The 144,179-nt window shown below is 43.8% G+C and overlaps 2 protein-coding genes across 2 annotated transcripts in view; one reads left to right on the top strand and one right to left on the bottom strand.

Moving 5' to 3' along the window:
* Nucleotides 1-2,634, bottom strand: part of SUB1 (SUB1 regulator of transcription) — a 13,471-nt gene extending 10,837 nt beyond the window's left edge. The window contains exon 1 of the mRNA XM_081089102.1: nucleotides 2,543-2,634. The gene's annotated coding sequence lies outside the window, so the exon portion shown is untranslated. The remainder of the gene's footprint in view (nucleotides 1-2,542) is intronic.
* Nucleotides 2,635-67,621: 64,987 nt separating this feature from the next.
* ZFR (zinc finger RNA binding protein) lies at nucleotides 67,622-138,744 on the top strand. Its single transcript, XM_081088877.1, has 20 exons — nucleotides 67,622-68,050; nucleotides 68,361-68,460; nucleotides 87,756-88,038; nucleotides 89,926-90,070; nucleotides 92,190-92,408; nucleotides 96,111-96,358; nucleotides 100,134-100,325; nucleotides 100,811-101,102; nucleotides 103,233-103,426; nucleotides 105,054-105,173; nucleotides 106,075-106,220; nucleotides 112,155-112,317; nucleotides 113,555-113,760; nucleotides 114,859-115,009; nucleotides 116,797-116,938; nucleotides 121,526-121,623; nucleotides 122,489-122,584; nucleotides 135,477-135,588; nucleotides 135,695-135,792; nucleotides 137,165-138,744. The coding sequence occupies exons 1-20, from the start codon at nucleotides 68,014-68,016 to the stop codon at nucleotides 137,342-137,344; spliced, it is 3,222 nt and encodes a 1,073-aa protein (XP_080945003.1). The 5' UTR covers nucleotides 67,622-68,013; the 3' UTR covers nucleotides 137,345-138,744.
* Nucleotides 138,745-144,179: the final 5,435 nt, after the last annotated feature.

Below are 144,179 nucleotides of genomic sequence, written 5' to 3'. Positions count from 1 at the left end.
CCTCTCAGTAAGGCTTTCCACTTCTCATTGTTGAGACCAAACATAAAATTATTCACCACAGGAAATAACCACAACATTCACACAACATGGGGAATACTTGCACTATACCAGTGGTTCTCAACCTTGGCTGCACATTAGAATCACCTGAGAATCTTTTCAAAATCCTGATTTCTGGGCCTCACCCTCTGGAAATTCTGTTTCTTTGTTATGAGGTGGGGCCACAACATCAATAACAAAAAAACAGACTTTCCGGGGGATGCGGCCCAGAAATCAGGATTTTAAAAAGATTCCCGGGTGATTCTAATGTGCAGCCAAGGTTGAAAACCACTGCACATACAGATGTTGATATACAATTAATTGCCATTATAATACTAGTAAAGGCCCAGTGCACAAAATTTGTGCACTCGGGGGGTAACTCAGGCCGGCCTGCACCCTCTAGTGGTCCAGGAGCCCTTGGGGGATGTCCCACTGCCATGGAGGCAGGAGAGGTTCCCACAAGCACCAAACGGCTGGTAAGCACCGCTTCTGGCTGCGCAGCACTCCCCCTGTGGGAGCACACTGACCACGAGGGGGCAGCTCCTGCATTGAGCGTCTGCCCCCTGGTGCTCACTGCATGTCATAGCAACCAGTCATTCTGGTTGTTGGGTCCTAATGGTCTCTTAGGCTTTTATATAGATTTTTCTTATTTTATACACGTTCTTAATTTTCTTTGGCTTTTTTACCATGCCATCAAATAACAAGGACTAATTCAGAGCTCACAAAGTTATACATAATTCACAATTCGTTACATTTTAACACTGATTTTTCTACTCTGGAATATACTAAAATTTGAAGACTCTGCTTTTGGCAGAGGCAAAACCTGTCCTCAAATTCCCACGGAGACCCTCGCTCCCCAGGTGCCTGAGCAGCAAGGCAGAGAGCCCTGCACATCTACATTTGCAGAGATTTGTTTAAAGCCTAGATCCCGAATTTCAAGGAATTCCAAGGCCCGCTGAACCTATTTTCAAGGCACTTATACTGGGGGTAAGAAGTTACCTTCAGCTCTCTCCGTCTCCCCCTCTCAAGAGCCTGAGCCAGAGTTTTCTACGCCCTAAAGGCCTCGTATGCACCACACACAGGCTTTCACGAGTTTAAAAACCAAAGGCTTCATTTCTTCCTTTAAAAAGTCAGAAATAACGTAGCACTCTAGAGGGAACTTGCATTGCAGTGGCCCTGACTGTGTCCACAACAGGAGGTCAAGGTAAAGGGCCCCATCCTGGACATGAAGTTCCAAAGGGGGGTGGGGGGGGGGGGGGAACAACCTGCACGACCACGTCTCGCCCGTTATTCCTGCTCCTGCTCCATGTCACAGCCCTATCTCCAAATCTACCCCGTTGTGTGTGCTAGCTGCTGATAATGCCAGGAAACATTTCAAAACTAAATTAAACAGCGCCCATGCTTCCCTCTGAAACGCCGCCATCTGCCTAAAGCAGCCTGGGGCCTAGGCCCGTTTCCAAGACACCCACTCTCCTTTTCACCGAGTGCGACCATTAACAGGACAAGGTAATGGCACCGAAGCCGGCCTCTCAGGACGGATGGAAATAGGTATTTATGTTCACCCCTGAAGCCTTTATTGTTCAAAAAAAAAAAAAAAGGCAGGCAGGCTCGTAGTTCAGGCAAATGATACCAACATCGCTAAACTACATACAAAACCAAACAAAAAACACGAAATCGCTGGCGTGGAGGACTGGGACGAGGCGGTCAACAGATCGGCCGGGACTACGGGCACAGGAGCGCGGTGCAGCCCGAGGGGGTCCTCCGGGGGCGCGGGGGCTGGGCCGGCCCGGGGGAGGGGGCGGGGGCCGGGGCTGCGGGGGAGGGGGCCAGGGATGCGGGGGAGGGGACTGGGTCGGACCCGGGGAGGGGACCGGGTCGGGCCGGCGGCGGCGGCGGCGTCGGGGGCGTGGGAGGCGGCGAGTGCGGCGGCGGCCGAGCGGGAAGGGGAGGGCCTTGCACCAGCGCCATTTTCTCCGCTCGGAGCGCTCGCCACCCCCGGCCGCAGCCGGCCGCCCTCGGCCCCCCACCCCGCCCTCCTCCGTCGGGGTCCGCGCGCCCCCGCCCTGGAGCGCCCCCACCCGGGAGGCAGGAGCGGGGGCGGGGGCCCGGGAGGCCTGGGGAGGAGCGGCCCCGCACGCGCCCCCGCCCCTGCCCGAGCCGCCGCCGCATTGTCCGGGGCGCCCGGCCCCCTGCCCGCGGCTCCGCGTGCCCGGCCGCGCCCCGAACCCCGGGCCGCCGCGCCCGTCCCTGGGCCGTTCCCGGGGGCAGCTCCCGGCGCCGAGGGGGCTGCGGCTCCCGGGCGCGGGGTCCTGGCGGAGGAGGGGTCGGGCCCCGGGGTGGGGGGGGTCCGTGGGGCCGAGGCGGGGAGGGGCGGGTCAGCAGCGCCGCCATTTCCCGCTCGGTCACCGCCGGGGAGAGCGGAGGCCGCAGGCGGCGCGGGGCCGGGGAGGGTGGGCGCGGGGCGCGGGGGGCCGGGGGCGCGGGTGGGGGCGGGCCGCGTACTCACGCTGCGCCGCTGCCGCCGACCTGCCCTGCTCGCTCGCTCCTCGCCACTGACAGGGAACCGGACGTGACGGAAGCCGAGGCCCTGGCCCCGCCCCCGGCACGTGACGGGGCGTGGCCTCTCCGGAGAAACCCGCACCCAGACCCTTTCCAGGGCCTTAAAGGGACCGCGAAACCACTGTGGTTCTCAACCTTGGCTGCACATTAGAACCACCTGGGAATCTTTTTCAAATCCTGATGTCTGGGTCTCGTCCTCCGGAAATTCTGTTTCTTTGTTGCTAATGTTGTGGCCCCACCTCATAACAAAGAAACAGAATTTCCGGAGGATGAGGCCCAGACATGAGGATTTTAAAAAGATTCCCAGGTGATTCTAATGTGCAGCCAAGGTTGAGAACCACTGTCCTAAAGAGACGAATGAAAAAAACCTGAAAGACCAGCCCCGAGGCGAGAGAGACCAGGTGGAGTGGGAAAAGGAGGCTGGAGTTCAGTGTGCCACGCGGAGAGGCGAGGAGGAGGAGGAGGAGGAGGAGGAGGAGGAGGAGGAGGAGGAGGAGGAGGAGTCAGTCCTGGAGGCATCGAGAAACAGCGGGGGAGGCATTGAAGCCAGAGGGGAAAGTGCCTTAAACCAAGTGCAGAGAGCTTGGACTTTATTCCAAGTGAAAAAGAAGGCAGTGAGCCCTGGCCGGTTTGGCTCAGTGGGTAGAGCGTCGGCCTGCAACCTGAAGGGTCCCAGGTTCGATTCCAGTCAAGGGCACGTGCCCGGGGTTGTGGGCTCCATCCCCAGCGTGGGGCGTGCAGGAGGCAGCTGACCCATGATTCTCGCCATTGATGTCTCTCTCGCGCGCCTTCTCCCTCCCTCTCTGAAATCAATAAGAATATACTGTTTAAAGAAGAAGAAGAATGAGTGTGGAAAGCTTCTGAGCAGTGAAATGTCTTCGGGAGGGTTGAAGGAAGAAGGGAGAGCTGGGAGCTGGGAACAGCGTAGGGGAGGATGCTCTAACAGCCAGGGTGAGAAGGGACCCGTTCCTAGAATATCAGAGTGACTGTCCTTTGGACTCGGCCCCAGCTGAGCTCTCTGTGCCCATGTCTGGTCCAACAGAGGGAGGGAGCATGACGAGTAATAAGAAAAGATCTGTTCTAAACGTAAACCCCCGGGAGCGAGCAGCTCTGCTCCGAGACCCACTCGTGTGCAGGGAATGCGGAGGGGAGAGAGCCAGCCTTCCTTCGTAGCCACTGATTATGGCACAGCTGTGGAATGGTGTCCACTGAAAACAAACTCCTAGACCTGCATGCGCAGCAAGAGAGGAGGCCCAACCCAGGAGGGAGAGGAGGCCGCTGTAGGAAATAGGCCTCTGCGGTCCATCTCCAGCATAGTCAACTTTTTCAAAAAAATATATTTTATTGATTTTTTTACAGAGAGGAAGGGAGAGGGATAGAGAGTTAGAAACATCGATGAGAGAGAAACATCGATCAGCTGCCTCCTGCACACCTCCTACTGGGGATGTGCCTGCAGCCAAGGTACATGCCCTTGACCGGAATCGAACCTGGGACCCTTCGGTTCGCAGGCCCATGCTCTATCCACTGAGCCAAACCACAAGTATTTAATGGAAACAGTTACTGAATTTCCCCAGGGCAAGCAATGTAGGGGGGAGGGAAGAGGATGTAAGAACAAAGAACTGGGGACGTGAGCCAGCATCATGGTGGAAACCCCCAGGTCCCGGCCCCAACTAGGCAGGGGGAGGTGGCAGCAACTAGAAAAGGCCTAAGCCCAATTTTTGTTAGTGACCCAATGGGAGACAGTAAGACCTAGGCTACCAATGGGGGAACAGGTGACCCCATAACACTCAGCCAATGAGGAGCCGGAGGAGGGAGGGTGAAAAGGCTGTGCTTGCTACTCCATGTGTGCCTGGACAATGGGACAGACGCCGCTCTCTCGAGAACGCATTGAAGTCTCGTTTTCCCCGTACTGTGTCTCCGCGTCCCTTATTGGAATTGGGACCGATGAGCCTTTCTCACAGCACGGACCCCAGCAGAGCAGCGTTTGGTAAAAACAGCGCTCAGTGGTGATGGCCAGCCCGGGCTCGCTCACTCCCAGAGGAGGAGCTCTGAGAACGCCTTCGCGTGGCCGCCAGAGCAGGGAACATACACGCTGCAGAACCCCAAACTATGGAGAAGGACTGCACGTGGAGGAAGGGGAAGGGACTTGGAGCAAAGTCGAAGCGGAATGCTATCGAAGCTCAGAATTACAGGCCCAAGATGCCATGGAAAGTTAGGGGTGCAGGGAATGGGGTGAAAAAAGGGGGGAAAGATGGGATGTCCCTTTATGGAACCTGACCCTCAGAGGGGAGGGGAACTGTACCTTATCTGGACAACTTAGAGGAGGGATGGAGGGATGGCATGTGTGAAGGGGTTCCGTGGCAAATAGAAGACAGGAGACGGAGTCAAAATCCCAGGCCCTTTCCCCTTCTAGCACTAGTTGACTCTTAAAAGATTAAATGCAGACAGAAACACAAATTAATTTCTTTTTTAAAAATTGTTAAATCTAAATCATAATGAAGTAAAGGTAGCAAAGCCCGACTGGTGTGGCTCAGTGGTTGAGCTTTTGACCTAGGAACCAGGAGGTCACGGTTCCATTCCCAGTCAGGGCACAGGCCCGGACTGTGGGCTCCATCCCCAGTGCGGGGCGTGCAGGAGACAGCCTATCAATCGATGATTCTCTCTCATCATTGATGTTTCTATCTCTCTCTCCCCGTCTCCGTTCCTCTCTGAAATAAAAAAAAAAATTTTTTTTTCTTTGAAGTAGCCAAGAATATATACACTGACACAGCTGCTGCTCGGCCGCCCTGCTCACCTCCTCCCTCACATACACCGACCTAAGGAAACCATAGGAGAAGACATTTTCCTCCACCTCCTTGGGGTCTTCACCGGGCCTCAGAATTAAATGACATCAGACCGAAAAGCATACAGATTTACGTAATATAAGCTTCATGTGACACAGGGGCCCTCATAAGGCAATGAAGACCAGAGAAGTGGCAAAGCCTAAATGCTTTTATACGTCATCAAACCAGAGGTATTTGTGGAAAAAGTGACTAAGGTATGTAGGGAGACTAAAGGTGGGAATTATTTGAACAAGATCTATTTGTATGGAATTCTCTCAACTTCCTGTCGTGATGATAAGAATGCTAATTTCCTTCCTGTATAGGAAAGGCACTTTCCATACAGTGGGTCTTATCTGCTGATTTGAGAGAGGAAAGGGGAGGATCAGGATGTCCTTCTCATACCGGCTGTTTGGCGTGTGGTTTCAAGTGCCTTTAGCTCAAAAATAATTTGTATGTCAATTTTGAGGCCTATTATGGGGCGACATAGTCTGGTCTCCGTCAAAATCGTGCTCATCACTCCAGGTAAACTGAGCACACGTAGACAAGTAGTCCTGGGCAGGGCCACCCCTTCTCCCATTAACAAAGGTGTCTTTCAGCTGCAGTGTCATTGAAGGCACTGGGCGGGGCCTGCGGTCCGGTTGGGTTTCGATTCTCTGGGCCTCGGGGTGAACTGCTAAGGAAGTAGGAATTTTTAGAAGCAGGGAGAGGGGATGTTTTGCATGTGAATGCAGTTGGCTCAGCTTTCTTGGGTGGTGAAACGATTCACACACCCCTGATCGTGTAAGTGATTTTTCTTTTCCTTTTTTTTCAGTAGATGTAATTCAAAAAATAAGAATAAATTCTTACATTCGAGTGAAAGAGGGAGGAAAAATCTTATTTGAAGCAAAAGAGGGCCACAGTTGCTTTTAAATAACAGGAGGCCAAGCACTTCCACACTCCTTCACACAGCATACACCGCTCACATGGTGCCGACAGGCCAAGGTGTGTTTGGCTCCTGGGTGCGGATGCTTCGACGTATGAATTATAGATCAGTTCTCTTTGTTCCAACCAGCACCACCTGGGTAGCCCAACTCTCCTTACCGCGAGTACCTGAAAGAAAATGCCTTTCTTTGGATTGTGTAGCGCAGAAAGGCAAAAATACATGCACACGTGCACATACACATCATAGGAGGGAGGTGTCATTCACGAGCATTTGTACAGGATGGGGTGGGGAACTGCTCCTTTTACCAGAAATTTCTAGAGGGACTCTTTGGAGGTAAAGGACTACCTACCTGCCTCCAGGCTTTGCTCTGGAAGAAATGGGTGATTCCTCAAAGAAGCGTTAGTAAATAAATGAACTGCGTTTGGAATATCTGCCGGTAGACCAGAACGGGAGGCGGTTTGGGGAGCAGGAAGGAGAGAAAACTGCTCGGTTACTGGGAAAGACCAAAGCCTGCGGAACAGCCAGCTCATGAGAGGTTCCTGGAGTCTGGGCGAGGTTGAGGGGACTTTTAAGGAGTCCCTGCGATGCTACACGGCGAACACCCTCCATTGCTCATTTCTTCCGCAACTTCAAAGAAAGAAGCATTCAAGCGGCAGGATATTATTGTGAAATGTGGCCCCTGTTCCCAGCACCTCTGCTTTCTCTCCCTGGCCCTGCCCCGCTCCCCACTTTCTCAGCCATAGCATCCACAAGGACCAGAGGGTTATAGCAGAGCAAGGGGGGCAGATCCTTAGCTTTGGGCTTTTAAACCTCGGGATTTAAAAGAATATGTCACTAGCCAAATCCTGTTCTTTCTGCCCCTATCCTGCCACCCTCCAGATATTCTCCCGACCCGGGGAAAGGGGGGAGTCAGAGAGAAAGGAGATGAACCTTCTCTTCAGGGTCTTGGAGACTTAGCTCTGCTCCCGTCCCCTGACCAACCCTGGCAGAAGACCCCCAAGAGACTGGGCATCTGAAAGCACAGCAAACCTGCCCCTTGCTTCCCAGGTGGTCAGGCCCCACAGGGTGTGGGGAGCATGTCCACCGCACATCAAGGAGGGGGGCCTACGGCAGCTTTGCTGAATCCCGGGCTGCCCAGGTGCTGCAGGACTCGGCAGGATGTCTTCCTCACCGGCCCTGGCAGCCAGCAGAGGTGGGCGGCCTTGCAGTCAGGGTGCGGCTATCTCACCAGCCATGACCTCAGCAGAGTGGACAGAACAAGGCACATCTCAACAATGCCCGCCGGAGGAAGGACGTGGGACCAGAACCAAACAAGAGGGACTCTGCAGTGCAGACCAGCTGGGGAGAGAGGCTGGATCCCACCACCACCCTTGATGCTCTGACACCATAGACGCCTGCCGACGCCCACCCAGAACTTAGCCGGGGAGAAAGACGGAAGGGGAGGAATCGTGACCTGAAATTGGCTAAGATGACGTTTCTGCCGCTAGATGCAATGGCGATCATGAAACGCAATCATAGAAAATCAAGACAGTCGCCTTTCTCCTGAACCTCAGTTTGTAGCACAAGAGCCCTACCTGTGATGGACCAAGAGGGAACCAGAAATGAAGGGAAAGGAGCCCTGCTATGTGCCGGGGTGGGGTGGGCACAGAGCGCGGTCAGTCACCCCTGGCTTAGCATCCAGGCTAGAACGGGAAAGCAGACCGCAGCTCGGATTAACTAGACCGTCACTCCTCCAGAAAGTTTTGGGAAACGGAGGCAGAAGGCCGGAGGTCCTGTGGCGCATGAAACGTTAGCAGCCGCCATTCCCTGGGCTATGAGAAGAGAGAGCATTGGCTCCCGGTGTCCCGGTGTCTTGGGGCCACTCAGGATGGGGCCACTTGGGATGGGGCCACTTGGGTCATAGTGCAGAAGGGAAGACAAGCGAAAGGGAGTTGGGAAGGGAGGGGACACATGTAAGGCGGGGTCCCCCCTCTTCCTAAGAGGAGACCCAGAAAGCATCTAACTTCACAGGGTATGAGTTACAACCCTCGGACGCAGTGAATGAGAAAAAGCTCAGCGGAAACAAGCCATGTTTCATAGGCTTTGAAGAAGAGGGTAAGACTGGTTTTCTTTCTCCTTTCCTGCCCTACAGTCTGGAGCATTGGGCCCAGAGACAGAGAGGGAAGGGACCAGCAAGGCATTGTCCTGGTGTTCTGTAGGCCTGACTGTGAAGGGACACAACACAGATCCAAAAGTCACCAGCAGCCCCTGCCGGTTTGGAGCGTCAGCCTGAGTTCCATTCCGGTCAAGGGCACAGGCCTGGGTTGCAGGCTCAGTCCCCAGTGGGGAGCGTGCAAGAGGCAGCCAATTAATGATTCTCTCATCATTGATGTTTCTCTCTTTCTCTCTCACTCTCCCTTCCTCTCTGAAATCAATAAAAATATTTTTTTAAAAAAAAGTCGCAAGAGCAAAATTCCTCTGTCAGTTGCTGTGGGTCGTGCTGGTCATCTGGGGACTTAAGAAGACGAATTGGCCAAAACCGGTTTGGCTCAGTGGATAGAGCGTCGGCCTGCGGACTGAAGGGTCCCGGGTTCGATTCCGGTCAAGGGCATGTACCTGGGTTGCGGTCACATCCCCAGTGGGAGATGTGCAGGAGGCAGCTGGTCGATGTTTCTCTCTCATCGATGTTTCTAACTCTCTATCTCTCTCCCTTCCTCTCTGTAAAAAATCAATAAAATATATTTAAAAAAAAAAAAAAAGAAGAAGACGAATTGATCCGAATGGGAGGAGAGAAGGAAAGGTTGTGTTTGCTCCGAAAAGGGCAGGGCTAGGAGCTCCCTGCTAAAATTTTCTCCTACCAGACGAGCTCCTATAGGCCCTGTATTTATCTGCTGAAATCAACCTTCATAGCACAACATTAAAAAGTTAATGACTTGTGATTCCAAATGTGTAATGCTCCTTCTCACTCAAGTAATTACAAATGAACATGAATTATATGTAAGGTCATACACAGCGAGGAACAGGAATATATTTAAGAAAGCTATTTAAACACAAACTGCTAAGCATTTTTTTTTCCTAGGGTGACTTTGTTGAACTTGGTAGCAGAGCTATTCTTAGATCCAACTTTCCTCAGATGTGCTATCTCACCTTTTATAGAAGAATGCATCTTATAATGGCAAAAGTCTATGTTCCATCTTTACTAGGTGAGTAGCATAACTCATCATACTATTTATACCTGACTTATTTAATGTTCTATAAAATAGTATAATTAGTTTCTAGTAAATATGCCATAACTTACATCCAAATGAGCATTTTCCCCTTCAAAAGTCACCTTCTTTGAAGGTGTGTGATGATTGCCATGACTCTGACATTGGTCAAAGTTAACTTATAGAACTCTCTTCTGAGCACGGTTGTCAGAGCTTGAGGCATGGTCTTCATATGTCCCTAGAGACAGGAAACCTTTAGCTTTTGAGGTCAATTTCTATTTGTAAAGAGCAAAAGAAATTCTCAAACCCTTGATGAGGAATATGAGTAATTAAGACATTCATAAAATAAGTATCTTTATATGGATCACTCATTGGCCCTGGTGACAATTCTTTTAAAATGTTGAGTATAAATGTGGTATCACCGCTTGAACAAGTACATAACGTCCGAAGGAGACCACCATGGAGGACAATCCTTCAGGGGTCGTACTGCTTAGGTAAACTTTCTTGGAGTTCTCAGCATTTAACATGCATCTTATGTTGCTATGCCTGCGATAGCAAATGAAACCAATATAAAAATCCAACCCAAAGAGTCTCCTCTTTAGCTGGGGCCTAGTACCAGGATCTGCCTGGCTGGTTGACCATCACACCCCTAGGGAGAGTGTCCAGTAGCATAGCATGAGCTGCATCCACCAAGGGATTAGGAAAAGTGACTAAATAGATACTCTATTACTGTCATGGTCTCTGCTGAAACAAGTACTCAATCCCCCAACAGCCTGCAAAGCCACTTAACCAGAGACCACAGCACTGAGCAATGCTGTGTTGGCAACCCAATCTGGCAATACCTCAGAAGGCTGGATTCGGGAGAGCTATGGAGGTAGGATCCTTGACTCTGGACCAACCCAGAAACCAGCAGCTCAGCTCAGGGTCAAGATGGCCCTGCCAACTTTATCTCATTCAGATCTGTGGTCTTCTCACATCACTGTATCTTTAGTAAATGCATGTTGTTCGAAAGCAATCTGCTTATTTCCGTTTCAAAAATTTAACTATGATTAACGGACCAAGACAGGTGTAGAGACTCTGGTATTTCTGTTTTTTAAAAAAGTCTACTTTTTAGTAACATCTTATGTGGACATTCTTGTCCCTCAGTGATATCTGCTAGATCGTCAGGCCTAGATGGTGGAAATGAAATAGATTTGTTCTTCCACAGTAGCACCTAGGTTATTGTGGACTTTATGTCCCCAAATATGACAAGGCTGAATTCAGAAAGTCATGTGGAATTGCATCCAAGTTAGACCGAGACATAGAACCAAATAAGGAAAACATGGACCTAAACTCAGAGGGACATCGCAGTGAAGAAGCCAAACCATCATCTCCATTTTAATTATTTTTTATGAAAAACATGGATGAATAATTTTCCTCACCCTATGCAAAAGACATTTTTTAATTATTTAAAAATTGTTAGTAAATTATTTCTCCTCAGATTTTTTTCAATTTATTCACTAAAAAAATGTTGTTATGGAAAAAAAAATAACATAAAAAAACTTTGTTAGCATTTAAGCATACTATTCTTCAACAGTTCTCCTTTCTTCTACCCTGCTGGTTTTCTTTTCTGCTTGTCCTTCACTTTAGCTGTCGCTCAAAATATGCCTTTAAAAAAAGGTCTAGAGACACCTTACCACATTAGATTCTGCTAAAATATATCCTCAGTTTATTAATTTCTTTGATCTAAAGATCTAGATGTTTTAAATCAAATGACAAGTGCTGGTGAGGATGTGGAGAAAAGGGAACCCTCATACACTGCTGGTGGGAATGCAGACTGGTGCAGCCATTATGGAAAATAGTATCGAGTATCCTCAAAAAATTAAAAATGGAACTGCCATTTGACCCTGCGATTGCACTTCTAGGAATATATCCTAAGAAACCCAAAACTCCAATCAGAAAGAATGTATGCATCCCTATGTTCATAGCAGCACATTTACAATAGCTAAGATCTGGAAACAGCCCAAGTGCCCATCCGTAGATGAGCGGATAAAAAGCTGTGGTACATTTACACCATGGAATACTATGCAGCAGTTAAAAAGAAGGCAATCTTACCCTTTGAGACAGCATGGAGGGACCTGGAGAAAGACAAGTATCACATGATCTCACTCATATGTGGAATCTAATTAACGAAATAAACTGATGAACAGAGTAGATCCAGAGACATGGGAGCATGGAACAGAGTGTGGAAGGGGGGGGGGGGGAGGCGGATGGGTGGAAAATAATCAACCAAAGACCTGTATGCATATATGCAGAACCCATGGACACAGACAATAGGGTGGTGAAGGTCTGGGGCGGGGGTAAGGGTGGGCTGGAGCGGGTCAATGGGGGAAAAGAGGACATATGTAATACTTTCAACAATAAAAATTTAAAAAAATAAATTAAAAAATAAACATCTAGATTTTGAAATATCTTCTATGAGTTTGAACAGTTCTTCTACAAGACAGTTTTCTAATAAGACTTGTCCATTTATACAAATGCACATTTCTTAGGTTATTCAGAGAAAGAAAGAGAGAAACATCAGTGTGAAAGCGATACATCGATCAGCTACCACCCATACACCCTGCAACCGGGGATCGAATCCGCAACCTAGGCATGTGTCCTAAAAGGGAATTGAACCGTGACCTTTCGGTGCACTGGGTGACACTCCAACCATCTGGGCCACACCAACTGGGGGTTGATGCAACTTTTAATAATTATTTAGTATTCAAAGCTTACCTATAATGCTGAATTAGGAGCCCTCATTCAAAAGTACAAATGTCTTTGTGTCAACTCTACATCGAAAGTGGTCATTTATGTCTCATAAAAAATACCAAAGAGTTGCTGCTATATCCAAGTAGAACCCTAATTGTGCAGAAAAGGTCATATTCATTGTGGTTTGAGGGAGGAAGGAAGTGGAACCAGAAAGTGCATCTCAACAGTGATTCTTCAAGAGGGACTGGTCGTCATGCTTTGTGAAGAGACACTCAGAGAATGAGTAGCTGGTCCTTCTGTAGACTCTCTGGGTCTCAATTGTCTCCAGAGACCAGACTGAATATTCCGTGTGATTCCAGGCAACTGGGGTACAACCAGTGGCTGGACCCCACCCTGGGCTGGTTTTATTTTCACTTTCGTTTCTTTGTCTTGTCTGTAAGTTTCATTTTGAATGTTAAATTTTTTAATGTTTTGCCTGTGGATTGATCACATCCACATTTAAAGGTTTCTTTCTCGTATCTGTTCAACCTCAGGCTTCAGTAGCCAATGGAACTATTTTTATGCCAATGCCGTGTACAGTATTTCTTGCTCCTTCTGAGCTGACAACAGCTCGCACTTGGGAGGCAGGGCCCAAGCCAACGACAGCAGGTGCAAAAGAGAACAGGGCTGTTTCAAAATAGGAGCAGTGAACCATCTCCAAAGTAAGTACCAGTACATGACCGGCCTTTGGAAGCCATCAAGCGTGTAGACTAGAGTCATGTCAGTACTAAATCGGGGTGTTTTCCGGGATGACCTTGCTTTAAGAATGCAAAGTAGGCCAAAATGTGTCTCAGAGTATGCCTCCACAGCTGTGCCTCCCTACAGAATCAGGCCAGCACTCGGCGACACAGCCTGTGCGACTGACATGGGCGAGCGCAGGCCCCCTCAGCCGGGAGGAACCAGGCGGCTTGCACTTCGACTGGCCCTTCTTAGAGTAACAGAGCTATTTATAACACGTCTGCACTCACGGGTGAATCCTGTTGAGGAGCTTTCGAGGCAGCCTCCCAAACACTGTTCAGTTTCCTCTCTTGCAGCGACAGGCTGTGTGGCTGCCCCTGGAGAGAGCAAGCAGGTCCCTGCGGTGAGAAGAGTGAGGAAACCAGAAGTCTTCGTGAATTCCCTCCGGGGGGGGGGGGGGGGGCGGCGGGGAGAGGGCCCACAGCCTCGCAGCATCACAGGAGCTTTCTTGTGTCTTTCTAAATGCACAGCGAGGATGGTAATAGTTGTTGTTATTGATTATAGTTGTTATTGATGTCATTTTATTATTCTGGTGGGGGAAAATCTGATTTCCTGAGTTTAAATGTGGATGTTTGTGATTACACACACACACACACACACACACACATTAAAGAAGGTGACCGATTGTTACTGAATGAAAAAGGAGTGTCCCTTTAACTCTACAGGAGATGCCAATAAATCTATCAAGTACTGGGTGAGTCTTATACGGCAGATGCTCTCAGCCATTTTGAGACAAAGATTATTCATTCAAAAGATAATTAAAGTGACTCCTAATTGGGTATGAAGTTTCTTTTGGGGGTGATAAAAATGTTCTAGGGCCCTACCTGGTTTGGTCAGTGGCTAGAGAGCGTCGACCTGCGGACAGAAGAGTCCCCGGTTCAATTCCAGTCAAGGGCACATGCCAGGGTTGAGGTTTCGATATCCCAGTAGGGGGCATGCAGGAGGCAGTCGATCAATGACTCTCTCATCATTGATGTTTCTACCTCTCTCTCCCCTTCCTCTCTGAAATCAATAAAAATATATTTAAAAACAAACAAAAACACACACCTGTTTTTAAAAAATATTCTGGAATTAGTGATGATTGCTGTACAACTTTGTGAACACACTGAAAACCACTGAATTGTACTTTAAAAGGGTGAGTCTTACGGTATGTAAATTATATCTCCATTTTTAAAAGTATAATTAAAGAGTGGCTAGTATATGCAGAGACCCTGTGCCAAGGAACTGGATAAAAAACATCTAACCCTCTTGAGCCTCCTATTATGTGTCGGATGCTGTGCCATGTCCTTTGCATTCATTCTCTCATTAATCTTCATAACCCAAAGGGAGGGAGTGTTTAGGTGACCAATTGTTGTTGAATAAAAAAGGAGTGTACCCCTTTATACAGCCGAGGACATGGATTTTTAGAGAGTCTTTTGTTTAAAACCACATATGTGAAACTAGATGGATTCATATGAAACTGCCATTTTATAGGCTACTTTTGTATTCAGATGTGAATTGCTTACAGCTCAATCTAAGACTAGCTATACTTTTCAAGTTCTTAATTGCACACAGCAGAAACCACTCCAGTGAGATTAGGCAGTAAAGAGCTCCCAGATAGCCAGGGCCTCATTCCCTGAATGGCACTGTGCACCGGAAAGGACTTCACGTGAACAAGCTATGAGCTCCTATTGTGTGAAGCCACAAGTAATTGGGGTTTCATGTGTCATAGCGCCTCACACCACCTATCCTCACTAACATACATGACCTACCAGACTTCAGCGCCTGTGATCCAACCCACCAGTAATTTGCCTTTTCAGCTGCAGGGAACCTGGAGGTAGGTGCATGCACAATCTACTAGAATACTGAAATCAAAGACAGAAACGGATGAGTTCCACAGAGCGCAACAAATAATGGATCATAGGGTTAATGAAACAGAGAACACAAAACGTACTGGTTTAACCAAATAAGGCCAAATGAGAAACACTGCTCAGACCGTCAGGAAGAGGAGTATCAAGGATTTGGAAATGGAAAGATAATACAGACATTTTAGGGAACCGAGTAAAATAATCCTGGACTAAGAATGGGCTGGGTCAGAGCTATAAGGAAGAATTTGAGCCCAAGAGACCTTGTTAGGGTTTACCTCCAAAATTGGACAAAAGGAGATTCGAGATTGTGGAGAGTGGCTACAGCGTTTGGACAGGTTCAAGCCTGGGACTGATGAGAGGGCACGATCCTCTGGTGGCAAAGCCACGTGCAAGTCCCAGCACAATTATAGCCAAAGGCTATGGTTATAAGCTTGACCTTATGGTCTGAACCTGTGGGCCCACGTGGCTGAGTGATGTGGGCTGCAGGAGGTGCAGCAAGTAAACAAAGCTTGATCAGGTGCATGTATTTGAGTAGATTCGGAACCCGAAAGAACATTGTCACCAATCCCTTACTTTGCCTCGTGGGATCTGGCTATAAAATAAAGACACGGCTTACAGGCCGGGGCACTGTCTCTCCATCAGAGAGGGCAGCGTCTCACCTAGCGCCCAGTTTTATTTATCATGTCTGTCTTTTCTAAATCCTCTACCACCCCCTCTCAGGTTCACCCGGCTCGGCACATATGGTGCCCAATGTGGGGCTGAGTATGGGTAACAGGGGCCTGAGCCAGGTTCACCCATGGCCGTGCCAGCTCGGCATACGAGATCATTCATGAGACGGGGATATCAGCTCATAAGCGTTGTGTACTCTCCTGTCCTCTGCAATGGCATAAGGCAACTCCAGCCCCTTGAGAAGGTTGGGGGAGCTCAGGGCCAGGAGTAGGGTGAGACAAGAGAGGCCCCTGAGACTCTGTCGGCTTGGTGCCACACTGACACTGAACTTGCAGGACCCTGAGAGTGAATCTGAGTTTTGTGCCCTAAACACCTCACTTTTCTCCTTCCCAAACAAGCCCCAGGCCTGGGGAGTTTCTAGATCAGTGGTTCTCAACCTTGGCTGCACATTAGAATCACCTGGGAATCTTTTTAAAATCCTGATTTCTGGGCCTCATCCTCCGGAAATTCTGTTTCTTTGTGACTAATGTTGTGGCCCCATCCCATAACAAAAAAACAGAATTTCTGGAGGATGAGGCCCAGAAATCAGGATTTTAAAAAGATTCCCAGGTGATTCTAATGTGCAGCCAAGGTTGAGAATCACTGTTCTAGATACTGGTAAGCTTGCTTAGGCCTTGACCAATACACCACACCTTAAACTAATGTTAAGAAAGGTAAATTTTTTTCTTTATTGATTAAGGTATTACATATGTGTCCTTATCCCCCCCGCGCTCATGCCATCACCCCCCTGTTGTCCATTGATTAGGCTTATATGCATGCATACACGTCCTTGGCTGATCTCTGCCCCTTCCCCCCACCCTCCCCTGCCTTCCCTCTGAGGTTTGACGGTCTGATCAATGATTCTCTGTCTCTGGATCTGTTTTTGTTCATCAGTTTATGTTGTTCATTATATTCCACAAATGAGTGAGATCATGTGATATTTATCTTTCTCTGACTGGCTTATTTCGCTTAGCATAATGCTCTCCAGTTCCATCCATGCTGTTGCAAATGGTAAGAACTCCTTTTTTACTGCAGTGTAGTGTTCCATTGTGTAGATGTACCAGTTTTTTAATCCACTCATCTGCTGATGGGCACTTAGGCTGTTTCCAAATCTTTGCTATGGTGAATTGTGCTGCTATAAACATAGGGGTGCATATATCCTTTCTGATTGGTGTTTCTGTTTTCTTGGGATATATTCCTAGGAGTGGGATCACTGGGTCAAATGGGGGTTCCATTTTTAGTTTTTTGAGGAAACTCCATACTGTTCTCCACAGTGGCTGCAGCCGTCTGCATTCCCACCAGCAGTGCATGAGGGTTCCTTTTTCTCCACATCCTCGCCAGCACTTGCCGTTTGTTGATTTGTTGATGATAGCCATTCTGACAGGTGTGAGATGGTACTTCTTTATCGTTTTGATTTGCATCTCTCGGATAATTAGTGACTTTGAGCATGTTTTCATATGTCTCTCTTTCTGAATGTCCTCTTTCGAAAAGTATCTATTTAGGTCCATTGCCCATTTTTTGATTGGATTGTTTATCTTCCTTTTGTTAAGTTGTACGAGTTCCTGTAAAAAGAAAGGCATTTTAAGGTATATAATCTGTCAGCCTTTCTCCTTTCATGACCTTTTATAGACACCCTAATTTCTTTTTTAATTTTAATTATTGATTTGAAGGAGGGGAGTTGGGGAAGAAAGAGAGAAAAAGAGACATTGATTTTGTTGTTCTACTCATTTGTGCATTCATTGGTTGGTTCTCACATGTGTCCTGACCGGGGATCAAAGCCACAACAGCTGTGAAGAGATTTGCTAGCCAGGCACATCGGAACGACCCTCTAACCAACTGAGCTACCGGACCAGAGCCAGACACTTAATTTCTGAGTCCAAACAATTGTGATGAAGCAAGGCATCCCTCACCCCGGGGAGACCCCAAAGAAAAACTGAGTGTCCCCTGCCATTTGCTTTAGGTTAACTTTCCTCCAAGTTCAAGTGCCTTGAAAGTATATATATATCAGGAGGCCCCAGCCCGGTGGATCCCTCCCTGCACTAGAGCCTGCTGGGCCTCAAGTCCGCCTCTTTGAGGACCACGGAGGCACATAGACACAGGCCACTCACTCCCCCCTGTGACCGTGACCCTGTGGACGGCCTGCGCACGGCTCTTCTGTGAATTTGGTGATAAAAAAACAAGGCAAGTTCAGAAAGACGTAAGAGTTTAAGGCATCAAAGTCTAAACAGGAGTGCTTGTTTTTATTCCTTTTAAAAACATGTAGTGTCTCCTGAGGAGGCTGTCCCAGCAAAAGGAGAAAAGGGTCCAAAAACACGAGAAAGAAAGAAGCTGGGGAGGTTTGACGCTCACACTTCGAGCTCCTGTGAGGAGAGGGAGGAGGGGCCAGGCTGAAGGAGTGCTGTTTGCTCCCGGCTCCTGGCAGGGTTCTCAACCGCTACGCCATCCCATCCGTGGCATCTGGGATGGGGTCAATCTTTGCTGTGGGGGGCTTTCCTATGTAGTGCAGGATGTTTAGCAGCAGCTACAACTAATAACCTTTTTACTTTACTTTTTAAAATATATTTTATTGATTTCAGAGAGGAAGGGAGAGGGAGAGAGAGAGAAACGTCACGTCATGTCAATGATGAGAATCATTGATGGGCTGCCTCCTGCATGCCCCCCACTGGGGATCAAGCCTGCAACTGGGACATGTGCCCTTGACCGGAGTCGAACACAGGACCCTTCAGTCTGCAGGCCAACACTCTGAGCCAAACTGGCTAGGGCTTAATGATCTTTTTAAATTTATAATTCGGAAAATTTCAATGGAAATTGTCATATAGGTGATAATGTTTTAAGTGCTGATATTTCTTATATGTCCTCTATTCATCTATCAAATCCATAGATAGATAAATAGGTGACATATAATGTATATAATTTTATTTGCTACAGCAACCCAGGAGTTAATACAGGAATTCGTCTTCTCTAGGTACCAGGATAGCAGCAAAATGGATGATGTTGGCGTAGCTTCAGGTGCTTTTCGACACAGGTCATCTCGCTGGATACTCACAACAAGGTGGGAAGACACACGTCGGTGTCACTTCTTGTGTATTCGGTGTCCATGTAGGTCACAGGGATAATGGGCCCTAACTACCTGTCACCAGAGGACGCGCAGGGCGCCAGGAAAGAAGTGGCCTGTCAGGATGGTCCCTTTCTGCAGCCCCAAGTCCTGTCTCCCAGCTTTTTATTTGTGTTGCTTGAAAAAAAAAAAAAAAAGCCCAGGCCTGCTGCGACCTTCTTCCCCACTGCAGCCCGTCCCCTCCCTTATGGGTTCTGCCTGCAGCCAGCTCTAGATGCATCAATTTCAATCACCTCAAGCCAGCACCCCGGCATCCTCCCAGCCTCCCCTGCAGTCCCCCGCACCGCTGGCTGGTGATAAGCTGGCACAGGACAGAGATGGACCATCGTGGCCTTGACCGTCTCCTCTGTGAACACGCCCAAGGCGGTGGGGAGGCCGGAGTGGGGAGAATAAACAGCCTCAGGATGAGTAGACGGAGCTGCGATGGGGAAAGAGACCGATTTAAAAAATAAAAACGGTCCTTGGGAGGCAGGCTGCTGCCAAGCTCCCCTGCTGGTTAAATCAGCTGGCAGTGCGGTGTATGTCCTCCAGGCCTCCTGGCCTCCAGGCCTCCTGTCGCCCTAGAGCCAGGCCACCCCACCAGCTGCAAGTATCCACCCTAACTCCAAATTCCAGGAGCGCAAAGGCCATGTGTCTTTGGACTTTATGGTGTTGTATTAGGTTCTCCAAGGGAAATACAAGTGATAGAGGGTGTGTGTGTGTGTGTGTGTGTGTGTGTGTGTGTGTGTGTGTGGCGGGTGGGGGGGGGTTAGAGAGAGAGACAGAGAGGGAGGGACAGAGACAGAGGGAGAGACAGAGAGAGTGGAGAAGGAAGGAGGGAAGGAGGGGGGAAGAGAGAGAGATTAAGAATTGGCTCCCAGAATTGTGGGGACTAGCAAATCTGCAAGGCAGGCTGGAGACCCAGGGAAGGGCCACTGTCTCAGTCCTGAATACAAAGTCTTGAAGTTGCAGATTGCAGGCAGAATGCCACCTCACGCCCCTTAGGATGCCTACTATTCTTCCTGGGGAATTTCTGTCTTTGCTCCTAAAGCCTTCAGTTCACTGGACGAGGCCCACCCACATGATGGAGGATAATCTGCTTTACTCAAAGTCTACTGATTAAATGTTAATCCCGTCTAAAAAAATGCCTTCGTGGCAACATCTACAGCAGTGGTTCTCAACCTTCCTAATGCCGCGACCCTTTAATACAGTTCCTCAAGTTGTGGTGACCCCCAATTTCATTGCTACAAATTGAACATAATTAAAGCATAGTGATTAATCACAAAAACAATATGTAATTATATATGTGTTTCCCTATGGTCTTAGGCGACCCCCTGTGAAAGGGTCGTTCGACCCCCAAAGGGTCGCGACCCACAGGTTGAGAACCACTGATCTAGATGGTGTTTGACCTTGCCATAGCCCTAGCCACATTAACACATAACACTGACCCTCACTGGAGTCCTCAAACCCTACCTCATGGAGCAGGACTGGACTCAATAGGCCTCGAATCAGAGCTAACAGAGTTAGAATGTTAGAGGACTTGAATCAGAGCTAAGTACCAGCAGCTGCCTCTAGGGAGCCTCTCTGCAGAGGTGTGGACTTGGGGAACCCCTGCATGAAGGAGAGGTCTGCCTTCCACATGCCTTCTTCTTTCCCATCTTGCTAAGCTGCCTCTGGAACCTCGCAATTTCCTTCCCAAGTACTCACGGTGCCGGCACGAACCCCTCCTGCACGAGGGCTTGCTGGGCTTCGTCTCTAGTTCCGCGTCGGGAGGGTGTGTTCGGCGACATGAGCTCTCACCTAGCACAATGTGTCAGATGTCCACTAAGAATGAATGAATGCCACCCACACCCATTAGGATGGCTACTATTTAAAAGCAACAAAAACTAGGAAATAACAAGTGTGAGCAAGAATGTCGAAGAAATCACAACCCTTGTGACTGTTAGAGGGAATGTAAAATGGTACCGCCTGTGGAAAACAGTATGGCGGTTCCTCTAGACATTAAACATAGAATTATTGTGCGATCCAACAATTCACTTCTGGGTATGTACCCAAAAGGAGTGAAAGCAGGACCCAGATGTTTGTACTCCCATGTGTATAGCAGCGTTATCCACAACAGCCAAGAGGTGGGAGCACCCAGTGACCACGGACAGGTGGGAGGATAAACGAAATGTGGTAGATACATACAGAGGACTATTACTCAGCTTAAAAAAGGAAGGAGACTCTGACACGTGCTACAAATGGATATACTTTGAGGAGATTGTGCTAAGTGATGTAAGCCAGTCACCAAAAGACAAATGCTATTAGGTACCTAAAGAAGTCAGGTTCATAGAGACAGAAAGTAGAATGGGGGGGGGGGGGGGGCGCGGGAGCCTAGGGGCAGGGGAGAATGAAGGGTTGTTGTTGAATGCATGTAGAACTTCAGTTTTGCAAGATGAAAAGAGTTCTAGGAACTGGTTGCATAACGATGGGAATGCACTTAACACGACTGAAGTTAAAAACGGTTAAAATGGTACATTTTATGTTATGGGTATTTTACCACAATTTAAGCAGCTCCTCAGTAATGAACGTAGATATGTTCAACATGAATCAACCGTGGATATGTAGACTACGGGAAAGGAGCCAATAGCAAAAGACCGCATACTGTATACGTCTGTTTGTATGAACTGCCCAGATGCAGCAAATGCATAGACAGGAAGTAGGTCCGTGGTTTCCATGGGTCGGGAGAGGAGGGGGAATTGCGCATGACTGCTAACGGGAACGGGAACGAGGTTTCTTTGGGGGGTGATGAAAACGCTTTAAAATTAGACAGCAGTAATGCTAACTCTGTGAATACACTACAAACTACTAACCTGTACACTTTAAAAGAATGATGTTTATAGTTTGTGAATTATTTTCAATAAGCTCTTATTCTTTTTTTTTTTAATGAATGTATGGATGAATTAGGTTCTAATTATATCCAGATCCTTGGTATCATTTTAACTCAGTGTCCATCCCAACAGAAGAGAGGTTTGTCATGAATAATGTGGTCAAATATGAGGGAGCAAGAGGTTCAAGCAGGTCCCCCTGGCAGAGGCCCACCACCTTTGAAATGTGTTGGCTTGTGGTCTGGTGAGGGCTGCCAGAGGCCGAGGCTTGGGCCGTTGGCCAAGGGACCCTCATCTCCCCGGAGCCAATGGTTGGTCAAACCCTGGCATCTCTTCAGGGCAATAGGACTAGAGAGAGGACATTTATGCCCCGGAAACGCCCTCCTGGGACTCAGTTTACTGCTTGTCGTTACGATGATATCAGTGCATGCGACTCATTGATCATGTGCAACAAACATCACTGGAAAGTATAGACAGACAGCTGGTGAGCAACCTCCTTGCAAAATGCTAAAGGCAAACTTCAAAAGATTTGTTAAAATCGCCTTTGCCACCCCGATGCAGTCATCCCAAATGTGCAGCGGAGCATATGCGGCCGCTCGGAAGTGACAGGGACGTTCCGTGACATGGCACATGGTCAGAACCGTTCACAGGAGAAAACCCGCAGGCCATGGCGAGCCGGAAAGCGGAATGATGATCCGCTGGCAGGCCTCCGTTCCCAGCAACGATCCAAACTCCTCATGCTTCAGAGCGCCGTCTGTCCCCAAGTGTGTCTTCATCCAGCAGGAAATTTCATCGGCTTCTCCCACCTGACTTTCCCCCCCAGCCAGCGGGAGCCTGAGAGCCTCCCTGATCAAGGAGCCCTACCTGTTGAGACCTGTGTGCTGTTGCCTGCTGGGCTCATGCGAAGGGTAGTCCCCAAGATAGAAGCCTGCACTGAATTTCTAACAATCTGAATGGGCTTCTAGAATTGGATGTTTGAAAAATAACACACACACAAAATTAACTAAGTCTTTGAAAATTAACACACCTCTCGCAGAAAGACATACAAACAGCCAACAGATCTATGAAAGGATGTCCAACCTCACCAGCAATTAGGGGAATGCAAATCCAAACCACACTCTTACAATGGCTGTAATTAATAAGATGGGCAGCAACAAGTGCTGGAGAGGTTGTGGAGAAAAGGGAACCCTCACTCACTGCTGGTGGGAATATAGGCTGGTCCAGCCACTAAGAAAAATAGTCTGTGATTCCTCAAAAAGTTAAGAATAGAGTTACCATATGACCCAGCAACCCCTCTTTTAGGTATCTACCCAAAAAACTCAAAACATGTATTTGCAAAGACATATGCACCCCTACATTCATTGCAGCACTATTCACGGTGGCCAAGACACGGAGACACCAAAGCGTCCTTCAACAGAGGACTGGATACAGAAGATGTGGTCCATGTACTCAATGGAATCATCCTCAGCCATGAGAAAGCATGAAATACTGTCATTTGTGACAACATGGAGGGACCTTGAGAATATTATGCTAAGTGAAATAGTAAGTCAGAAAAAGCTAAGAACTGTATGATTTCACTCATATGTGGGATATAAAACTGAATCTCACAGACATACACAGCAGGATGGTGCTTGCCCTGGGAAAGGGGCTTGGGGTGGGGGTGGGGGGTTGAGGATGAAGGGGTCTAATAGATGGTGACGAAAGATGATTTGACTTTGGGTGGTGGCCGCACAGTGCAATATACAGGTCTTATATCATAGAAATGTACACTTGAAACCTATTTGATCCTAGTAACCAATGTCACCCCAATAAATTAACAAAAAATATGAGCAAACCAGCCCTGTGGCTGGAATATAAACATATGTAAACTATCAATGTAGGTAGGCTGAGAAATAAACCATTATTGCAAGTATAATAGGCATAGTTTTGCTAATCACCAATTCCTCGTTTCTGAGAAATGGATAAATTCTTCAAGCCCCAGGGGAAAAACAAAACAAAACACAAAACCGTCTTAGGCTCTACCAGGCTTGTCACCTGAACCCTGGGGCTCTATCTGCAATCTCTTGAGGCACAACAGGCTCTGTGCTGCTTCTGAGTTTTTAAACACAGGATGTGGGCTAGCTTTATTTACTGTGGTTGCTCCTTTCTTTAAAATTTTTTTTAATTGAGATATAATTTATATACCATAAAATTCACTTTTATAGGGTTCCGTTCAGTGGGTTTTAATATATTCCCAAGATTGTGCACTATCTCACTTCAGAACTTTCATCCCCCAAAAGGGAACCCCATGCCCATTCACAGTCACTCCTCATTTCCTCCTTCCCCAGCCCCTGGACACCACTTAGCTATCGTCTGTGTCTACAGATTTTCTTATTCTGAACATTTCGTGTAAATGGAAGCCAACAATATGTGTCTTTTGTGACTGGCTTCTTTCGCGTGGCAGACTGTTCTCAGGGTCCACCCGTCCTGTTGCCCGTAGCAGATTTCACCCTTTTCTGTGACTGAGTAATAGTCCACTCTAAGGCCCTCTCATGTTGGTCCACCCATTCCTCACGTGATGGGCCCGTGGGTTGGTCCCCTTTCGGCTGTGATGAGCAGTGCTGCTGGGAACATTGGTAGCAGGTGTGTGTGGACATGTGCCTCCTGCTCTCTCTCTGTACTGAGGAGCGGGTTTGATGGGTCGGAGGGTGGCACTGTGTCTGGCCTTTCCGAGGAGTGTGCACGCTGTTTCCCACAGTGGCGGCACCGTCTCATATCTGTGGCCGCTCCTGGCGATGTCTGGGCCTCTTCTCGGCCTTTGCATTTTGTGCTCCTCGTTCTCCCCCTGATCGGCAGGTCCTCTCACAACACGTTCCAGGCGTGTTCTTTCCTCCTCCCACTTGCCTCTCCCTTCGGGCAGCTGCGCCCGAGCAAAGGGAAGGGAGAGAGAAGGAACAGGAGGCGAGGGCCGCTGCGCGCCAACCTCTGTACTCCACACTCCATGTGTCTGGTTCTTTCTTACTCACAGGACAACCGTGAGGTGTCCCCACCCTGTCAACCAGGAAACCGAACGGCCTGTGCTGGTTTCACTGCTCCGAGCTGTCTGCCAGGCCCGGGACCGGGGTCCTCCATCTGTGCCCACAGAATCCACTGCTACAGCAGAACCCCCTGTGGGTTTTAACATATTCCCAACAAATTCACAGGGATGGAGGGGTAACCGCATACCATGCAAGCAAGCTTGGGTTTCCCCTTCTCTCCACCAATCAGAACGAGGCAGGAGTTCCCAGAGGCTTAGTTCTTCTTTCAAAGTCAAGGCCAGTGTCGGAAGCCTTCGGGCCCATAGAATGGCCTGGAAAGGTTCTGACTCAGTAGACCTTGGGTGGGGCGCAGGGATCTGGGTGTGTAGCAAGCACACAAGTGATGGTGACGCCAGAAGTCCCAACTGGTTTAGTTCTGGATGGGCAACGTGAGGTTCCCACCCCTGTGCGTGCACTATGTTCGGGAGGCTTACCCAATATTTCCCTTGTATTTTTCTCTTTTGCCCATTCTCCGTTTCCAACAGATAGTCTATTTCATGCCATTGCCATTTGGAAGTGCTGTGAGAGGACAGAAAGCTAAAGAGAGTGAGAGCAAGAGACACAGGCAGACAGACAGACTTCCTGACTGTGGAAGTGAGAGGAGTTGGACAGAGCCAGGGGACTGGCGGAGAGGGGACCTGAACTGTCTACCCCAGAAAGACCAATTCATGCTAAAAGCGTCGCCTTTGTACTGGGCGATGGAAAGGCGGCTTTTACACCGGCTCCGGGAGTCCAGTGGCCAGTGAGGGGCGCTAGCATCTCGATCTCCTTCCTACAGTGAGACCTGGATGGACGCAGATATGCAGAGGGCAAGAGAGAACCCCGCACGCATTCTCCAGCCACAGCTGTTTCTGCGTAGGAACCTTTCCCGCTCAATGAAAAAGCAGCAAGGTCTGGCCTGGCCGGTGTGGCTCAGTGGTTGCACCTGTGAACCAGGAGGTCACAGTTCGATTCCGGTCACGGCACATGCCCGGGTTGCGAGCTCGATCCCCAGTGGGGGGCATGCAGGAGGCAGCCCATCAATATTTCTCTGTTGTCATTGATGTTTCCATCTCTCTCCCTCTCCCTTCCTCTCTGAAATCAATAAAAACATATTAAAAAACAAATCAACAACAACAAAAAAAGAAAAAAAACCAGCGAGGTGTGGCCTTGTGCCAGCCGCACCTCTCCACACCTGCCAGGAGCCTCCGCGGGGCAGCCTGCCCAAAGCCCCCCGGGGACAGGGGTGGTCATTCCTCCTCCAAACGCAGCAAGGCTTTTGCTCCCCCTTTTCCAGGCTTGGAGAAATGGCACCGGCGGTCGCAAAGTGGGTACAGACAGCTCGCTTAAGTGACTCAGATGACAACCACCGCGTCTGCCTGCCCCCGCTTCCTCTTCCCGTTCAGCATCCCCGAGAGCTACCCGTGGTGCCGCCTCCTTTGGCGGTGGCACCTACATTGATAGTATGGCCTCCCCGCACTACGGTGGGACAGCCAAGTGGAGGGGAGCCCATCGGTTGTAGGGTGGCTGATGACAGTCATGTGGACAGAGAAGGGGAAAAGGCGGGCATTGGAGGGAAGGAACTGTGAGGCGGATAAGTGAGAGACCGTCGGCCAGTCCTGCTCCTGCGAGTTCACTTCCTGCCTCTGTACTTCCACAAGCTTAACAGCCCTGGGGTTCCATAGAGCATCACTGTGCATCATCCCAGCATCTTGTGTCCATCCGGGGTCCACCAACTGGACTGTCTACTTGCCTCACAGTTGTGCAGGCTCTCCGGGACACCAGCGGTCTCTTCCATTCTATGTCTAACTCCAGCCCTTGATGGAGAAGTCCGGCACAGAGAAAGTGGTTCGAGTGTTGGTTGAATGAATAAAAGGATATCACACGTTATCCTGAAAGGACATATGTGTCATGACCAAAATTGTTAGACGTCATATTTGGTGCTTTGTGCACACGCACGCACACACACACAACTTTTTTTTCCCCAACCACGGTTGACAGTTAAATAGGATATTCTTTTGTAAGTAAACATGATTATTTTTTCATCACATGCTTTTTAAAAATATATTTTTGAATTGATTTTAGGAAGAGGAAGGGAGAGGGATAGAGAGATAGAAACCTCAATGATGAGAGAGAAACATTGATTGGCTGCCTCCTGCACACCCCTTACTGGGGACCAGGTCCGAAACCCGGGCATGTGCCCTGACTGGGAATTGAACCATGACCTCCTGGTTCATGGGCCGACGCTCAGCCACTGAGCCACACTGGCCGGGCTCATCACACGTGCTCTGTTGGGTTGCCTAGAAATAAGGGCTCCTTAGTGGCACTCACGCCTGTGAACTCCCCTGCAGGACCTTCAAGAGTGAGTTGTTGCCTCCCTAGCAGCCGTTCCCCGCTGGGCAGCAGCACCCACAGCCGCCGGAGAAGTTAGCAATGCCGGAGCGCAACTTCCCGCCTCCTGTGCAGCTGGAGCACAGACAGATGGCCCGGTCCTGGCTCCTGGACCTGCCACGCATCTGCCCTGACCCTCGGGGAAAGCAGGTCCTCCTTGATGATGAAGAGGAAGGACGGAAACAGCCTCCTTGTTGCTGTGAACAAGGCCTCGTGAGGATGTGATGCTTAGAGCCCTAACGCGACGTTCAGACCTCGAGGGGAGACGGTTTTCCATTGGGAACGGATGAGCTGCCGCCATAAACATGAAAACATGGATGGATACGGAGGATATTTTGCTTCGCTTACATGTGGAATCTAAAAAACAAAACAAGCCAACACACAAAATAAAACAGGAACAATCTCATAAACACAGAGAACAAACTGATGGTTGCCAGAAGTGGGGGAGAAGGAGGAAGGAAATTAAGAAGTACAAACTTTAAAAAAAAGTACGAACTTCCAGTTATAACAATCGTCAAGGGGTGTGATGTCCAGCATAGGGAATACAGTCAATCATATTGTAATAACTGCCTATGGTGACGGTTCCAGTCCGTGGAACCTGCAAATCTTACCTTATATAGCCAAAGGGGCTTTCCAGAGGCGACTAAGCTGAAGACTTTGGGCTGCAGAGATTCTCTGGGATTGCGCAGGTGGCCCTAAATGTACCCACCGGTGTCCGCACAGGAGGCAGGCAGGGGGAGACTTGGCGGAAGCAAGAGGGTTGGAGTCATTTGGGGAGGATCATGAGCCAAGGAATGCAGAAGTCTCCAGAAGCTAAAAAAACACACACACACACAAAAAACCCCCAAAGAAACAGATTCTTCCTAGCGCCTCAGAAAGCAAACAAGCAAATAAAAACCCCAGTCCCGCCGAGTGACTTTTGTCCAGGGAAACTGATCCGGGCTTCTGGCCTCCGGAGCTGGAAGAGAGCACAGATGGCTGAGCAAAGCCACCAAGTTGCTGGTAATTTGTCAAAGCAGCAACTTGTCAACAGCGAGCCACGCTCCCACCTCTGGACTCCTGTGGAGCGACAGCCTGTCCTGCTGACGCCCACGCTGCTAAGCCGCTTCCAGCAAGGCTGCTGCTGACAGCACACCGCGCTCGCCCTCCTGGTGCCGCGGTCAGCCCGCGGGCCCGGAGCCGCGCCCCCCGGTCAGGGGAGCTGGGAGTCTTTATTCCAAGGGCCCACTTAGGAACTCAGGACGAGAAGGGGAAAGCACGCGTTGGGGGCGGCAGACGGCCTGGGCACCTCTTTGGAGCATTCGTGTCCAGGGAACACGCTTTGGAGCAGTGCATTGCTCTGTGAGGAAGCAAAACTGTGCCGCCTGGACTGCAGGCCCACACTGCCAGGCAGCAGTGCTTGGGGGTTCCCAACTCTGCCGCGTTCATTTCTCCTGCGAGAGCTCCCCAGCCCTGCAAAGAAGCTGGACTAGCCCTCGCCGGTTTGGCTCAGTGGGTAGAGCATTGGCGGCCCGAAGGGTCCCTGGTTCGATTCCCCTCAAGGGCACGTAACTCAGGTTGCAGGCTCCTCCCCAGCCTGGGCCCTGGTCGGGGCTAATGCAGGAGGCAACCCATTGAGGTGTTTCTCTCACATCGATGTTTCCCTCTCTCTTCCCCTCTCTCTAAAAAAGAAATCAATGGGAAAATATCCTTGGGTGAAGATTAACAAAGCAAAGCAAAACAAAACAGGGGCTGGACTAGTCCTATTGCTGCATTCAGGGCCTGGTACCTTTTAGAGTCAGTGGCCGTGGGGGAAACGGAGGCCTGAGCACTCCACTCAGCAAGTGAGAAGCCATTTTCAGTTACACCCTGTGGCTCACGGTGCTACCTGAGGCCAGAGTGAATGCTGGTTGCCATGGCACTGCTTTAATCATGTTCGCGCCCACACACTGTCACATGCTGCCCCCATACACTGGAGCCACAGCGCTCTCCCTGCCGTGTCTTGATTGATGCTTGAGCTCTGCACCAGGCATGGAGACGATCGGTAGGAGAGCGGTTCCTACGCCAGGCACCAGGCATTGGAAACGCCTGAACCAGGAAACGAGAGCCAGCTCTGCTTGCAGATCTCCGCTGGGTGGCTTTGGGCAAAGGTGTTCATCTCTGTGCCTGGGGTCCCTCCCCCGTGCCCTGACAGATGGAGGGACCGCGCCCAAGGTCTCCTGACCTCCTGGGGTAACGGGCCCTGGTTCCCCCTCGCAGCTGCAGGGTGAGCAGAGTTGTGGGGAGTGAACATCACAGCTTGAGGGAGGCCATTCCTGTAAGCTCCTGCACAGTCCTCGCCCGCCGACTGCTTCTGCAGCTCCCCTCCAGCTCCTCCGCGGCCCTCGAGATGTGTCTTGAGTCAAGTCCCTGGCAAGATGCCACTTGCCACTTCCCTTCTGAAGGGCTAAGGGAGCTGTTTTGCACTTGGGTTGAGTCATTATTTGCCCTGGAAATGATTTCTTCTTGGGGGAGCCCCTGGTCCAATGCTCAGGACTCGGGTCCCAAACACTGTTTGTTCCCCCCTCAAAGTCTGTCACAAAACTAGAGAAAGGCACTCCGTGAGGCTGGCCCGGGGGCCTGCTGGACAGGGAGTGTCTCCTGGGACAGAGGGAGCCATGAGGGAGCAGCTGTCATGCTGGTCTAAGCGTGTACAGCCGGGTCCACCAGGCAGCATGCCAATGAGGTCATCTCTACATTCCTGCCTACAGTGTCCTGACCCCTCACCTGCTGACTGCAGGAACAGGGCTCCTCCCCAGCCCGGCCGGCGTGGCTCCGTGGTTGAGCGTCGACCTATGAACCAGGAGGTCACAGTTCGATTCCTGGTCAGGACACATGCCCAGGTTGCGGGCTCTATCCCCAGTGTAGGGTGTGCGGGAGGCAGCTGATCGATCTTTCTCTTTCATCATGTATGTTTCTCTCTCTCTCTCCCTCTCCCTTCCTCTCTGAAATCAATACAAATGTTCTTTAAAAATCTACAGTCTCCTTCCCCGCTCTCAATTATTTCTGAGTGTCTCATGTATCTCCACAGAACAAAAGCATGGCCTGGGAAACAGGTTACAACAAAGGTTTATGTCTTGTCAGAAACCAGAGCTACACACGTCATAGGGGAAAAGTCCAGGCCCTCGACAACCATCACCGTCTCAGGAGCAAGGATTGAGCACTTCAGTTTGCCCGATGGGGGGGCCAGAGAAAACGCTAGGCAGACTTTACAGAGGAAGCGGCACTCTGGCTTCCCTCTCAAGGACGGGTGCCAGATCATGATGATGCCTTCGGAGAAGACGTGGTGAAGCAGGTGAGCAGGGCCTTGCTCCCTGACTACCTAGCTAACTACCTGGCCCCCTTGCTCCCTGACTACCTAGCTAACCACCTGGCCCCCTTGCTCCCTGACTACCTAGCTAACCACCTGGCCCCCTTGCTCCCTGACTACCTAGCTAACCACCTGGCCCCTTCCCACTGGAACATTTGTTCGTTCATTCTGGTTTTGATTGTCCAGACTTAGAATTAAGGCAAGAAGATCAGTGCCTGTCCTTTCGATGTCACGCCGACCCTCCCGGTGCCATCAGGCACTCAGGCAGAGTGCCTTGGAGAGAGGGGATGGGTGCAGAATCTTGTGAATCTACTGAAACCACTGAATTGCACATTTTAAAATGGAGACTTTTATGATATGTGCGTTATATCTCCATAAAGCTGTTATTTACAGAACAAAAGAGCTCTACCTGGTTTGGCTCGGTGGATAGAGCGTCAGCCTGCGGACTGAAGGGTCCCGGGTTCGATTCTGGTCAAGGGCACGTACCTCGGTTGCAGGCTCCCGGTCCTGGCAGGTGGCAAGTGGTAGGCAACCAACCATGTGTCTCTCTCACATCAGTGTTTCTCTCTGCCTCTCCCTCTCCCTTCCACTCTCTCTAAAAATCAATGGAAAAAATATCCTTGGGTGGGGATTAAAAAAAAAAAAATAAAGAACAAAAAGAATAGCTACTTCCCCCAGGCTATGGGTCTAAGGTGGCCTGTATCCTGGGACCAGATGTCAAATCTGATTTCCAGATGCTGAGCTTTTTGTATTGTAGTAATACCAGTGCCTTGAATCGTTTTGAAAGCTATTTTCACTGCAGAAAGAGAGAAGACAACCTCGCCGGTCCATGCCAGCATATAACTGCACCAAAGAGCGCTAAATTCAGCCCAAATGAAACCACGTTCCACCATTCTTGTTTAAGCATCCTCCAAATCCATTCTCAGCACATCATGGGGACTGTTACAAATGTAAGCAAGCAATGAGCTACAGATGTGGAGTTCCTGGTCCTCTCCCGGCGGCGGTGGCTGGGTGGAGCAGGGAAATGGAACCCCTGGACTGGTCACCCCAGCTGTAAGCAATCGCGTCTGTGTAACCCGCCTGCTGGACACAGGATCATTTTTTATTGTCATGTTCTGGCTCATTTCACAACCTGCTCTGCCCTCCCCTGCTCCACCCCGGGCCATGGTGTTTTAGAGTTTGGTTACTGGGGAATAGTAAATGGGAAGGAGGGCCTGCATCAATTCCTACTCCATGGTGGCGGTGGGGGGCAGCGGTGGGGGGGACGGGCTACTGCCTCCTTCAGGCAAAGGAGGTACCCCTCCTGAGGCAGAAAAGCTGAGGGAATTGGGGTTCAGAAGCCTTTGATGTTGGAATATTCCATTTTTAGTTATTGTTGTTGACCTAATGGATCTCCTTGATTTTGCTTTCTAATTTAATGCTCCCCAACGTGTTTTTTTTTTCATATCATGGCACAGTCTAACCCAAGCATGTCAAACTCACAGGCTAACACAGGCCAAATAAATAAGGTATAAGTGTATGTGGGCCGCAAAAAAACAAAAGCTTCACTTTTCATAGAAACATAGGTTTATTTCAATAGAGACATGCTGAATACAAGGGCTGAAATAAATGAGTCATCAACATAAAATAACAGAACATTTTAATAAAAATTAATATTTTTTCTTGAACATTAACTTACCAGACGCTGAATAACTGCACAAATTAATAAGCGTAATGCAAATAAACCTATTTTTCTTGTTTGCCGAAAGCGAAGTATTTCCTGTTATACACTCAAAACAAGTCAGTCCAAGAATAATGACATGGCAGTCAGCTGCTAAAATATTCGCTGCTAGTATTAGTGGAGAGAAATGATGCACCTGCGCATAAGGCACGTAAGGGAAATGAATGCAACACGATTATAGTAATCAGTCATTAGTGAACATTGTAGTTCGTTATTAGTACTACGGGCCCAGTGCACGAATTTGTGCACCATGAAAGGAACTGTGGGCAGAGAGGCTGCATTGGGCACAGGGGTGGGTCTCAGCCCCTCCTGCCGCAGCCCAGGTTCCCTGTCTGCCTTCAGCCCTGCTCCTGCCGCAACTCGATGACAGCGCTGGCCCCACTCTCACTTGCTGACAATGGGGCGGTGCCAGGCACTGGCAGCAAGTTCGAGCACCAGGTGGGACCGCAGCGCGAGGGAGCAAAGAATTTTCAGTAATCACCAGAGGCTTGCCCCAATGACAGCGACTGGTGCCCCAACTTGGTCTGGCGCCCCCACTCACCTGCTCCACCATCCTGCCCTGGCCAACACTCGCCATGTTCTGCACTCTGCCACCTGCTGCTGACACCCACCATGTTCTGCACGTGCCCCCTGGTGGTCAGCGCACGTTATAGCGACCGGTTGTTCAGTTGTTCCGCCATTGTCTATTTGCATATTAGTCTTTTATTATATAGGATTATGTACAACAGGATATCGTAAAAATTAAGTTACAAAATTTTTATTAAAATGTTTCTTACATACCATTATATTGGCTGGGCTGCAAAAATATTTGTTGTGGGCCAAATGCGGCCCATGGGCCGCAAGTCTGACATGCTTGGTCTAACCCCCACTGCCTCTAAGTCACCGCACCAAAGTGTGTGCTCTCACCCAGAGATGCCAAGCGCGGTCATGCCTCTGGACCGCTGTCTGTGCCATTTCCTCTGGATGATGTGTTCGTAAGATCAGTTAAGTCCCACAAACACATGGGTCCATCCCACATCACAGGCTGTAGCACTGTACCTTCCCTCCACCCCCCACCAGCTCTAAGTGGCCTGGCCCAAATGTCACCTCCACACAAATTATGCCTTGTCTCCACCGCAGGTGGATTTAATAGTTTCCTTATTCTGTGCTCCCACACAGTTTTTATACACATTTCCAGTTCAGCCAGTTCAAAGGGTACTCCACAGAGCGAGTCTATAAAGTGTCACCATTTGTCATTTGCCAACGCACAAATGGGCGCCATCCTCCCTGAAGAGCTGTGAAATCAGAGTGAATTGCCTCCTCACGGGAGCCTTTCCTGACACTCCATCCCACTCACTCTCAGACTGGGGGCCCTCAGAACCAGTGGCCACACGTACAACGCTCCCTGCAAAGGGGAATGACAGCATTGCATTGTTCACACCACAGAGAGCTTGAAGGTGGACGATTCCGGGGTTCGCTTCGCTCCTCAGCACTGTCCAGGCTCTGGGTCAGGATGTTTGCAGAACACAACCATGTCCACATACACACAACATGACAGTGGCAGCTCCAGAGAGTGTCTTCTCACGTAGCTCTGCTCACGTTTCCCCAGGAGGCAAAACTTCCTCCTGAAATTCCTCCATAGGCTTTCCTGTTCACTTCATTGGCCAGACCTTGGTCATGTGCCCAACCCTAAACCACATGCCAGAGCAGGCAGACCATGTGGCCACACTTGATTTAGCTGAGCGACCCTCCGGCCAGCAGCAGCAGCATGGCCTGGGAACTGGTTAGAGTGCAGATTCTTGGGCCTCACCTGGACCTCTTGAGTCCGCAACTCTGAGGGTGAGGCCTGGGGTTCTGGGTGTTGAAAGCCCTCTAGGTCAGCGGTTCTCAACCTGTGGGTCACGACCCCTTTGGGGGTCGAACAACCCTTTCACAGGGGTCACCTAAGACCATTGGAAAACACATATATCATTACATATTGTTTTTGTGATTAATCACTATGCTTTAATTATGTTCAATTTGTAACAATGAAATTGGGGGTCACCACAACATGAGGAACTGTATTAAAGGGTCACGGCATTAGGAAGCTTGAGAACCACTGCTCTAGGTGATCCTAATGCATACGAACATCTGAGCGGCACTGGCTAAGATCTCTCATGTTCATCCTGAGCCTGTGCAAGTCCCGAGCATCTTGCCTCCTTGAATAAAATCAGGATTCCATGAACTAAGGAAGAAGAGAGGGATGCTGGTGGGCAGGCATCACACTTTGATCATTTCTGGTTAACATAGCACTGATTACATTATTTATCCATCCATTTTCTTGCCTGACTCTCTAACGCACCTACAAGCTTCCTGAGAATATTAAACAAGAAACTCACACGGCCAAAAGCTTTTCTGAAAGAAGGGGTTTATTGAGCCAAACACTGGCCAGAAAAGGCCCAGGTCCTGGGGGAATGCAGGCCCCAGAGTCGCAGCAGAGCTCCTGGGCAAAGGGCTCTCTAGGCAAACAGCTGGGGGAGGGAGGGGGAGGTTGTTTGGAGAGAATTCACATTGGCTATAGATGCAGGGGGGAGGCGGTGAGGCGGGCCGTCCTGCCACAGGTGCGGACGTGGAGGGAGGAAGTGTTTGTGCCTCTGGATTGGTTGTGCACAACAGTCCAAAAAGTCAGTGCTGGGCCCAGAGGGGTGGCGCCTGCCGGCCTGTGGCTCCTGGCTGTTCTCTTCCGGTGTTCCTGCCGTGGCTCCCTGGGCGTTCATGTAAAACTTCTGTTGGCTTTGCCCTGCAGCTGTTACCTGACTAACCTCTCCTGTGTCTGTCCCCTCCGGCCTGCTGTGACTTCACGCGGGGCATCAGAAACTTCTCCTCGTCCAGGGCGTGAACGCTGTCTTTTATTCGCCTTTCCATCCCTGGCACAATAGGAGGCACTCGGTCAATGTTTGCGGGACAGATGCATAAATACGAAGGTGGCCTCTCCTTTCTACTCGCCCACGCCCTTCCCAGCTGCTTCCTGCTGCCTTCACTCAAGAACATTCTCACGGCGGCTCGTGTCAGCGAGCCAAGAGCTGTCTCTTCCAGGGGCTGAGGACAGTTCTTCCTTTACACTCGGTGCCAGTGGAAGGGCTGGCTTTCGGGACGTGTGTGGGGCTTGTACACACATGCATTTGTGTGTGGGTGTCCCTGGGAGAGTCCTACTCACCATAGCACAGCTCTGAACATGCTGACTGTCCCGCGGGTGCCGGCCGGCAGCCTTTCCCGGGAGCAGCTGTGCTCCCAGGCAGACGTGACCGGAACCGGGCAGCCCGCTCCACCCACAGCGGGTGCGGCCCGGGCACCGCCAAGCAGCAGCGCCCACTGTGCTGCCCGGCACAGGGGCCGGGACGAGCCTCCTGGGCCCCCCAGCCACGTGTCCTAGGCAGGACCCTCAGGGTTGTCAGTGACAGAAACCCAAATGGAAAAGGGTGAAAATAAAAGGGAGGGAAGTAGGCTTTTAGGCACATACATTTGAAAAGTCCTGGGGTGTGTCAACGTAAAAAAAATGTCCAAACCTGTAAGAATTTTTATGAATTTATTTGAGCCAAGCTGGTGACAATGGCTAGGAAGCAAAATCTCAATGAATTGAGAAAATGCTCCAGAAAGTGGTTGTTTGACCACTTATTTATACATCAGAATCAAGGGGGGGAAGTACAGGGGTTACATGAAATCCATTGGTGATAGATTAGGGAGGTGGGAAGAAAGCAAAGTGGGGGAATCTCTGGGATTGGATAAAAAATAAAACAAATGGACACACTTCTTTTACATGGGTGGGTGCAGGATACTTGACAGTCAACAATTAACAGGACCGCAATGACAATGAGGGGCTCTGTGGGCCCCTGCTGTGGTGGGAGACTGTGCCCTGAGGGGTCTGGGAAAAAAATGAGATCACCTGACACTCCCCAGGTATGTTATGTAGATGTAGAAAGACTATAGACAGGCTGTTAAGGTAAAGACTGACCTTTGTCATGAAAGGTACGGGCCTAGGCCTTGACTACCCACCACGCCTGCTTTTAGCTGGAGAGTTTTCATTGCAGACCCTCCTGCGTGGTCACCGGAGGCCTCTGAGTTTGGGAGGCCCACCCTGCAGGCCTTCCCTGCGCTTGTCAGCTTTGGCATGCGGCCCCCTTTGCGGCCACAGATCGTATCAGTTTCAGCTGCAGCCGGATGCAAAGGCTCCCGCGGTGCCCTGGGGAACCTCTCTCCCTCGCACCACTGGCTGGCTTCTTCCTGGCCTCCTTCTCTGGCAAGCTGTCACGCCTACCTTCTAGCCCATCCACTTAGCAGCCACCGCAGGAAGCTACCCTCTTCCACAGAAGGGACCCCCGAAGTCCTGAGCTGACTCCCGTCTTCCTAATTCAAGTCTTGTGGACACCCCCCCACCTCCACCCCCCTCCCCCACCGCCATGTACGGTCACAGGGACCAATGGCTCAGGTTGATGTAAGTGCCCAGTTTGGAGTAGGGGTGCTGGGCAGGTGAGAGTCAGTCGCACTGACCATGTGGACTGAGAGGAACGGGGTGTTCCCCATGAAAAACCCCTGCTGTTGCCAGAGGAGAGGGAATGGCTGCAGGAGGCAGGATCCACACAGGCCCAGGCTGATGCTGAGTCTCCGGTGACACTTCAGGAAAGTCGCCCACATACAGACATGCAGAGCTGGGATAATTTCCCCAAACCAGGGAGAAAAGAAAGTGCCTGCTAAAGGGTACAGTGCACTCTTTCCCACTGGCTTGAAAGAGCTCCCACCCTACTGAGCTTGGGGGAGAGTGGAGGCGGGGATGTGTGGGGGAGCTCGGGGAGGGCTGAGGAAGAGGGGCACCTACCACCTCATTCTCTGTAATTCGATCCCCGGGAGCATCTGCCCTGAACAGTCAGCTCCGAGAACAACCCCCTCTCCTCCAACGGTTTCTTGGCCCGCTTGGCGGTCTTTTGTAATCATCAGCTAACATCTGCGATATTTTATATGTGGCAGGAAAGATACTTTTTTCCTCCTTTACCCTTCTTCCTCCTGGGGTTGAATACAAAATAGATTAGAACGAGTGAGGCAGCCTTGCTCTTAACAGCATAGCCTGCAGATCTGTTCAGCTGGGAGCTTCCGTGGTCTGGACACTTCCTTCCCTCGGCCACTCCCCGAGGGCAGGCTCTTGCAAAGGCCTCTCCAGCCCTCCTTTCCAGCACGCTCCTGGCCCAAAGCCCTGGATCTGGTGGCAGTGGGACAGCACCACAATGTTACCAGCGATGGGACCTCGGGTCAGCGACCTCGGTATTTGAGTTCTGGCTGAGAAAGAATTCAGAGCCAAGACTCAAACTCTAAGACAAAGTTTATGTAGAAAGTCTCCGAGGTAGAAGTGAGCTGTAGAAGGACTGGACTCAGGAAACAAGTTACCGAGGCAAAAGAAGGGCCCTTGGGGTGGTGGTGGGGGGGGGGGGGGCGGGGCAGGAAGGAAACGGCACCTGGGGCAGGTAGGGAGAGCATGGCTGTGCTCCAGAGAAAAGCAGAGCTGGGTCTCCCATTGAGGGCATTGATCTGGGCCTCGCAGGGGAGGATCCTCATAGAATATTCACCAGCTGTCCAGGTGTGCCCTTTCGGGATCCTGGTCTCCCCTGATTGGTCAGTTGGTGCCAGGGCAGGGGATCATTTGTTCATGCAGCTGGTCCTGCTGTCAGCTATGGCTGGTCTGGTTTTGCTGCTTTTCTGGGCCTGGAGCTGAAACAAAACTGGGGCATGCAGGAGGCAGCCCATGGAGGTTGCATTCTCCCAGCAATGTTTCTCTCTTCTCCCTTCCTCTTTCTCTAAGAATCAATAAACTCCTCTTAAAAAAAAAAAAAAAAAAAAAAAAAGGAGATGGCTGGATGTACATTCTGTGGAACAGGATTTCATCACGTCTTGAGCAATGTTAGCAAATGCTAAAAGCACACTTCCCTGCTGGTGCCAACAGGCTGGTCGTGGGATTCCTGGTCAGGGTACACGCCCGGGCTGTGGGCTGATCCGGGCGAGGGATGTTTAGTTCTTACATCCATGTTTTTCTCTCTCCCCCTCTCCCATCCTCTTTCTCTAAAAATCAATTATTAAACATCTTAAGAGAGAGAGAGAGAGAGAGAGAGAGAGAGAGAGAGAGAGAGAGAATACTTTCGTAGCACTTAGACTCCTAAGGATACCAAGGAGTTGACAGAGAAACTTAGTATTCTTCGGAGGCAGTGGTGCCAGACCAGCGGACTGTACCCTCCTGGGAGCACTTTGCAAAAGCTGAAGACATTTCAGTTGTCACAACAGGAGGAGGGAGTGTTCCTGGCACATAGTGGTAGAGGCCACGGATGCTGCCGTACGTCCTGGCGTACACGGGACAGGCCCCGCCACAAAGAACCACAGGCCCCAAGTGTCAGTGGCACTGAGGTTGAGGGACCAGCTTTTGAATTTTAAAAAAACTGCCTTTGTTGAGCTATAATTTACATACACTTAAACTTCTCTTTTTAAGTCGACTAGTCTGAGTTCCTACTGTGGTTTCACTGAAGAAACCCAAGCGACACTTAGAGAAACGGACTTATACAGCTTTATTACACCAGCGGTCTCAGAGGAGTTGCCTCCAAAGTCTGAGCAAACCAATATGGTGGAAGCCCTTCTTTTATTCCCTTTGGTTTCTCTGTCCCCCAAATGTGAATGGGGACTTCTGGACCTTTCCAGGGCTTTGCAAAAAGCCCAGTGGGTTGAAATGGGGGCCTTGAGGCCATATCTAAGGGCCTGGCCTGGCGCCAGCCCTGAACCCCTTTGAGGGTTGTGTAATGTTCATGGATTATGGCTACTGTAAAATGTGAGCATTTAGGTGGCGGCGCCTCCTTCCCTCCCTCCTCCCCAGCGGCGCTCCTCCTCTTCTGCCTTGCCTCTGGGGAGGAGGGAGGGAGGACAAGAGGCAGTCTCTCTCTCTCTCTCTCTCTCTCTCTCTCTCTCTCTCTCTCTCTCTCTCTCTCGTCCTGGGCTGCATTCGAACCTCAGGCCCTTCACTTCCCAGGCCGATGCTGTATCCACTGAGCCAAACCAATCTGCACTCTTCTCCTCCCTTTTTTTTAGGGCCTAAAGTAGAGAGTTTCAATCAAATTCTTTTTCTTGGTAGATTCAACTAAGACCACTTGTTGAGCTTCAAGCCCTCACATTTGCCTCTTGTTGATCACTGAGAGAGAAAGAATTCGACAGGGCGCCTAGAGTTACATTGCGAAATCCCTACATGAGGAGAGAGAAAGGAGACTATGTTGTTTTTTTCCATGTCTCTAATATTCAGAAATATTCCCCCGAGAAAACTGGGGAGAACAGACAGGGAATAAGGTTATGGGTGCCTAGCTGCTGATAAGCCTTCTCAAACTCTGAAAGAGTAACAGGATAACTCCCTGTGGACTAAAAGGCATCTCTGGTCAGCCTCGGTCTGGAAGAAAGTCTTGGCTTAACAGTCCTTTTCCAGAGAGCAGGTTGCCTAACTTAGTGAAGAAGTTGTACCGTGTGTCTGTTTTCCATCCCATTCCTCTGACCTCATCCTCTTAGATTTCTTCTCCGCAAAGCCAATTGAACAGTTGTATCTCAGACTCGGGCTCAAAAACCTCTCGGATGAGTTGTTGCCGGGAGCCGGTCCATCCTTGCTGTTTCAAGGGACCTGGCATATATGGCATACTGTTCTTAATATGTTTGCTCACCTTCTTGGCACTATGTGTTTTAACCAAGGTCACCTCTCTGAGAAAGGTTGTTTCCCCAGGTAGGGATTTTCCCCTGAAGTTAGGGAGGGGATTTTTCAGTCCCTGTTCGGGCGCCAGATGCTGGGGTGGGACCCCAGCAAGTTGTCACACCTGTATCCTGCTCTCACCTCACCCTAGCATAACCACGTGTACATGTTTACGTACATTAAAAGATGGTGAGAACATCAAGAGAGAATATTGGGAGAGAGATGGGTATATTGCCTACTTATTATCTCATCCTAATCTCTATCTAGTTTATTATTGCAGTTCTTCCAGAACACTAGTAGTTTGCTGTGCTTTTCTCTGAAGTTTTCCCTGCCCCTGGACTTCACCATGGACTGCACCCACTCTACAGGGACTGACATGTGTTCAAAGCACAGTGTAACTAATAGAAATAAACAGTATAATGTCCCCTCCCCTAAGGTACTCCTTCTACATGGAGTCTCTCACTGATGGTCAAAGACAAACAACAGGGTAGATGGATGGTAGAGGGTTCAGTGGGAATGGGTAGCAATTGGAGAAACAAAACCTTAAAAGAATGGTTCTTTCCCTTTTTCTTTTTGGAATGACCTACCTGTTGCAACTCCAGTGTGACTGCTTGAATTACAAGGAACTGGGATCTTCTCTCACCTGTAAGAATGAGCTTCCCTTCTGAATGCTAATCGACTAAGACTTTATGAAATGCTGACGGTGGGGTGGGAGGGAGAAGACTGCTTAGACCTGCCAGTAGGGGAGGGAAATCATGTGGAAAGGGAGAGGAAGGTGACATTATGTCCTTCTTGTGAAAAAGTCAGCCCTTAGATTCTGAGAATATGGGGGTCCTCTTAACAGAAATAGGGTGGATGAACAGCTTGGAAAGAAAGGTTCTGAGTTGGATTATAGATATGTTGATTTTGTTCATCTTTTTGCTGGACATAAGTAGGTGGATTGTTGGTTCCCAGTAAACTTCTCGATGAAAATACCCTTCATAACTCACCCTTTTCTCTGGGGAATCCTTTTTCTTTCCCCCACCTTCCCCTCACACCTACACATAAAGCAAAAATGCAGTCATGTGATTTGTCTGGAAGCAGCCATTCTCTTACTTGACCCTGTCTTCTTGACTTTGATCATGGAATAGGAAGAGCACTTGACTCATTCAGGACCTCTCATGGTCTCCACAGTGATTGGATCTGGGATGGACACATGACTCAGCCTGAGCCTACGAAATACCTTCCCTTGGATTTTTCAAATTTGAGCTATAGGTTAATGCCATTTTCTTTCTGCTCAGTAAGCTGTGGAAATGTGTACTGAGATCTGCAGGCAACAAAGTTTCTGTCCTCATGGAGAAACTAAACCAAAATAATGAAGTGAACACCCAGAGAGAAAATAGCGAGAACAGGGATGGTGTTTGATTTCCTGGTTCCACCTACTCTAGGGACAACCCTACCTTTGCCTTTTCCCTGTCCGATTACATGAACCTATAAATTCCTCTTTGGACTAAACAAGTTTAAGTATATTCCTATTACCAGAAATCAAAGAGTCCTAAAATAAAAGTGACGTGATCACAACTACCAGACTGTTTATCTATGAATCTTAGCCCCAGCGGCACCCCAACTATCAATTGTTATAAAAGTTATTTTCCCTAATATACCTCTAGAAAAGAATGGCTTTGTAATCATTGAAAATGGTTGACTCTAATAGTTGCTGTATGGCAATGGTATAATTCACTAGTTTGCAAATAACTGGGTGATAATATTTGTTCCAAATTTTTCAGGCATAAAATTTATACATTAGTTTAGTAAGATATGTGCAATGAAGATCTAACATTTTGTTGTTTTTTAAAAGGAGCTGCCTCTTATCAGGAGCTGACCATTACATTTGTCCCTTAACCCCTATTATGTACAGTTCTGACAGGAGCTCTGGTTTGCCTTGGTATGTAAAGAAATTGGGAACTAGCAATATTATATTTCTAACAGTGACCTTGACATTTCTCTCTCTCTGGAACCGAACCTGGGACCCTTCAGTCTGCAGGCCAAAGCTCTATCCGCTCAGCCAAACCAGTCAAGACTCTTTAGATGGAAGTGAAAACAACCTCAAAAACAATGAGGGAGAGGATTCATGTCCAGAGCATTCACAGATGCCATTTATGCTGCAAGCCTTCCTTCCTGAATTGTTTTCCATTTTCAACTGAGGGGTTATTTTAAAGCAAATAGATGAACCTGGTGAAAGGGAGAAAGAGAGTGAGGAGGGAGTGTGAGAAAGAGAGGCTTTGTAATGACTTCCATGTGAGGACAGCCTGGGACCCCTTTCTCCAACCTCATCTCCTTCCATCCTTTCTGTCCCTTTATGGTTGGAACACATCATAATTCCCCAACTTGTACAGTACTTCAAAACTCTGGGGTCTTACTTGGACTGCTCTGTGTCCATGTAGAGTTCTTTTTCCCTCCTTTTGGTACAGATTCCAAACCCTCTGCCTTTCTCCTTTCCTTCTTCAAGGGAAAAAGAAGAGAGGAGAAGAGCCCTGGCTGGTTTGGCTCAGTGGATAGAGCGTCAGCCTGGGGACTGAAGGGTCCCAGGTTCGATTCTGGCCAAGGGCATGTACTCTAGGAGAGTCTTTCTAATTACCTTTTCCTGTCTGTGTGAGGTACCCTCCCCTGGGGCCCAGTGCTATCCTGTGCTTATCTCTGTCATGGTTCTAGCCATATTGGATGGAAATAACCACTCTGATCCTCTTTTCTAATTAGAGCGGTTTTCAACCTTCCTAATGCCTCAACCCTTTCATATGGTTCCTCATGTTGTGGTGACTCCAACCATAAAATTATTTTCGTTGCTACTTCATAACTGTAATTTTGCTACTATAATTTTACAATTATGAATCGTAATGTAAATATCTGATATGCAGGATGTATTTTCATTGTTTGCAACCCACAGGTTGAGAACCACTGGTCAATAGAGGATCCAGAAATTGACCCAAGCCATTATACTCAATTAATATTTGACAAAGATGGCAAGAACATACAATGGAGTCAAGACAGTCTCTTCAATAAATGGTGTTGGGAAAATTGGACAGATACATGCAAAAAAATGAAACTAGACCACCAACTTACACCATACACAAAAATAAACTCAAAATGGATAAAGGACTTAAATGTAAGACGGGAAACCATAAAAATACTAGAGGAATCCAAAGGCAACAAAATCTCAGACACATGCTGAAGCAATTTCTTCACCGATACAGCTCCTAGGGCATTGGAAATGAAAGAGAAAATAAACAAATGGGACTACATCAAAATAAAAGCTTCTGCACAGCAAAAGAAACCATCAACAAAACAACAAGAAAGCCCACTGCATGGGAGAACATATTTCCCAATGTTATCACTGATAAGGGTTTAATCTCCAACATTTATAGGGAACTCATACAACTTAACAAAAGGAAGATAAACAATCCAATCAAAAAATGGGAAAAGGACCTAAATAGACACTTTTCAAAAGAGGACATTCAGAAAGCCAAGAGACATATGAAAACATGCTCAAAGTCACTAATCATCCGAGAGATGCAAATCAAAACAACAATGAGGTACCATCTCACACCTGTCAGAATGGCTATCATCAACAAATCAACAAAATGACAAGTACTGGAGAGGATGCGGAGAAAAGGGAACACTCATAAACCTGTGTTTTCTCTCAAAATTACTTCTTGCGTGAATTTTGGGACACCCTTTATATAGAATGGCCCCCACGGTCAAACCCTGCTTAGACTCCTCACTGAGCAAGCACCCACGCCTAAGCCTCTTTGCCCTGCCCATTCTTCTCAAATTGGTTGTTTCTTTCTCTAAAAAGCATAAAAGGAATTAGTCCTTTCTTCAGGTCCCATATCTATGAGGCCCCTGTACATACAAATTAAACTGGTGTTTTTTCTCTCTTCTGTTCATCTATCTTGTGTCAGTTTAATTATTAAACCAGCCCAAAGAACCAAGGACAGGGGAAGCTTCTCCTCCCAACAAGAGAAACCACGTCTGTTCATGCGGAAATCTAGGAGCCCTTTGTGGGACTTCCTTCATGTAATTCGTCTCTTCTATTTCTGTTTACAAAACAAAATCCCACCCAAATGAAGTCCTGTCGAGTTTACGTTTTTTCTCTCTCGGAATATGTGGCCAGGATGGCTGTGGACCTAACATAAACAGCTTCCTTGCCCCCTAGACTCACAGGGGAGAAGACCCAGGGACACTGAGAAGGGAGGACCCAGGGGTGCATGACAACGAAGAGACACGCTGTCTAACTACCAGCCATGCTGCCTGCCTTCCTGCCTCCGGGCTAATCGAGAGCAGGGCTGTCTCAGGTCAACAACAGAAAGCTGGGCTCGGAGGCACTTGTGAGAGAAAGAGCTCTCTAATGGTCTTGGGTCTTCAGTGCCAGGGATCAGGGGGAAGATAAACCCAGAGAAGGAGGCAGGGGAGGGAAATAGAATCTGAGTTGGAAACTTGGAGCTTGGCTAACAGACCTGCCAAGGAGCGCTCCAGCTTACCAAGTATCGGAAAACTTCACGGATGGTCCCCACGGGCCCTCACACAGAAGGGTCCAATGCTCAGTTAATGTTCAGCTGCCTCCACCTAGAACGTCTTAATTTTTTTAAAAATATATTTTATTGATTTTTTACAGAGAGGAAGGGAGAGAGATAGAGAGCTAGAAACATCGATAAGAGAGAAACATCGATCAGCTGCCTCCTGCACACCTTCTACTGGGGATGTACCCGCAACCAAGGTACATGCCTTTGACTGGAATCAAACCCGGGATCCTTGAGTCCACAGGCCAACACTCTATCCACTGACCCAAACCGGTCAGGGCACATCTTAATTTTTTTTATTTAATTTAGTTTTATTTCTTAAAGTATTACAAAGAGTATTACACATGTCTCCTTTTCCCCCCCCTTGACATTCCTCCGGCCTCCCCCCCCCCCCCCCGCTCCCAGAGTCTTGTGTCCATTGGTTATTCTTATATGCATGCATACAAGTCCTTCGGTTGATCTCCTACCCGCCCCCCCAACCCTCCCCAAGCTTCACACTGTAGTTTGGCATTCTGCTCAATGCTGCTCTACCTCTGTATCCATTTTTGTTCATCAGTCTATAATGGTCCTTATCCATAAATGAGTGAGATCATGTGGTATTTTTCTCGGCTTCCCAGGTGCCGTCCCAGCCTCACCGGGGCCATCTCAACCCCCACCGGGGCCGTCTCAACCCCACCAGGGCCGTCTCAACCCCACCGGGGCCGCCTCAGCCTCACGGGGGCCGCCTCAGCTTCACGGGGGCCATCTCAGCCTCATGGGGGACATTTCAGCAACATGAAGTTTGGCATTCTGTCTTTTGTTGGGCGGCTCCTTGCTGGACAAAATCTCCAGGCGTTCTTGGTGGCTGAATATCTGGTATGCTTGCTTGGATTTTGTTTTCTACTAAGTGCACAGACTGCCTGTCTGCCATCTCCCAGCATCCCATGTGAGACTGGATCTGATGGACCTGTTTGTGCGTTTGCTGGTACAGCGGTTCCACGTCGCTGGCTAAGCCGAGTCCGGCTCCAGCTTCCTCCGAACCTGATTCTGCTTCTTGGGTGTGTCCCTTATGTATTCGAGGAGTTGAAATCTGCAGTCTGCTGGGCTGGGCTGCAAAAGCTCTGGTGGTTCCCTTTGTGCCACTGGCACAGCTTGGGTGGGGCTGTTAATTGAGTAGGGCGGGGTCTCCAGGAATCACCAGGGCAGAGCAAAGGTCAATGGTCTCCGAGACTCCTCGCCTCTCTGCGACTCTGCATCTCCGCATCCCCGAGAACCGGCGAGCTGCTCCGCGAGACAGCCACCCTCGCTCTCCTGCCCATTACAAGGCCGTCCCGCCTCTCCCCGTAGGGGTCTGGGACCTCAGAATCCCACCTCAAACAAGCTCAGTGGACTCGAGAATCTGCAGCCTCTTCCGATTGAAAAAAACCACGCATCCAGTTGCAGCCCGCCTGGTGCGCGACTCCATACCTCCATTCTTGGAGCCTCTGCACAACCTACTAAGTTTCAATGCTCTTCTTTCTTTCCTTCCAATTGTAGAGCTTCCCCTGGGCCAGCTTTCCCATGGTTCTGAATGACAGCTGTTTGTCTTATAGTGGGTAGTCTCGATGTTGTTGTGGGAGGCAGCATGCACAGGTCTGTACCCGACGCCGCCATCTTGGTTCTCCTGAATTTTTAAAAAATTGATTTCAGAGACAGGAAGAGAGAGAGAGAAACATCAATGACGAGAGAGAATCATTGATCAGCTGCCCCTGCACACTCCCCACTGGGGATCAAGCCCACAACCCGGGCATGTGCCCCGACCAGGAATCCAACCCTGACCTTCTAATTCATGAGTCAACGCTCCACTGAGCCACACCAGCCAGGCCTCAATTAATTACTGGTAAACAAAGGCCCCTGCATTTTTACTTCCTATGAGTCCCCACGTATTATTCGCTTGTCCTTAGCAAAGGCATTTACTGTATGGGACCTGAGAATCAGAATCCTGAGCAGCTATTTCCTGGTTTCCATTTAAGCGGGGGAATAGCTCAGGAGGAGAGCGTCTGGCTGTAATTTGAGCAAAGCTGGCTCCTTTCCTAAAGGAAAGATTCTTTTTGTTCCTTCTCTGATGAGCTGGTGTCACAGAGGGAAATGCATTGAAGGAGCCACAGCAGACACGAGCGTGGGCTCAGCTCCCTGGGCACCGGCCACCGCATCCACTGCGGTCCCTGCACCAAGGGCTGCTTACTGACCACACCTTCCTCCGCCTGAAGACACCTTCCTGCTTGGCCTGCCCGTGGCGAGTCCTGAGGGCCGGAGTGGAAATGCCTCCAGAAACGGCCTCCAGCCAATGAGGTCCAGAGATCTCATGGATATTCCTCACCCTCCTCACCCTCCTCACCCCTCTGGACCAGGGACACTTGAGATGATGCTCAGCGCTCCCTCCGGAGTGAGCCTAGGGGCCCTGCAGTGGCCGCTCGCTGGCTGACACATACTCGATTGGCTCCCTTCCCCTTCCCACCTCAATTTCCCATCCCCCTATTGGAGTTTCCCCGAGTTACCTCCTGAAGAGACAACTTGCACTCAATTCTTCATTTTGGGATACTTCTGGGGGAACCCAAACAAAGGCAACAAGTCATTTCATCAAATCCAGGGCAGGTTCAAAGAGTGAGCTCAGGGAGCTGACGTCACGTGATATACTTCGGCCAGTGACTTAGAATACAAGTGAGATGCATCCTGTGTGAGCTGAACGTTAAGAGCCTATGATGGCTAATTTCATGCGTCCACCTGGCGAGGCCATGGGACCCAGTCTGGATCAAACACCAGTCTAGGTGTTGCTGTGAACGTGTGTTTTAGCTGTGCCTAACATGTAACACAATAGGCTCTGAGTAAAGCCGATCGTGCTCCATCCTGTGGGTGGGCCTCATCCAATCAGTCAGAGGCTTTAAGAGAAAAGACGAGGTCCCCCGGGGAAGAAGGAAATCTGCCTCCAGACTGCCTTTGGACTTCAGCTACAACATGAACTCTTCCCTGGTCTCCAGCCTGCCCTGCAAAGTTTGGATTCCCCAGCCCCTGCAATTGTGTGGGCCAAATCTTTAAGAAAAATCTCTGTCTGCTCTCTCTGTTTCTCTCTCTCTCCCCCTCACCCCCCTCCCCCCCTCCCACCCTCTGTGCACATGTACATGTTCCCTGGCTTTGTTCTCTGGAGAGCCTGGACCAGTGCAGAGCCTTTGCGCAATTCATCACATGTTCTTTTTTCCCTGCACAGTGACCTTGGCATGTGGAAATGAGGCCCCAGCCTGGGTTCCTGAGTGACACTATCAAGTCTAGTTCCTCTGCCCTCCATGGTTAAGCCACCGAGATGTGGGAGACATCTATACTAATGAAAGGCTAATATGCAAACTGACTGAACGGCAGAACGACCGGTTGCTATGACACGCACTGACCACCAGGGGGGCAGCTCCTGGGTTGAGCATCTGCCCCCTGGTGGTCAGTGCGCTCCCACATGGGGAACGCGGCTCAGTCAGAAGCCCTGAGCCAGGCTCATGGCTGGCGAGCACAGTGGTGGTGGCGGGAACCTCTCCCACTTCCGTGGCAGCGCTAAGGATGTCTGACTGACGGCTTAGGCCCGCTCCCTAAGCCATCAGTCGGACATCCCCCAAGGGCTCCCAGGCTGCAAGAGGGTGCAGGCCGGGCTGAGAGACCTCCCCCGCACGGATTTCATCCACCAGGCCTCTAGTTTGTTTATAAATGGGTCCAGGGAGGTAAAGCAGATATGAGGGTGACATAGAAGCATAAAGAAAGCTCTGTGTCTTCAAGCCTGGAATTGGCAGACTAAGATTTCACTCCTGCTACAAGTCCTCACTATGTCTCATTTCCTCTGACCAGGACCCTCCTGGCTTGAAACCCTGCAGGTCCAGGAGCAACCCTTGGAGTTTTCCCCACTCACAGTGTCCCTGGAACCCATTTCTGTTCCCTTCGTTCAAGCTCTCCAGGCTTCGCAATTCCCTCTCCCTCTCAATTCAATAAAAATGTTTCTTTTCTTCTGCATGTAAGAGATCACAGCTGTGCAACAAGAGGTAGTAAGCGAATTCCTTCCCATGTCGGAGTAGGAGCTTCTCTTTCCCAAAGGGATTTGTATTTGAAAAGATTTCAAAACAAAACAAAATCCCACACAAATGTAGCTGTCCTTGGTGAAACTCCAGGAAGTGCAATCAAGTGCAGAGATTTCCTGAAACAAGAGCGACATTGTGGGGGAGGCGATAGGAATGTTTCACAGGTGCTCTGCAGATGGTGCCCATCCTGCGGATGCTGTGCTTTGAATTTCTGGGTGCATCTGAGAGGCCGAAAACAGGGGTCCTCAGGGAAGCGATGGAGCCACTTCCTGTGTTGTCCAATAAATCCCCATGTCTCCTTCCAGATGGCTCCCAGTGACATTAGCCACGGCCTCCCAGCCTCTCCTGTCCATCCTCAGGCCCAGCTTGCCAGCCACTTCGTTTTCCACAGGGCACATGACCTTTACCTCAGGGTAAAGTCCTTGAAACCTGACACAGAAATACCCTCCCGCGCCCCCCCCCCCCATCTCCCCTCTTCCTCCTAGGAGGCTGACCTCTAATCTCAAATGTAATGCATACTCGTAAGAAGTCAACGAGGGGTCAAACGCAGATTCGGAGACAGATTCTGATTGAGTACGCTGGGATGCAGCCCAGAAAGCTGCATTTAACAAGCCTCCTCCTGGGCGGCTCAGATTCCCATGGCAGTCAGACTGTACTTGGAGAAACTGCCCCCGGGAGAGGGGGGGAGCTGCTAGTGCAGCCAGCCCCCCTGAACCTCCAGCTAACTCTTCTCTAGCACGCGCGGACACCGTATTGATGCAGCTGGGCCATCTGCTCACATCCTCAAAACAAAGCAGGCAAATGAAAGACAGATTGTTGCTTCCAGGGTTTTCTCTTCTATTTCTGTTCACCAGGGGATTTTTTGTGTGGGTGTGATTTCGTCTTTAAAGACAAAAACCAGGACAAATGATCTCCGCTCCCACTCAATTTGTGCCATGTTTACTTAGGGCTGGAAAGTAAACACGTGAGAAAGAAGCACAGGCGTGAGGAGTTCTCAGATGAAAGTCGGGATGACAAAGAGTTAAATTAATTAATGCAGAGTCTTTATAAACCTGTTTAGAGCCAAAAGCCTCCGGGCAGGACCGCATGTCAAGAAGACAAACTCCAACTGGCCAATGGAAGGGTTCATTGCTATGGGCTCTGGGGGGAAAAGGATGCAGACTCTCCTACACCTGGAAGGAATTATCCCCTCCTGGCTCCTGCCCAGCCGCAAGCCGGGTCTCTGACCGAAATGCGTGTGCCCCCTGGTGGTTAAAAAGGCACACTACACTTTACTTTTACAGGGACAGCTGCAGGTACAGTCCTCTTCAAAGATGCATCATGGCTCTGGTGGCATCCTCACACTTTATTCTACACTACGGGCCCGATACATGAAAATTTGTGCAAGAGTAGGCCTTCCTTCCCCCAGCTGCCCGCACCGGCTTTCCTCTGGCAACCGGGACCCAGGCTTCCCTCCTCGGGCCAGCCACAGGCACCCGGGACCCTGGGCATCTTTGCCCAGGCCCTAGCTTTGTCAGGAAGGACATCCGGAATGACATCTGGAAGATGTCTGGTCTATCCGGTCTAATTAGCATATTACCCTTTTATTAGTATAGATACCTTCAACACTTGGGTATTTTCATACTTGACATATGCAGACATTAGCAAACCTTAAAACCAGTTCTTGCTGGGCCCAACTCTACATACAGAATCAGGCCCACCGTGCATGTCACAGAAAGCACTCAATAAAAATCAGGCCCCACCAGCACCCCTACTTCAAATCCCAGGCCACCTGCCTAGTTTCTGGGTCTGTTTTCCCAACCCAACACTCCTCCCTCTTATGGACCCCGGAATACGCTCCCGGGAACAGAGCTTGCATTTACCTTATGTCCCCTGGCCTCCATCCGGCTCACATGTTCCCTCCATCCCCACCACCCTCATTAGGGGAAAGTCTCCCCGCTTTTCATTAGAGAGTGACCGGGAAAGGCCTCTGGACCCTCAGAAGGGGTTGTGCGGGCGTGGCTAGAGTGGCTTCATTGGTTGAGGGTCGTCCTGTGCACCTGGGTTTCAGGTTGAATCCCCAGGAATCCAGGGTCTGGGCACATACAGAAGGCAACCAATCGATGTTTCTCTCTCATAGTCGGATGTCTCCCTCTCTTCCTGTCCCTCTCCCTCCCCCTGTTATATTGTAAATCAGAAGACGCCTTAGTCAACAAGCCAAATTTCTTTGGAGTCCTTTTCATTTTTGCTAGCACTGGCGGGCCCAGAGGAACTCTTGCTTCTCAAATTCTGGGGCCCAATATGGTGGAAGCCTTCCTTATTTATACGTTTTTCAGCTCTTCGTCTTCTAAATTTGGAACGAGCCTTCCGGACCTTCTGAGAAAAAGTCCTGTGAGCTGGGACAGGGCTGTGAGACTATATCTCAAGGCCTGGCCTGGCGCCAGCACTGACAGCTCTGTCTGGGGCATAGTTTATGGCCTCTCTGGAATGGAGAATAGTCTTATTTTTCCTTATTATTTAAGCAAGCAAATGTTTACAGAAGCCAGAATAGCAGGCTTAAAATTTTAAACAGCAGTTTTTACCGAAGATGGAGGTTACTATGCTTCATCCCTTCCTCTCTCTAAGCATATCCTCGGGTGAGAATTTAAACAAAGGAGGGGGGGGATGGGCTTTAGCCAGATACTTGACTCATACGTAAGAATTTTGTTAAATACAGATACATTCTATTGTTTAAAAATATCAAATACAACATACAGAAGCCATTGGTATCGGTTTGGAGCATGTCCTTCCAGAACTTTCTATATATATTTGCTTATATAAATGTATATAGAGAGTTTTGTGAACCTGTGGAGCTTTTTTTTGAAAAAAAAAAGTACCTATCTTCTTTCATAGCTTGATTTAAAAAAAAATTAGGGATAAGACTTCATTTATCAATAAATCTTTCCATGTGCATATATATGGAGCCAGTTCGTTCTTTTTAACTGCTGCATGCTATTCCGTAGTGTTGGGGGTTTAGAAAGCCAAAGTACTCCCTTTCTTTCCTAAGTCTGGGATTAATGGAGAAAGAAGACAATAGAGGCGGACAGATATAACTAAAAAACTGACAGAAATCAAAATGCCTGTGCTGCTCACCAGCTGCTCGGCAAGCATGGCGTACGGAACATCTAGAAGGACTTGCAATACTTCACCCAAGTGAGTAAAACCTTACCTGTCAGGTGGCGGGAGTTTCAGGACACCCACCGGGCAGCAGGCTTCAGAGCTTGCTGCAGAGAAGTAAGCGCACAGGCTGGAAGGCTCTCCCAGCCGGCACCGTGGAAGACGGTGGTGAAGGGCTGAGCCAAGGCGCCCAGATCCTTCTTCCCAACTTACTCATCACGCGAGCCAGGCCTCTTCCCACAGGGATGAACGAGGGAATGACAGGGAGCCCTTTTAGGCCAAAACCCACAAGGGCGTGGTTAACTCCCCCATCCCTACTGGGAGAAGAGAGCAGGCATTTATTCGAATGTTCCTGTCTTCTTTCTTTACCAACCTATTCCCTCAATACCAACCACTGCTTGTCTGTAGGCCCATCTTATGGACAGTTTTTATTTTGGCCGCAGAAGACCCTAATATGGGTAGGGACCATTCGTTTGTTAAAGTAACTCCTAGATCTCGATGTTGCCTAAGCCAAAAATGTGCTCCATATTATATTTCCCATCAAAAACACACCCAATCACAATGGTCAATGTAATTCACCAAAGGTTATGCAACAAGAAGATATGCCTTTCAAGAATGCAGTATCTAACATAATAAAGGCAATATGTTAGAGACACACAGCTAACGTCACACTAGGTAGTGAAAGACTGAAAGTTTTTCTCTAACATCAGGAACAAGACAGGGATGTGTGCTTTCACCACTTCTAGTCATAAAGCATCCAAATCTGAAAGGAAGAACTAAAGCTATCAATATTTGCAGAGAGCATGATGTTACATATAGAAAACCCTAAAGATTCCACCAAAAAACTGTTAGAACTAATCAGCAAATTTGGTAAAGTTTGCAGGATACAATCTCAATGTACAAATCTGTTGTGTTTCTGTACACTAATAATGAATTATTAGGAAAAGAAGTTAAGAAAACAATTCCATTTACAATTGCATCAAAAATAATGAAATACTTGGGAATAAATTTAACCAAGGAGGTGGAAGACTTATACACTGAAAACTAGAAGATATTGATGAAAGAAATTGGAGAAGACACAAATAAATAGAAAAATATTCTGTGCTCATGGATTGGAAGAATTAATATTGTTAAAATATCCATTCTACCCAAAGTGGTTTACAGATTCAATGCAATTCCTATAAAAATTTCAATGTCATTTTTCACAGAAATAGAAAAATAATTCTAAAATTTGTATAGAACCACAAAAGATCCTGAATAGCCAAAGCAATCTTGAGAATGAACAGAAGTGGAAGCATCATGCTCCCTGATTTCAAACTATATTACAAAGTTATAGTAATCAAAACAGTATGATATTATCTTAAAAACAGACGCATAGATCAATGTGACAGAATAAAGAGCTTAGATAAACCCACATATATATGGTCAATTAATTTATGACAAGGGAGCCAAGAATATACATTGGAGAAAGAACAGTCCCTTCAATAAATTGTGTCAGGAAAACTGGACAGCCACACGCAAAAGGATTAAAATGGGCCACCATCTTATATCATACACAAAAATTAATTAAAAATAGATGAAGATTTTAACATAGGACCTGAAACTCCTAGAGGAAAATGCAGGCAGTAAGCAACATGGTATCACTTTTGGTAATGATTTTTTTTTTAGATTTGGCACCAAAAGCAAATGCAACAAAAGCAAAAATAAACAATTGAGACTTTGTCAAACTAGAAGGCTTCTACACAGCAAAGGAAACAATCAGCAAAATGAAAAAGCAATCTACCCAACTGGGAGAAAACATTTGCAAGTCATATGTTGATAAGGGCTGAATAGCCACAATATATAAAGAACTCATACACCTCCATAACAACAACAACAAAAACACCCACTTAAAAAATGGGTAGAGGAACTTGACTAGACATTTACCTAAAGAAGGCATACAAATGGCCAACAGGTACATGAAAAGGTGCTCAACATTATAATCATCAGGGAAATACAAATCAAAGTCACATTGAGCTATCGCCTCACACCTGTTAGGATGTCCACCATCAAAAAGACAACACGCAGAGAGCGTTGGCAAAGATGTGGAGAAAAGGGAGCCCACCCCTGGAGCTTTGATGAATTTGATGCATTTCTAACAAGTTCCCCGTGACCTCCCACTGAAGCCTGACTCTCAGACCTCAATCTCCTCTGAAGGGAAACTCTCCCTCTATTTTGCTTGAATCCTTCCACTGCTCCATCCTAAAGCATATTTCTTTCAAACTTTTATTCGTTCCTCCTTAACTCTCTGACTCCAGGAGATAGGCCTTTTAATCCCTTCTCGGTCTTTAGCGTTCTGGTAATTTTATTGAGCTGTTTCTCTACTTCACCCCAAGAATTTCGCATAACTGGTTAGTAACAAAACGCATTTCTGTTTCTTGATCTGGTGGGGGGAGTGGAGAGTGTTCACTTTGTAATCATCCATTGAGTGGGTACTCTTATGATTTGAGCACCTATGTGCATGGGTGCTACATTTTAATTTCTTAAAAAGGTTTATGAAACACACATCCATTCTGATGATGAAGCCATAGCGTGTGAGGCTCAAACATCCAAAGCCGTGGCTAGAAGGTGCAGCATTGGCCAACGTGGTGGGCTGGACTCTTTTCCTTGTTCTCTTCGTGATGACCTTCAAAAACACCGCATTTTGACCTGTTAGCCACCGCGTGGCAGGTTCTAGTCCTCGGGGACCAGCTGTGACCGAGTGAGGAAGCCTATCTAATTTAACCCTGTCTGCTTGTAGGAGGAAATGCTTTTAGCCAAAGGTCTGAATCCATGTTTAGTTCGGTGCTTGTCAGTAAAAAAGCACACACTGTGTATTTGTCAGGTGGTCCTGTTTTGGACTAAAGCACGAACACAGCAGTCTCCTGAAAACCCAACAACTTGGAACCGTGGGCGGTAGAACTGGGCTGCCCTGAGGACAGGAAGAACTGAGGCCCTGGCACCACCGGGCTGCTGGCACCGGGCGTGGTTCTGCTGTAGGAAGAGCAGGGCCGGGGCATTTGTGCCCTTGGCTGTTTGAAATACGGTTTGAAATGTGGTCACTTTTTACACCAGTTTTCCAGCCCGTTGTTTGTCCTCCTCACAGGATTGTATGTTCATTTCCTTTGCCCATGTTTCTGTTAGGTTATTTTTTCCTTAGTAGACATTCTTGTACATTTTAGTTACTGATATTTCACCTTTTATATTTGTGACGACTGTTCTCTCCAGCCTTTTGCGTGTTGATTAAGTCGAAGGTGGATCTTTGGTAGTGTAGAGAATTTTACTTGTATGAGAGTGTCTGAATTTATTTATTTGGACTTCGTCGCTTCTGCATTTTGTTTCTTGGATTAAAAAGGTCTTCACCATTTCAAGTTCCTTCCATGTTTTATGTTTTGACATTTTATTCAAATGCTTTTGATCTTTTGCTTTTGAAATAAATGTAAAAATTCCTCTGGAACTTACAATGGAATTAAGGAAGTCATATTATTTATTTATTCCCAAATGGATAGCTAATTTTCCATTTGTCCCCTACTGATTTTAAAATCTCATCTCTGCCCTACCTGTTCTGGCTCAGTGGATAGAGCTTCGGCCTGTGGACTGAAGGGTCGCAGGTTCAATTCCCGTCAAGGACACATGCCTGGACCGCAGGCTCGATCCCCGGTAGGGGGCGTGCAGGAAGCAGCTGATCAATGAGTCTCTCACATCACTGATGTTTCTGACTCTCTCTCCCTCCCCCTTCCTCTCTGAAATCAATAAAAATATATTTTAAAAATATAAAAATAAATAAGTTGATGCTTAAAAGAAGATCTCATTTCTATCAAATACCGACTTCCCTTGACTGCATAGTCTTAACATAGGATTCTAATAAAATTTGATAACCAATTTCCTTATCTACCTTAGAATGGAAGCGAGGAAATAAAAGTAGGATTTTTCTTTAAAGAAACAAGTCCAATGATAGTAAAAGGAAGTAAAAGTTGAATACAAAAAAGAACACAGAAAATCAGAGGAGAAACTGTGATGTATTGCACAATAATAGACATAGATTAATATTCTGGGTCTTTAAGAAAATATTGACTTATTAGTTTAGGCCCCTTTGATTTTAGGACAGGTAATAAATTATATATTTTATAACAATTTCTATTTTTAAAAGGTGGTTAAATGAAGGGCCACTGTTTTGGCACTTGAAGGAGCAAGTTTCCGTTAAATAGAAAGATCAGCCTGCCCGGTGTGGCTCAGTAGTTGAGTACCGACCCATGCACCAGGAGGTCACTGGTTCAACTCCTGGTCAGGGCACATGCCCAGGTTGCGGGTTCAATCCCCAGTAGGGGGAGTGCAAGGGGCAGCCAATCGATGTTGATGCTTCTCTCTCATTGATGTTTCTAACTCCCTCTCCCCTCTCCTCTCTCTAAAATCAATAAAAACTTTTATTTTTAAAGAAAGATCAGTTATGTGGAACCTTGATTTTCATATCATGTCCGTAGGGTCAGTACTGATATAATTCTTAAGTATGAAAAGAAGTTACTGCAGAACCAAGCTCATTAAATGCAAAGCAAGGGAGATCTTTCCTGTACTTTCCTTTATAATTTTTCTTTCTTTTTTTAAAAATCTTTCTCTTACCTGTGTTTTTCAACAAAACTGAAGACCCAGGTGTGTCTCTCCCAGGCCAGGCCTGGCTGCTGCGCTGTACTGCGTGGGTGTGCAGCCTCTTACGTGACAGGTTGCAAGCGCTGTGCTCCTCAGTCTGATTGCTTCCTGCCAGGTTTGGGGATTTTTTTGTTTGTTTGTTTTGTGTGTTTTTTAAGTGATTTTTGAGAGAGGAAGGGAGAGAGAAAGCGAGAGAAACATGGGTGTGAGAGAGAAACATGGATCGGTTGCCTCCCCCACCTGCCCCTACCTGGGATCGAACTGGAAACCTGGGAATGTGCCCTGACCAGGAATGGAACCTGCCACCTTTTGGGGGACAGGATGCCGCTGCAATCAGCTGAGCCACACAGGCCCCTGTCATTGGAGCTGCCGCACTCTCCTATTTAGCCTGAGGGTAAAAGTAGAAGAGGCTCAAATTTTACCCTGGAGGCTCAAAATCAAGGATTATATATCACAGAACCAGTAATAAGGGACCAAGCCTCCGCAGCATGCCTTCACCACTGCGATTTCACTCTTCTCATTCAAGGTGTCTCCATGGTAACTCACTGGTGCTTCCAAACAGCCTCCATGGCCCCCTGGGAGATGGGGCTGCTGCTCCCTCCCTCCCTCCCTCCCTCCCTGCGGTGGAAGGAAACACCCACAGCCTTTGCGTGGCTTGCAGGGTCTCCCACTACAGCGCATTTTCATGCCCCCCTGATGCTGGGCTTGCCTATGCGATTTGTTCCTCAGTGGAGTATTTGTCACCGGAGCCGAGGCTTTAAACGTCCTTGCATGGTTTGTCCTGGCTTCCTGCATCTCTGTCCCCTGCCGGGAGAAGATGCTAGTCCCAGCATGAGAGGCATATGGGTGGGGCTGACCTGAACCCGGCCCCAGCGGACTGAAGACCTACAGTGAGAAGCAGACACGTGGCATCGATGCTGTAAGCCGCTGAAACCAGCTTCTGTTTGTTTACCAAAATCACTGCAGGCGCACCTGGCCAACCCAGCACCTTTCTATGGCACACAGAGCTTCCTGTCGTTCCACAGTCACTCCTCACCAGACAAGCGCTGTGACTTGCTGCATGGGTGCCCACGCTCCCTGCTGTGGCTGGTCCCCCCCCCCATAATATCTCCCATGTCTGTGGGGTCAGAGGCCAGGTACAGCTCCCCCCAGTTGCTGTTGAAGGGACACACTTTCTTCCAACCTGGGTTAACCTCTCTGAGGCCATCAGCCAGCCATCCTGTGCTGCTGTCTACAGCTCTGAAGTTTTTTAAAAAACATATCTTTATTGATTGTGCCGAAACCGGTTTGGCTCAGTGGATAGAGCGTCGGCCTGCGGACTGAAGGTCCCAGGTTCGATTCCGGTCAGGGGCGTGTACCTGGGTTGCGGGCATATCCCCGGTGGGAGATGTGCGGGAGGCAGCTGATCGATGTTTCTCTCTCATCGATGTTTCTGACTCTCTTATCTCTCTCCCTTCCTCTCTGTAAAAAATCAATAAAATAAGAAAAAAAAACATATCTTTATTGATTGTCAGAGAGGAAGGGAGAGGGAGAGAGAGATAGAAACATCCCTGATGAGAGAGAATAATTGATCAGCTGCCTCCTGCACGCACCCTACTGGGGATCGAGCTCGCAACCCAGGCATGTGCCCTTGACAGGAATCAAACCCGGGACCCTTCAGTCCACAGGCCGCTGCTCTACCCACTGAGCCGAGCCGGCTAGGACTACTGTTTTCACTTTCGTGCCTGACTCCTCTCCCAGGAGCCTGATACATCAGAGCTGGGTCTCAAGATCATTTGAGACCCTACTCAGGGCTGCAGTCAAACCCTCTCTCCTCGCCAGCCTAAACAGTACTCCTGGGCCAAGCCGGGCGCTCTTGTTGGGGCGAGTTGCTTTCCTTTTAGAGCACCACTGAGAAGGGCAAGGTGAAGTGAATGTTCTCTCCTTGAAGGTGGTTACAGTCCCGGGCCAGCTGTCAGTCCCAGCGCACCCAGCGCCTGGCTCTTTTGAGAAAATACTAGGAGTTCCTGGTGGAACCTCTTATGCCTGCTCTCTCTCTGGGATTCTGAGGACAGAGTGGCTGGTAAATGGTATTGTCACTTTCCCATTCTCTAGAGAAAATAGGTCCGTTCAGACTAGTCCTGGAGGATTCATCCTTCCACTCATTCCGCAGGTATTTATTCGACGACTATGCTGAGCATAGAGATACCGAGGTGGAAAAGACAAGGTCCTTGCTTCATGAAGAACTTTCTCTCTCTCTCTCTCTCTCTCTCTCTCTCTCTCTCTCTCTCTCTCTCTCTCTCTCTCCTTTTCTCTCTTCCTCTCCCCGTCTCTCTGGTGATGATCCTCTTCCTATTTGGAGATAGCTGCCATCTTGCACATGATTTTATAATATCAAACTGGACATCCATGTACATGCAAAGCCTGTTTATAATAATCGGAGCCTAGAATCTATGCTGGCTTTGACATATGAACACAAAGTATATTTTCATAGTTTTAGTAACATGTTCTAGACTTGAAAGGAATGTCATTATCGCACAAATGGAAGAACGATTGTACTATAGTTCGGCCAGTGTGGCTCAGTTGTCGAGTGTCGACCTATGAACCAGGAGGTCACAGTTCGATTCCCAGTCAGGGCACATCCCCAGGTTTTGGACTCGATCCCAGTAGGAGGTGTGCAGGGGGCAGCCAATCAATAATTCTGCCTCACCATTGATGTTTCTATCTCTCTCTCCCTCTCCCTGTCCCTTCCTCTCTCTCTGAAATCAATAAAAATATATATTTTTAAAAAGACTTGAGCACAGATTGTTTACCATTTCAGAGGATCATATCACCAGTGCCCTATGCATTGGCTAGAATGTACTTGCAGCTGTTGCATGGCTGGAGATTGTCATCCTAGGTGCAAACGCCTCATGTACCCAGTGTCTCCCAGCGTAGTTGTGACCGAACATCCACACCCTGAAATATGCATTATTTCATTATTAAGTCTTTCCCCCTCTCCTTTTTTCTTTATACTCCAACTAAGGCAGTACAATGATTCTTAATAAAATTAACATTTTATTTTAAAAAGAAAATATTTTATTTATACCTGTATATACAATTGTCTCCAACTTTCATTTCAGGAGAGTGTAGAAAGTGTTATAAAACATTCGTTATAGCCCTGACCGGTTTGGCTCAGTGGACAGAGCATCGGCCTGCAGACTGAAGGGTCCCAGGTTCAATTCTGGTCAAGGGCACGTACCTTGGTTGCGGGCACATGCCCAATGGGGGGTGTACAGAAGGCAGCTGATTGATGTTTCTCTCTCATCAATGTTTCTAACTCTCTATCCCTTTCCCTTCCTCTCTGTAAAAAAATCAATAAAATATACTTTAAAAAATATTCGCTATAAAAGGGGGGTGTTTGTGGCAAAGTGGAGAACCACTGCTCATGGGGACTGATTTTTGAGTAAACTTTACATGGAAATGAACATTTATGCAGAAAAATGTATAAAACATCAGTGGACCACTCAGTGGATTTTTATAAGTTACCCATTTGTTATCCAGTTGTACTTATAAATTAAAGGTTTACAAGTTACCCATTTCTTCGGATGGACCCTAATATTATTGGCTCCATAGAACTCTCCTCATATTCTCTTCTCATCACTTCCCACCCACTGTATTGACGTACTATACCAGAGTTTAATTTTGCCTGCTTTTAATTAAAACTTTATGTAAAAAATTATAATTATGTGAGGTTATGGACCTATTAACTAATCTTATTGTGGTAAATATTTCACAATATATACATGTAGCAAATCAACACATCATATACCTTAAAGTTACACAACATAATATGTCTATTATTCCTCAATAAAGCTGGAAAGAAGTAAAAAGACTTGGTATAAATGACATCATATAAATTTATTTATGTCTGGCTTTTTTCTTCTTCTCAGTGTTAGATTGTAAGAACCATCTATACTGCTTCATCTATCAATAATTCATTCATTCTCATTACCGATAATATTCTATTGCATGAATATAATAGAATTTATTTTGCCCTTTTGGCTATTGATGAATATTTGGGTGGTTTCCAATTTTGGACAATATGAATAGTTGTTCCTACAAATATTCTGGCACATATATTTTAGTAAACACATATATTTTATATATATATATATATATATATATATCTCCTATTTAATAAAAGAGAAACATGGTAATTAGCCGTACATCCGCTATCCTTCCCATTGGCTAATCAGGGTGATATGCAAATTAACTGCCAGCCACAATGGAGGCTGGCAGCCAGGCAGCTTGAAGCGAACATGAGGCTTGCTTGCTTCAGTGATGGAGGACCCCAACATTCCCCGCCTGCCGCTGCCGGCCTCTGAGCTTGCAGTTTGAAACATTGTTACAAATATAGAAGCTAAACAAAACCCCAGAAACCTGCTTTCAGCCAGCCGGGATCTCAGAGCTGGAGTTGAAACAGTGTTTCGATTATAGAACCCAAACAAACCAGATACCCGCTTTCAGCAGCCGAGGCCTCAGAGCTGGAGCCAAGCCTCAGAGCTAAAGCTGGCCCAGAATAAAAAAAGAAAAGAGAAAAAAAGGAGCTGTTGGGAGCTTCAGTCACCCGCCAGCCTGAAAACAGCCCTCAGCCCCTCACCCAGGCTGGCCAGGCACCCCAGTGGAGACCCCTGACCCTGAAGGGTGTGTGACCAGTGGCAAACAGCCATCATCCCCTCATCCAGGCTGGCCAGGCACCCCAGTAGGGACCCCCACCCTGATCTAGGACACCCTTCAGGGCAAACCAGCCGGCCCCCACCCGTGCACCAGGCCTCTATCCTATATAGTAAAAGGGTAATATGCCTCCCAGCACTGGGATCAGCGGAGCCGCGAGGCCTCCCAGCACCGGGATCAGCGTGACAGGGGGCAGCGCCCAAACCCCCGGATCGCCCTGTGACTCTGTGTGTGACAGGGGGCAGGGCCACAACCTCCCTATCTGCCCTGCTCTGTTCGTGACAGGGAAGGCACCCCAACCCCCTGATCGGCCCAGCTCTGTGGGTGATAGAGGGCGACGCCCCAACCGCCCCCCACCGGCCCTGCTCTGTGTGTGACGGGGTAGAGCCATAACCTCCCCATCGGCCCTGCCCTGAGTGTGACAGGCTGTGGCGCCCCAACCCCCTGATCCACCCTGCTTTGTGTGTGACAGGGGGCGGTGCCCCAACTCCCCTATCGGCCCTACTCTGTGAGTAACGGGGGGAGCTCCTTAACCCCCTGATTGGCCCGGCTCTGTGCGTGACAGGGGGGAGCTCCCCAACCCCCTGATCGACCCTGTTCTGTGCATGACAGGGTACGGAACCCCAACCCCCCTGATGGGCCCTGCTCTGTGAGTGACAGGGGGTAGTGCCCCAACCCCCTGATTGGCCCTGCTCTGTGCGTGACGGAGTGGTGCCGCAAACTCCCCATCGACCCTGCCTTGAGTGTGACAGGGGGTGGTGCCCCAACCCCCCAATTGGCCCTACCCTGAGCGTGACTGGGGGTGGCATCACAACCTCCCGATCCGCCCTGCTCTGTGCATGACTGGGGGCGGCGCCCCAACTCCCCAATCAGCCCTGCTCTGAGCCCGACCAGGGGCTGCACCTAGGGATTGGGCCTGCCCTCTGCCACCCGGGAGCAGGCCTAAGCCAGCAGGTTGTTATCTCCCGAGGGGTCCCAGACTGCGAGAGGGCACAGGCCAGGCTGAGGGACCCCCCACCCCCCGAGTGCACAAATTTTTGTGCACCGGGCCTCTAGGATATATATAAAAGCCAAGAGACCAGAACGACGGAACCAGAAGGACCGGAACAACCAGTTGCTATGACGTGCACTGCAGCAGCCAACCAGCCAGATCAGGGCCCAGATCAGCCGGCCCCGCACCCCAATCCGGGGGTAGGGGGCCAGCTAGCCAACTGCCTGCGGCCCCTCCCCCTGGCCAGCCCTGCCCCCAATCCCACCCCCCCCCCCCTGATTGGGGGCAGGGCTGGCTGGCCAATCTCCCATGGTCCCTCCCCCTGGCTGGCCTGGCCCCTGATCACCCCCCATCAGGGCAGGCTGGCTGGACCCCACCTGTGCACGAATTCGTGCACCCTGCCTCTAGTATTTATATAATTTCTGGTAGGTTTACCAGGAGTAGTATTATTGGATAAGTATGCATTTGTTGAGCTTTAATTTAACAGTTCTCCAAAGTGGTTGAAATAATTGGCATGCTCACTGCAGTGATGAGAGTTCTACTTGTTCCACACTCTCCTGTTTAGATGTTTAAATGTATTCTTCCAACCCCACCTTGCACAGCATCTTGCTTGTGTGGCTTTAAGACGTGGCTGTGAGAAACCAGGAAGGTGGGAATGTGGCCACCTCAGCAGAGTCCTTTCTGAAAGTACTCAAGGTTGAGCGTGGCTTAGGCGTGTGGCTGGCACGGGCTAAGAGAAAGGCCTTGGCTGTCACGTCCGCACCCAGCAGTCTCTGGGCTCCCGTGGCATCTCAGGGGGAGGATGACTCAACTCCGAGGCCCTGCAGGCAGAGAAGGGTTTATTCAAAGGCTCCTGGCCTCCAGGCTGGCTGAGCTGCGCATGGTGGGGAGGAGTCTGGAGTGGGCCGAGGAAAGGGAAGTGAGGGGGCTGATTGGCAGCCAGAAAGCTGACTCAGGGTGGGTGGGAGTGGGGGCAGCAAGGGCACAAATGACTATATTTCCAGGATGTATGCAAATCAGATGTACTTAGAATTGGGTTTTAATAGAAACATTCGTGTATTCTATGGTAAAACCTTTTCTTTCCAACCACCATTTTAAAAAGCGGGTGGTGGTTAGAATAAAGAACAACACTCACAGAAGAGCTTGCACGGATCTAGAAACTTTACATCTGGGGGTTGTTCAGCCCTGCCAACACCCCCCTGCATCTTCAGATGTGACTTTTACCAACCCTGTTTACAGAGGAGGAAGATGAGGCACGGAGAGGTCATGGCTGAGTTAAAAATATGTATCTTTTATTGATTTTCAGAGAGAGAGAGAGACATCAATGGTGAGAGAAAATCATTGATAAACTACCTCCTGCACGTCCCCTACTGGAGACTGAGCTTACAACCTGGGCGTGTGCCCTGACTGGAACCAAACCGTGACCTCCTGGTTTATAGGGTGACGCTCAACCACTGAGCCACACCAGCCGGGCAGGAGTCCATACTTACTCAGCATGCCCTGCCCCTCTTGGTGCAGAATAGCTTTTAAGTTATCCTTTCTGGCTGACATGCTTGTGTTTTAACAAGGCCTTTCATCAGGGGACCAGGCCTTGACTCAAAGGTGTGACGAAAGGCGAGTAAATACATTTCCCCTGAGTTTGGGGCAGGCTTTCTCAGGCTCGCTCCACCCTGTGGTTATTGGCCAGCCAATGGGCACTTCCTCACTTGCCCTCCGATGCTGTTGCGAACGATGGGAATGATGGCTGTGGCCCTGCGAGCTCCTGAACTGTCTTCCGAGTCATTTAAGGGAGATCACACTGTGCCCAGCCTGGTTCATTCACTCAGCACTTCTGGGGCCCTCTCACCAGGCACCCTGCCTTCTTCAAGCTGCAGTTTGATGGGGGAAATAGATGCTGAAGAACAACATCCAACCGAGGAAACCGGAAGATTTAATTGGCTTTCTTCAGTGATTCATGAATCAGGCAGCAACCCATCTAGCAACTAGAAGGCTCTCCCGGGAGCTGTACAAAATGGAAGGTTTTTATAGGCCGGAGGAGTGTGGGACAAAGAAGTGAAAAGAGTGAATTATTTCGGACAAGGACACATTCCCTTAGAGCAGTGGTTTTCAACCGATGGGCTGCAAGAGTTTTTTAAGCATGCAATACCTGACTATGTACTCAGGGGCACTGCCCTCTTTTCCCTTAGAGCAGCGGTTCTCAACCTGTGGGGGTCGAACGACCCTTTCACAGGGGTCACCTAAGTCCATGGGAAAACACATAGATAATTACATATTGTTTTTGTGATTCATCACTATGCTTTAATTATGTTCAATTTGTAACAATGAAAATACATCCTGCATATCAGATATTTACATGATGGTTCATAGCAGTAGCAAAATTCCAGTGATGAAGTAGCAACGAAAATAATTTTATGGTTGGGGGTCACCACCACATGAGGAACTGTATTAAAGAGTTGCGGCAATAGGAAGGTTGAGAACCACTGCCTTAGATTGTCAATTAAAAAAAAAAAAGACAACAGCCCTGGCTGGTTTGGCTCAGTGGATAGAGCGTCGGCCTGTGGACTGAAGGGTCCGGGTTCGATTTCGGTTAAGGGCACATGCCTGGGTCACAGGTTCCATCCCCAGTAGGGGGCGTGCAGGAGGCAGCCAAACCATGATTCTCTCTCATCAGTGATGTTTCTATCTCTCTCCCTCTCTGAAATCAATAAAAATATATATTTTTTAAAATGACAACAGCCAACACAACAATCACCATCCAGTGTGAATGAATCAAAATTATACCTGTATTTTTGTCAGGTCGGCAAAAAAATAATCATTGTTTCCGGTGTGCCGCAGGATTTTAGCTGTGTATGTGTGCCAGCAGGTTTTTTCTTTAGGGGCTGCCTTGGAGGACAGCAGGGGTCCCAGGCAGATCAGCTGGCTCCTGTCGATCAGGGAGTCCCACTGGTTGGTTTAACATTCCGCTCCGGGAAGAGGCTAACTCCGCCAGGAGGGTACTCAGTTTTGCTCGGGGGTGTGGCTGAGCCACAGCGCCTCTAGTTTGGCCTTTTCCTGTTTTCGTTTGCACATACATACTAACCAAGCACTCACACAACGTGTAAAAGGCACAGGCCTCGAAGGCGAGGCGCCCGGTGTCTGAGAGCAGAACGAAGGGGCGAGGGGAGGCGGAGGGGCGCACCGAGCGGAGACCTGGAGCCGCAGGGCCCACGAGGCGCGGAGGCCACGCGGGGCTGGGAGGACGCAGTCCTGTGGGGAGCACGGCGAACAGCCGGCCAGGAAGCTGGGATGGGGAGACGGGGCCCCCGCAAGAGGCTGAAAAGGCAGGGAGGCCAGCCGGCACCGGGCTCTGCGGCCACGCCACGCCGGCGAGTGCGCTTCGTCTCGGAGGGCGGGCAGCGCGGAAGGGCTGCACCAGCTCTGCGTTTGGAGCCCATGCCTCCGGCCGAAGCGCGGAGCAGGATGCGAAGTGCACCTTTCCGGATTCTGATGCAGCCATTTCTGGGCACGAGGATGGCAGGTGCTCTAACTGGCTGCTTCCAGGCACGTCTCCCAGCTGCTGGGGTTGGCCGGAGGATGGCATCCTGCTCTGTGGCCGAGACTGGGTAGTCCCTGGGACATAACCTTCTAGGAGACTCACTTACCTGAAGGCACATTTTAACGAGATTTGCCACCACCCAGCCGCGTTCTTTGCACGTAAACGCCTTGTGCTTGGGACTGTCGAGCAGAAATGCTGTCTCATTCAGCCCCCACCGCAGCCCGGTGAGAGAGGCGGTGTTATTCCTGCCATACAGGTTTGAAAAGATTCAATGACGTCGTTCCGCTACGAAATACCCAGGAAAAGGACCCACGTCCTCTTCATTCCAAATTCACTCCAAAACTCCTTTGAATAAGCCCCCGGCAGGGCAAGGGGGGAGGGGAGGCCCTTGCCGCAGATCCCTGGAGGAGGGCAGTCCTTGGCCCTCCGGCCCTACGCTGACCTCGGAGAACAGTTACAAAGCAACGAGGCCGCCTCCCTCTCTGTTACCAGCTCCTGGCTGGGTGTGCCAGCTGCCCTCCTCCATCCTCTGAAGGCCAGCCAAGTAAACAAGCATAACATTAGCCCAAAAAGGGACCTTCTTGGCAGGTGATTAACACCTGTCTGTTGTCCTCCAGTCTTATTCAAATGGCCTTGTAATTAATAGTGCAAACCCATCAAAGCACTCAACTGTACGGGTAGCGAAGGCTTGATGCCCCGAGAAGTTCAAGGCAAATGACTTTACAATTCCGTTCTAAGAGCCCTGTGCTGAAGATTTCTTTCCCCAGCAACACACTTGGAACACAGACCACTTTAGCCTAGGGAAACATCGGTGCTCTCAAAAACAATGATACTGATTTTTCTCAAACATTTTACAGCCTCTCTCTCTCTCTCTCTCTCTCTCTCTCCTCTGAAATGAATAAGCAGATAAATCAGACGGGTCCTTAGAACCCGTACCTTTACAGGAGGTGTGGGGGAGCAGGGTTGGCACAAATAGGTGAGGTATTGTTTCTGCTCTGCTATAAGAAGGTGGGATAGAGCCCTAACTTCATGAGTGCGTTCTGGCGCACCCTGTGCCTTTCTCTGTAATGCTCATGTCTAACACGGAAGAGAAGCCAGTGACGGGACTGGGGAAAGGCCACGGAGAAAGCGAGGCAGAGGAGAGATGGAGAACTTGTGCAATGACGGGAGGCGGGAGGAGGTCAGATGGGAGAAGAGTCAACCAGAAGAGGGACTGCAGGAGGAAAGAGAGTGGTTGGAAGGACTGGGGAAAAATAGAGGAAACGGCGAGAAAGCAGAGGGAAGAATGAACACTTGCACGGAGAGAGTGAAGTTCTGTCCTTACCACGAAAGATCTGGCACATTTACCAGGGCCCCTTCTCATCCTGTCTCCCTATCCCTCATCTCCAGTGAGGCTCCCAGCTGCTCTTTTTTTTTTTTTTTAAATATATTTTTATTGATTTCAGAGAGGAAGGGGAAGAGAGAAACATCGATGAGAGAGAATCCTTGATTGGCTGCCTCCTACATGCCCCCCACTGAGGACTAAGCCTGCAACCCAGGCATGTGCCCCCGACCAGAATCCAACCCTGAACCCTCCAGTCCACAGGCCGACGCTCTACCCACTGAGCCAAACCAGCCAGGGGTCCCCGCTGCCCTGGAGCACTCCTGCTCTAGGACCCTCCACCTGCGGCTCCTCCCCAGGTATCTACCGGGCCAGTCCCTAACTCCCTTCAGGGTGCCCGCCCTCTCCACACCCTACTTAAAACCCTACTGACAGCAGCAACTGCGCTGCTCTCTATCTTCTTACCCTGCTTTATCCTTAAAGCTGCCATCACCGCCCACACGCCACTCAACTGGCTATTGTCTAGCACCCTCCCCGCTTTCCCGGGATCTAAATTCCATGTGGGCAGGCACTCTGTTTTGTTCAAAGCTAGATCGCCAGGACCTAGCCTGACATTTTTGGGAGGGAGGCCTCAATAGACGTTGAGTGGGTCGAGGAGTGGCTGCCAGTGGGAGAGAGCAGCAGTGGAGGAGTGTCCGAGAGGGAAGTTTGGGGGTGTGCTTCCAGCTCATCAGGACGGCCCACTTGCCATTCTTTCTTTTTTCTCTCCTCCGTCTTTCCCTCCCTAATTCAGGGGCCAGGGACAAGGAGCGGGAATGCGGGCACTGATGGAGCATCCACGCTGATCCAGCTCCAATCGCGAGGGGAAGTGCGCAGGCCACGAGGGCTGCAAGGTGGAGAACACATGCACACGCAGTCGTGGAAGGAGAGTGGAAAGAAGAAAAGGCCAACAGACGTCACCCTCTTGGCCACTCTCCCCGATGCCCCCACGGCCCGGCCAGGCGCTCCTCGCCCTCTCCTCTGCCGCCCCGACGGCGGCTCGCTGGCCCGGCCACTTTGAAGGAGACGGGGCCTGCCCTGTCGCTCGGGGGAAGCCCCCCGCCGCTCCGCCAGCCAGCCTCGGCGGAGGCCCGGCACGCGCCCCGTGGAGCCGCGCGGGCGGCGGGGACTACAACTCCCAGCGTGCCGAGCGCGGCGGCGCCTGCGCAGTGCGGCGGGAGGCGGCGGTCTGTTCTCCGCTGAGGAGGAGCAGGGCCGAGGAGGGAGGCAGCGGGTGAGAGTTCAGAGTTCAGCAGCAGCAGCCCGAGCCCATGATTCCCATATGCCCGGTCGTCTCCTTCACCTATGGTGAGTCTCATGTGCCCCCTCGGGGCCCGGCCCGGCCCCTGGCCCGGCCCGGGGCGGCGGGGAGGCGCGGGCTTGGGGCTGGCCCCGGGGAGGAGGCGGCGGCCGCCACCGGGGCCCCCGTGCGAGTGAGTGAGGGAGTGCGAGGCGGGCGGGGGAGGCGGCGGCCGCCACCAGGGCCCCGGCCCGGCGAGGGCGGCTTCTCACGGCGCCTCTCTCTCTCTCTCTCTCTCTCCCGCTCCCGCCCTCGGCGTCCGCGCGCCTCCGCGCCTCTGCGGCCGCCATGGGACCCTGCGCTCGGCGCCCGCCGCAGTGCCCAGCCGGCTGGGGGAAGATGCCAAAATGGCGACCGGCAACTACTTTGGATTCACCCACAGCGGGGCGGCGGCGGCGGCGGCTGCGGCCCAGTATAGGTAACGGCTCCCGCCCTCTCCCTCCCGCCCTCCCTCCCCTCCCCGGCCCGCTCCTCCGCCCGGATCCCGCCGGCGCGACGCCCCCGCGCCGTCCCCGCCCGCGGCCCCGAGCCCCCCGCGCGGCGGCCCCGGCCCGGCCCCTCCCGCTGCGCCCGGCCCGCGGCGGGGAGCGGCCCCCGTGGGGGGCGGGCCGAGAGCGGCGAGGTTTGGGGACGTGGAGGGCGGCCGGGGCTCTCGGCGGCCCCGCAGCCAAAATGGCCTCCCGCGGCTGGGAGCCCGGCCGCCGCCCCCGCCCGGCGGGCCGTGGAGGGAACCGGGGCCCCGGCGCCGGGTTCCCGCCGGCCCCGTGCCCACCTCGGGGCGCCCTCCCACCGGGTCTCGGAGCGGGCGGGCGCCGGGGGTGGGGGGATGCCGAGTCGCAGCCGCATCGGTCTCCGCCCGGCCCCGGCCGGGCCCCGGAGCCCAGATAACGTGCCGTCTCCTCGGGTGCCTTCTCCTCCGGCCTGCGGCTCCCCGGGCCCTGCACCCGAGCCCCGCGAGCAAACTGCGGGCGCCCCTCCCGGCCCTGCTGCTCCCGGGCTCCCTCCGGGCGGGATGCCCGCCCTCCAACCACCTGTGCAGCGGGTGCGGGTCGGAGGCTGCGGAGACGGCCAGGTTCCAGGCGGCCGCCGCCTCCCCTGGTTTGCGAGTTGGGCTCCTGTGGGCCCGTCGTTTACCGGAGCGAGCCGGTGCCCTGGGGAAAGGGCGGTGCAGGGGAGATGGCACGGAGTGACTGCCATGCGCCTTAGGAAATGCCTACCGGAAGGGGGGCCTTCATCTCTCAGGTGTCACCAACCAAAAAAGGGGGGTGTTTTGTTGTCGTCGCTGTTACTTTTGGGTCATTCTGAGACAGCCTGTCTCCAGGTTCAGGCCGTGAGCATGGAGATCCAGGTTCAGGCCGTGAGCATGTGGATCCAGGTTCAGGCCGTGAGCATGGAGATCCAGGTTCAGGCCGTGAGCATGGAGATCCAGGTTCAGGCCGTGAGCATGTGGATCCAGGTTCAGGCCGTGAGCATGGAGGTCCAGGTTCGGGCCGTGAGCATGTGGATCCAGGTTCAGGCCGTGAGCATGGAGGTCCAGGTTCGGGCCGTGAGCATGTGGATCCAGGTTCAGGCCGTGAGCATGGAGGTCCAGGTTCAGGCCGTGAGCATGTGGATCCAGGTTCGGGCCGTGAGCATGTGGATCCAGGTTCAGGCCGTGAGCATGTGGATCCAGGTTCAGGCCGTGAGCATGGAGGTCCAGGTTCGGGCCGTGAGCATGTGGATCCAGGTTCAGGCCGTGAGCATGGAGGTCCAGGTTCGGGCCGTGAGCATGTGGATCCAGGTTCAGGCCGTGAGCATGGAGGTCCAGGTTCAGGCCGTGAGCATGTGGATCCAGGTTCAGGCCGTGAGCATGGAGGTCCAGGTTCAGGCCGCGAGCATGGAGATCTAGGTTCAGGCCGCAAGCATGGAGAGTCCAGGTTCAGGCCACGAGCATGGAGAGTTCCTACATGGCAGGCTTCCTGTGGCGGGATGGACTGTATCTGTGAGAGTGAGTACGGGACATGGTCACTGTCGAACCCGGTCGCTTTCCCCGCTCATCACTCCAGGCAGCGGGAGGTGTCGTGCAAAGGGCATCAGCGGGAACCAGAAGACCTGGGTGCCCGTCTTGTTTGCTCTCGATTTTATGACGTTGGGGGGCAACACTCAATCGGGGCTTTCTTTTTCCCTCATGTAGAAAATGAGATTCTCGGTCATCTTTTGGGGTTAAAAATTTGTAATTCTGAGAAAGTTGCCTTATTCCATGGAATTTCTAAGATGCCATTTATTGTAAAGGGGCATCATTGTTTTCCTATACCCCTAAAAATGTGCTACCAATTAAAACATGACAGTGCTTACTACCATTGATTTTAGGAGATGTTAACATGTATAAATGTGCCATTTATTGATGAAATTGGTGTTTTGCTAATTATTGAATGCATGTGGACTTTTTTTTACAACTCTTTTATCTGGGTACAATTTCAAATAAATAAATACTGAGATGACAGGTAACTGGGGCAAAATGTTGGGGCTTTTTAAACATTAGCAAATCCCTTTGCTTAAAAGTTGTAAACTAGTAAAGTCTCAGCTACTTTGTTAAAAGCTTTTAGGGCTAATACTTTTTGTGGAGAGAGAAAAAATATTAGCTGTTTTCTTTTTCTGGGAAACGAGATAGCTACTCCGCATCTGTGCCATAAATCCAGTGCTACCAAGTACTTTGTGTTCTAGACAAGGCTGTATTTAACCACTCAAAATTTTACTTGTTTTACCCAGTATTTTTCTGTTAAAATGGGCAGAGTGATAGCTTTTTGGTTTATTTACTGAAAATGTAGTGGGTTTGTTGTTTGTGGCAGTTTTGAAATATTTTTCTAATGCCGACCTACAGATAGAAATGAGGGGAGCAAATGCCAATTTAAAGGTAATTATTTTTTTAAATAAAATAGTTGCATGTATGTATTTTATCCTAATATAGGAAACTATTAAATAATTTCTGTACCTAATTTTTCTTCGGCTTTGAATCTCATAGTTTCAGTAAACTAACAACAATCTAATTATTACTTGCTACATATATGTCTAGTGAGAATATTTTTAAAAATGTTATTTATGCATATATTGGCAAAACTAATTAAGATGCTCTGTCCTCATATAAATATAGTACGTGGAAATTGTTTGCTTTTGATAGGAATAAATGAGGCCCAATAAGGCTAATATTTTGGCTCAATAAAATGAACATGTACAGTAAGCTCTCGCTTTTTCAGACCTCATTTAACCTTCAGATTTAACGGACAAAATTTCTAGTTTGTATATCACATGTGGAAATTAACACCTTATTCATTTTAAAATGCTTTTAACCAAGATTTGCTTATAATGAAATTTAGAGGTTATATTTTTTGTTATTAACTGCTTTAAATTTTTTTTTAAATAGTTCTTTTGTTGTTGTTTTAAATATATTTTTTCTGATTTCAGAGAGGAAGGGAGAGGGGGAGAGGGACATAGACATATCAATGATGAGAGAGAATTGTTGATTGGCTGCCTTCTGCACACGCTCTACTGGGGATTGAACCTGAACTGCGAACTGCGACCTCCTGATTCTTAGGTCAGTGCTCAACCACTGAGCACACCAGCTCGGGCTCACTGTTATTTGTAACAAATTTTAGCCAATAGGCCAGTCATATGTTAGAAAAAACACTGTAGTAATTTCGCCCACATAAATATTACACATCTACAACTACCTATAATAATAAGAATGTAATATTCTAATTAGATCAGACAGCCAAATGACCTTCTGGATGAAGCCATGGCGGTGGGGGCCGAGGCAGAGGCAGTTAGGGGCGATCAGGCAGGCAGACGAGCCGTTAGAGGCAGGCAGGCAGAATGGTTAGGGGTGATCAGGCAGGCAGGCAAATGGTTAAGGGTGATCAGGCAGGCAGCCAGGTGAGCGGTTAGGAGCCAGTAGTCCCAGATTGCGAGAGGGATGTCTGGCTGCCGGTTTAGGCCCGATCCCCTGCAGGATTGGGCCTAAACCAGCAGTCGGACATCCCCCAAGCGGTCTGGATTGCAAGAGGATGCAGGTCGAGGTGAAGGGACCTCCCCTCCTGTTGCACGAGTTTTGTGCACCAAGCCTCTAGTCCTATATAATAAAAGGGTAATATGCAGATTGACCAAATGTTGGATGACCAGTCACTATGACGCATTGACCACCAGGGGGCAGACGCTTAACACAGGAGCACCGCTCAGCCAGAAGCCAGGCTGATGACTAGCGAGCGCAGCGGCGGTGGTGGGAGCCTCTCCCATTTCTGCAGCAGCGCTAAGGAGCAGCAAGCTGAGGGGTAAGGAGCAGCGAGCAGGCGGGTAGTAATGAGTGAGGGCTCCTGGACTGCGAGAGGGTGCTGGCTGGGCTGAGGGGACACTCCCTCCCCTCCTCCCCAGGCCTCTAGTAGTCTACAAATTTAAATCCCAGAGTCATTGCTGGTAAACAGTATTCAGAGAATGATCACACAGTCACACTGTATCACTTGATCACTTTGTATCGCTCACAGTGATTGGTTTTGTTCTTTACATGACTTTCTGCAGCAGTTTTAACAATGTTCCCATGTCAAAAATTTCTGTGAAAGTGAACTTCTCATACATAATTTTAATTACACAAATGTGTCTGTATAAATAACAGGTGAACTAATTTGTCAATTTTTAAACATACACATTTGGAAAACCTATTTCAGCCCTTTTTTTAAAAAAATATATTGATACTGATTTCAGAGAGGAAGGGAGAGAGAGCAAGAGATATAGAAACATCAGTGATGAGAGAGAATCATTGATTGGCTGCCTCCTGCACGCCCCTGCTGGGGATCAAGCCCGCAACCCAGGCATGTGCCCTTGACTGGAATCGAAACGAGGGCCCTTCAGTCTACAGGCCAATGCTCTATCCACTGAACTAAACCAGCTAGGGCTCAGCCTTTTATTTATTTTTTTTAATTTTTTATTGATTTCAAAAAGGGAAGGGAGAGGAAGAGAGGAATAGAAATATCAGTGATAAGAGAGAATCATCAATTGGCTGCCCCTTGCACACTTCCTACTGGGGATGGAGCCCACAACCCAGGCCTGTGCCCTGACTGGGAGTCAAACTATGACCTCCTGGTTCTTGGGTCCACGCTCAACCATTGAGCCACACTGGCTGGGCCAGACTTTTGGCTTTAATGGACACGCCCTCACCTGAATTAGTCCATTATATTGAGGTCTTATTGTAGCATTAATAGTAAAAGCATATACAAAAAATGCAACAAGGATGCCCTTTTTCTTCCTGTCTAGAAATCATTACAATGTAACTTTTAAACATGGAAGGCTAAGGCCTGCTTTGAAGGGTGCAAACTCAAGTCTTAAGCAGTTATGTGTGGATGCTGTGGGCAGTTGCTTCATCTGTCATTGAATTCAGAGAAATGAAAGTGACTCTTAAGTCTAGATTTGATTCTGGTTCTAAGCTATTTTGGTTACAGCTATGTAAGGTATTTGATTAAATTTATTTGGAGCTTAGACTATTGCTTGTTAATATTTGAGATTCATAATGGAAATTTAAAAATCAAGGTTTTAAAAAGGATTTTTTAAAGATCTCATAAGTTCTGCTACTAATAACTTTAAGATAAACCAAGGTTTTCATTTATATATGCATATGAAACATTTTTGTGGTAGGCATTTGTTCAGTTCTTATGCTACATGTTCCATCAGCTGCTGAGTTTTTTCTTCCTGCTTTGTGTTATTTTTTTAAGACAAGTAAATAAACTTATTATGCCATTTGCCACTCTTGCAGATGTAATCTTTTCATTTTCTGACCTTTAATTTGTCCGTCCCCCCCCCTTGAAAATGAAGAAATCAAAAACATTTTTTATAAGTATTTGTGTATGTATATGTATGTATTAAATATGTTGATAGAATGTTAATTTGGGGTGTGTGGAACAAGGCAGACCTCAAGCACAGTGAAAAAATAGAGATGGCTTCATGGCAGAAAGGGAACTTGGTTGGGTAGATCACCTACTTCATTCAGTAGAGTACCTTTTTGGTTTGAGAAGATAAACTTCCTTTTAGACAGACAAATCTAATTCATAATAAATCTTGGAAACTATTTTAATAGTTATAAGGACTTAGGTTAGCAAAGAAAGTGAGGAAGGGCCGGCTGGCATGGTTCAATGGTTGAGCATCGACCTGTGAACCAGGAGGTCATGGTTCGATTCTTGGTCGGGGCACATGCCAGCCGGGTTGTGGGCGTGATCCCCAGTGTGGGGTGTGCAGGAGGTAGCTGATAGGTGATTCTCTCTCATCATTGATGTTTCTCTCTCTCCCTTTCTGAAATAAATAAAAATATATTTTAAAAAAGGTGAGGAAGGAAAAACTTTCTAATTAATAGTTTCATAGAATCAAAATCATTACCACTCTTTCATTGGCAGTGATACAAAAGTTGATTTGTGGTATATATAAATATATGTATATTTAATGTAAAATAAAGTAATCCCACTAAATATCACTATTAATAAGACACAACCATTTTTTTGAGACCTTTAAACCAGCAGTTTCCCTTATTCTTTAGAAAAGCTTTGCACGTATCAGTTCCTTGTCATCTTTCCAGCTACTCAAGATACTTGTTTTTTACCTGGATAACCTAAATCTTTAGCATGTGTTTAATTAAACTAGTTTTCTTTGTCCTATATATAATGCTTAGTGTATCATTGATATCTGAATGTTATTTTACCTTTCAGTATAGTTAGCTATTTAAAATAATCAGTTGGCAACATTTTTTACACTTTTTATATCCACCATTTATTGAATTTGAAGACTTCAGAGATTGCATAAAGGTTGCAAAATAATTGCTTTACCCCCATATTCTTAGAGTCTTAGCAAATGCTAAGAGATAAATGTTTAAGTGGGATTTTGACTGTTTTCTGGACATTAGTTTAAGTATCTGCTAGTTAAAAGAAGGCATATCAACTAATGATTCTTGAGATGTCTTTAGGACAATCTGTTCCTAAATTATAATTATCTCACATCACTAAGATAACTTGGGTAGGCTGATTGGGTAAGCAGGGGGGATTTTCCCTTCTCTTTCTTTTTAACTTTTTATTTGAATATAGTGTTATGAATATTGTGTCTTGAAGGAAAGAATAAAAGTAACTAGTATAAAATATTGTGTCTTGAAGGAAAGATTAAAAGTAACACTAGTAAGGTAAAAAAGGAATAATCACTGAGAAGCTGCAAAAACCAGGTGAACAGGTTTTTGAAACCAATCATGGTGATGGAAATTTACTGGCTCTACAAAAAAAAATAAAAAAAAATACTGCAACTGCTAATTATATCAGCTCTTCCATTGTTGAATCAGAGATCTTAGGATTCATAGTGCATGAGTGAGTTTGAAATAATGAAAATTTTTCTTTCCAAAAAGACTGTTGCTGTTAATGTTGACGATATTTCCTTTTTAATGTTATTAATAATTTTAAGAGTAGGGTGAGCCAGAGTATCCCTGAATAGAATGCTGTTTAAGGTGTGCTTTTGTAAACTACCTTACAAATTACTAGGATGAAAGGGCATGCATTTGTAGCTGGTTAGACTTGGGATTTGAATCCCAGCTGTGTCCCTTCAGTCACTTAACGTTTCTAAGACTCCGTTTCCTTACCTAATTTGCCTTGAGGTAAAGATTTAAATATAAAACTTACTAGCCCATTCCCCGATTTTTAGAAGGCATTTTACCACTGCTAGTTTTCTATGAAGTAGAGATTTGAATAATACTATAATGGTTTTTAAAGTACTCCTTAGTTGACTTTTATCATATACTTAATATATGGAGCTTTATAATCTCAAAGTAAAATGTTTTAAAAGTAGGTACTTGAGTGTGGGTAGACCACAGTTTCAGTGTAAAGTAAGTCCTGTTTATATAGAGCCACAAAACTAACTGAATAAGTAGAAATAAAACTAATGAGATATGCAAACACTTTAAGGAAAAAAATATATTAGGCCATAAAAGAAGACATAAATAAATGAGCTATGTTCATGGAGTGAAAAAAAATCAGTACCATCAAGTTATCAGTTTCCCTAAGTGATCCATATATTTAATGTATTTCCAATAAATATCTCAACAGGATTTTTGGGGTAACTTGATAAAGGACTTCTAATACTGGTTTTGAAAAGCGTATTAGTCCAAAAGTAGTCATGAGGTGTGATAAGGAATTCTTGTATTATCCTGTATCCACCTTTATTAAACAGGAAAATGGGGTATTGATATGAGATAGACAAATACATCATTGAATTAAATAGAGCGCCCAGAGATTTATGCTTATGGGCATTTGGATTACAATGTATAGCTGGTTAAGTAGAGGTATTTATAAAAATAAAATAAGCCAAATTATTCAGAAATATGCCATCAGGTTAATCAAGACAGTTCTTGGGCTTGTAAATGTAGTAATTAACAAAGTAAGTTAGGATCACTTAGACGCATGATTACAGGTGAGGAGTGCACCCACTGTGCTTGTCCATAAATTGCTTTGGCACCACTCTGTCAGAATTAGAGTCATTGTTCTGAGGACATTTCTTAGTGTTTTGTGAAAGCTGTGCAGGGCAGTTCTTAATTCTTACTTATAGAGCACAGATTGATGAAATAAAGAACACTGGGCTTTTTTGTTTTATTATTAGTCTTATATGATATGTATATTAAAATACACTTGTAGGGAGTAACTCACATGATATTTAATGAGCAGCTACAATATGCACATTCCCTGCTCTCAAGGAGTTTACACTTCTGAGGGATGAGAGTGGGAAAAGATCAGATATACCCAGAATAACGATGCCATGATAATGATCATAATTAAGTTTTACTGAAATAGTAAAATGAGAATTGGAGGATTCTGACTAGGAATTTGAGGTAGACTTCATGGTCTGTCTGTCTGAAAATCCAGGGAATGTCATTTTATTTTTAAAAGTTTTTTATTAAATATATTTTTATTGATTTCAGAGAGGAAGGTAGAAGGAGAGAGATATGTAAACATCAATGATGAGAGAGAATCATTGATTGGCTGCCTTCTGCACGACACCTACTGGGGAATCGAGCCCACAACCCGGGCATGTGCCCTTGACTGGAATCGAACCCGGGACCCTTCAGTCTGCAGGCCAGTGATCTGTCCACTGAGCCAAACCACCTAGGGCCAGGGAATGTTATTTTAGACAAAGGAAATGTATTGAGCCAAGATAGGAATGTAAGATCTGCTTCAGAGGGGATGGGCTCTGAAGTCAGCCCACCTCAGCTGAATCCTGGTTCCCTCTACCACCTGCCTTGTGATCTGAAGCAAACAGTCACTTGATATTTCAGTTTCTTCATCTATAAATGGGATTCTTACCTCATGGGATTGAGATTTTTTATAAATTCTTTGTTGAAGTGTAATATATCACCCAGATGAAAAATTAGAACATTACCAGCGTTTTTGGGAGGCCTATACAGTCCCCATTGTGCTGTTTTGAGAATCAAATGAGATAATATTTATAATGTGCTCAGAACAATTCCTGGCATATATTACATCCCCATCAATGTTAGTATTACATTCGGTAGACAGTTGGAAATGGCGCTTAAGAAAAGGGATAAAGATTGATAATATAAGTCTGGATATTACTCACATGGTAGTGATCCACCATAAATAGTTTACAGGTATGGTTGAAACATGATAAAATATAGTGCCTGGCATACATCAAATATTAGTAAACATTTTTTTGAATGAATGAAAAATAGAAAAAAGTAGTGCTGTGGTTATAAACTGGGGTAATGTCTGTGTTTAAAGTAGGGCCAGAGAAAGAACAAATACTGGTTGAGCAGAGAGCTGGAGGAAAGTAATGTCATAAAAATCAAGACAGAGGTAGTCAGCAATGTTAGGGCTTTAGAGAGATTGGATCAAGAATTTGATAGTTATCAAATTATTGGTATAATTTTAATGGGTAGCTACTATAGGAAAATTAGAATCGAATCATTTGGCGCTACAAAAAAAACTAGTATAAAACTTTGCTTAGCCCGGCTGGTGTGGGTCAGTGGTTGAGCGTCTATCTATGAACCAGAAGATCATGGTTTGATTCCAGGTCAGTGCATATGCCTGGGTTGCGGGCTTGATATCCGGTGTGGGGCATGCAGGAGGCAGCCAATCAATGATTCTCATCATTGATTCCTCCCCCCTCCCCCTCCCCCTCCCCCTCCCCCTCCCCCTCCCCCTCCCCCTCCCCTCCCCCTCCCCCTCCCCCTCCCCCTCCCCCCCCCCTCCCTTCTCTGAAATCGGTAAAAATATTTTTCATCTCTTTGGTCTCTGCACATTCTAGGTAATTTTTATAGACACTTTCTGGTTCACTAATTTTTTTGCCAGCCATGTCTAATCAGTTACGTAGTATCTTTCTGAGTTTCTAATGATAATTTTTATATACTGTATTTCATTCTGTTCGCTTCTTTTAAAAATTTATCTGGCCTTGGCCGGCTTATTTGATTGGAGCATCATCCCATATACCAAAAGGTTGTGAGTTCAATTCTCGGTCAGGGCACATAACCTAGTTTTTGGGTTCAATCCCCAGTTCAGGGTATGCATGGGAGGCAACTGATTGATGTTTCTTTCTCACATCAGTGTTTCTCTCCCTCTCTCTCTAAATTTAATCAATAAAAACATCCTTTGGTGAGGATTGAAAATTTTATCTGGTTGTTTTTGATTAATCTTTTGGTTGTTGGTCTTAGTTTTGATAGCCTCTTTTACTTCTTTAAGTGTACTTATTTTATATTTTATATCCAATAATTCTAATATTTTTAGTCTTTTAAGGAAACCTTTATTCTGCAAATTCTTTCTCATAGTAACTTGTTTCCTTACAGGTTTTGTTGTGATTTTTTTATTGAGATCTCTTGTTTCTTGGAACATGGTAGCATTAGTGAGGAATATGCATTCTGTGGCACTTGGGAGCATTGCTTTCCCAGATACGCATTGGCTTCGAACCTGTGACACGCGTGTCAGAAGTGACACGCAAACTCATTGTTTTGGTTGATTTTTCTTTGTTAAATGGCATTTAAATATATAAAATAAATGTCAAAAATATAAGTCTTTGTTTTACTATGGTTGCAAATATCAAAAAATGTCTATATGTGACACGACACCAGAGTTAAGTTAGGGTTTTTGAAAATGCTGACACGCCGAGCTCAAAAGGTTCGCCATCACTGGCTTAAAATCTTCCTGTTCAAATAATGTGAATTCTAGAGCCCAAGCCTAGGGGAAGGGCTAGGGGGAGGGAGGGATAGGGAGACTTTTTTCCTCTACCCACAGCCAGGACTGAGACAAGAGTTTCCTTACAGTTCTCCCTTAAAGGGAGAAGTAGTAGGTTTTTTAAAAATTCACCTTATGTGCTGGTTTCCTGTGTACGTTCCAGAGTTCTAGGCCATTACTTCCCTGTGCCTTTCATGTGTCTGCTAACAAAGAAAATGATACTTGTACAGCAGCATACTGGGTGAACTTGGAGATTGGGAGCCCTGGACACAGATACTGCAGCTGCAGGTGACAGACTTGAGGCTCTGGTCACTCAGGCACTGCCCCCTTTCCCTAGGAACTGACAGTTTCCCTGTTGGATAGAAGGAAACATTTTGCTTAAAGGTAATTAAAAAGCAGAAAAATGAAAGGTGACTACTCGTGAATGTTTTGTATCATGAAATAGCAGGTCTCAAACTTTTTGGTTTTTGTTAATCCTCACCCGAGGATATTTTTCCATTGAATTTTAGAGAGAGTGATATGAAGTAGACACATCTATTAGCACACACGCCCTGATCCGGGGCCCTGATGTACGTGCTCTTGACCAGAATGGAAACTGGGACCCTTCAGTCCATGGGCAGGCCCTCTCTCCACTGAGCCAGACCAGACAGGGCGACCAGCCAGGGCGCAATCTCTTTGGTTTTGGGACCTCTCTAATACTTCTAATTATTGAAGACCCCAAAGAGCTTTGTTTATATGGGTTATATAATACTATAAGACATTTTAAAAAATATTTATCAAATCATCTTAAAATAAGAATAATAGCCCTAACTGGTTTGGCTCAGTAGATAGAGCGTCGACCTGAGGACTGAAAGGTCCCGGGTTTGATTCCTGTCAAGGGCATGTACCTTGGTTGCGGGCACATCCCCAGTGGGAGGTGTGCAGGAGGCGGCTGATCAATGTTTCTCTTTCATCGATGTTTCTAAATCTCTATTCCTCTCCCTTTCTCTCTGTAAAAAATCAATAAAATATATTTAAAAAAAAAAAAGAATAATAAATCACTATGTGCTGTTCTGGCCGGTTTGGCTCAGTGGATAGAGCATCAGCCTGCTGACCAAAGGGTCCCGGGTTCGATTCCAGTCAAGGGCACATGCCTGGGTTGTGGGCTTGGTCCCCACTAGGGGGCGTGCAGGAGGCGGCTGATTCACAATTCTCTCTCATTGATGATATTTCTTTCTCCCTCCCTTCCTCTCTGAAATCAATAAAAATGTATATATTTTTAAAAATCACTATATGCTAACCAAAAATATCATTGTGAAAAATACCTATATTCCTACCTCCCCCAAAATAGTGAAACACGAGAGCCATTGTTTTATATTTTTACAAATCCTTTTAATATTTCAATTAGATGGTTGGATTCTTAAATCTGCTTCTGCATTCAGTCTGTTGTAATAAATTGTTTGGGTTAAAATATATGAAGGCAGTCTGTAATTATAAAAGGGAACCTTCTCGACTCTCTGAAAGGTCCCTTAGGAATCCTCTTAGGACCCTTAGCCGTCTTTGGATCACATTTTGAGAACCACTGTTGTATGGAAACTAAAGGAAGTATAGAAATGTTTTCTCTGTTACCAGATGCCATTTATATGGCAAGCTGTTTGTTCATAAGTTATTTTAATTTCAGTTGTGACTATAAATTTAGTGTAATGTAAAGCCAGATCATGGTAATGGAATTTGAAAGCATTAAAAATGGGTTCAGAGTTGGACATAAGTAAGGGTGGAGGCCAGAACGTAGAAGTTAGAGTGGAGTTGGAATAACTAGAAAGAAGTATGTAAAGTTGGGGTTTGTTAGTCATCCTAGTTGTCAGTTTAAGAATTCTATTCCAGTGCTTTTATGCTTCTTTTCCCCACCAGAGTAATACATGATGTAATTAAAAATAAAGTAGTGGCCTTAGCTGGTTTGGCTCAGTGGATAGTGTCGACCCATGAACTGAAGGGTCCCGGGTCCGATTCTGGTCAAGGGCACAAACCTTGGTTGCAGGTTTGATCCCCAGTCCTAGTTGGGGCACCTGTGGGAGGCAATCAGTCAATGTGTCTCTCTCACATCAACGTTTCTCTCTTTCTCTGTCTCTCCCTTTCCTTTCCACTCTCTAAAAATCAATTGAAAAACATCCTCAGGTGAGGATTAACCAAAAATAAATAAGTAAAAAAATAAAGTAATGTAGGAGGGTTTACAATGAAAACAACATTCCCTTATTTTTTCTTCTTCTTGCCTCCCAATTCTGCCCATTCTGGTTTTATATCTAAACTTTGTATCACTAAATAATATGCTTTTCTAGGACTTAATTTGTTGAATTTATTATACATTATAATTTTATCTTCTGTATATTAGTTTGATTCTAAAACTTTAAAACAAAATTTCCACTGTTATGACTGTGTAAATAGTACATACTGTAAGCCAAGTACTGTCTTATGATTGTAATTCCTATGTTTCACTTTTACAGCCCTGTACCACTTAATAGAAGCCTCTTCCTAGGCTCAAATTAAAATGAATTTCTTCCTTTTTACACCCTACTAATTGCTCAAAATGTGATGTCTTTTACTGGGATCGAGCAGTTTTATATTTCCTGAAGTGTTTTCTTACTCCCCCCAACCCCCAATCTTGTTGGTGCCTTGATTATATTTTAAGATATTTCCAGTCTCTTGCCGAAACCGGTTTGGCTCGGTGGATAGAGCGTCGGCCTGCGGACTGAAGGGTCCCAGGTTCGATTCCGGTCAAGGGCATGTACCTTGGTTGTAAGCACATCCCCAGTAGGGGGTGTGCAGGAGGCAGCTGATCGATGTTTCTCTCTCATCGATGTTTCTAACTCTCTATCTCTTTCCCTTCCTCTCTGTAAAAAAATCAATAAAATATATTTAAAAAAAAAAAAGATATTTCCAGTCTGCCATTCTACTGCCTACTGTCCAGTCCTCTTTCCTAAACGTCTTGCTCCTGGAGGCTTCTGTCCTTCCTTTGATTCTACTCTAACCTCATTGCCTCTCTGGGCTGCTACACAGCTTCTAACCTGGGCTTTCATCTCCCTCCTGGGCTTGGATCCATGTTTGCAGGATTTTACAATCTTTTTCTTGATTGGTTTAAAAAAATACACTATCGTGTAGTGCCCTAAAAATACATTATCATGTGATATAGAGGTGGTAAACTCTTTCAGTCCTTGAATGCCAAGAAAAATATGTATTCTTCCTTAATTTATCTGGGTACAGAATTGTGCATTAATAATAACTTTCCCTTGAATTTTCAAGACATCCTATTGTCTTCTTGCTACTAGCCTCCGTGAAAGACTGATTTACATTTAGATGTGTGTAGGTGACCTGTTTTTCTTCTCTCTGGAGACCTGAAAGATCTTTTTTGTTGTTGTGAGATGTGAAATGCTTTGTGTCTCTTGGTGTGGTTCTTTCATTCTGAATGCTTTGCACTGTGTAGGCCCTTTGAATTTGAAAATTTGTGCCTCCCTTTGAGGGAAATTTTATTTCTTTCATTTTCTTTTTTCTTTATTCTCTAGAATTCCTTCTAGTTGAATATTGGACCTCTTAGATTTCTCTCCTTTTATAGTTTTCATATCTTTATCTTGTCTGTATCCCTTGACTTTATCTTCTAAGTAGTATAAAGGTCTTGTTTTAAGGATACACATTAGGATTTTTGAAAATTGTTGCCTTGAAATAGTCTGTTTCCACAGGGTCATTCTCTCTTTTTTTTTTAAAATGTATTTTTATTTATTTCAGAGAGGAAGGGAGAGGGAGAAAGAGATAGAAACATCAATGATGAGAGAGAACGATTGATCAGCTGCCTCCTGCACGCCCCCTACTGGGAATCAAGCCTTCAACCCGGGCACATTCCCTTGACCAGAACTGAACCTGAGACCATTTAGTCTGCAGGCCGAGGCTTTATCCACTGAGCCACACAGGGTCATTCTTGAGGGGTTTTGTTTGTTTGTTTTTGCAGTTTATAGTAGGCTTTCTTTAACTATGTGGTAATTTTGGTTGGCTGTCTATTTTGAATCTTTTTTTTATAACATTTTTTATTAATTTCAGAGGAAGGGAGAGGGAGAGAGAGATAGAAACATCGGTGATGAGAGGGAATCATTGATCGGCTGTCTCCTGCACGCCCCCTACTGGGGATCGAGCCCACAACCCAGGCATGTGCCCTTGATCACAATCGAACCCGGGACCCTTTAGTCTGCAGGCCAACGCTCTATCCACTGAGCCAGATCAGCGAGGGCAGATTGGTTGGCTATCTATTTTGGTAAGCCCTCTGGCTGGCTTCTCTTTTTGGTAAGCAGGTGGATTTAATAATTCCCTAATATTAATAATTCCCTAAATTCTTTTCCTCTTTCTCTTTCCAAGAGAAACACCCTTCATTTTATGTCTGATTCTTCAGTTATTTCTTAACATTTTTTTAACTGCAAAGAAAATTTTATTTTATATATCACTAGCCATGAATGTTTGTCATTAGTTATTACATAAATGTATCTGATGCCATTATATAAGTGGCATAATCATTTTATGTCCACAGTTCACTTTGTATTTACAGAATATTCATTATTTACATAAGTATATCAGTGAAGATTTACCATTGAGACGCAATGTAACATCCATATGATCTGTAGATAGTAATGTGGATGTATTTTTAATCACCTTTTATTTTGAGTCACCTCATGTAAAAAATAAATCAATAACTTAGAGCATCTAAGCCTCTAAAGGAGATTTTCCAGTGTGCTCTTAGAAATAGTTACACAGTAAGATGATCAGAAACAACTTCCATGTCCACATCCTCTTGTAGTTTCTCTATCGTTTTGTCTCCTAGGTGCTTTCCTTTGCATGCAAAAGGGACCCGGATAAGATGAATGTTTTGCTTGAATTCTTTGATGTCCTGAGCTTTCTGTAGCTCTTTATTTTTTTTAACTTGTTCATTATAAATTTAGCTTGATGTTGCTGTTTAATCTCTTCAGCTCTTCACTGCATCTGTCGTTTATTCCACAGCACTCTCTGGTATTTGACAGGTTTGTTTCTACGTTGTTTTTCAAATTCAAATGAATTATCCACTGTTAGCTCTCTAAGGGCTGCTTTGTGGGATGCTTTAGTCCACCTGACCTTGGGCGGACTGCACTTCCTTTTAAAGTTGCTATGACATTTGGGTTTACAAAACCTGAACACCTTGCAGTTGTTGTGGATGAACACCCTGCAGCGTCCCGGGGAAATGGGCCGGAAGGGAACCAGCACTGCTCTGATGCGTGCTGAGCACACGTAGGGGCCCACCACCCAAACCCCAAGTCTTCTTCACCATTTTTACCCACTTTTTTATGTTTGTTTCATCATTTATTATTTTATTTGTTCTGGCTAAAAACTGACGGAGGCTGATTAGATTTAATTTATTCACAAAGGATATAATTATCTAAATAGAAGCTTCCGCTGTACTGGATGGTTAGTAAATGAAAGTCTGCTCGTATTTCACAAATGTATTTTACCCCATTGATTTTCATAGAATGGAAAGGAGGGGGGAGAGTGGGTAGAGAGAGAAAAACATCAATGTCAGAGAGACACATCGATTGATTGCCTCCTGCATGTGCCTGACCAGGCACTGAACCGGCAACCTAAATACGAGCCTTTACTGGGAATCAAACCCGAGATCCTTCAGTGTACAGACCAATATTATTACCAATGAGCCGCATTGGCCAGGGCCACTAATGTATTTTTATGGCACAAGATTTGGGTTATTTACTTTATATTCTGCTATATTTAAGAAATAATTTAAAGATTGTAAGTCTTACATTTTATGTAGGGATATAATTTAACACCTTTTATTCTATCAAAAGCTAGGCAAAAAAAACACAACACCTTGATTTGAACTATTTCCACTTAGACAAATTTTACTTAAATGAATTTGAATTTGATTTGACCTGGATTTTAAAAATTAACTTGTTTATTTAGACTTATCACTGGATACTTAATTGAATTGGTACAGTCCAGTGTGGTCGTCCACGTCATATAAAGGACAGATTTTCTAAGGATATTTGAAACAGAAAGAGTAATTCCCAGATGGGTCTAAGACGACAGCCCAGAGGATCTTTATTCTGAACAGCAAGCAGTCAGCTGCCCTCGCCTTGACTTCCCTGGGAACTGGGACTGGATTATTATCATTCATGATGCTTTTGGTGGAGGATATGGTCAGTCCAGATGATGGGTAGGGCCCTGGCTATACAGAGCAGAGTTAGGTTAAGCAGCCTTAGAGATAGATGTATGTGGTAATTGCTAAATGCACTGGCATCTTTTTATGTGGTTTCTTGGAAGGCTGACTGTAAAATCTATTGTTGACACTGAGACACATAGGAGAGTGAAAGAGAATACTACTAATAATTATGCTGGGATAGGGGCATAAACCAGAGCATATGGTCTTCTCATCCTGAGTCACATGGACTCTTAATTATATGAGACAGTGTAAGTCAAATTGCCTGCCTAGTTGACTTGACATTTCTATTCTATCCCCACCCTGTTTTTTATCCAATAGAACAAACATAGGGGAGAAAGAAATGTGAATAGTTTGATAAAGAGTAGTAGGATGAATAAAAGTAGTATAGGAATCCAAGATTATCTGAATTTTTACATAATCAAAACCCCTTTTAGGTATGCAGTGTAGTCTGGATGTGTAAAATCTTATTAGTAAATGTTAAACACAAGCTTCACAGAACTGGTATATTTATATTTTAATATAATTCTTTTTCATAGTTCTAGGAGTTTTGAAGAAGCTGTTGCTGGCATTTTTTCTTAAGGATGTGGAATTATCCATAGAAAATGTCAATCCCAAACCAGTTTCCCATTATTACAATGGAAATATGCTTTGTCTGTCTTATAATTGGCATACATGTAGAAAATGTTAGCTAATTTTAACATCAAAATACGGAAAACCTCATCCAAATAGAAATTATAGGAGTTTCTTTGAACTCTGTTCTAAGTTTTTTTTGTGTTTTTTTTTTTTCTTTTTCATATTGGGCTGAATTCTGCCACCCTTCCATCCATTGGTTCTAGTTCTGTTCTCTGGAGCAGCATGGAGTAAGTCTCGTATATTAGAAGGCAGCTAATCATATCTCCTTTTCTAGACTGAATGTCCCCAGGTCCTCCACTTTTTATATGAACTTGTAAGCTTCATAGTGATTCCCTTTTAATAATTCCTAATTATCAGCGATTTCCATAATACCAGTTAAAATATGATGGTCTCAAAATTTAATTCTATGCCATGTTTCTATGATATTGTGAACACCAGTGGAGAATTCTGTTTTATTCTTGACTCATTATAACTATGGTTAGCTAAACACTGTCAGCTAAATAACTGTTGGAGCTGTCATTTTTTTAGAAGGCATTTCTGTCTTGGTAATAAAGCTTTAGCACGTAATTGTGAGTGTATTATTCAGAGATCATAGAACAACAAATAAACTTATTAATATGCCAACATCTTTAGGTCTTCGTTTATGTGACATAGGCTCTCAATGTAAAGGTTAAAGCAAAAATTATTTTAAGAATTTTGGCTGTAAATTCTTTGATTTACGATTTTGGAAAATTTTTGCCTCTGAGGTTTAACTAGTTATGATTGCAAAATATCTGACTTAGATCTTCTTTTGCAACATCTGCTACATTTTAAAGAGAAAAATGTGCATAATGAAATTATGCCTGTAATCTGGAAAATTTATCTAAAATAACAGATTCTATATTATAGATATTGTATCCTAGAGCAGTATTTCTCAACCTCAGCACTATTGACACTCTTTGCATAATTCTTTGTTGTGAGTAGCTATCCTGTGCATTGTAGGATGTGCAACAGCATCACTGGCCTCTACCCACTAGATGTCAGTAGCACTCATCACCCACCACCAACTTCTCTGCAGTTTGACCATCAAAAATATGTTCAGACATGGCCAGATGTCCCTGGGGTGGAGGGCAAGAGGGGTTGGCGGCAAAATCTCCCCCAGTTGAGAACCACTGCCCTAGCCTGAGCAGGAGAAGTATTTCCTAGGTCAATTGGGTTATAGTTTTTACCTTAAATGTTTTCTATAATTGGAGTTAGAATACAATATTTTTCTTAACATCTCTTTGTAGAGTTTTTTAAAAAAACTGTAGAGCATAATAAAGAACTTTAGGTACAACAAATATTTTTTTAAATTTCAAGTTTGATCAACTTCATTTCTTCCTAATACTGCTTTTTATCCCAGTTTGTCATCCCTGCTTTGTGATCTGATCTGTGATCTGAATCATAATGTGTGATTATCTAATGTATTGAGATTAAGGAATGAAAAGTATGTAACAACAAATATGGTATTGATTGGGAGGTTAAGTTCAAATAAAATACTGTTTTTTTTGTAGTCCATGAGTAAATTCCTTGAAAATGCACTTTTTATTTAAGTTGATTAAACTCCTAGATTTTTAATAAATTGTATTATGTTTATTCTTCTTCTCCACAATATAGCCAGCAGCCAGCTTCGGGTGTAGCCTACTCTCATCCAACTACAGTTGCTAGCTACACTGTCCATCAGGCTCCAGTAGCTGCTCACACAGTTACTGCTGCCTATGCACCAGCAGCTGCTACAGTTGCGGTTGCCAGGCCTGCTCCTGTAGCTGTTGCAGCTGCTGCAACCGCTGCTGCTTACGGAGGCTACCCCACTGCACACACAGCAACGGATTATGGTTATACCCAGAGACAACAAGAAGCACCACCCCCACCGCCTCCAGCTACTACACAAAACTACCAGGTAAGAAAACTATTAGTTTCAATAGCCTTAACATACAGGCTTCAGTGTCATCAATGTATGGTATCCTGTCCAAGCCCGTTCTTCTCAAACTTGGATCTTTCAGAATGTACCTGTAATGATAGAAAAAAGTAAATGTGTATTCCTAGGTAATTTAGGGGCATATTCTAAGCATTACGTTTCCTTACTGTAAGTTTTTTTTTCTTTTTTAAAAAAATATATTTTTATTGATTTCAGAGAGGAAGGGAGAGGGAGAGATAGAAATATCAATGAAGAGAGAGAATCATTGATTGGTTGCCTCCTACACGCCTCCTGCTGGGGATCTAGCTTACAGCCTGGGCATGTGCCATGACCAGGAATTGAACAATGGCCTCCTGGTTCATACATTGATGCTTATCCATTGAGTCATACTGGCCGGGCTGTGCATTTTATATTAATAATCTCCCCTAGTCTATTCCACTATATCTGCTTGCTTTAATTTTGAAAAATTTATATTGATTAAATATTTTAATTTTACCCCAAGTTTTTAAGAAAAATTAAGATAATAGGGAAAATGCCCCTTGTTTGTATTGTGGCATTATTTGTCCACTTGGAACACAGCTGTGCCTCCTATTTTGAGAACTACAAGCCCAAGCTATGTATCATTGCGAATATGTTCTCTCATTAGTGAGTTGTCTTTTCATTTTGTTGATGGTTTCCTTTACTGTGCAAATTAACCCATTTTTTGGTTTGTTTGCTTTTAGGATCTGTTTTTTTAAACTTTGATCCTTCTGGACTTGGCCTGGTTTTTCTATATTCTTTCTAATTATAGGAATTTGAATTAAGAAATTGACATATGAATTAACAATATTAGTATTTGCTATAATATATGGCAAGTTACTAACATGGAATTCCTTTTGACTTTTGCGATTGTCTTCATTATGTCCAGAGACAGAATATAATAAATTCCATTTTTTTTAATAGGGTGTATGAAGCCCATCTTTTTTTGCACCCTGCCTATTTCTTCAGCCTTTCTATCTGCATGCCTTCTCATCCCTCAGTTTATGCAGCACAGGAATTCACCTAGTTCACCTTGATTTTCATTGCCTTGGAGATTTATATATAACTAGAGGCCTGGCCCACGAAATTTGTGCACGGGTACTGTCCCTAGGCCTGGCCTGTGATCAGGGCCATCTTTTCCAGCTACCTGCAGCTGGCTCCGCCCACCCCTCCCCTTCCCTGTTCGCCATCGGGTGATCGGTGCCAGACGGCTGGGGGGAAGGGACCCGAGAGGTCAGCTGTTCCCACCCGCTCGCTGGCCCTGCCCCCGCCATGGGTGGCCATCAGGCAATCAGAGCCTGCTGGCTGGGGAAAGGGGCCAAGAGGTGGTCAGTGCGCCTCATAGTGACTGGTCCAGCGGTCGTTCTGCCCTTAGGGTCAGTTTGCATATTACCCTTTTATTATGTAGGATGTGCCTTCTCCCTGGCACCTCCGTTCCCATCTCCTCCATCTGGAAGCTCCTATTCATTACTATGTTAATGTCAGTAGTAAATAAAGGAGAATGAAAAAGTTGGAGCAAACGCAAAATTTAGTTCACACAGGCGTTCTTTACTAGGGGATCCATTTTTAAGGAAAAGCTGCCATGAGTTTTTTTAATAAAACTGATTTTTAAAAAAATAAGCATTGCTAATTTTTCTAATTTTAAAAGTTAAACATGATGCTTGAAATGGTTTTGACCTTATTTAATGAAGTCCAAAATGTATCCCCTTTGTAATTGAATTTGACTCATGTCTAGGTCTAAGTATATATTTGGTTTTTTAATTTCCTTTATTATACTTTTGTATAGTAAAGAGGAGGAGCATTTACTGCCTCTTCCTCATAGCAAGGTTTTCTTTCATTCTTTTTCCTTAGGACTCATACTCGTATGTAAGATCCACAGCTCCTGCTGTAGCTTACGATAGTAAGCAGTACTACCAACAACCAACAGCAACTGCTGCTGCTGTAGCTGCCGCTGCCCAGCCTCAGCCTTCTGTTGCTGAAACCTACTATCAGACAGGTGGGTTTTATTAACTTTCACAGTTTCATTTACACTATTGAAATATATTACTTAGTGTCTTTTTAATGAAGTTAATCTAAACTCATTGTGTTATATTCTAGCCATGTCTTTCTCTTCCTCTGCTAGAATGCCTTTGAGTCCAAAGAGAAGGCCATGGAAGCAGTTCATAATCATGCCCTTCTCTCCTGGTCTTCAGCTTACAGTTCACTTCCTGCTGAAATAAGCTTTACAAAAGAGGTTGCGGTGGTATCTTCTGGCCACCTTCTTGTCTTTGCCAGAAATGCCCTGGATATGCTGCTGACTGCCTTTGTAACCAGTAGAGACTCTTTGTGGGCCCATATCTTTAAATCCTCTTTCCCTGATCTGTAATGGCAGTTGATTCTGTAACCAGCCACAGATATTACAGTGGGCTCCAATGCAGGCAGTGTTTCGTTTGCAAAGAACCCTATATACTAGGAATCTTTAAAAGATGGATTTTTTCATAGAGATTTCACAATTTTCTTTTTAAAAAATTCTTTCCCAAAGATAAGTTTTTATTGATTTTTTTTAGAGAGAGAAACATTGATCAGCTGCTTCCTGCATGTGCCCGACTAGGGATCGATCCCGTCACCATTTAGGTGTACAGGACAATGCTTCAACCAACCGAGCCACCTGGCCAGGGCGAGATTTGACAACTTTTAAAACAAAGCTCTCTGGGCTTTGGAAAGTAGGCAGCTCCTTTATTTTCATTATTTTTGAAGGAGCATGAGAGTGTGGGTGGAGCCTTGGATAGGAAAGAGTAGAATTGGCTTACCACTATATGTTCTCTTATTTGTAAATGAGATAGTGGACCTGTATCTCTCTAGGGTGCTTCTAATTCTAAGATGTTATGTGTTTTTAAAAATGGTTTAAAAAGATTTTGAATTAAAATGACCCTGAATTTTCTTATAGTCTCATCTATGATATGCAGGTACAGCAGTCTATTGTGAATTTCCTGGTTAATTATCAAAATTAGATTGTGCTTAAAAGTATTGAGTTGTCTGAGAGTCAAAAGACCTTGATTTAGTGTAAGTGCTGACATTAACTACACAGTTTTAGTTTTCTTGCCCTGGACGGTATGGCTCAATTGATTGGCGCATCATCCTGACACCAAAGATGGTGGATTTGATTCCTGATCAGGGCACATACCCAGGTTACAGGTTCCATCTCTAGTCGGGGTGCATGTGGGAGGCAGCCATTCGATGCTCGCGTGCTCTTTCTCTTGCTCTCTCTCGCTCGCTCTCTGTCTCTCTCTTTTTCCTCCTTCCTCTCTCTAGAAAAAAAGTTTTATGCTCTTAGGTGCTATTTACTTAAGCTACCTTTTGGTAATTGAGCATAAAATGAGTTTGCCCTGGTGATATTTGGGCCTTTCTTAGAAATGACATTTGTATGCTTTGGTGATCATTAATTAGTGACTAATTATTAAATTATTGATTGGTACTAAAGCTCATAAGATTTGTTTTGAATATGGTCAAAGGCAGCAGAAAGTTTAGCAGAGACATTAATGGTAGCCATTTAAGAGTAGCTGCACTCAAGCTATTGCATTGGAAGAATGGTTAGCACCTTGTGAGTTGGAATTATGGAAAAGTCAATAAAGTGTGATGGCTGATATATAAACAAGTCCCATATGATTAAACATTGAAATTTTTACTGTGAATTGAAATATGTACTTTGAGGTCCTCTCTCTTCTGTTCCCAGTATTAAGCATAACTTTCAAGTAGGCTAGCCTAAATACACACACGTTTTTCAAAAACTTTATTAGTACCTGTTTTAAGTAGTACTGCTATTTCAGTTAGTTGTAAATTTTTACAAAATATTATTTTGGAAATATATGGAAAGCATCTGGGATGGGATAGTAATTTATATAGATGTTATATTTTGTTCAATTGGTAATAAGAATTTCACCCCTTTTGCCAAGAAGAAATTACTGGCATCTAATTTACAGTTAACATTTAACCTACTTTCTCTAGTTTTCCAAGATGTTGGTATAGTAACTGCAGGCATGCCTTGGAGATATTGTGGGTTTGGCTCCAGACCACCACAGTAAGGTATTATAAGTGGTTTACCCTTCTAATTTTCTGATGTCTCTTTTTTAATTTAGCCCCCAAAGCAGGTTATAGTCAAGGTGCAACTCAGTATACACAAGCCCAGCAAACTCGACAAGTGACAGCCATAAAACCAGCGACACCGAGTCCAGCCACCACTACTTTCTCCATTTATCCGGTATCTTCCACCGTACAGCCAGTAGCAGCTGCAGCTACTGTGGTGCCATCCTACACCCAGAGTGCTACTTACAGTACCACGGCGGTCACTTATTCTGGTAAGCTGATAAAAAGTGTTTAAATAAATCAAGAAACTAGAAAGACTTTCTAAGTTGTATGGTTTGCTTGCGTGTTTGTTTGTTTTTAAGCCAGCAAGATTTGAGCAGAACATTAATGCTCTTTGGACATTTGAAAGCTAGTCATGAGTCCTGGACCTAGCATTGCAATTAGAAAAAATAACAGTATTCTACTAGTAGTATTCTATTCTCTTTCTGACTTTTCCAAATGAGTTTGAAAAGTTAAAGAAATATTGCCGACAAGTTATATTCTTTATTTCAGCCCCCAAGGAGCTAGCATTTCATATTTATTATCAGGAAGAAGTAATCTTGACAATGCTGGTTAACACTTGTAAACATTCATAAGATAATGGTTATATAACACACCTCAGAAGGACAGAGTAGTTTCATTTTCTTTAAATAATCATATATTTTTCTTAGAGAACTATAATTACTGAAACCGTACTATGTCCAGTGCTCTTGCTAATTTCTGACTGAGGTAACCTCAGTATTTCAGTAATTAAAGTCACACATTACTTTTTTGTAGACACTTAATCTTCTGGTACTACTGTATGGTTTATTGTTTTGCATTTTATTTATTCCTTAATACCCTATTTTGTTCTGTAGAGGATTTAAGGTGACATTGGTAATTTCATTTCTTACCTCTTGATACTTTGTGTTAGAATCCTAGCTACTGAATTAACTATTTAATTTCTTAAGAGATTTTTTTGGTCTCTTACTCTATGCCAAATGCTATGTTGGTAGGGATACAGTGGTGAATTAGGCAGGCGAAGAGTATTGCGGAATGAGAGTTCAGTGTGCCTGGAACACAGGATCTATGGGATAATACCAGGAGAAGAGGCTGGAAATATCAGTGTGAAAAAGCCTTGTAGGCTCTGCTATAGTGTCTTTTTGTTGTTGTTAATCCTCACCCGAGGATAGTTTTTCCATTGCTTTTCAGAGAGTGAAAGAGAGGGAGGGAGGGGGAGAGAGAGAGAAAATACATCATCATGAGAGAGACAAATCGATTGGTTGCCTCCTGCACACGCCTCCACCAGGGCCCAGGAACAAACCTGCAGCCGAGGTACGTGCCCTTGACTGAAATTGAAGCCGTGAGCCTTTGGTACATAGGCCAACACTCTATCGCTGAGCACACTGGCTAGGACTGTGGAGTCTGTCTTTATCATGTGGGTAGAAAGGGTACCAAGAGGAGATCTTATGAAAGGAGCAATGGGAGCAGAGTTTAAGTTCACTATGACAGTCCTGTGGAAGTGAGCTGGAGTGAGGAGATGTGATTACTCCCAGATCTGTCATTTAGGACTTCCCAGATAGAGCTTTCCTGCCTCTCTGTATCTGCTTAACCAGTTAGAACTGTACTGGAGTTATTCCAATGAAATAGGAGTGGAGAGTTGCTTTTTAAAGGTTCACATTTTCTTCAGAATATGGAGTATGACGGTATCCTTTTCTTTATATTACACTAGTAGCCCTGTGTACTAATCCGTGCGTCAGTAGCTCGCTGCCCACTGCCCCACCCTCCTGTAACTTTCCCCGCCACTCCCCTATAGCTTGCTGCCCTGCCCCCTCCTGTAGCTCTCCGCTGCCCGCTTGTAGCTCTCCACTGCCCGCTTGTAGCTTGCTGCCCCACCCTCCTGCTGATCCGTGATCCTGTCATTATGCGGCTGGTCGTTACGCTTCACAGCATATTACATCTTTATTATATAGGATTAATAATACATCATTATTTTAAAACTAGAAACTATAGATAAAAAGGAGAAAAAATTAAATCACTGGACACCTACTCCTAGACACTAACTGTCATTAACATTTTACTGCATATACTTTTTTTACATGGGAATATACATATCTAAACCTCATGATTTCTTTATAAAAGAGAATTTGTCTTATACATACTATTGTGTAAACTACTTTCTTATTGTGAATGTCTTTTCATGTCACTAAATATGAAGATATATCTATCATTCCTTTGGTTAATGTTATTCACTAGCTTTTTATTTTAGAAAAGTTTCTTTCTGCAGAAAAGTTGAAATAATTGTTCAGATGTTTGTATACCATTTACCTAGATTCACTGATTTATTAATATTTTGTCATATTTACTTTATCTCTCCTCTAAAATACGTATTTTCAAATGGTTCAGAAATATACTGGTATAAAAGTTGCAGATGGAAGAAGACATGGTGTTTTGCCCAGAATTTTTCAGCATGTATTTCCTAAGAATAAGGGCTTTCTTTTAAATAGTCACATTGCACGTGTCAGAAAAAGGATCTGAACATGGATTATCTAATAAATTTATCTAGTTTCTCACAAATGTATCTTATGGCTGGGCTTTCTGTGTGCTTGTGCTTTGTTTTAAATTCAGGGTCCAATCAAGGATCATGCATTGTGTTTGGTTGTCATGTGTTGTTAGAGAGTGTTTTATTTTAATATAGAATAATCCCCTATTTTTATCTTCTCTCTCATGACCTTGACATTTCTTAAAGCACCGGTTGCCAACCGGTGGTCAGCAGACCACTGGTGGTCCATGAGGTCCAAAAGGTTGGCAACCGATGTCTTAAAGAGTTAGGCCAGTTGTAGAATCTGGATTTATCTAATTTCTTTATGCTTAGTTTCTGGCAGCTTTTTAGCCAATAAAACAAAACAAACTTCCCATTTCATCATATCAGGAGCACATAATAAATAATGTCAATTTATGTTTTATTGATGATACCAAGTATAAATCACTGTTAAAGGGTGTTTGGCGAGACGGCACGGCCATGGCATACTCAGCCCCACATTGGGCACCTTATGTGCCACGCTAGCTCAGACAGGTTCAGTGACCCTGAGAGGGGGCAGTGAAGGATGGAGAAAAGACAGACAAGAGAATGAGCTGGGTCTGGGTGGGATGCTGTCTTCTCTGATGGAGACCTAGCATCGGTGCCACAGACTATAAGCTGTGTCTTCATTTTATAGCAGATTCCACAAGGCAAAGTAAGGGCGTGGCCAAGATGTTTACAGCATTCTTGTGGGTTTCGATCCTACTCAGTTACATGCACCTGAACTCTATCAAGCCTACATTATACTCAGAAACGTGGTAACAGGTTCGGACCATAGGTTCAAGCTTACAACAATAGCTGTTGGCTATAATTGTGCTGGGAGGGCTCTGCCTTCCAACCTGGGACTTGCACGTGGCCATGGGAGGACTGTGCCCTCTCATTAGTCCAAGGCTTGACCCTGTCCAAACACTGTAGCCGCTCTCCACAGTAGTGACTGCCAAATCTCTCCTTTGTAAAAATACCCCTTTCCCTTTGTAATTAACCAAGTAATCTGTGGGCCTGTTACCTTTCATCTACCTTTCACTCTTAAGTGAAATAGTAACCAGTTCTGTAGCCACAGAGGTTACCAAATTCTCTGTCACATTCCTCCAACTGAACTACAAGCTTCTTTAAGACAAGGACCAAATCTTATACCTTACACATTCTTTTTACTCCACAACACCCGGTAGGTGTTGAGTAAAACTTGTTGATTGACTTATATATAAAAGGAGGATAAATGTTTTCTAGGTTTGTTTTTCAAGAAGGATACATTATTTGTAAATATGCATGTGTAAACTTACCTTTATTAACAGAATTTATGGGATTTAAATTTGTAACATTCAGCTTGGCCTTGTATAATTATGTAACAAAATCTTTGTTTTATTTTGTTTGTAAGGTACATCTTATTCAGGTTATGAAGCAGCAGTGTATTCAGCTGCATCCTCCTACTACCAACAGCAGCAGCAGCAACAAAAGCAGGCAGCGGCAGCAGCTGCTGCTGCTGCTGCCACAGCTGCCTGGACAGGGACCACCTTTACTAAAAAAGCACCATTCCAAAATAAGCAACTGAAACCAAAACAGCCTCCCAAACCACCCCAGATTCACTATTGCGATGTTTGTAAGATCAGCTGTGCTGGACCACAGGTACTTATGTTGTATGTTTTACCACAAGTCTTCAGTGGTTATTTTTTAACAGTTAAATATGGTTGATATTATAACTTGTGTTTACAAAGAAGGTTTCCAGTTTCTTCTCTGTTAGAGTTTAGCTAATACACATAGTTCATTAAATGGCCATTTTTGAAAAGGTATTTGTATTAAGACATAAGAATTCTATTAAGAAAAAACCGTAGGGTGGGTGGGTACCAGGTGGAGGGGGTTAATGGGGAAAAAAGTAGGACGTATATAATACTTTCAACAATAAAGATAAATTTTTTTTAAACCTGTAAAAATGATTATGAATGTAAATGTAAAATGGGCAAATTGAGCTTTTTTTATTCAAGAAGAATACTTTGCTCTTTAAGTAAACCTTAAATTTAGCTTAAAAGTTTTATATTTGACTTAATTGGGTTTTTGGGGAAAGATTGAATTTTTATTTCTTTTTTAGCATTTATAACTTGCTTTTAAAAGACTTTATACAAAATTTTTGACTTTCCTATCTCTTCTTCAAGGTCTGTATATGAGTATATATATAGAATTTTACAGCTGAAAAAGGATGATCATAAAGATAATTGTTTATACACTTACATTAAAGATGAAAGTACTTTGTCAAATGTATTAGTTTTTGGAGCCTATAACTAGCAGGAAAATTGTGTTTCTGGAATTAAAAAAAAATTCTTTTAATAATCTACAATTCTTGGGACATTTCTAATAAGACTGACGTTTATATTTGCTTTATAAGGTATTATTACTTATTTCTATATAATCTTCTCCATGAGGGTAGGGATTCAGGAAACAAGAAAGGTGTAGGGAAGTGAATTTTTCAAAAATACTGACTAATGTAGCATGCAGAACCTTTATTCCCTCCTCCCCCCATTTTTTGGTCTTTTATTCTGGTTGCTACACCTTAAAATATGTGATTTAGGCATGAGTCTAATTAGTACAACTCCCTTCCCAACTTTATTTGTTAACTAGCAGCCCTGCGCACAAATCCACGTGCCAGTAGCTCTCTGCGGGGCCTGGCCACTCCGTGCCTGCGGCCCAGAGGCCCATCCGCGGCTGGGCGCGGAATGCTTTCCTTGTCGCTGTGGCGACGAAGCAAGCATTCCACCAGGCCACTCACGCTACCCACTCTCAGCAGCTGCCCCCCCCCTGGGACTGGGGGACTCTGGTGGGGCAGAGAGGACTGGGCACCACCATCTTTGTGACGGAGTGATGGTTAATTTGCATATTATCCTTTTATTAGATAGGCTACTTTCCTTAAGAGTGTCTAGTTTTTTGTTATGTTTTTTTCAGAGAGGAAGGGAGAGAGAGAGAGAGAGAGAGAGAGAGAGAGAGAGAGAGAGAGGGAAATAATGAGAGAGAATCATTGACTGGCTGCCTCCTGCATGCCTCCCCCTTCTCTTCCCCCCCCCCCCCCCCCCCCCCCCCCGGGATCGAGCCCACAACCCAGGCATGTGCCCTTGAATGGAATGGAATAGAATCTGGGACCCTTCAGCCCACAGGCCGACACTCTATCCACTGAGCCAAACTAGCCAGGGCAGAGTGTCTAGTTTTTATTTAAAAATTGGAAAAGCCATTTGGCAGGTAATAAGTATATTATTTGATTGAGACCAGATTTTGACTCTAATTATTTCTTCTGTCTCTCACCGCTGCCCCATCTGTATACGTTACTTTTTAAGTTACCAGCATTCCTTGAATTACTGACATCAAATTAGGGAATATTTTAATGTATGGCTAGTTACATAAAACCTTTTTCTCTCTATTTTGAGTGTGATAGGAAATGGTCTCATTGTGATTGCATGGTTGGAGGAGAAGGGATAGGTAAAGAATATTTACAGTGACCAGGATTAAACATGAAAGGGAGCAAGGATGTTGGTCTTAGTGTTTGAGGAGTGTATCCTACTCTATGATGGTGTTGTAGAGAGGATGATGCTATGAGTGACAAATGTAAACCTAAGAGATTTACTGAATCTTTGGCACCCATATGAAAAGATAGAACATGACTCTAGGGTGGTGTGTTAACAACAATATTTAGAATGAGTATATATATGGCTGACCATTGATTTGGAGTATCTGAATGGTTACACAAGAACAGGCCAAGGGTACTTCTGCAAGTCAGATGCAGTGTCTTAAGGGGTTAATGAAATGAGCCTTAAAGAAAAATATTGAGATTATGAGAGTGTAGGTGTGAACATAAGGAGGGAGAGTCATTAGTTCAGGGTTAAGGGTCCATGGTTTCAGTCCTGGCTCTGTCACTTACTGTGGCCTTGGGCAAGTCAGAGCCCTTAACTTCTTTGGGCTTTTATGTCTTTACTTCTATAATAGGAACTTGTCTTAAATAATTGAGGCTTTACTTGCTTCACAGAACCCTTCAGGCTGCCACAGACTAGAGAAGAATCAAATGGCTGAGTCTTAGATCTCTTTCATTTCAAAAACAGCAATTTTCCTTACTTGCGCATACTATTATTTATAGAAAGGATTCTCTTGTTTGAAAATTAGAAAGTCATTATTTTGGGTAATCTCTAAAGTTCCATCCAGCTTGGAAATTCTATGATAAGTATATAATTTTATGGTAATTTTTGTCTCTCTTAAAAACAATTCTAAAAATAAAATATGTAAGAGTAACTAACTATTAGGCCCCACTCAAGAACAAACTAACCAGCAATCCATATTTACTTCCTCTCATTTTAATAAATCTGCATTCTTAATTGTCTGCATTCAAGACAGTTTTTAATGTATAATTTTACTATAATGATCACTGTCTAGTATTCTTTATTCAACATTATACATAACCAATAAATGACATATCCTTTTTTTGTTTGTTCTTTAACTTTTTATTTTATTTTATTTTATTTTAATATATTTTATTGATTTTTTACAGAGAGGAAGGGAGAGAGATAGAGAGTTAGAAACATCGATGAGAGAGAAACATCGATCAGCTGCCTCCTGCACATCTCCCACTGGGGATATGCCCGCAACCCAGGTACATGCCCTTGACCGGAATCGAACCTGGGACCTTTCAGTCCGCAGGCCGACGCTCTATCCACTGAGCCAAACCGGTTTCGGCTTAACTTTTTATTTATTGATTGATTTTTGAGAGAGAGATGGATTTGTTGTCCCACCCATCCATGCACTCATTGGATGATTCCTGCATGTGCTCTCACTGGGATCCAACCCGAAACCTTGGTTCCTGGAGATGATGCTCTAACCAACTGAGCTACCCAGCCAGAGCAAGATACAAATTCTTTTTTTTTTTTTTTTAATATATTTGATTGATTTTTACAGAGAGGAAGGGAGAGGGATAGAGAGTTAGAAACATCGATGAGAGAAACATCGATCAGCTGCCTCCTGCACACCCCCTACTGGGGATGTGCCCACAACCAAGGTCCATGCCCTTGACCGGAATTGAACCTGGGACCTTTCAGTCCGCAGGCCGACACTCTTTCCACTGAGCCAAACTAGTTAGGGCAAGATACAAATTCTTGAAACTGAAAGCAGTGACCTATTGGTATTATGACTCTGTGTGAAAGTCCTTTGTGAATCAAAGTGTTAGACAAATGTATTCTTGATGAACAAGGTACAGAGAACCTCAGATGTATCACGTGTGTAGGGAGTCCCACATGCTTTTCTTAAATTGCTTTTAAAATTGTTTGGTGCTCATTTTTTAAATAAGTCTTAGAGATTTGAGAATTGAATAATTTAAATGACTTTGTATCTAGAAAATTAATAAAACAAAATGTATCCTTTTTGTTTGAAACAGACTTACAAAGAACATTTAGAAGGACAGAAACATAAAAAAAAAGAAGCTGCATTGAAAGCCTCACAAAATACCAGCAGCAGCAGCAACTCTGCTCGTGGGACTCAGAATCAGCTGCGCTGCGAGCTCTGCGATGTGTCTTGTACAGGAGCAGATGCGTATGCTGCCCACATTCGTGGTGCTAAGCATCAGAAAGTAGGTGTTTTTCCCACACCGCCTTCTGTCTTCCTCTGTTGTTTTTTACCTTTTCAGTAGGGAGCTGGGGGGAGCGGTGTAAGCAAAAGTGGCTCCAAAACTCTGTGGGATAAGCCTTGTTTATGTGCTCACACACATAAAAGAAGACTAGAGGCCTGTCTTTAAACTGAACTAGATCATTTATTCTATCAATTGGAAAATTGTATGTTTATTTTCCTCCTTTTGTCATGCTTAAGTGTAGGTTGGTATGCATGTGGCCAAGTCATTTCATCTCTCTCTGCCTTAGTTTTCTCACTGATAATAGGTGGAATATGTTTCCTTATCTGCTTCATAGAGGTTATTTGGAAAATAACGAGTTTGTGTATGAAAATATATAGCAAAAAATATCATTTGTATTTTAATTTTATAATTTCTTTTAGACGAACTTGAAAATCTGTATTCTGAGTTTCCAACAAATAAATGTGCTTTTATTTATTTTTTTGTAGGTGGTTAAATTACACACAAAACTTGGTAAACCCATTCCTTCAACAGAACCAAATGTTGTTAGCCAAGCTACTTCTTCAACAGCTGTGTCTGTTACAAAACCGACTGCCTCTCCTTCAAGCATTGCAGCAAGCAATTGTACTGTGAATACTTCATCAATTGCAACTTCTTCAGTGAAAGGTCTTACAGCTACAGGAAACTCGTCTCTTAATAGCACATCCAACACTAAAGTGTCAGCAGTGCCTACAAGTATGGCTGCCAAGAAGACATCTACACCCAAAATAAACTTTGTTGGCAAGTACTGAAGATTCTTTATGTTCTTCCCAACTCCATCAAAGTAACATTTCTCTTCAGTCCAGGACTAACCCTTCTGCTTATGGTCTTGTACCCACCTCCTCCCTTCTTCTCTGGGACCTTGTTGAATCACATATCTCTATTTTTTTCTTGAATTTTTAGTCAGTCCTCTAATGGTTTCTTCTCTCTTCCCTTCAGCCATGCAGGTATACCTTTATCTTTCATGGTCTTAAATTTTAAAAAGATCTTTTCCCATTCCGGTTATCCTTTCAAGCTGCTGAACTAATTCTTTCTCTACTTCTCTACTTCTTATCCAGTCTCCAGTCAGTTAGTGTTTCCACTCTACCTTTTTCTGAACCTGCTCTCAAGAATCACCAAAAACCTAATTGCAAAATTCAGTGGCCAGTTTTCAGTCTCATCCTGTAGCCTCTCTAACGTTTGACATAGCTGACTGCTGTACCGTAAACCTTAAGACATGTCTCTGTCTCTCTGGTTACTGTCTGCCTACCCACCCCTTTCTCAGGTATCTTTATTGGTTCTCCTGCCCTCATGTTCACTGAATGGTGGTGTTCTGAGATTCTGATTCTGTTCTCATCTTACTCTTCTCATCCAGTATTTATGAGTGGTCTCATCCATTCCAATGTGTACAGTAACTTTAAAATCTTTTGGGCAAACTCAAGACCCCCATCTGAATCTAGAGCCATATTTTAGGTAGCCCTGGTCATGATCTGAACAGCTTTATTGATGCCTACCAGTATCTCCTTACCCATTGTCTTATTATAAGAGTACCACGAAATGATCTCATAAAATTGCTTGGAAAACTGACATTTTTTCCTATTTATTGCCTCCTCTAATTGTTTACCTGTCCTTTTGTTTCTATCACAATATTTCTACCCCCCCCAAGAAAATGTCATCTTTATAGCCACTGCCTTGTTTTTTTAGGCCTTCAAAGTCTGCTCCTCAGCTGGCCAGTGTGGCTCAGCGGTTGGGTGTTGACCCAGGAACTAAGAGGTCACGGGTTAGATTCCTGGTCAGAGCACTTGTCCAAGTTGCAGGCTTGTTCCCCGGGGGCGGGGCATGTAGGAGGCAGCCCATTGATGATGTTTCTCTCTCAGTGATGTTTCTATCTCTCGCCCTCTTCTCTCTCTAAAAATCAATAAAAACATATAACGGATACCTCTCCTTTAAAAAAAAAAAAGTCTGCTCCTCAGAGCTTTGTCTTTATTGCATCCAGTCTCTCCAACACATGTCGAAGTCATTTTGTGAAAATACATTTTAAATTATATTAGACTCCTGATTAGAAGCTTTCATTGTCATTCCTCTTGGTATGGGAAAAACCCCTCTATGTTCCTTAATTATGTCGTCAAGGCCTTTCCCATTCGGGCTCCTGCCTCATCATCGGTCATCATCTCTACTTAGGTAGTAATTCATGGTGAATTACTGAAGCTGCCTTAAATTTACTGCAGTCTTTTTAACTTGATGTTGTGCTTTTTTGTACATCCTATTCTTTTTGTTTAGACATTATTCTCTTCTTTCTGCCTGGCCAGTTCATACTTGTTACTCTTCTTTCAAAGCCCAGCTCAAGTGTCACACACTTGGTGACGCCTTTTCTAACTGGATCAGGGTAAAGGGTAGCGGTTTCTTTGCTTTGCATTCTGCAGTACTCTGTTCATACTTAGCACAGCCCTTATCACATTGTATTATAATTAGTTGTTTCTTCCCTTAATTGTTGGCACCTCAGAAGCAGCTACATTGTTTTATTCTTATATTACCAGAATGTAGGACAGTGCCCAGTTCCATTGGCAAAGAACTGGGGATACCAGCATGAATAAGGCTTTTCAGGCACTTGCCGTTTACTTTTAGGTACTTGATGTTACGAGAACCATAGTGGGGACAGAGAGGAGTATTGAGTGTGGGTGGTGAAGAAGGGGAAAATCCAGATGTGTATTTCAATAGGGTAAAGAAGCCGAGTGGTTTATGTGGTTCTTCAAATTTCTGATCTATTGTGTGTCAAGCTGGGGTTTGACTTTTGGTAGAAAAGATAATTTTGTCTGAAGTTTTTGTTGTATCAGGTTATACATTTACACAAAAAAGAAAGTTAAAATTACTGTAATTCTTATGCGTTTCTAGGTGGTAATAAGCTGCAATCAACAGGAAATAAAACAGAAGACTTAAAAGGAACAGAATCTGTTAAAGGCACTCCTGTTCCTTCTGTACAGATCCCAGAAGTGAAGCCAGACACAGTGACAGAACCAGTCACGCCTGCCTCTCTGGCTGCTCTGCAGAGTGATGTGCAGCCAGTGGGCCATGACTACGTGGAGGAGGTATTGACTCAAGAACACCATTGCTGTGAGATGAGGAAAGGGGAAGAGGGTATCGCTTTGTTGTAGGCATGTTTTTCATGTAAAATTAAATTATAGTCCATTAGGTTTAAGTTACTTGTGAAGGAATATCAAAGGGATCTTTTTAAGGGTTTTAAAAAGCATGTCCTTTAAGCTTGTCTAAGTAACATTACAATATTTTTGTTATCTCTTTCCCTGCTAAAACAGTAAAGTAACTCTCCATTTATTTGGTAGATATTCTTCTATCTTTCAACTGCCCTGAACATAAAAATTTTAAAAATTGCGAACACCAAATATTTTGACAAAGCCAATACTTTTTTTCTAACAATCACTTAGTTTCATGTGTAAAATTAAGGTTGTTGATTTATTTTTTATTTATTTATTTTAATACGTTTTTATTCATTTCAGAGAGAGGAAGGGAGAGAGAGAGAGAAACATCAAAGATGAGAGAGAATCATTGATCAGTTGCCTCCTGCACATCCCCTACTGGGGTTAGAGCCCAAAACCTGTGCATGTGCCCTGACAAGGAAATGATCCAGTGATCTCTTGGTGCATGGATCGATGTTCAGTCCACTGAGCCACACTGGCTGGGCAGGGTTGTTAATTTAAAAGATCCTGTTTATTTGGTTTTTCAAGCTGATTAGAAAATTATTCCTGTTTTATCGAAAAGTAAGCTCAGTAAATAGAGGAATGAGGGAACATCAGAGAGTCTTGATATCAATATTTGCCGTTAGTAGAAAGACTAACATGGAGTGATGTAGCACTAGTTTTTACTCTTTATTGTAGAACATATGTAAGTCTCTGAAATTCAGTGTCTACATCTATAAAATTTGGCTATTCCCTAACAAAGTTGTGAAGATTGAATGAAATAAAGTGCCTAGCATATTGTAGATTTTTGGTAAATATTTGTTCCTTTATTCTTTTTCTCTCAAGTTATGTTGAGTTCTTTGTTTACAAGGTAGAAAACTGGGTTATGAAGTTTATCAGTAGTTCACATACAATTTATTTTAAAAGAGTAAGATTTGAAAAAATGTATGCCTCCAGAACCCCATAATTTCCAGTGATAATAAAGTAATTCCAAACTTCAGATAGATGTATTCAAAGCTAGTCTTTAAATTGCCCTGACAATTTGAACGTAGTATTCATCATAAACTTCTTAATAAGATTCTAGTCTACTTGTCTTCCTAACTGGTTGTACAGTTAGAAAAAATTGACATTGATTTTCCACAAAGTTACATTGAGCTTTATCTTTAATCATCTTTATCTTCATTTTCAATAACAGTATCTGATATTCAGTAACTATTAGAGAATTTAAGGTATCTAATTGTTTTTAAATGTTTACATACAGATAAAAGTATTAAAGTTGCAGTTAATTACAAAAGCAAATACATGCTAACATCTTGTATGCTAACACTACAGTTAGAAAATTCTAACAGTTTGTTTTTATAGATCATCCTTTTAAAAAATTTTAGACATTGCCTATCTTTTTTCCTCTTAATTTTTCACAATTTTTTTTTTTTTATCAGAGAATCTGGGGGGCCATATGAATGAAATCTTCAACTGTAACATTTCCATTATAACTCTTGGATTTTTTTCCCCTTGCATCAAGGTACGAAACGATGAGGGAAAAGTAATTCGATTCCATTGTAAATTATGCGAGTGCAGCTTTAATGATCCCAATGCTAAGGAAATGCACTTAAAAGGGCGAAGACACAGACTTCAATATAAAGTGAGTAAAAATTTCAACTTTTTCTCTTTTTTTTTTTTTTTTTAAAAACAGCTTGGAACATTCTAGATGTAAAATAAAGATTCTAAACATAACTCACTGAGTCCATGAATTCCCACTCCAAGATTAGCACATTATGTCTCACTTAGATTCAGATGTTTGATTTTTACTGATCAGTTTGTTATACTTAGGAAAGAAGATTATAACCATATGTCATCATTCTCAGTGACTGTAGCTAAATTATAACATTGCTTGGATCAAGTGATCATGTAAAGATAATTTTTTCACATAATAAAGTGTTTTGAAAGAAGTGTCAGGTCTCCATTTACCTACTTTATCTTGGTAGAATTACCACTAAAATGAATTTCGAGATAAGGAATTCTTTATTGAAAACACTTCAAGCATTAAGTTAAATATAAATATTATAGGTAAAGTTTTTACTTAGGCTGAACTAATCTAATGCATTAGATTCATGTTTTCTCTTTTAAACACAGGGGTGGTGAAAATTAAATTGTTAAAGGGCAATACTTTTTTATGAAAAGAAACTTTTTAATTCCACACTTAGACATTTAGAATCATCTATTTACAAAAAAATAAAGGAAAGTTAAATATTCATTCGTCCCCTAAGGTCTCTTCTATTGGTCAGCACTAAGGCATGTACTTTTTACATACTAAGGATATAATTTTAAACTTGGAATAATTAAGAATTTTAGGGGTGGGAAGAAAACGAATATTAATGTATTCTGAATCTTTCCTCTGATTCAACTTATATGTTGAATTTACTCTCTATATAATAGGAAATTTGTAACTAAAAAATCTCTATGATGAAAGAATATGTGGGATTGTATGTGTAGATTGTTGGAAGGGGGTGCTAGGTTTTGAAATGTCTTGTCTATATTAACAGAAAAAAGTCAATCCAGATTTGCAAGTAGAAGTAAAGCCCAGTATTCGAGCAAGAAAGATTCAAGAAGAGAAAATGAGGAAGCAAATGCAGAAAGAGGAGTATTGGCGGAGACGAGAAGAAGAAGAGCGCTGGAGAATGGAAATGAGGTAATTTCTTTAGCTTTTAGTAGCATAAGTGATTCAGCCTTCTTAAAAAAAAAAAAAAAAGTGGCTATTCTAAGTATGTGACTCCCATTCAAAGCAGTCCAGATTTATTTCATGTACTTTTAATTTTCACTTTTCAGGAAGATCCTAGGGGCAGAAAAGAAATGCATTAGAGTAAGTTATTGACTATTCTAATATTTGACTATGGCCTTGGTATTAGGAATTATGTGGTTAAGTGCATCTTACATGTATTGAATATGTGAAGAAATAGTTTAATGTTATAAATATATGCCTCAGTTTAAAATAAGCAAAACATTTGGCTACATGCTAAAAATATTGAATATAAGATTTGGTAGAGCCTAGACATCTTAGTGTATTTTTGTTTTTTCCACAGGTAACTTATACATTTATTTTATACCAAAAACGTTATGTGCAACAAATAAACATTCTTACATATTTACATTTGGTTTTGGTTATTTTACCAGTTTATAAAACCGTGTACTAAATCTCTGATAAAGAATATTCCTATGCAATATTAAAGGGGAAATCTGCCCAGTGAACCCCATTTTATTTTATTTATTTATTTATTTCAAAACTAGAGGCCCGGTGCACAAAAATTTGTGCACTCCGGGGGGAGAGGGGGTCCCTCAGCCCGGCCTGTGCCCTCTCACAGTCTGGGACCCCTCGGGAGATAACGACCTGCTGGCTTAGGCCCGCTCCCAGGTGGCAGAGGGCAGGCCCAATCCCTAGGTGCAGCCCCTGGTCGGGCTCAGAGCAGGGCCGATTGGGGAGTTGGGGCGCCGCCCCCTGTCACGCACAGAGCATGGTCAACCAGGGGGTTGGGGAGCTCCCCCCTGTCACTCACAGAGTAGGGCCGATAGGGGAGTTGGGGCACCGCCCCCTGTCACACACACAGCAGGGCAGATCAGGGGGTTGGGGCACCGCCACTGTCACACTCAGGGCAGGGCCGATGGGGAGGTTATGGCTCTACCCCGTCACACACAGAGCAGGGCCCGTGGGGGGCGGGAGGGGGGTTGGGGCGCCGCACCTTGTCACACACAGAGCAGGGCCGATCAGGGGGATTTGGTCGCTGCCCCCTGTCACGCTGATCCCGGTGCCGGGAGGCCTCGCTGCTCCGCTGATCCCGGTGCTGGGAGGCCTCACGGCTCTGCTGATCTCAGTGCTGGGAGGCATATTACCCTTTTACTATATAGGATAGAAGCCTGATGCACGGGTGGGGGCCGGCTGGTTTGCCCTGAAGGGTGTCCTGGATCAGGGTGGGGGTCCCTACTGGGGTACCTGGCTAGCCTGGGTGAGGGGATGATGGCTGTTTGCAGCTGGTCACACACCCTTCAGGGTGGGGGTCCCCACTGGGGTGCCTGGCCAGCCTGGGTGAGGGACTGAGGGCCGTATTCAGGCTGGCGGGTGACTGAAGCTCCCAACCTGTCCTTTCTTCCTTTTTTTTTCATTCTGGGCCAGCTTTAGCTCTGAGGCTCAGCTCCAGCTATGAGACTTCCACTGCTGAAAGCAGGTTTCTGGCCTTTGTTTACCCTTCTGTATTTGAAACAATGTTGTGGTCCTGCTGGCTGAAGCCCGGGGTTTTGTTTAGCTTCTATTTTTGTAACATAGTTGCTTAGAGTTGCAGCTGAGAGGCCGGCAAGGCAGGCGGGGAAGCTTGGCTTCCTCCGTCACTAAAGCAAGCAAGCCTCATGTTAGCTTCCAGTTGCCTGACTGCTGGCCGTCATCTTGGCTCTCAGTTAATTTGCATATTGCCCTGATTAGCCAATGGGAAGGGTAGCGGTCGTACACTAATTACCATGTTTCTCTTTTATTAGATAGGATATTGATTTTTTTACAGCGAGGAAGAGAGGGGGATAGAGTTAGAAACATCGATGAGAGAGAAACATTGATCAGCTGCCTCCTGCACATTCCCTACTGGGGATGTGCCTGTAACCAAGGTACATGCCCCTGACTGGAATCTAACCTGGTACCCTTCAGTCTCCCCGCAGGCTGACGCTCTATCCACTGAGCCAAACTGATTAGAGCCAGTGAACTCCATTTTAAATGAATGTTTACTCTGGAGTTTAAGGCATTAGTAATAAATATTTTTGATGGGACATACTATACAGATCATATACCTCATACTTCGGCCATGCTTAATAGTTTTATAAGAAAGCATTTCATCTTTTCTAATTTGTTAAAAATATGTGTAACCAAGTGGCCCGGGCTCCCACCACATCACACCCCTTTTGTTTTATTGAAGGGTAGTTCTCACAAATGAGGAATCATAAGTGCTGCCTAATGTGTCTGAGTAGCGAGAGATTATTCCAGCGTTTGCATGTTAGGTGCTCCTTCCCAAATAAGTTACCAACAAAGGAAGTAGGTTTCTTGTTGGCATGTGTTTGATACTGATTTTCAAGGTCTGTCAGCATTCCCTGCTGTCAGGTAGAGGTCCCGATCTAAATGATGAACTGATTGCTGGAGCTAACCTTGCACTTTTGCTGATAGTCTTAAAAGGCAATAAAAGCAAATTAAGGATAACAAATAGTTTTAATTTCACTATAGTCTTGGTCCTCTATCTTACCTAGTTGGTCCAAAGATCTCTTGTACCAAAAGATCTTTGTGGCTTCGAATGCAAATAGTCACTGGACTTAAGATGTAAGTTTACCCTCACTGACAGCAACTAGCTGTAATGAAACATCAAATGAGGTTTGGAGAACCTAGATTCCCTAAAATTTATCATCTAACGACAACTCTTATTTCTTCAAATGATGTGACTGTCAAGTTAATAGGAGGCTTCAATTTACAAATCGTTTAAAAAAATCAAGAAGTGTGGAATTACTGCCAAAAACAGAAATTTAATTTTTCCCCTAATCTGTTCTTCAATGTTGGTGGCTAGTAATTTTAAAATACAGTAGGTCCTTGGGTTACGTCGGAGATCCGTTCTTACGGCGTGACGTAAGGCGATTTTCGCCATAAGTCAGACTCACCTCCGTAAGCACCTATGTCACTCACATGGAGCACATACACAGCAGTAATGAAGAGAAACAGTAAAAAAAATTTAAAAGAAAGATAACAATTCCTGACCTTTACTTGTGGTAAATAAATAAGAAACATAAAGCACATATGTACATACGTCGAAATGATGGAACTTTTTTTTTTTTTAATAAATGGGAGATGGTGACGAAACGATGTATGTCGAGTCCGATGTAACCCGAGGACTATCTGTAGTCGTAACTGTACTGGAATTTTAAAACATGGCATCTGTTTTCCCCCTCCTGTGGGATGACTTAGAGGATGTAGAGGGAGCCCACACTCTTCCAGGGCACAAGTACCACATAGCACCCAGCAGGGCCTGTGGCTCACTGAGACGTCAGCATTACAAGCTGTCGTGCAGGCAGCACATGTTCGTTACTCAGCGAGAAAAAGGTGGTTAGTTCTGGGTCATAGGAATGTGGCCATTTTGTTAATACAACTTAGTGTGTTTTTTAAGAAGGCAGTTTATTCTAGAAAGTTTAGAGCAGTGGTTCTCAACCTTCCTAATGCTGCGACCCTTTAATACAGTTCCTCATGTTGTGGTGACCCCCAACCATAAAATTATTTTCGTTGCTGCTTCATAACTATAATTTTGCTACTGTTATGAATTGTCATGTAAATATCTGATATGCAGGATGTATTTTCATTGTTACAAATTGAACATAATTAAAGCATAGTGATTAATCACAAAAACAATATGTAATTATATATGTGTTTTCCGATGGTCTTAGGCAACCCCTGTAAAAGGGTCGTTCGACCCCCAAAGGGGTTGTGACCCACAGGTTGAGAACTGCTGGTTTAGAGGCTACAGGGAAGGAGAAATGAGAAACATCATTCAGAGAGATCTTCATTTTTATTGGTTTTAAGTGATATATCTTTAAATGGTACAATTCACATATATTTAGTTATGCAGTCATCACCACAATCAACTTTTGAACATTGTCATCACCTCCCCAAAAAACCACAAACCCATTAGCATCCCCTCCATCTACCCATAGGCAACCATTACTACACTTCTGTCTCTGGAGATTTCATATAAATGGTATCGTGCAATAGTTGGTATTTTTTTTTGTCTGGCTACTTTCATTTAGCATAAATGATTTCAAGATACATGCATATTATTGTATATGTCAGTACTTCATTTCTTTTTATGGTATCACATTTTGTTCATCAATCGATGGACAGTTGTGTTTCTACTTTTGTACTATCATGAATACTGCTGCTATGAGTATTTGTGGGCCAGTTTTAAAATGTAATTTCAAAAAATATGAATAAAAGCATAATGTATTCATATTTTATAACACACTTTTTCATTTACATATCAACCTTTTAAAATACATTTTTATTGATTTCAGAGAGGAAGGGAGAGGGGGAGATAGAAACATCAATGACGAGAGAGAATCATGGGTCAGCTGCCTCCTGCATGCGCCCTACTGGGGATCGAGCCCCCAACCCGGGCATGTGCTCTGACCAGGAATTGAACCGTGATGGTTCACAGGCCAATGCTACATATCAACTTTTATAAAAAAATTAAGCCAGGATTATTTTTTTCCAAGGCAGCATAGTATTTTTTTGTACAGAGGTAAAATATTCTGTGTAACCAGTTATATATTGTTAGATAATTAGGTTGTTTCCAGTATTTCCCTATTAAAATTACATTGATCATCCTTGAGACTATAAATCATGATTAGTTGCTGCCCTTATTTAACTTAAACATCTTTTATAATAACTGTTCAAAACTGATTAGTTGCTAATAATAAAAGTATTTGGCATTGAGAGCCTTCAAACTGTTTTTATTTTTTTTTTCTCTCAAAGCCTAAATAACATTGAAAGTGTGGTCCTAAGTTGGATGACTTAAAAAGCACTGTATTCTCAATCTGACAAAATTGGTAATTTCTACGGTGCTACTTGAGAAGCATACTTCTTATGTTTGTATTAAAAAAAAAATTAGTAGAAGCTTATTGTTATAAAAATTAGATTTCCCTTGGGAGTTACTGGTTTCCTAGTTTGAAGCTGAAAATGAGGATAGAAGTGAAAGAGAATCAGATAATGAAAAGAAGTTAGAAAGTGTTGACCATTAAAGCAGAGACTATCTACTAGCTGTCCAAAGGCCAAGTTCAGCCCATGGGTGTTTTATTTGGTATACATAATATTTTTAAATCTGAACTAACGCTTAAAGACCAACATCAAAGACATTTTAAAAACATTAAAATCCTGGTGGCCTTGGGATTATATATATTACATTATGGCAATAATTAATAAGAGCTAAGTCACAACTGTTGTCTCTAGCCAGAACATGCACTTTCTACTTTTACCATAGCCTCCATCACTTGTAATATTCCCCAAAATGAGACAGAACGTGAGTTGCCATTTATCATTGTTGTATACTATTGTTGTTCCTCATAGTAGAGAAATGTCTTTGTTTCTACCTATATCATAGAGGAAAAAATTAAAGGTAGTCTTAAGAGGTTCTCTCTAAGCAAAAAAAAAAAAAAAAAAAAAGGAGAGAGCATATTTCTTTGGATACATGAAGAAATTCCTAAGTGTTTGCTTTGGATCTTTCACTCACACACATTATTGGTCTGGACCTGTTAGGCAGGCATTTAAGTTAACAATTTCTCCCTTAAAGAGAAGAGAGAGAGGTTGGAAGGAACGGAGATTCCTGATGCTTGTTCTTTCAACTTTGACCTTAGACTGAAATTTTGTTTTGCTTTTCTCTTTGTATTCTCATTTTTTCTTTTCACTTGTATTACTTCTAAATGAAAGCATATAAAGGAAATCAAAGGGGGAAAGGTGTTAGCAAGGCTGATTAGGGTTTTTAAATAGCCTTTTATGTCATTAATGTAAGTTCTTGGGTTGTAATTTTCTTATAGGCTTGTAATGTCACTTTCTGTGTTTCAGACGTTATGAAGAGGATATGTACTGGAGAAGAATGGAGGAAGAACAACATCATTGGGATGATCGCCGCCGAATGCCTGATGGTGGCTATCCTCATGGTCCCCCAGGTCCGCTAGGCCTTCTCGGAGTCCGACCAGGCATGCCTCCTCAGCCACAGGGGCCAGCAGTGAGTGTCCCCTTCATTTATGTGGGGTGAAAACATAGGACTAGTTCAGCATGGGAGGATAACAGTTTTGGGGAGCCAGTTCTTAGACTTAATAATCTCGTAATCACAATGTAAATTCATCTGATTTAGAATCCTCCCCCCTCCCCCTTATTACAGGTTCTTAGTACCTGTCTTTATGTATAAGGAACTTCATAGAATTTCTGAGTCGTTTCTTTCAACGTAAGCTAAATGGGAGTAGAGCTTCTTTGCCAATAGAAAAGATTGTCTTGCCTTTGTTGTTTAGATGTGATCAGCAGGAACTGATTATCTCTCCCTTTCCAGTGGTTTAGAATATTTTTTCTTTCAAATCCTGACCATCTAAAACCTACTACTACTTCTGAATTGAGTGCAGGATAAGGGGTAGTACATAACTAGTCCAAGATTAGCACTACAGTTGATGAATTAGGAAAATTAGAGGAAAGATCTGCATCTCAGAGCGTGTGTTCTGTGGAATCTGGCTAAAAGAAGAGACATGGTGGGGGAGACGGGTGGGGGGCTGGAAATTTCATAGAAGTGTTCAGACTACAGAAAACAAGAGGGTCTTTTTGCTTGTTTTTTTTTTTTTCTGGAGAGCACTTGGAAGAAAACAGCAAATTTCTCCTTTTTAACCTTTTTCATTTGTCTTTACACAGAATAAGCAGCAGTAAAACATTTATTAAAAGCAAAAGAATTCTGAATCACTGGTTTTTAAAGTTGAGTAAAAAAGTATCGTAACTTGCCCTAGCCAGTTTGCCTCAGTGGATGGAGCATCAGCCTGTGGACTGAAGGGTCCCAGGTTCGATTCTGGCCAAGGGCACATGCCTGGGTTACAGACTCGATCCCCAGTGGGGGGCGTGCAGGAGGCAGTCGATCAATGCTTCTCTCTCATCATTGATGTTTCTATCTCTCTATCCCTCTCCCTTCCTCTCTAAAATCAATAAAAATATATATAAAAAAGCATTGTAACTTGAGATGGCATGTATTATAATTTTGTTTTGAGGCCATGTATATACTTACATATTCTAGGTAGTATAACTTTCCATAGTTTGCATTTTTGTTTTTACTGAAGTAGAAAAAAGAAGATAGTTTTAAATGGACATTTTGCATAATCGACTTTGTTATTGAAAGGATATGATGAAAATACGTGTATTTTAACAATAATAATTTACTTTTGCTCAGGAAACATTTTTTTAAATGAAGTATTTTTTTTTTTCTGTAGCCTTTACGACGTCCTGACTCATCTGATGACCGTTATGTAATGACAAAACATGCAACCATTTACCCAACTGAAGAGGAATTACAGGCAGTTCAGAAAATTGTTTCTATCACTGAACGTGCTTTAAAACTTGTTTCAGACAGTTTGTCTGAACATGAGAAGAGCAAGAACAAGGAAGGAGATGATAAGAAAGAGGGAGGTAAAGACAGGTATGTCTTCAGAGTTATCTACTTTGTATGTTTTTGCTTTTCCTTTCATGGACTTACACTTGAAATAAAAGTTATAAAGACTGAAAACTCTGGTGTGGATCTACATGCTTATCATGCTTGTGTTAGATGCCTAGTGTAGTCACCTCTTTTTTGCCAAAACGAGAAATACACGATTCCCTACAATCTCCAGCCTTCTAAATTTACACGTTTTGTTTAAATTTATATAAAACTATTCTGAGTTTGTGTTCAAAGCTGCCTTTGTAGTTTTCTAATTACATTCATATGCTGTTAGTTTTTATTTACTTACTAGAGGCCCGGTGCATGAAATTTGTGCACTTGGGGGGGGGCGTCCCTCAGCCCAGCCTGCACCCTCTTGCAGTCCGGGAGCCCTCAGGGGATGTCTGACTGATGGGGAGAGGCCTAAGCTGGCAGTAGAACATCCTTAGTGCTGCCATGGAGGCGGGAGAGGCTCCTGCCACCGCCACTGTGCTTGCCAGCCATGAGACCGGCTCAGGGCTTCTGGCTGAGCAGTGCTCCCCCTGTGGGAGCACACTGACTACCAGGGAGCAGCTCCTGCATTGACTGTCTGCCCCCTGGTGGTCAGTGCATGTCATAGCATCCAGTTGTTCTGCTGGTCAGTTTATTTGCATATTAGCCTTTTGTTATATAGGATTGCATCTGTCCTACATTGTATCTGTTTTATCAACTTTTTTCCTTAGTGCATTGACCATAAAGCCTGAATAAACCCAAGCTTTTGCAACATCTTTCAAGTTTTACATTATGATCTATTAACTTTTAATGTTCCCTTTATTTGGAAATATTTTTGTATGATATTAGAAATGACTCTTATCCTAATTTGTAAAATGTGACACAGAAGTGTTAATGTTCTTTGTTTTTCAGTTCTCCCTATGATAACTCTTCATTTATTTATATTTCTTATCTAGAAGAAAGGTACTTCTACAAATATTGAATGTGTTTATACTGTAGTTGATGGAAAATTTAATAGTATAGAAAGTTATTTAATTTACTCTGTGTGGTCAAAGACTATCATGGTTCTTGTTGAGAAGAGAAACATAATATAATTTGATTTTACTGCAGAGCTTTAAAAGGAGTTTTGCGAGTGGGAGTATTGGCAAAAGGATTACTTCTCCGAGGAGATAGAAATGTCAACCTTGTTTTGCTGTGCTCAGAGAAACCTTCAAAGACATTATTAACCCGTATTGCAGAAAACCTACCCAAACAGCTTGCTGTAAGTATTATGGAAATGTTCATTTTTACCCCTTGTCTGGTTCAAACGTTTTTGGCAGAACTAACTTACTATTTCAGCTTTAAACCTACGCCAGCCTTTAAGTTTTTGGTTTCACTTTCCATGTTGAATTTTATTCTTGGTTGTGCGAATTAGTAGGGCTATTTTCTACTTTGTCGTTTTAGGTTTTATAGTGCTTGTAACTGGCATGAAGCCATCTTAGGAATTTATTTTAAAATGTAAAATTGCATGTCCTATTTGTGTTTTTCTAAGATTTGAATCATCAGAGAGAAGGCAGTTGTACAGAACAGAAAGTGAATTCTTTTAAACAAAGGCTACGTCTTTTTAAAAATCATGAACCTCTTGGCTACTTACTTGAGTGCATGTTTTTAATAAAATATAATAAAGAAAATAAGCTTTCTGATTTGAATTTCCCTAGTTTATCGTAGTTATTTTAAGTTTTCTCCATATTATAACAGTAGGAATTCCTTCTCCAACGTCCATTTATTAAATCATGGCAATACACAATTAACAGAATATCCCCTTTTGGCTCTACAAAAGCAATTGTTTGAATTTTTTAAGATTTATACATTAGCTTGTTAGAATCTCAGGCTGAGATTTAAAATACAGATTCCTTAAATAATTTTATGTATAAAACTTATTTTAAAACCTTGCAATTTAATTAGGCATTCTAAATCCAAGGACTGACATTTTATTGATACAGTGGGGCCTTGACTTACGAGTGTCCCGACTAATGAGTTTTTCGAGATACAAGCCATCTCTCGGCCAATTTTTTGCTTTGAGTTGCGAGCTAAAATTCGGGTTACGAGCCAGCTTCAGATACCCCACTGCTAGTTGGCACAGCTAACGTCACAGTGAACGCCACAAAACCAGCCCAGTGTCACGTGTCTCACTTGTTCACTTTTTGATTTGATGTATGAGTAATTTGAGTTACAAGCTCCGTCACAGAATGAATTAAACTCGTAAGTCAGGGCCCCACTGTATTGTAATGAGTCAGAATAAGTAGTACCTGACCACAGCAGAGCAACTATAGCAAGGAATAATGAAGCACACGGTTGAGCTTCAGCTGTTGTCTGCTTTGTATTACCCTTGTTCCAGAGATGAAATTTCTTATTGTGGATGAGTCTTTAAGTATTAGGAGCCAGCAGAATTGGCAGTGCCTACTTTTTACCGATACTCGGTTGAGACTGCTGGAACAATGAGGAAAGCGAAGAAGAGGTTTGAGGTCCTTGAAAGAATCATGTAAATTTGCAGGAAACATCTTGATCCTAATTGTGGTGCTTAGTAAAACCACAAAGCAGGAAATGTTATATCTTAACTAATTAACAGTTAAATAATTAAGCAAAAAGCAGAATATTTTTTCCAAATCAGTCTGTACGTATTGTACAAGTGGATATGCAAGAGTAATAGAATTCTCCATCATCGTCATAGTTAACATTTATATAGCACTTACTATGTATATACCAGTCTGGTACTGCTTTAAGTGTTTATATAGTTAATTCATTTATTTCTCCAACAATCCTTTAAGATAGAATTATTTTTCCCATATTACAGAAGCAGGTATAAGGAAATTCAAACAATTCTAGAAGAAAGGTGGAGCAATAATTTAATGTTATTTTCATTTAATGCAAGGCTCCCCAAGGGGAGTAGTATATGATCTAGTCCTTATAAAATGGTTGTGGTAGTGAGAAAATGAAAGAGCCATGATGAAACTGCTTTGTCTGATAATGTCAAAGATCCAGCTAATTATTGTGCTCTTCATTACATAGGTTATAAGTCCTGAGAAGTATGACATAAAATGTGCTGTGTCTGAAGCGGCAATCATTTTGAATTCATGTGTGGAACCCAAAATGCAAGTCACTATCACCCTAACATCTCCAATTATTCGAGAAGAGAACATGAGGGAAGGAGGTTGGAAAGCCATTAAACATTCTATTTTTCTATTAACTTTTTTTTTTCATTTACCTACTCTGAGATGGCATTAAGCCCTAGAAGGCAACATGCTGGCATTACATATGAAGTTGATGGATTTGATTTAATGTAGCAGCCAGTTTTACTTAAGATCATTTTGCAGAAAGTAAATGTTCTTCTTAGTAATGTACTTTTATATAAAACACTCATGGTATTACTGATTTTCTCGATTTTTTTCTTTTCTTGCTAACCTCAGATTTCTGGAAAAAGAAGTTCAAAATTATTCTTACTGGCATAGTCGCAACACATAAAAAATTAAATGTTGCTTGTAAGGGGCCACAAATTTAACTTCTTTTAAGAAGTTCTTGTTCTTGCCTTGTCTTACAAAAAAGACAAGAGTTTTAGAAGTAAAATTGGTTAAACACTCATAACTTATATTTTTAGAGGCATTGTTATATATGTAATCATGGATTTGGCTTGTCCTGTGGTAAAAATATTTCTAGTTCTCTGAGGTTGTTCTTTGGTTTGGAGCACTTTCATAAATGCAGAGTATCCTATTGCATGTAGACATGGGCATTTGACCCCGCTATTATACTAGAGATACTGAAAAACAAATGGGGTAGGTGTAGTTAGTGAGTTCTAGTACAGTTCAGGATTTACTTTACAATTGTAGAATATGAAATCCTGCTGGTGCCAGCAATGTTGCTTTAGGGACTATTCTGTAACATTTTCAAAGCTTCAAAAGCTTAAGCCAAAAAGCATGGTCAGTGTCTGCCATATGTTGGTTCTGTTGTTTTATGGGTCAGATAAAATTTACTTTGTTTCCTTTCATGTTGTTGTTGATTATGGAGTTAAAGTCTACACTAGTATTTCTTTGTGATACATGTATAGGAGAAAAGAATACTATATATTGACTGTTAAAATTTTGTCTAAAATAGCATCAGTAGGCTCTCAATTACTGTCACTTTAAATTTGTTTTCTTACAGCAAAGCAATTTATTTAAGGCACTGGGCTTTTTACTACCCAGAAAAAGAACATTTCATTTAAAACTTAATTGGGAGACTTGTCTAATTTTGCATACTTTGTATATAGACCATATCAGGACTTGTATGTTCTATAAGCTTTGCATCTTAAAAATAAATGGATTTTGTATAAAGGGTCTTTTATATGAGCATGAATTTCCACTCAAGGTCTGTCTGTGGACATTACTGGAAACAGTTCCTGAGTCAAGCTGGTCAATTCATATGCAGCCTATGACTCTGAGGGCTCGGGGGAAAATCTTCTGATGTATTATGTTATAAATAAAGGTGCTATATTTAGGGTGAAATTATACTTGTATAGCCATTTAGCTTTATTTTAGAGCATATTTTGTTCAATTATATTTAGGCTGTTTAATTTGTGCAGTATCAAGTCATTTATGTTGCAAGAGTCTAAAGTCAAGGTATCATAGTTGTAGAATGTTTAATAACCTATCCCTTTTAAAGGAAACAAAATTATATTTTTGTCTGACCCAGACTTGATTTAGAATTATTGTTCTGAATTTCATAAATATTATATTGAGAGAAATGATCAGTCCAAAATTGAAAGATTTTACTTCAAGACACTGAGCTGAAAAGTTGGATGTACAAAAGTATAGAAACATTGATAGAATGTTCCTTGCTGCAGATTAGTGCAGTAAACCATTTCTTTAGCTTCATTATGAAGAGTGCTTCTTTTTTGCTGCAGAATAACGGTATGTATTCTCTCTCACTGCAGCTCCCAATGCTCTGTGTCTTAAAATCATGTAAAGCCTATAGCTTGCTTTGGGGAGTTAGTGCAGGGGTTAAGGAAGGCTTTGCCGGAAGAGTGATTGTAAATCACGAGACTTGAGACTTGCCCATAGTGTGGTAGCCTCTTCAATGCGTAATGATCCCATTTAATGCCAAAAATTATTTAAAGGAAATTATTAAATTGTCCAAATAACTGTTAAACGCATGATGGATCTATTTTACAGTACAGTGTTTGACAGTTAAATATTAAGTAAAAGTTTAATTGACTTGAGGCTTGAAATGTTCAAAATGCTCTAACCCTTGCTGCAGAGTGTTTTCTGCAGCAAGTCAAGTATTGTGTGTGTTTTTTTTCACCTGTAGCTTATCAGGCCCGGTCCAAAGCCTTCTAGCAGAGGGGATTGATTCCTGTCAGGGGTTGCTGCCAAGACATCGGAAGGATTTTTGACCAAGGTTTTCAAAAGCTCAGTGTCACACCTGCCATTTGATTAAGAAGAGATTTTGGATGCAGAGCCTGGCATTTATTGTCCTCTGTGTGGCTGTTCTGTTTTGTCTTTGTGTCTTCTAGAATTGAGCAGTGTTCACACTAGTTTTTAAATGGTTGGGTGGATTATATATTTTACATAACCATGTTAATTTAAATTAATATATTCCTATTAACTTTTAATCATAAAATAGTGTGGACACAGCATGTTTTCTAACTAGTGATTAACCCCTTAAATTTTATGAAATACATTCATGTAGGGTAAGAATTTTAAAAAAAATAACCCATTTTTGTTTTGTTTTAACTGGGTATTAGGCCACAAGTATGCTTTTAGTACAGTATATCTAAGGGGTTAATCCACTTGAAGTATAAAATGGGTGCAAAAATCCACACTCTAACAGAAACTTTCTAGCTCTTAATTTGTTTTTAAATTTGCAATAGGTGTCTTGGCATCTTTGAAATTGTATCAGTAATTAAAATTTTCAAAGTTTTTGAATGCTTGTATCCAAAAAGAAAATTTTTCTTACATATTAGAGGAAATTATAACATTAAGGATTAACATTAGAAATTTAGAAACATTTTTGGAAAGAGATTGCACACTGTCACCTATTTGCATTCTAGCTTTAGCAAATAATGTAAGTAATTAGGGACATGGGAAGAGGGTCTTCCAGCATGTTCTGTAACCCTGCTTTGAGGAGTGGGTGGATTTGTTCTTTTTCGATTCTTTTTTCCTTTCTTCTTTCCTTCCTGAGTTAGCCATGCTTTCCTGTGTTTCTTATCTCAGAATAGCCCATTTCTTATGTTCAGTATATTTCTTGATTCAGTAGTTGGTCTTGCAGGTTTTGAGATTGTTTATTAATTTTAAAAAGTAAATACTATTTTTGTCTTGATAGTTTCTTTTGAGTACCCAGATTCCTCTTAGTGTTCATTCTTAGGATATGACATAGTGTTCTTTGATTATCAGTAGATCTCCCTTCTAAACTGTCTTCTGAGAAATCTGTGCCATCTGATTACTTTAGGAGTAAGAACTAACAATAGGCAATATAATTCTTTATCACTTAAAATACGCTTTCTTATATGTTATCTACTCAAAATATGGACAAGTATCTCTTAAGACTTCTGAATGGTCATATAATATGCAATCAAGTAATTTGCCCAGAGTTGCAATGGTACTTTTAAAATAAAATCATCATTTATTTTATCACTGTTTCTTTTATCACATACTTCTTTTTCTCTCATCCATTTGGTATCCTCAGTGAGTTATTAGATTATATCCTAAATGCACCTTCTGGTGCTCTTTTACCAGACTTAAATTCAATAGATTATTTGCCTGGTATATAATTTCCCTATAATTTAGAAAACATTTATACTGTTAAAAATCATCAAGAGCTGTGAATTTGTTGGGCTTAATTGCTATTTACTTGTAAATAGTTTGATCAGCAAATTTACTGTTATATTTAAACACATTTTACAGATATGTTTAGGTGAATATAAAGCTGGCCCTCCAACTACTTTTGTGAATGTAAAGTTAACCTTTTGTCTTGGTTTGGGTTCAGATTTCCTTCTCAAGTTTTATGTAGCTCATTCATGTTTTAATATAATAATCTGATTAAAACCAAGTATTATAACCTCAGGCCTTACATGTTATCATCAAAGTGCTCTGCTTAGTCCATCTCTTCTGTTTCTATACTTACTCTATTTAACCATGCTAGTTTCTACTGCCATTTTCTCTGTTACCCATTGTTTCTCTCCAGTTATGCTTTGGAACACCTTTTGGGAACTTTGAATTTTTAAAAGGCATTCTGTATTCCTTACAACTAAAAATCTCCTTGTGGAAGAGAAAGTATTAAACTCTTAGAAATGCCAATTTTTGCCTCTTTATTTTTTTCTATGATCATTACTCTGTTGTCATTCCATATTTATCATTAATTCTTTGCTATATTAGCCCCAGAATAACCTATGACCATTTAAAATACTGAACAAACTCAGTAGTGTTTTGTATATTCTCATTTATTAAGGTGGATTTTTGTGTTCCCTCTTGTCTTGTCATCTTTGTGCTGGTGCACTGTGTCCAGTAATCCTTCCTTTTGATTTTATTTTGGTGGGTAGGGTTTATATTTGCAGAAATTATTATATTTCTAAATTAAGAGTTTAAGTCTCCGTTTGGTCGTCATGTTGGAATATGTAAATTTGTTGAAAATAATTCCCTGGGTACGTTAAACTGCTGATAGACTCTCAAATGGCTCGTGTGACACTGATGCTACTTTAAGGAAGTGTCTTGCTCACCTGGTCAAACACCCATTCCTCACTGCATTTTGCCAATTCAATCCATTTTAGATGTAACCTCGGGTATGGTGAAAGACCCACCGGACGTCTTGGACAGGCAAAAATGCCTTGACGCTCTGGCTGCTCTACGCCACGCTAAGTGGTTCCAGGTTCGGAACATCATTTTACTTTTTTATTGTAGCCTTATGAGAGAGTAGTTCAGTACAACATGTTTAACTGTGTTTAAACATTTTGAAAGATTGCCCAAGCAACACTATTTTAAATTAAATTTCAGAAAATATGTTGACATAGAAAGCTGGGTTTGAAGATCTGCATATTGCAGTTACTATTATTTCACAATGAACTTAGGTTTTGGGGGTATTTTGTAGTTTGGGTTATTTTATTTTTATTTTTAGTAGCTATATTTAAAGTTGACTTGTTTAGGAACATCACATGTTTGTGTATATATATTATGTTCCATAAGGCTGCAGATTAACTTTGCTTTACATAATGGAATATGTGTTTAAAGCTTTCTGTATAGTTTTAAGATCCCCTCTCTCCCCTCTTTCTCTAAGTTAATACGTGTAGGGAGTGAAAGGTGAGGAAGTAGCTGTTTGGTTTAGTGACTTTGCAGTCATGCAAAGGCACAGAAGGGAAACCAAACAGATTTCTTTAACCTTTCAGTCCCTAGACAAACTTTTTAGCTCTTTACTTTTTCTTTTATTTCTAATGTAGGCAGATTTTTTTTAAGTTTATTGATTTAAGTGATTACAGGTCAAGGTTCACAGGGTATCAAGAAATATTATTCTTGTATAATCTGTTTACTTTGACCTAAAATACCAGCTTTTAAATACTAACCCTGGCATAAAATACTGCTGTAAATGGCAGCTCATTGAATCCAATTTCAAGTGTGATTATTTTTGTTTCATTTTTATCTGAGCTTCCATTGAACAGCGGTATTTTAACTTTTTTTCATCAAGGGATAATTTCAGTATTTCTAAGATTAATTCAATTGGTTTTTGTGTTGCTCTCAAGGCTAGAGCTAATGGTCTACAGTCCTGTGTGATTATCATACGTATTCTTCGGGACCTTTGTCAGCGAGTTCCAACTTGGTCTGATTTTCCAAGCTGGGTAAGTAGTATGTAACTGTATGTCAAAAATGAACATTTAGGAAATACTTTTGCAGTGTTTACAGTCTCATACTTTATTTTCACTTCCTAAATATAGTTTCCTCTTCTGGTGAAAAAACCTGGAGATCTTAGGGTTTTTAATCTTCAATAAGAATTTAATATTTAAAAAACTATGCTTAAATATTTATTTCTTTTTTGCATTTTCCTTTTTCTGCTGGTCTCACAGTGACAGTAGTTATTAATTGGCTTTTATATAACAGCAGTAAAAAGACTAAAAATGAGCTGTTAATCTCCCTTTGCAGGGTTCTGTTGACATTTTCCTTTGAAATAATGGGTAAGGTTAGGAATTTTAAAAATTCAGATATATACATTATTAAGAAATCCTATAATAAAGAGATAATGTGCTAATTAGACCGGATGGCAGAATGACCTTCCAGGGTGACCTTCTGGAATGACCAATGGGCGGGGCTGCTGCGAGGGCCGAGCCCCTTGCACAAGCATCATGCATCGGGCCTCTAGTAATGTATGTAATGGTAGGAAAGTCATATAATGCAGAAAGGCACAAAATAGGAAGCGATTAAGGCAGGTTAAATCTTAACAGTTTGTTGTGATTTCTTCCAGGGATAAAGGGCATGCATATACATCACATACGTTTTTATTTTCATATATGTACAAGTATCTCTTTGATATGTGAACCTCTTAGGTTCCTGAGTAGAATAAATTGAGATAGAGAGGGATTCATTAAAAAATATAATTGAACCCTTTGATTCCACAGTTGGATTGGATTTGTGAGAGTTGAATAGCCAGGGTTACCTGAAGTCAGTCTCACAGGAGTGATCATAATATTAAGCATTTATTTGCAGCATGCTTAACAAAATACATCTTGAAGTTTTTGAGAAGGGCACCTCATTCTCTATGTTGACTACATGGTATTCCCTTTGTATGGCCATGCCATATTTTATTTAACTGGTATCTATTCAGTGGACATTTGGGTTTGTAGTGTTTTGCTATTAAATGCTCATTTTGTCAAAGTTTTGTAAGTACTATACACGTGATAAATTACTAGGGCTGGAATTCCAAGGTGAAAGGACATGTGCTAAAACTCCCGAAAGTGGTGGTTTCCTTCATACCCTCACTAACTGTGGGATGTTATCATACTTATCCTGTCTAATAATAGACAAACATGGTAATTGATCGTACCTTCGCTACGCCTCCCATGGGCTAATCAGCATGATATGCAAATTAACCACCAACAAAGATGGCGGCTAATTTGCATACTGCAGGCAAGGCGGGACAGCGTGAGTGCGAGCTGCCATCCAGGCCCCCGTGTGCGACCCCAGATGCCGCCTGCCTGCCGCCCGTGATCGGATCTGATCCCGGGTCGCAGGCCTGCCCCAGAAGCTCCAGAAGCCGCCTGCCTGCCGCCCATGATCGGATCTGATCCTGGGCTGCTGGCTGGCCCCAGAAGCCCCAGAAGCCACCTGATATGGCAGTAACTCTATTAGTAAGCACTCTGAAAGTCAGTGGCATAGATGCACCAATTAAAAGACAGATTATGAGGGTGAATCAAAAAACCCACTTTGAATATAAAGACACATATAGATTAAAAGTAAATGAATTAAGCTGCAGCCTGTTTTGCTCAGTGGATAGAGCATTAGCCCGTGGACTGAAGGGTCCCAGGTTCAATTCCCGTCAAGGGCATGTACATCAGTTGCTGGCTTGATCCTCAGTCCCTATCAGAGCATGTGCAGGAGGCAACCAATCAATGTGTCTCTCCCTTTCCCTTCACTCTCTCTAAAATTCAATGGAAAAATATCCTTGGGTGAAGATTAACAAAAACAAAGTAAATGAATTAAGTAACATTAAAGAGATTATAAGAAAAATATATCCCAAATTTTGTTAGTTGTATAATGGTTATGTTTAAATTATTAACACCTAAGAAATTGGGTGAAGGGTACATATAATATGCTGTAGTATTTTACAGTTTTTTTACATGTATGAGATTATTTCAAATTAAAATATTAAAAAATTAAAAATTAATAAAATATTAATTGAAATGTATCTGCATTACATGAAAAATCTCCTAATTGCTTCTAGCATATATTAATTGTGCTACAATTTACAAGGGCTCAATAAAAAAGGTACCTTAATTCTAAATGATATAACAGGAAATATATAATAGTGCAGTTATAAGCACTTATCTGAAAATAAAAATTTAAAGAAGTGAATTTAAAGAAGGGATTAGCCAAAGAACATATATGCACAACCCATGGACACAAACAACAGTATGAGGATGGCCAGAGAGAAGTGGGGGGGCAAGAGCTGGGTAGAGGGGGCAAAAGGGGGGCAATAGGGGCATCCTATATAATCCTATCTAATAATAGACAAACATGGTAATTAACCGTACCTCCGCTACACTTCCCATTGGCTAATCAGCAGGATATGCAAATTAACTGCCAACAAAGATGGCGGCTGGCAGCCACGCAGCTGCAGCGAAAATGAGGCTTGCTTGCTCCAGTGATGGAGGAAGCCAAGGTTCCCCGCCTGCCGCAGCCCAGCTCTGAGCTCCGGAAGCAACAATGTTTCAGTTATAGAAGCTAAAAAAACCCCATAAATCTGCTTTCAGCCAGCCACGGCCTCAGAGCTGGAGCCGGGCCTCAGAGCTGGAGCCGGCTCTCAGCTCCAGTGACAGCTATAGAAGGTAAATAAATCTCAGAATAAAAAAAAAAGGCTGGGAGCTTCAGTCGCCCGCCAGCCTGAAAACGGCCCTCAACCCTTCACCCAGGCTGGCCAGGCACCCAAGCGGGACCCCCACCCTGATCCAGATCACCCTTCAGGGCAAACCAGCTGGGCCCCACCCATGCACCAGGCCTCTATCCTATATAGTAAAAGGGTAATATGCAAACTGACCTCAACAGCAGAAAGACTGGGAATGACTGGTCACTATGACACACACTGACCACCAGGGGGCAGATGCTCAATGCAGAAGCTGCCCCTGGTGGGCAGTGCACTTCCATATGGGGAGTGCCACTCAGCCAGAAGCTGGCTCATGGCTGGCCAGCGCAGAGGTGGTGGCAGAAGCCTCTCCCACCTCCATGGCAGCACTCAGAATGTCCAACTAACGGTTTAGACCCGATCCCTTGGGGGCCTAAGCCTTTAGTCAGACATCCCCCAAGGGCTCCCTGGCTGCCAGAAGGATGTCTGACTGCAAGCTTAGGCCTGACCCACTGGGGAGTGGGCCTGAGTTGACAGGTGGACATCCCCCAAGGGGTCCTGGACTGCAAATGGGCGCAGGCCGGGCTGAGGCTCTCCCTCCCCCTCCCCCCCCCCCCCAGTGCACAAATTTTTGTGCACCGGGCCTCTAGTTAACAATATAATACGTAAAACACCATGTTTCCTTTTTTTAATGTCCATTTCTTTCAGTGATTGCTGGCATTTGTAATTATTTTTCTCTTTAACTGCCGTTTCCTTTGTTACTCATTTTCTTAATAATTTATATCCTTTTTTTAAGAAATTAGCTCCCATTTGTATTGGAAAATTACTTTCTCTGTCTTTTTATTTGCTTTTCAACTTCATGAAATTTTTGCTATATAAAATTTTTTTAAATTTTTACAAAGTCTGACTCCTTAATCTTTTATGACTTCTGGGTTTTATATTCTACTAATCAACTCCTCATGTAGTTTAGGTCATAAATTATTTCACACATGCTTTCTTCAGAACTTTTTTTTCCGATCAAATTTTATTTTCTACAAGTGTATGTGTATATATAAATACCTAGCAAAAGCTCCTAGAAGGATATATTCCAGTCTACTAGTTCTTGTCTCTGAGGAGTGGGATGAAGGGATGGTTAGAATAGAGAACTGTAATGTTTGGTTTTTACCAGGATAAATTATACATCTATTGCTTATAAAATTAAAAATTACAAATGGATTAAAGATGGATCCAGCTACATGTTTTACGAGACAATTGCCAATTATTTCAATATTATTTAGCAGTTTTAAAATAATGGTTACTGTTCTTTGAAATATCATCACTATCATAAACAAGTTGTTCTCATCCAGAGGCAGTTGCCCTCCAGGGGACATTTGGCAAATGTCTGGAGACATTGTCCAAACTGGTCCGCAGCAGCACTGAGGTTGAGAAACCCTGTCATAAACCAGCATTTCATTTGGTGGGCCTGTTTCTGCAGCTGTCTTTTCTTCCTCAGTTTGTCTTCTCTCATACTAAACTCTTAATTATTGAAGCTTCATAGTGTGTTCTGCAGTTCTGATGGTCCTCTTCATCACATTCCTCCCTCTCCATTCTCTAACCCCCATTGTAAACACCATCTTGCACAGAAGAATTTTTTGGCTCTCATATGTTTGTTTTTCCAAATGAACTTGACTTACCATTTTGTTAATTTTCTTCAAAGTTCTACTGATGTTTTTAAGTAGGACTGCATTGAATTAGTAGGTTAATTTGGGGAATATCACTTTTATAACATTAACTATTCTTAGCCAAGAATATGGGATATCCTACTTATTGAAATTAATTTTATGTACCTATTTAGATTTGAATAGGATCTTTGTGTTGTTTCTTTGTACCTAAGTATTTTATCAGTTTTTTTTCTCACATTGTCTTCTCTAGTATCTTTTGGATATTAATTTTGTAACCCACCACCTAACTGCATTCCTTTATTTGTAATAATTCTTTTCATATGATTCCCTTGTGATTTTCTAGTCTTAGAATCTTATGTAGGTCCTGGCCAGGTAGCTCAGTTGGTTAGAGTATCATCCCAAAAAGCCAAGGTTGTGGGTTTGATCTCTGGTCAGGCACATAAAAGAATCAGCCAATGATGCATAAATAACTGGGACAACAAATCCATACTTTCTCCCTCCCTCCCTCCCTTTCTGAAATCCATCAATAAATTTTTTTTAAAGGAATCATATGTAAAAGTGATATTTTGCTTTCTTTCTCTAACTTAATTGATTCATCTACAACAAATATGGAATAAAAGAAATAATACTTTCCTATGCATGTTATGTTCCTAATTGTATTGAAAATGCTTCTAGTGTGTTAATTGTATTTAGCATGATGCAGTCTTGAGATACTAGCTTTGTCATGTTAGAAGTATCAGTTTTTCCCTAGTTTGTTAAGTAATTTTGAATCAGGAATGGAAATTGAACTTTATTATATAAATTAGCAAGATTTGACATGAATGCATAGTTTTTTCTCCTTTAATCTGTTAGTATTACATATTATACAAATAGGTGTTCTCAATATTTAGCTACATTTGCATTCCAGAGTTGAGTCTTAAATAGTATATGACAGCCTTAATAAATTGTTAAGTTCTGTTTGCTGATGTCTATTTAGAAATTTTATAGTGACATAAAACAATGTCTATAGTTTTATGCTTGTCCTCTTGGTCAGATTTTGAATCAATAATGAACTAACTATAAAAATAATTTGGGTCCTGGCCGGCTAGCTCAGTTGGTAAGAGCATGGTCCCAATGCGCCAAGGTAGCAGGTTCGATCTCCAGTCAGGGCACATACAAGAAACAGCCAATATGCATAAATACGTGAAACAACAAATCGATGTTTTCTTTCTCCCTTCGTCTCTCTTAAAAAAACAGAACAAAAACAATTTGGAAGTTTTGTTCTCTAAATTCTGAAACTGTTTTAGTAGTATCACAACTATCTGTTTCTTTACAGTTTATAAAATTCACGTGACATCATCTGTTCCCAATCTTTTTAGGGTTAGTGTGTGTGTTTTTATTTCTTCTATTGTGATTAATCAATTTTTCTCTCTCCTGGAGTTAATTTTAGTAACTTACATTTTTCCTAGAAAAGTCAACCAATTCAGCCAGATAACTCAGATTTGTATATAGTAGAGTTTTGCTAACTTAGGATTTAAAAAATATCTTGCAACATATTTATTATAACTTTTTCTGGTTTTAATTTTCCCTTGTTTGATTAAACTAGCCAGTAATAGCAGTGCTATGTAGAAGCAGTGACAAATGGGTATTTCAGTATTTATTTGTGATCAGAATTCATTAAATTCTTAATGATAAGCATTATGACCTCAGATGTTAAAAATTTTTAGCCCTGGCCAGTGTGGTTCAGTTTGTTGAGCGCAGTCCCGTGCACTGAAAGGTTGCTGGCATGATTCCAGGACAGGGCACATGCCCGGGTTTTGGGCTCGATCCTGGGTAGCGGGTGTGCAGGAGGCAGCCAGTCGATGTTTGTCTCTTACATTGATGTTTTCCTCCCTCTCCTTCTCCCTCTCCCTTCCTCTCTGAAATCAGTAATAAAAAATACATATTTTAAAGTGTTAAAGTTTTGAGTATAGAGTAAGGTGCTGTGCATAAATATAATACATATATATATCATTCTGCAAATGGATTTAAGAATAGAAGTCTGTCATGCATGTATCAGTATTGCTCTATGTCAACTGGAATATAGAAATGGCTTTTGTATATACAATTACCTGTTGTGACAGTACTCAAAATCCTACTTTAATGATGTAACCATCTTTATTTTTAAAATGGGAATAATAGTCAATATCTATCTCCTAACAGTGATTATGATGATTAAAACTGGTTAATGTATGTAAAAGCTCGGAATAGTGCTTTGAGTATAATAAATTACAATGGTGAAGAGGATAATTGTTACTGTTACAATTATTTAACCAGAATTCCTCACGTTAGGTATTTCTGTTGTTTCCAGTCCATTACAGATAAATAGCTGCACTGAATATTTTTTAATGCATTCATTTAAGTATAAGAGCCCTATTGTAAATCTTTAGTACTGACATTGCTGGTGTATGCCTTTGAGCTTTCCAGTTGTGTACTAAAAAAGGTGTTACCAGTTTATATTCCTACCAAATGAAAATACCTATGTCACCACAATCTCACTGATTTTTATGTGGGTTTTTTTTGTTTTTTTACTCTTGATATCTACCAGTATTAGAAAAGGATATTTACTGAAATAAATAGTTTAAAACACACACACACACACACACACACACACAAAACAGGAGTTGAGCCAAACTGACCTGGGTTCAAATCCTAGTCTTTTTACCTTATAATTGTATGACTTTTTTTTTTAACTTTAGTATTTCTTTTTCTTTTTTAAAAAAATATATTTTTATTGATTTCAGAGAGGAAGGGTTAGGAGAGAGAGAAACATCAATGATGAGAGAGAATCAGTGATTGGCTGCTTCCTGCATGGCCCCACCAGGGATCGAGCCCACAACCTGGGCATGTGCCCTGACCGGGAATCAAACTATTTAAGTTTTCTTTTTCTAATCTTTAAAATTATAATATAATACTACCTAGTTATGAAAATGTAATGAAATCATGCATTTAAAGTGTTTAGCAGGGTGCCTACCACTTCGTAAGCATTATACTAGGGATGGGAAAAAAAATGCTTCATTACTCTTTTTTATTTATTTATTTTAAAAATTTGTTTTTATTGTTGAAAGTACTATAGATGTCCCTTTATTTCCCCATTGACCCCTTCTAGCCACACCCTAACACTCCCAACCTTTGTCCCCGCCCTCAGCATACTATTGCCTGTGTCCATGGTTATGCATACAAGTTCTTTGGTTAATGTCTCTCCACCTACCCACCCACTCCCACCTTCCCTCTGAGATTTGTCAGTCTTTTCCATGCTTCTCTGTCTCTGGATCTATTTTGTTCCTTAGTTTATTTCTTAGATTTCACATATGAGTGAGATCATGTGATACTTGTCTTTCTCTGACTGACTTACAAATTCTTTTTACAAGGCCAGCATTATACTAATTCCAAAACCAGATAAAGACACTACAGAGAAAGAGTATTAACCAGTCACTATCCCTGATAAACATAGATGCTAAGTAAAATCCTCAACAAAACATCAGCAAACCGGATCCATCAATATATTAAAAAGATCAAACACCATGACCAAGTGGAGATTTATTTCAGGGATACAAGGGTAGTATAATATACGCAAATCAATAAATGTGATACATCACATAAACAAATTCAAAGATAAAACCACATGATCTTATCAGTAGATGCAGAAAAAGCATTTGACAAAATTCAACACCCATTTTTAAAAAAACTTATTTTTATTGAATTCAGAGGGGAAGGGAGAGGGAGAGAAACATCAATGATGAGAGAGAATCATTGATTGATTGGCTGCCTCCTGCATGCCCCGCACTGGGGATGGAGCCTGCAATCTGGGCATGTGCCCTGACCAGGAATTGAACCGTGACCTCCTGGTTCGTAGGTCGTGTTCAACCACTGAGCTATGCCGGCCAGGCAACACCCATTTTTGATAAAAATTCTCTGCAAAGTGGTAATAGAGGGATCATTCCTCAACATAATAAAGGCCATATATGACAAACTTACAGCCAATATTATGCATAATGGGCAAACCTAGAACGATTTCATGACTTTTTAAAAACAAATGTTGAAGTTATTGATTTCAAATTATTTACTCTGGGGTCCTTTTCTCGTTAAGCCACTAAGATCCTTTACATTACAGCCTAGATATTACTTCTGTAGTTTAATTCTTCTTCTTTGATGTCCTTTTACTTTTAAATGCATGTATTTCAGAGTTTATAAATCCATGTATATTGTACTTTTGTTGCTTTACTAACCGTAGGTATCTGCATGGAGCATAGCCATGTTCTGTAGAAAATTAATATATATATTTTTAAATGTTTTAATTGATTTTAGAGAGGAAGGGAGAGGGAGAGAATTCAATGATGAGAATCATTGATCAGCTGCCTCCTACACTCCCCCTACTGGGGATCTTGCCCGCAACCTGGTCATGGACCCCAACTTGGAATCAAGCTGTGACTTCCTGGTTAGTGGGTCCATGCTCAAGCACTGAGCCACTCTGGCTGGGTGAAAATTAATATTTTTAAATTGCTTGTTTCATAGCAAATGATTTCAGAAGTTAGGTTGTTGGCTTAGTTTCATTGTATGTTTAAATATATTGACTATTGTTTCCCCTAAATAATTCATTTCTTTCTTGATTCTCAGTTTCTATCTACCTTTATATGCAAGTATAAATAACAAATTCCTACTTCTTATGATCAGTCAATAAGCAGATTTTGAAAAAGCTTAGTATTATTTGAAACACATTCTCTATCTTGACATATAGATTATAGGTGATTATTTAATATTTATTTTTCTCTTAACATTACCTAAAAGTACTTAGTAAAAGTTTAGGTATTTATTGAGAGTTTCATATATTATTCAATTTTATATTTTAAGCACAGCATCAGTAAGTAATTTGCTTGTTACCCTTTTATCAGCAGGATTATTACCCTGATATAAGCAGGATTCTTATTGCACTAGAGGCCTGGTGCACGAAATTCGTGCACTTGGGAGGGGGGAGGTCCCCTCAGCCTGGCCTGCACCCTCTCGCAGCTCGGGAGCCCTCGGGATGTCTGACTAACATCTTAGGAATGGGCCTAAACCAGCAGTCAGACATCCTTAGCACTGCTACGGAGGCAGGAAAGGCTCCTGCCACCACCGCTGTGCTCGCCAGCCATGAGCACGGCTCAGGGCTCTGGCTGAGCGGTGCTCCCCCTATGGGAGTGCACTGAACCACCAGGGGACAGCTCCTGTGTTGAGCATCTGCCCCCTGGTGGCCAGTGCATGTCATAGCGACTGGTTATTCTGCCGTTCGGTCTATCTGCATATTAGCCTTTTATTGTATAGGACTAGAGGCCCAGTGCACAAAAATTTGTGTCTCACAGTGGACCCATGCCAGAGGAAGTTGCAGCCTCAAACCATTGCTCAGCCTCCTTACCCTTGGACGGTGAGCACTGAAGGGGGTTGTACAGTATTAAAAAAAAAATTGTGCACTTTGGGGCAGGGGGTTCCCTCAGCCCGGCCTGTGCCCTCTCGCAGTCTGGGACCCCCTCAGGGGATGACCACTTGCTGGCTTAGGCCTGCTCCCCGGGGGATTGGGCCTAAGCTGGCAATCAGACATCCCTCTGGCAGCCTGGCAGCCCTCGGGGGATGTCCACTTGCCAGCGGGGAGCAGACCTAAGCTGCAGTTGGACATCCTTAGAGCTGCTGAGGAGGCAGGAGAGGCTCCCACCACCGCTGTGCTGGCAGCCATCAGCCTGGTTTGTGGCTGAGCAGAGCTCCCCCATGTGGGAGACACTGACCACCAGAGGGCAGCTCCTGCATTGAGCATCTTCCCCCTGGTGGTCAGTGTGTGTCATAGTGACCAGTCATTCCCAGTCTTTCTGCTGTTAAGGTCAGTTTGCATATTAACCTTTTACTATATAGGATAGAGGCAGGGTGCACGGGTGGGGGCCAGCTGGTTTGCCCTGAAGGGTGATCTGGATCAGGGTGGGGGTCCTGCTTGGGTGCCTGGCCAGCCTGGGTGAGGAGCTGATGGCTGTATGCAGCTGGTCACACCCCCTTCAGGGTGGGGGTCCCCACTGGGGTGCCTGGCCAGCCTGGACGAGGGGCTGATGGCTGTTTTCAGGCTGGCCACACTGCCTTTAGGGTGGGGGTCCCCACTGGGGTGCCTGGCCAGTCTGGGTGAGGGGCTGAGGGCCGTTTTCAGGCTGGCTGACGACTGAAGCTCCCAGCCTCTCTTTTTCTGTTTTTTTTTTTTTAATCTGGGATTTATTTCCCTTCTATAATTGAAACTTTGTTGCCGTCACTGGAGCTAAGAGCCGGCTCCTGCTCGCTCCAGCTCTGTGGCCACGGCCTGCCGAAAGCAGGTACCTGGGATTGGTTTAGCTTCTATAACTGAAACTTTGTTGCTTTCGGAGCTCAGAGCCAGGCTGCAGCTGGCGGGGAACCTTGGCTTCCTCCATCACTGGAGCAAGCAAGCCTCCTGCTCGCTTCAGCTGTGTGGCTGCCGGCTGCCATCTTGGTTGGGTTAATTTGCATATCGTGCTGATTAGCCAATGGGAGGCGTAATGAAGGTACAGTCAATTACCATGTTTGCCTATTATTAGATAGGATTCTTTCCAAAAGTATTGTGTTTCACAAATATTTATTGAGTATTTTCTATATCCTGGCCATTTATTATAGGCAGAGAGGTTCAAAATATATGACATTGACCTCCCTCAGGATTTCACAGTCTGTTGGACATCTTAAAATAATACTTTATTTGTTTGGCAAGGAGATACTTATTATAGTCATAGAGTTGTTTGGAAAACTGAAGTTGAATCCTTAAAATACTAAAATTTTAAAATGAAAATCTTTTGAAAATGTGTTGAATATTTTTTATTCCTGAACTGGGTAAACTGAACATCATGATTTTTTTTTAGTTGTGATTTACATGTGTCATTTTGAACATTCACTTAAAAATGTTTTTCCCAATCTCTCCTGCTGCTGCCAGCAGTAGTCTTTTTTTTTTTTTTTACTGCTGTTAATATACACTCTTTAATGTGTCTCTTTAAATTCCCATCTCGCTTATAATTTATTCCCAATTTGTTTGGGAATACAGTCTTCACGTATCCAAACATTTTAAAATTCTTATTTAAAACACCTGAGTAGTAGCTTTGGATTGAATGCCTTGACAGTTTTTCACCTCTGATTAATAAATCTGTGAGCTTTTCAAGCAGACAACTAAAAATGGATTCTCACTAAGGTATTTTCAACTTCAGTATTATTTTAGGGATTTCATTGTATTTCTAGTTTATTTACTTTCTCTGAATTGTTATTGGTAGTTTTATTTAAAACATAAGTTAAAAGCTACACGACGGGTGAACTTGAAACATTATGCTAAGTGAACAAAGCCAAACACAAAAAGCCACATTTTCATGGTTTTATTTGTATGAAATATCCAGAACAAAGAAATCTTTAGAAATAGAAAGTGATTTAGTCATTGCCAGGGGGGTAGAGGAAAGGGAGAATGGAGAATGACTACTAATGGGTAAGGAGTTTCTTTTGTTGGGGATGAATGTGTCCTGGAATTAGATAGTGGTTATGGTTGAACAACTTTGTAAGTATTCTAAAAACTACTGAATTGTAAACTTTAAGAGAGAATGTTATGGGAATTATATCTCACTGTTAAAAATCTAAATGAAAGCAAATTTTCTAATAAGCCCTTCAAAATATTTCCTGGATTAGCTGCTTTCTAAACCTATACTTTTACTTTTGTATTTTGTTCATTGGCTTACATTTTAAGTCTCAAATATAATTTACAGTGAAAGCATAATTTGTATTTTCCTTTGGGATAATAGAAGTTCAGTTGTGAAGTAAATGAAAATTTAGATAATGTACATTGTTTGTAAAGAAAAAACAAAAGTCCTCTCTATTGGTCTCCTGTAACTAACTCCCTGGTATCATCGGTCTGTAGGTATTAAAGAACAAATGTATGTGAGCCCTACATATCTAAAGTATTTTTAAGGACTGTCCTTGTTTAATAGAAAACCATAGCAATAATTTAAACATTAAAAAACAAACAAAAAAAACTTTTACTTTTCTTTTTTTTTTTTTTCCTTAAGAATAAATTGTAGCCCTGGCCAGGTAGAGCGTTGTCCCTATATGCCAAGATTGAGGCTTCAGTTCCTGGTCAGGGCACATATAAGAATCAATCAATGAATACATAAATAAGTGAACAACAATTTACTTACGTTGTTTCTCTCTCTCTTTCACTGTCTCCCCCTCCCTCGCCCATCCTCTTTCTCTCTCTCTCTCAAATCAGTAAATAAAATTTTTTTTAAAAAAATATAAAATATTTTTAAAATGTAATTTTTATATTGTCTTATGAGTTTTGTTTTCATTATTTATTTTTATATTACATGCAATTTTTATTTTCCGTTTTTGTGATTTGTTCTATGTAACTTTTTCAGTCTTTAAAATTTTAATTTTTATCGAGTGGTTTATCATTCTGTTGTTTGGTCTGTAAGCTGTTAAACACATGTTGTATGTTTTTATTTTTAGGCTATGGAGTTATTAGTAGAGAAAGCAATCAGCAGTGCTTCTAGTCCTCAGAGCCCTGGAGATGCACTAAGAAGAGTGTTTGAGTGCATTTCTTCAGGGATTATTCTTAAAGGTAAGTTTTACTTCATTTTTGATGTGTATGTTTGATAATTGAATCAGAACTCTTCTTTCTTTTACAAAAAGCTAATATTTCTTTCTCACTGTGGTGATTACTGTAGGTAGTCCTGGCCTTCTGGATCCTTGTGAGAAGGATCCCTTTGATACCTTGGCCACAATGACTGACCAGCAGCGTGAGGACATCACATCCAGTGCACAGGTAAGGGTGTGTTCTTAATCCCAAAGCTTTATTGGGCCACTGCCTTTAAGGGTTTGTTTTTTTATAACTGTCCTTTAAAAGAAATACTGTATAGGATTCATTCTTCTGTTTCTTTATTAAGTTCTTAAAGGGGAGTATATTTTGAACTAGATTTCACTATTATAATCTGAAATTTTATTATTTTAATTATATGTATGTCTAATTAAAGTATATTATATAAATATAAAAATAAAGCAGCATTTTCAGTCTTGTTAAATCTGAGTATTAGGTTATATATGAAAATCAGTAGGGAAACGAGGTCATCTGCTTGTACAGAAGTGATGTGGTTTATGGTCATTATTGTTATAATTTAGCCTGTCCTGCCACTGGAAAGGCTGTCTCATGTAGTAATTAAGGTGTGGGCTCTGGAGTCAAGACCCTCTGGGTTTGAATACCAGCTCTGCCATCTCATCTGTAAAATGGGGATAAAAGCATTGTCTGCCTCAAGCAGGATTGTTGGGAGGATTACATGAGTTAGTGTGTGTAACTGTAATAATGTGCTTGTTATGTGCCATTGAGTCAGCTCTGACCCAGGTCATGTCCACAGTGTCCTGTCCTCACCAGACCAGCATGGCTCCTCTGGACTCATGCCTGTGGCTTCTTTCATGCAGCCAGCCCATCTCTTGTTTGGTCTTTCTCTTTTCCTGCTCTCTTCTCAGGATGTGCCCACAGTAGCACAGCTTCCATTTTGTCATTTTTGCGTCCAGTGGTGTTTCAGGCTTCCTTTGCTGTAGGACACACTTATTTGTCTTTCTGGTGATCCAAAGTATCCATCGAGCTCTCCTCCAACACCATATTGCCAATGAAACAATTTTTTTGCTACCAGCTTTCACTGTCCAGCTTTACGTTGGCTATCATCATTGTCATTATCAGTTATTAGTCCTATTAGAAGAATTATGGAAAAGGAAAACATGTGAACCGAATGAATGAATGAATGAATGAATGAAAAAAAATTGATCGATCAAAAACTGCTACAGCTTTCCTTTTTTTTAACCCAAAAGTATATTATCCTGGCTAAAGAAAATAAAGAGGGGTTAAGAATAGTCTAAACAGCAGCCATTTTGAAAAGTAGTGTGACTCGTAGATTTATACCCAACAGAACTGAAAACGTGTCCATGAAAGACTTGTACATGACCACATTATGCATAATAGCCGAAAAGTGGAGACATCCCAAATGTTCATCAATTGTTGACTGGGTGGATGAATTGGTTTCAGTTATGAAATTAATCTTGTTTAAGGTATTTCTTTCATTAAGCAGAGGCGTTTTTACATATGGGGGTATAAACCTAACAAGAAGTATTAATTAATTCTAAATTCTGACTCTTTATTCCAGTTTGCATTGAGACTCCTTGCATTCCGCCAGATACACAAAGTTCTAGGCATGGACCCGTTACCCCAAATGAGCCAACGTTTTAACATCCACAACAACAGGAAACGAAGAAGGGATAGTGATGGAGTTGATGGATTTGAAGCTGAGGGGAAAAAAGACAAAAAAGATTATGATAACTTTTAAAAAATGTTTCTGTAAATCTGCAGTGTTAAAAATAATAGGTGCCCATTGGTTGGCTGTTTTTCATTCATAATAATGTCTACTTCAAAAAATTTATCAAGAATTTCATGGAAGAACCAAGTTTTTCTGTGACATTAAAATCTTCATGTACAGTGTTAGGTGTTATATGAATGGAAAGATACCCCCCAAAAATTGTGCTCCAACTAGGGGAAAAACAATGGTTCAGATTCTCTCCCTCTCTCCCCCCGCCATTATTTTGGTTTTATTTACTGGTTGCCCTAGTTTCTTCTATTTTTGTGTCTTTTATTAACTAGTCTTATTAAATCTTCACTGTATTTAATGCAGTATTTGTACTTCAGTTACTATGTGTATTTTGAGAGGTTTATTTAGAGGTTTTGTTCTTTGACACTAGCTATTTGTGTTATAGATGATGTCCTTTACTCCTTAATATTTTACAGCAGTATATTTTTTGTAATGTGAGACTGCAGAATTTTTTCCTGTTTTGTTTTGTTATTCTATATGTGATGGATTATAACACAAAAAGTTATCCTGCCATTTAAGTGCTCAGAACTGAATGTTTCTGCAGATTTTGTGGCATTTGTCTCCCTAGTGTGATATATAAAGGTGTAATTAAGACAGATTTCTGTTAATCTAATCAAGTTTGCTGTTAGTTGTGCATTAGCAGTATAAAAGCTAATATATACTATGGTCTTGCAACAGTTTTAAAAGCCTCTGCATAAGTAATAAAAATGCATGACATCTTTGTTTTTAATAGACTTTTAAAATTATAATTTTAGGTTTGACACGTAGATCTTTGTACAGTTGACTTTTTGACATAGCAAGGCCAAAAATAACTTTCTGAATATTTTTTTCTTCTGCATAAGTGGAGAGGGCATTTTTCATACTATAAGTGGGCTAACCAATATTTTGAAAAGAACTTTATCATTGTGCAACTAACAACAGTAACTAGCCCTTAATTATGATGACAGTTCCTTGTTGGTGTGTGTGAGATTACTCTAGCGACTATTACAGTATAACACAATTGAATGATTCCTTTTCCCTGCCCCTATACCCTATCACCCAGAGAATTTACAGTTCTATTAACAGTGAGGTTGATAAAGTATTACTGATAAAAAATTAAGATTATCTAAGGAAAAAAAACCAGAAAATTATTTGGTGTGGCCATCTTACATGCTTATGTGTCCTACAAAAAGCTAAATATTCTAGCAGTGGTGTAATGATAAGTTACATCTTACTGTTGATGTGTTTATGCTCTGGTACACAGGTGTCATTTTGTTGTCACAGCACTACAGTGAAATACACAAATAAAAATTTAAATTCATATTATGACTTAAATGTATTATATGTTAGAATTGACATAAACTACTTTTGCTTTGAAATGACTTATGCTTTAGTAAAACTATATTCAAAAGTATTGGGTAGTTATATTTTGTTATTGCTGACAAATGTTTGTTGCCTGAGCATAGGATTTCCAAAAAATTTTATAATTTTCAATACGATATTCTAAATATAGTCTCTTGAATTGGGTCAGATCATCAGAGTTCTGTTGACTTAAAAGCCTAAGCTTTTAATCTTTAAGCCTTGTACCTCCTACAGTTGTGTTTTTAGCCAACCCTCTTTCTGTAGAATTTAAATGCTCAAGACATGGCATGCGGATAGATTTTAAGTCTCCCAGTTTTGGTCTACGCTACTGGGCTATCCATCAACCTTTTTCACCCCTCTTTATTCTAAAGAACTTACAAAGCTATATCTCTTTCTAAGGCCAATGGTTAAGTAAGGATGGGAAAATAAAGGGAATCCCATCTCCTTTGCTCTGCATTTTAACCTTTTCCTGAGCCAGAAGTCAGAAAGGATATTGTATGTACTACATCCAGAATATAGATAGGTGTTATTTGTCCCAAATTCTGTTAGAATCTCTGAGCCAATATTAAAGATTTTAAACACAAAAATTCTAATTTGACCTCTTGAAAAATTGGCAGATCTGATGACACAGGACATGTTACTACATGGTGTTACTTAGCTAAAGCTGAGCATAATGGCCACTCCTTGGAGGATGAATTTGAGACAAAGCCTCTTCTGGACAGTGGACCACAGCCTTCTCGTTTGCTCCCTATTTTCCTACCAGGTTGGCCTGTGGGCATTCAGTTGTATCACATTTCAGATGCCGGCCATTTTGCCTGTGGACTCGCCCAATCTGTGTGTGTAACTACATCTGTTAAACTGAGGCACAGAGAATCTCTAAAATTCCTTCGTTTCAGAATTTTCCAGGTCTCTGATCCTGTGCTTCCTGCACTAGCACACTTGAGGTTATCCACCTTTAATGTAAGGGCGGTCATGAAGCAACACTTGGACTTCCTTCATTGATTGTTTGCAGAGAAATGTCAGGAGGAGGCCTGAAAGTCAAGTAAGCTACAGCCTGAAGGGCATCCTTTCTTTCAGAGTAGAAACCAAAATCTCTCTCCTGAAGATCTAACATCGCAGCAGCCTGCCTGTCTTCCTGTCTGCTCTTTGGTTGGACCAAGAGAAAGAGAAGAAAAGGCTGTGGGAGTTGAAGAGAACAAAGATGGGCTAAAGGAAAATAAGACTTTCTAGATTCTTGTATAGGTGCTTAAATTTTTGAAATCTTCGTGTACATCAAAAGAGATGAAATGGAGAGGGCTTCATTTATGGTGAAGTGGAAAGGGAGCTGCAGCTGAATTATTGACTGAGACCCAGTCTGTGAGTCACAGCTCTGGATCAGATGAAGTAAGCACTCTCTTCCCTGTCTCTGAATGCAACTGTCAAATCTGGATAAAATGCTTCGAGCAGCAGTGTGAGGACTCAAACGTATTTAGTGGCAGAGAGATTGGAGAAGATCACAAGTGAACTATCAAACAGTTTAAAAAGGTGAACTCCCTGCTTAGCCGTGCACGTGAGCACAGTCATGGGAGAGTATGGCAGTGTGTGGTAATCAAAGCCCAGATTTTTGGCCAGAGGATGATAAAGATGAGCCCCTGGGAACTGGAACATAACTGGGCAGGTTGGGGGGGAGGGAAGAGCAAGGGTAAGTGACCCCATAAAGTTACTTGTGAATAATTTTATAATAGTTTTTTCCCAGGGCTCAACCCCAAGTTATTTTGTAAGGCCAACATTACCCTGACACACAAACGATTAAAAAAAAAAAGTGCTTCAACAATAAAGCTTTAAAAAAAGAAAGAAAAGAAAGCAGATGGAAAAGTTAAAAAAATACAACTGAAATGCAAGGCTGATTCAATATGTGAAAATCAATATATGAATTTTTATAATTTTAATACAATCCTAGAATAAACAAAAGTTTAAAGAAATAACTGGGAAAGCCATTACACCATACTATACCAGAGAGTTGATATATTTTTTTAAAATATATTTTATTGATTTTTTACAGAGAGGAAGGGAGATAGATAGTTAGAAACATCGATGAGAGAGAATCATCGATCAGCTGCCTCCTGCACATCTCCTACTGGGGATATGCCTGCAACCCAGGTACATGCCCTTGACCGGAATCGAACCTGGGACCTCTCAGTCCGCAGGCCGACGCTCTATCCACTGAGCCAAACCGGTTTCGGCCAGAGAGTTGATACTGATAAAGATGTTCAAGTCATTTGAATCTGATTCCACTAAGAATTAGACATAGGCATAAAGATTCACTACCTAAGTGGTCAAGAATTAGAAAAATGGGTCTAGCTGGTGTGTCTCAGTGGTTAAGTGTTGACCTATGAACCATGAGGTCACGGTTCGATTCCCAGGCAGAGTACATGCCTGGGTTTCAGGGCTCGATCCCCAGTGTGGAGCGTGCAGAAGGCAGCCAATCAATGATTCTCATCATTGATGTTTGTATCTCCCTCTCTTCCTCTCTGAGATCAATAAAACATTAAAAAAAAAAAAAGAATTGGGAAAATGGGATATCCATATAGTGGGTCATTACAAATAATGATGTAGCTATGTATCAGCAAGCTGAGATGTTCACAAATAAGCGTGTGCAAAATCAGCATCCATTTACGATACATGCATCTGCATATGCACACACATACATAGGAAAAGTCTTAAAACCATTGACACTGGTTATTCTGGATGACTTTTTCAACTGGTTCAGATGTTTTGATGGAACAAGGAATACTTTGGTAATAAGATAAAAACTTTTATTGACATTTTTTTTATACTGGATTTCCTCCTAGGCCACAGGGTTTTGTTTCTTCAGTTCCTTCTGGGATATCTTTTTCTTCTGTGCAGCCTCCTCTTCTGGTTTAGGAACACTCTGCTCTTTTTCAAAAAGGATCATCTCCGATGGCAGGGAACGCTCATGTGCGGGTTGATCTGCCAGTGAGCTTTAGGTTCTGCACCACCTCTCGGAGCTTTGTTCACCTGACTGCTCAGTGACCAGAGAATCTACACCTAAGCCCAGTTCAGCACTGCTCTCTGCATTCTTAAGCACGTGCAGCAAGATGCCCAGCACTCTGCATCCAGCCCCCGTTTGGCCTGGACACCACCTACCAGCGCCATTTTAAGTGCGTAATGGCACACATGGCTTCCTACAGGGACACCCTTAAGGCACTTGGTGGCTTTTCGGATAGGCACGCCCTTGATGGCCCAGGCAGTTTCACAAATGTTCTTAGAGTGAACATGAAGATTTGAACCTCCTGATTGGCATGATTTCATGGGGGTTTCTGGGTCAAGTGAATAGTGAACCATGTTCAGTGGTCATCTCAGACCAAAAGCTTCTTTCTTTAAAAGGGTGAATGGCCGAAACCGGTTTGGCTCAGTGGATAGAGCGTCGGCCTGTGGACTGAAGGGTCCTGGGTTCGATTCCGGTCAAGGGCATGTACCTGGGTTGCGGGCACTTCCCCGGTGGGGGATGTGCAGGAGGCAGCTGATCGATGTTTCTCTCTCATCGATGTTTCTAACTCTCTATCCCTCTCCCTTCCTCTCTGTAAAAAATCAATAAAATATATTTTAAAAAAAATAAAAATAAAAATAAAAAAATAAAAGGGTGAATGAACAATGTACATGGGTGGACAATTCTCAAAAGAAGTATATATTCTCAAAATAAATATAAGTGGCCGATAGCCATATGAAAAATTTTCAACCTTACTAGTAATCAAATAAATACATTTAAAAAAATGAAGGTAATATACTTTTTGTCAACCAGATTGATAAAGGTTGGAAAGATAGAAAATAATTAGGTTTCGCCGAAACCGGTTTGGCTCAGTGGATAGAGCGTCGGCCTGCGGACTGAGGGTTCCCAGGTTCGATTCCGGTCAAGGGCATGTACCTGAGTTGCGGGCACATCCCTAGCGGGGGATGTGCAGGAGGCAGCTGATCGATGTTTCTCTCTCATTGATGTTTCTAACTCTCTATCTCTCTCCCTTCCTCTCTGTAAAAAATCAATAAAATATATTTTAAAAAAAATAAATAAATAATTAGGTCTGAACTAGTAAAACCAAGATTGTAAAGGCAAGAGGCACTAGCTCAGTCGACATCAGAAGAACCCTTTTTCTAAAAAATTGTCTAAAGTTTTACATATGTCTCCTTTTTCCCCCAATTGACACCTCCTCCCCCCCCCCCCCGCCCCCTAGCCATTCCCAGCCTGGGCAAGCCCCCACCATCCTAGTGTCTGTGTTCATTGGTTATCCTGATATGCATGCATGCATGCATACAAGTCCTTTGGTTGCTCCCCTCCCCTGCCATTTGTCTCTGGGTCTAGTTTTATTCAATTTGTGTTGATCATTATATCCCACATATGAGTGAGATCATGTGATATTTATCTTTCTCTGACTGGCTTATTCTCTGACTTAGCATAATGCTGTCCAGTTCCATCCATGCTGTTGCAAATGGTAAAAGTTCCTTTTTTATAGCGGCATAGTATTCGATTGTGTAGATGTACCATAGTTTTTTAATCCACTCATCTGCTGATGGGCACTTAGGTTGTTTCCAAATCTTAGCTATTGTAAATTGTGCTGCTATGAACATAGGAGTGCCTATATCAGAAGGACCTTTTTTTTTTTAAAAAAAAAAAAAAAATAAAACTACTAGAGGCCCAGTGCATGAAATTTGTGCACGGGGGGTGGTGGTGGTTGTCCCTCAGTCCAGCCTGCACCCTCAGGGGATGTCTGACTGCTAGCCCCACCCCTGATTACCACCGCCGGTCACCTTCCTCTCGGGGGGCAGACGCTTAATTCAGGAGCTGCCCCCCCCCCCCCCAGTGGTCAATGCACATCATAGCGACCTGTTCTGCCGTTCAGTCGATTTGCATATTAGGGTTTTATTATATGGGATATATACAAATAAAGAGGGAGACTGACCCAGCAGCTGAACTTGAAAGACTTCATCTTAAAGAACGAAATCTAATCAGATATACAAAAGTATAAATTCAAATATTTTTACTGAAGCACTATTGGCAAGTGTGTAAGATTAGAAACAACTGAAATGTCCAATAAGTACTTGACTGAAATACTGCTCAACCATCTAATGATGTTAGAGACCAGCAACCCCAAAGGGAGTGTTCCCTCCTGAAAAGTCCTTGTCATTCAACCCGTTCCTCCTGAGAGGGGTCAGCTCCCTCAGGAACGTGACGTTGGAAAAAGTTGAAAATAACTAGTAGGAGAATAATACACGAAGAAATTTATGTGTAGTAAAAAACCAGATTATAAAACACACACCATTCTCCAGCATGTTCCAGCGGACTCAGCAGCTCATCTCTGTAGTGTGATTATGGCTTGTTCAGTTTGGGGCTTCTGTTCCTATCAGATTAGGAGGTTTGATAATCTCTGTTTCTATAATATCTTTCACCACATAACTACTG

The sequence above is a fragment of the Myotis nattereri genome (assembly GCF_964212035.1).
Source record: "Myotis nattereri genome assembly, chromosome: 4".
Classification (NCBI taxonomy): domain Eukaryota; kingdom Metazoa; phylum Chordata; class Mammalia; order Chiroptera; family Vespertilionidae; genus Myotis; species Myotis nattereri.
This window is presented reverse-complemented; position numbering and strand designations above follow the sequence as displayed.

Coding starts and splice junctions, on each gene's coding strand:
- ZFR (XM_081088877.1), top strand. CDS start 68,014: ATGATTCCCATATGCCCGGTCGTCTCCTTCACCTATG. Junction 121,624..122,488: donor GCCACGCTAAGTGGTTCCAG/GTTCGGAACATC, acceptor GTTGCTCTCAAG/GCTAGAGCTAATGGTCTACA. Junction 135,793..137,164: donor ACATCACATCCAGTGCACAG/GTAAGGGTGTGT, acceptor TCTTTATTCCAG/TTTGCATTGAGACTCCTTGC.